We start from the raw sequence: 144179 nt of genomic DNA, 5'->3' as shown, positions 1-144179 counted from the left end.
TATGACCTTTTCTTTTGTCATAAAACAATTGGTTCTATTCATTCAAGCTTATTTTGAATAAAACAATATAAATTTATTAATATTCCAAAAATTAATAAGTAAAAATTTTAAAAATAAATATGTTTTTGGAACACGTTCAAATAGTTATGACTATTTGAATAGTTCTATATTTTAGATCATTATGACCTTTTGTTTTGTCATAAACCAATTGTTTCTGCTCATAACAACTTGTTTGGAATAAAATAATAGTAATTTATTAAAATTCTAAAAATTAATAAGTAAAAGATTTAAAAAATAAAACTATTTACCGAGCGAGTTCAAATAGTTATAATTATTTGAATAATTATTTATGTCAAATCGTTATGATCTTTTGTTTGTTCATAAAACAATTGTTTCTATTAATACAATTTTATTCAAAATAAAATAATACTAACTTATTAATATTAAAAAAATTAATAAGTTGGAGTTTTAAAAAATAAATCTATTTACCAAACAAGTTCAAATAGTCATGTCCATTTGAACTATTATCTATTTCACATCATTATGACTTTTTGTTTTGTCATAAAATAATTGTTTCTGTTCATGCAAAATTATTCATATTAAAATATTATTGATCTATTAATTTTTGAAAATTAATAAGACATTTAAAAACTAAATTTGTTTTTTGAAATAGTTCAAATAGTTATAACCATTTGAATAATTATCTATCTCAAAACGTTATGATCTTTATTTCCTCATAAAAAAATTGTTCCTTTTCATACAAGCTTATTCAGATTAAAATAATACCAATTTAATAATATTCCAAAAATTAATAAGTAAGAGATTTAAAAAATAAATGTGTTTGCCGAGCTAGTTCAAATAGTTAAGACTGTTAGAACAATTATTTATTTCAAATCATTCTAACCTTTTGTTTAGATATAAAGCAATTATTACAGTTCATACAAGCTTATTCAAAATAAAATAATACTAATTTATTAACATTTGAAACATTAATGAGTAAGAGATTTAAAAAAATAAATCTGTTTATTGAAAAAGTTAAAAAAGATTTGACTTTTTAAACAATCATTCTAATTACTTAAAGTTGTTATGAGCTTCATTTTGTCATAAAACAATTGTTTTAGTTTATAAAAACTTATCTGAAATAAAATAATATTACTTTATTAATATTTTGAAAATTAAGAAGTAAGAGATTTAAAAACTAAAATTGTTTTTTGAACCAGTTCAATAGTTACAACTATTTGAACAAATATCAATCTCAAATCATTATGATCTTTGTTTTCTCATAAAATAATTGTTTTTGATCATCCAAGCTTATGCAGATAAAAATAATACTAATTTAATAATATTCCAAAAATTAATAGGAGATTTAAAAAATAAATGTGTTTGCTGAACCGGTTCAAATAGTTAAGAGTATTAGAATAATTATCTATTTCAAATTGTTCTAACCTATTGTTTATTCAAATAATAATTGTTTTAGTTCATACAAGCTTATTCGAAATAAAATAATAGTAATTTATTAACATTTATTTATTTCAAATTGTTATGACCTTTTGTTCAAACAATTAAGATTATATGAACAATTATTTATATCAAATTTTTAAGACCTTTTGTTTTGGCATAAAACAATTGTTTTGGTTAAGATAAGTTTATTCAAAATAAAATAATACTAATTTATTAATATTTAGAAAATTAATTCGTAAGAGATTTAAAAAATAAATCTATTTACTAAATCATTCCAAATAGTTTTGACTATTTGAATAATTATCTATTTCAAATCATTATAACTTTTTATTTTGTAATCAAACAATTGGTTCTGTTTAAACTATTTTATTTGAAATAAAATAATGCTAATTTGATAATATTCTAAAACTTAATAACCAAGAAAATTTTAAAAAAATCTAATTGTCGAACCAGTTCAAATAGTTAAGACTATATAAATGATTATCTATTTTAAATTGTTATGACCTTTTCTTTTGTCGTAAAATAATTGTTTTGTTTGTATAAGCTTATTCTGATTAAAATAATACTAATTTAATAATATTTTAAAAATTAATAAGTAAGAGATTTAAAAAATAAATTTGTTACTAAATTGGTTTTAATGGTTAAGACTATTAGAATAATTATCTATTTGAAATCGTTTTGACCTTTTATTTAGTCATAAAATAATTGTTCCAGTTCATACAAGCTTATTCAAAATAAATTAATAATAATTTATTAGCATTCAAAAAATTAATAAGAAAAATATTTTAAAAAATAAGTATGTTTACCATTTGAACAATTGTCTATTTAAAATTGTTATAACTTTTTGATTTGTCATAAAATAATTGTTTAAGCTAATACAAGCTTAGTTGAAATAAAATAATATTAATTTATTAATATTCAAAAATTAGTAAGTAAGAGATTTAAAAAATAAATATGTTTATCAAACCAATTCAAATAGTTATGACTATTTGAATAATTATTAGTCTCAAATTGTTAAGATCTTTGTTTTGTTATAAAACAATTATTTCTGATCATAGAAGCTTATTCGATTAAAAATAATATTAATTTGATAATATTTAAAAAATTAATAAGAGATTTAAAAAAAAATTTATTTGCCAAACCAATTCAAATAGTTAAAACTATTAGAATAATTATCTATTTTAAATCATTCTAACCTTTTGTTTGGTCATAAAATATTTGTTTCATATCTTACATGCTTATTTGGAATAAAATAATCTCAATTTATTAAAATTTGAAAAAATAAATCCATTTATCAAACAAATTCAAATAGTTATGACCATTTGAAGAATTAATTATTTAAAATCATTATGACCTTTTGTTTTGACATAAAACAATTGTTTCAGTTCATAATAGCTTATCCAAAATAAAATAATACTAATTTTTTAATATTTCAAAAATTAATAAACAAGAGTTTAAAAAAATAATTTTTTTTACCAAACAAATTCAAATAGTTATGACTATTTAAACAATTACCTATCGAAAATCATTCAGACCTTTCATTTTGTTACAAAACAATTGTTTCAGTTCATACAAGTTTATTCAAAATAAAATAATACTAAATTATTAATATTTTGAAAACTAATAATTAAGTGATTTAAAAAGTCAATCTGTTTACCAAGTCAATTCAAATAATTATGCCCATTTCAATAATTATCTATTTCAAATCATTATTACCTTTTGTTTGGTCATATAATAATTGTTTTGATTGTATAAGTTTATTCAGAATAAATTAATATTAATTTATTAATCTTTCAAAAATTAATAAGTAAGAGATTTATAAAATAAATTCGTTTACCAAATTAGTTAAAATAGTTATGACTATTTGAACAATTGTATACTTCAAATCATTATAACCTTTTGTTCTGTCATAAAACAATTATTTTTGTTCATCGAAGCTGTTTTGAAATAAAATAATACTAATATAATAATATTCCAAAAATTAATAACTAAGAGATTTAAAAAATAAATTTATCTGCCAAACTAGTTCAAATACTTAAGACTATATGAACAATTATCTATTTTAAATTGTTTTTGTTTTGCTATGAAACAATTTTTTCAATTCATAATAGCTTATTTAGAATAAAATAAAATGAATTTATTAATATTTCAAAATTTAATACGTAAGAGATTTAAAAAGTAATTATGTTGACCTAACCAGTTCAAATAATTATGACTATTTGAATAATTATCTATTTCAAATCCTTATGACCTTTTGTTTTGTTGTAAAATAAATATTTTTTTTATATAAGTTTGTTCAAAATAAAAAAATACTAATCTATTAATATTTCAAAAATTAATAAGAGATTTAAAAAATAAATTTATTTATCAAACTAGTTCAAATAGTTATAAATATTTGAGAAATTATTTATTTTAAATTGTTATGACTTTTTATCTATCATAAAATAATAGTTTCTATTCATACAAGCTTATTTGGATTAAAATAATACTAATTTATTAATATTTTGACAATTAATAAGTAAAGATTTTTTAAAATAAATATATTTACCAAACTTGATCAAATAGTCATAACAATAAATATCTATTTCAAATCGTTATGATCTTTTCTTTTGTCATAAAAAAGTATATTTCAATTCATATAAAATTATTCGAAATAAAGTAATACTATGTTATTAATATTTTGAAAATTAATAATTAAGAGATTTAAAAAATGAATATATTTATCAAACAAGTCTAAATAATTATAACTATTTTAATAATTATCTATTTGAAATCGCTATAACCTTTTGTTCTGTCATAAAATGATTTTTTTTATATTTATACAAAGCTTATTTCAAATAAAATAATACAAATTTACAATTAATAAGTAAAAGATTTAAAAAATAAATCTGTTTATCGAACAAATTCAAATCTTTATGACTATTTAAATAATTTTTTATTCTAAATTATTATGACTTTTTGTTTTGTCATAAAACAATTGTTTTTTATTATATAGGCTTATATAGATTAAAATAATATTAATTTATTAATATTTCAATAAATAATAAGTAAAAGATTTAAAAAATAAATATGCTTACTGAATAAGTTCAAATAGTCATGGCTATTCAAATAATTATCTATTTTAAATCATTATGACATTTTGTTTTGCAATAAAACGATTGTTTCAGTTTATATAAGTTTATTAAAAAAAAATAATACTAATTTATTAATATTCCAAAAATTAATGAGTAAGAGAATTAAAAAATGAATATGTTTACCGAACATGTTCAAATAGTTATGACTATCTAAACAATTATCTATTTCAAAATATTATGAACTTTTGTTTTGTGATAAAACAATTGGTTTTGTTCATGCCAGCTTATTTGAAATAAAATAATATAAATTTATTAATATTTCAAAAATTAATAAGTAAAAATTTTAAAAATAAATATGTTTTCTAAACACGTTTGAATAGTTATAACTATTCGAAGAATTATCTATTCCAAGTCATTATGACCTTTTTGTTTTGCCATAAATTAATTATTTCTATTCATAAAAGCCTATTTAGAATAAAAAAAATACTAATTTATTAAAATTCCAAAAATTATTAAATAAAAGATTTAAAAAATAAATTTATTTACCGAGCAAGTTTAAATAGTTATGACTATTTGAACAATTATTTATTTCAAATTTGTTATTATCTTTTGTTTTGTCATAAAACAATTGTTCTATTCATACAATTTTATTCGAAACAAAATAATACTAATATAGTAATATTCTAAAAATTAATAAGTTGGAGATTTAAAAAATAAATTTGTTGACTGAACAAGTTCAAATAGTCACGTTCATTTGAACTATCATCTATTTCAAATCGTTATGACATTTTGTTTTGTCATAAAACAATTGTTTCTATTAATACAAAATTATTAAGAATAAAATAATACTAATTTTTTAATATTTCAAAAATTAATAAGAGATTTAAAAACTAAATCTGTTTATCGAACTAGTTCAAATTGTTAAGATTTTTGCTTTGTCATAAAATAATTGTTTTTGTTCATACAAGCTCATTTGGAGTAAAATATTGCTAAATTAATAAGTAAGAGATTTAAAAAATAAATATGTTTGCCAAACCAATTCAAATAGTTAAGATTATTAGAGCAATTATCTATTTTAAATTGTTATAACCTTTTGTTTAGTCATAAAATAATTTTTTTTTAGTTCATACAAGCTTATTTGAAATAAAATAATACTAATTTATTAACATTCAAAAAATTAATACACAAGAAATTTTAAAAAATAAATCTATTTATGGAGTAAGTTTAAATAGTTATGACTTTTTGAATAATTATCTATTTAAAATAAATATACCTTTTGTTTTATCATAAAACAATTGTTTCAGTTCATAAAAGTTTATTTGAAATAAAATAATACTACTTTATTAATAGTTCAAAAATTGATAAGTTAGAAATTTAAAAAATAAGTTAATTTATCAAATCAATTCAAATAACTATTGCCTTTCAAATAATTATCTATTACAAATCATTACAAACTTTTGTTTGTCATAAAACAATTAGTTTTCATCATATAAGCCTATTTAGAATAAAATAATACTAATTTATTAATATTCAAAAAGTAATTTGTAAGAAATTTAAAAAATAAATCTATTTACTATATTAGTTCCTATTTGAACATTATCTATTTCAAATTGTTATAACCTTTTATTCTATTATAAAATAATTTTTTAGTTCATATAAGCATATTCAAAATAAAATAATACTAATTTAATAATATTTCAAAAATTAATAACTAAGAGATTTAAAAAATAAATATGTTTGTTGAAGCAGTTTAAACAATTAAGACTATATGAACAATTATCTATTTCAAATCATTATAACTTTTTGTTTTGTCATAAAATAATTGTTTCAGTTCATACAAGCTTGTTCAAAATTAAATAATACTAATTATTAATATTCTAAAATTTAATAAGTAAGTGATTTAAAAAATAAATCCGTTTACTAAATCAATTCAAATAATTATAGCCATTTCAATAATTATCTATTTCAAAAATTGTTATTACGTTTTGTTTGTCATGTAACAATTATTTTTTATCAAACAAGTTTATTCGAAATAAAATAATACTAATTTATTAATCTTTAAAAATTTAATAAGTGTAAGATTTAACAAATAAATCTATTTATCAAATCAGTTTAAATAATTATAACTATTAGAATAATTGTATACTTCAAATCATTCTAACCTTCTATTCTGTCATAAAACAATTATTTTTGTTCATACAAGTTTATTCAAATAAAAAAATACTAATATAATAATATTAGTATTATTAATAACTAAGAGATTTAAAAAATAAATTTGTTTGCCGAACTAATTCCAATAGTTAAGATTATATGAACAATTATCTATTTCAAATCACTTTTATTTTGTCATAAAAAAAATTTTCAATTCATACTAGCTTATTCAGAATAAAATAAAATGAATTTATTAATATTTTAGAAATTAATATGTAAAGGATTTAAAAAATAATTTTGTTTACTTAACTAGTTCAAATAATTATGAATATTTGAACAATTATCTATTTCAAATCGTTATGACCTTTTGTTTTGTCATAAAACAAATGTTTTTATTCATATAAGTTTGTTTGGAAAAAAAATACTAATCTACTAATATTCAAAAATTAATAAGAGGTTTAAAGAAATAAATATATTTATCGAACCACTTCAAATAGTTATGACAATTTGAGCAGTTATTTCTTTCAAATTGTTATGACTTTTTTTGTTATAAAATAATAGTTTTTATTCATACAAGCTCGTTCGGATTAAAATAATACTAATTTATTAATATTTCAATAATTAATAACTAAAAAATTTTAAAAATAAATATGTTTATCAAACTAAATCAAACAATCGTGATTATTTGAATACATATCTATTTCAAATCATTATGATCTTTTGTTTTATCATAAAAAAATTATTTCAATTCATATAAGCTTATTCAAAGTAAAATAATATTAAGTTATTAGTATTCCAAAAATTAATAATTAAGAGATTTAAAAAATGAATTGTTTACTAAACAAGTTTAAATAATTATAACTATTTCAATAATTTATCTATTTGAAACTACTATAACCATTTGTTTTGTCGTAAAATGATTTTTTCTATTCATAGAAACTTATTTTGAATAAAATAATACTAATTTATTAATATTAAGACAATTAATAAGAAAAAGATTTAAAAAATAAATATGTTTACTAAACAAGTTCAAATCTTTATGACTATTTGAACAATTATTTATTTCAAATTGTTATGACTCTTTGTTCTGTCATAAAATAATTATTTTTGTTCATACAAGCTTATTTGAAATAAAATGATATTAATTTATTAATATTTCAACAATTAATAAGTAAAAGATTTAAAAAATAAATATATTTTTTGAACAAGTTCAAATAGTCATGACTATTTGAATAATTATGTATTTCAAATCAGTGTAACCTTTTGTTTTATAATAAAACAATTGTTTCAGTTCATATAATTTTATTTGAAATAAAATAATACTAATTTATAAATATTCCAAAAATTAATGAGTAAAAGAATTAAAAAATGAATTTATTTATCGAATAGGTTCAAATAGTTATGACTATCTGAACAATTATCTATTTCAAAACATTATTACCTTTTGTTTTTCCATAAAATAATTGGTTATCTTCATGCAAGCTTTTTTGAATAAAATAATATAAATTTATTAGTATTTCAAAAATTAATAAGTAAAAATTTTTTAAAAAATATGTTTTCTGAACACGTTTAAATAATTATGACTATTTGAAGAATTATCTATTTCAAATCATTATGACCTTTTGTTTTGTCATAAATCAATTGTTTTTGTTCATAAAAGCTTATTCGGAATAAAATTATACTAATTTATTAAAATTCCAAAATTATTAAATAAAAGATTTAAAAAATAAATTTGTTTACTGAGAGAGTTTAAATAGTTATGACTATTTGAATAATTATTTATTTCAAATCATTATAATCTTTTGTTTTGTCATAAAACAATTGTTTCTACTCATACAATTTTATTTGAAATAAAATAATACTAATTTATTAATATTCTAAAAATTAATAAGTTGGAGATTGAAAAATAAATCTGTTAATCGAATAAGTTCAAATAGTCATATCCATTTGAACCATCATTTGTTTCAAATTGTTATGACATTTTGTTTTGTCATAAAACAATTGTTGATTCATACAAAATTATTCAAAATAAAATAATACTAATTTTTTAATATTTCAAAATTTAATAAGAGATTCAAAAACTAATATGTTTATTGAACCAATTCAAATTATTATGATCTTAGTTTTGTCATAAAGCAATTGTTTCTATTCATACAAGCTTATTCGGAGTAAAATTTTGGTAAATTAATAATATTTTAAAAATTAATAAGAGATTTAAAATATAAATGTGTTTGACAAACCAATTCAAATAGTTAAGACTATCAGAACAATTATCTATTTTAAATTGTTTTAACCTTTTATTTGGTCATAAAATAATTTTTTCAGTACATATATGCTTATTTGAAATAAAATAATACTAATTTATTAACAATTAGAAAATTAATACATAAGAAATTAAAAAAATAAATCTGTTTATTAAACAAGTTTAAATAGTTATGATTGTTTGAACAATTATCTATTTAAAATAAATATGACCTTTTGTTTTATCATAAAACCATTATTCCAATTCATAAGAGCTTATTTGAAATAAAATAATATTACTTAATTAATATTTCAAAAATTGATAAGTTAGAGATTTACAAAATAAGTCAGTTTATCAAATTGGTTCAAATAATTATGGCCATTTGAATAATTATTTATTTCAAATTGTTATGAAATTTTGTTTTGTCATAAAACAATTGTTATTATTGTACACACCTATTTGAAATAAAATAATACTAATTTATTAATATTTCAAACATTTATAGTAGGAGATTTAAAAAATAAATCTGTTTACCGAACCAGTTCCTGTTTGAACAATTATCTATTTCAAATTTTTATAACCTTTCGCTCTAGTATAAAATAATTGTTTCAGTTCATATAAGCTTATTCGAAATAAAATAATAATAATTTAATAATATTCCAAAAATTAATAACTAAAAGATTTAAGAAATAAATCTATTTGCTGAAGTGGTTCAAAACAATTATATATTTCAAATAGTTATGACTTTTTGTTTTATCATAAAACAATCATTTCAATTCATACAAGGTTATTCGAAATAAAATAAAACTAATTTATTAATCTTTCAAAAATTAATAAGTAAGAGATTTAAAAAATAAATCTATTTACCAAACTAATTCAAATAGTTATGACTATTTGAACAATTGTAAACTTCAAATCGTTATAACCTTTTGGTTTGTCATAAAACAATTATTTTTGTTCATACAAGTTTATTTGAAATAAAATAACACTAATCTAATAATATTCCAAAAGTTAATAACTAAGAGAATTAAAAAATAAATTTGTTTGCTGAGCCAGTTCAAATATTTAAAACTATATGAACAATTATCTATTTCAAATCGTTATGACTTTTGTTTTGTCATAAATGAGGTTTGTTTGAATTCATACTAGCTTATTTGGAATAAAATAAAGTGAATTTAGTAATATTTCAAAAAATAATAAATAAGATATTTAAAAAATAATTCTATTTACCTAACTAGTTCAAATAATTATGACTATTTAAAGAATTATATATTTCAAATCATTATGACCTTTTGTTTTGTTTACCTAATCATTTTGGTTTGTTTGGAATAAAGTAATAATAGTCTATTAATATTTCAAAAATTAATAAGTGATTTAAAAAATAAATCTATTTATCAAACTAGTTTAAATAGCTATGACTATTTGAGTAATTATTTATTTAAATCGTTATGACTTTTTGTTCTATTATAAAACAATTGTTTCTATTCATACAAGCTTATTTGGATTAAAATAATACTAATTTATTAATATTTCAACAATTAATAAGTAAAAAATTTTAAAAATAAATATGTTTATTGAACTAAACCAAATAATCATGACTATTTGAATAATTATCTATTTCAAATCGTTATGACTTGTTGTTTTGTCATAAAAGAATTATTTCAATTCATATAAGCTTATTCAAAATAAAATAATACTAATTTATTAATAATCCAAAAATTAATAATAAAGAGATTTAAAAAATGAATCTGTTTACTAAACATATTTAAATAATTATGATCGTTTAAATAATTATCTATTTGAAATAGCATAACCTTTTGTTTTGTTAAAAAAAAAAAATTTTATGTTCATCCAAGCTTATTTCAAATAAAATAATATAAAATTGTTAATATTAAGACAATTAATAAGTAAAAGATTTAAAAAATAAATCTGTTTACTAAATAAGTTCAAATCATTATGACTATTTGAGTAATTATTTATTTCAACTTGTTATGATTTTTTGTTTTGTTATAGAACAATTATTTATGTTCATACAAGTTTATTCGGATTAAAATAATATTAATTTGTAAATATTTTTACAATTAATAAGTAAAAGATTTAAAAAATAAATATATTTATTGAATAATTTCAAATAGTCATGATTATTTGAATAATTATCTATTTCAAATCATTATGACCTTTTCTTTTGCAATAAAACACTTGTTTCAGTTCATACAAGCTTATTTGAAGTAAGATAATACTAATTTATTAATATTCCAAAAATTAATGAGTATGAGAATTAAATAAAATATATGGTTACCGAATAAGTTCAAATAGTTATGATTATCTAAACAATTATCTATTTCAAAACATTATAACCTTTTTGTTTTGTCATAAAACAATTGGTTCTGTTCATGTAAGCTTATTTCAAATAAAATATTTTAAATTTATTAATAATCCAAAAATTAATAAGTAAAATTTTAAAAAATAAATATGTTTTTTGAACATGTTCAAATAGTTATGACTATTTGAAAAATTATCTATTTCAAATTGTTATGACCTTTTTTTTTGTCATAAACCAATTGTTTCTATTTGTAAAACCTTTTTTTGACATAAAATAATACAAATTTATTAAAATTCCAAAAATTAATAAATAAAAGATTTAAAAAATAATTTTATTTACTGAGCAAGTTCAAATAGTTATGACTATTTGAACAATTATTTATCTTAAATCATTATGATCTTTTGTTTTTTCATAAAAAAATTGTTTCTATTCATACAATTTTATTTGAAATAAAATAAAACTAATTTATTATTATACTAAAAATTAATAAGTTTGAGATTTAAAAAATAAATTTGTTTATCAAACAAGTTCAAATAGTCATGTCCATTTGAACTATTATCTATTTCAAATCATAATGACATATTGTTTTGTCGTAAAATAATTGTTTCTGTTCATGCAAAATTATTCAAAATAAAATAATACTTATATATTAAGATTTTGATAATTAAAAAGAGATTTAAAAACAAAATCTATTTACCAAAACAATTCAAATATTTATGACTATTTGAACACTTATCTATCTAAAATCTTTATGATCTTTATTTTGTCAAAAAACAATTGTTTCCTTTCATACAAGCTTATTTGGATTAAAATAATACTAATTAAATAATATTCCAAAAATTAGTAAGTAAGAAATTTAAAAAATAAATGTATTTGTCAAACTAGTTCAAGTAGTTAAGACTATTAGAATAATTATCTATTTCAAATCGTTTTAACTTTTTGTTTAGTCATAAAACAATTATTTCAGTTCATACAAGCTTATTCAAAATAAAATAATACTAATTTATTAACATTCGAAAAAGTAATGAGCAATACATTTTAAAAAAATAAATCCGTTTGCCAAACAAGTTGAAATAGATTTGACTATTTGAACAATTATCTGTTTAAAGTTATTATGACCTTTTGTTTTGTCATAAAACAATTGTTTAAGTTCATAAAAACTTATCCGAAATAAAATAATACTACTTTATTAATATTTCAAAAGTAATAAGCAAGAGATTTAAAAACTGAAGCTGTTTTTTGAACCACTTCAAATAGTTATGACTATTTGAACAAATATCAATCTCAAATCATTATGATCTCTCTTTTTTCTCATAAAACAATTGTTTTCGATCATACAAGCTTATTCAAATAAAAATAATACTAATTTACTGATATTCTAAAATTAATAAGAGATTTAAAAAATAAATGTGTTTGCCAAATCAGTTCAAATAGTTATGACCATTAGAATAGTTATCTATTTCAAATCATTTTGACCTTTTTAGTTATAGAATAATCATTTCAATTCATACAAGTTTATTCAGAATAAAATAATACTAATCTATTAACATTCAAAAAATTAATAGGCATGAGATTTGAGAAAATAAATATGTTTACCAAACAAGTTCAAATAGTTATGACTATTTCAACAATTATCTATTTAAAATCATTATGACCATTTGTTTTATGATAAAACAATTGTTTTAGTTCATAAAATCTTATCCAAAATAAAATAATACTACTTTATTAATATTTCAAAAATTAATAAGAAAGAAATTTAAAAAATAAATCAGTTTATCGAATCAATTCAAATAATCATGGCCATTTAAATAGCTATCTATTTTAAATCATTATTACCTTTTGTTTTATCATAAAACAATTATTTTCAATGTACAAGCTTTTTTTATATAAAACAATACTAATTTATTAATATTTCAAGAATTAATAAGAAATTTAAAAAACAAATCAATTTGTTAAACCAATTTAAATAGTTATGACTATTTGAACAATTATCTATTTCGAATTTTTATAACCTTTGTTCTATCATAAAACAAATTTTTTGCTGATACAAGCTTATTCGAAATAAAATAATAATAGTTTAGTAATATTCTAAAAATTAATAACTATAAGATTTAAAAAATAAATTCATTTGTCGATCCAGTTCAAACAGTGAAGACTATATGAACAATTATTTATTTCAAATTGTTATAAACTTTTGTTTTGACATAAAACAATTACTTCAGCTCATACAAGCTTATTCGAAATAGAATAAAATTAAATTATTAATATTTCAAAAATTTTTAAGTAAGGGATTTAGAAAATAATTCTATTTACAAAACCAGTTCAAATAATTATAACTATTTGCACAATTATCTATTTCAAATTGTTATTATTTTTTGTTTTGTCATAAAACAATTGTTTTTGTTACTATAAGTTTGTTCGAAATAAAACAATACTAATTTATTAATATTTAAAAAATTAATCATTAAGAGATTTAAAAAGTAAATCTACTTACCAAACAATTTCAAATAGTTTTTACTATTTGCATAATTATCTATTTCAAATCATTTTAACCTTTTATTTTGTCATCAAACAATTGGTTCTATTTACACTATTTCATTTGAAATAAAATAATGCAAATTTAATAATATTTCAAAACTTAATAACATAGAAAATTAAAAAATAAATCTAATTGCCAAACCAATTCAAATAGTTAAGACTATATGAGTGATTATCTATTTTAAATCGTTATGACCTCTTTTTTTGTCGTAAAACAATAATTTTGTTTGTACAAGCTTATTCGAATTAAAATAATACTAATTTCATAATATTTCAACTAATAAGTAAGAGATTTAAAAAATAAATTTCTTTACTAAATCATTTCAAATAGTTAAGAATAATAGAATAATGATATACTTCAAATTGTTTTGACTTTTTGTTTAGTCATAAAACAATTGTTTAATTTCATACAAGCTTATTCAGAATAAATTAACACTAATTTATTAACATTTAAAAAATTAATAAGAAAGAGATTTAAAAAATAAATCTGTTTGCTGAGCAAGTTCAAATAGTTATTATTATTATTATTTGAGCAATTATCTATTTAAAATCATTATAACATTTTAATTTGTCATAAAATAATTATTTCAATTAATACAAGCTTAAATGGAATAAAATAATATTAATTTATTAATATTTCCTAAATTAATAAGAAATTTAAAAAATAATTATGTTTACCAAATCAGTTAAAATAATTATGGCCATTTGAATAATTATCTATTTCAAATTATTATGACCTTTTATTTTGTCACAAAACAATTTTTTTTATCATGCAAGCTTATTAAAAAAAAATAATACTAATTGATTAATATTTCAAAAATTAATAGGTAATAAATTTAAACAATAAATTTGTTTACCGAACCAATTAAAATAGTTATGACTAGTTAAACAATTATAAATCTCAATTTGTTAAAATCTTTGTTTTGTCATAAAATCATTATTCGGTTAAAAATAAAACTAATTTAAAAAAATAAATCTATTTGCTAAGCAAGTTCAAATAGTTATTATTATTATTCGAACAATTATCTATTTAAAATCGTTATAACATTTTAATTTGTCATAAAATAATTATTTCAAATAATACAAGCTTAAATGGAATAAAATAATATTAATTTATTAATATTTCCTAAATTAATAAGAAATTTAAAAAATAAATCTATTTACCAAATCAGTTAAAATAATTATGGCCATTTGAATAATTATCTATTTCAAATTATTATGACCTTTTATTTTGTCACAAAACAATTGTTTTTTATCATACAAGCTTATTCAAAATAAAATAATACTAATTGATTAATATTTCAAAAATTAATAGGTAACAAATTTAAACAATAAATCTGTTTATCGAACCAATTTAAATAGTTATGACTAGTTAAACAATTATAAATCTCAATTTGTTAAAATCTTTATTTTGTCATAAAATCATTATTTGGTTAAAAATAATACTAATTTAAAAAAATAAATCTGTTTGCTGAGCAAGTTCAAATAGTTATTATTATTATTATTTGAACAATTATCTATTTAAAATCGTTCTAACATTTTAATTTGTCATAAAATAATTATTTCAATTAATACAAGCTTAAATGGAATAAAATAATATTAATTTATTAATATTTCCTAAATTAATAAGAAATTTAAAAAATAAATATGTTTACCAAATCAGTTAAAATAATTACGGCCATTTGAATAATTATCTATTTCAAATTATTATGACCTTTTATTTTGTCACAAAACAATTGTTTTTTATCATACAAGCTTATTCAAAATAAAATAATACTAATTGATTAATATTTCAAAAATTAATAGGTAACAAATTTAAACAATAAATCTGTTTACCGAACCAATTCAAATAGTTATGACTAGTTAAACAATTATAAATCTCAATTTGTTAAAATCTTTGTTTTGTAATAAAATCATTATTTGGTTAAAAATAATACTAATTTTAAAAAATAAATCTGTTTGCTGAGCAAGTTTAAATAGTTATTATTATTATTTGAACAATTATCTATTTAAAATTGTTATAACATTTTAATTTGTCATAAAATAATTATTTCAATTAGTACAAGCTTAAATGGAATAAAATAATATTAATTTATTAATATTTCCTAAATTAATAAGAAATTTCAAAAATAAATTTGTTTACCAAATGAGTTAAAATAATTATGGCCATTTGAATAATTATCTATTTCAAATTATTATGACCTTTTATTTTGTCACAAAACAATTGTTTTTTATCATACAAGCTTATTCAAAATAAAATAATACTAATTGATTAATATTTCAAAAATTAATAGGTAACAAATTTAAATAATAAATCTGTTTACCGAACCAATTCAAATAGTTATGACTAGTTAAACAATTATAAATCTCAATTTGTTAAAATCTTTATTTTGTCATAGAATCATTATTCGGTTAAAAATAATACTAATTTAAAAAAATAAATCTATTTGCTGAGCAAGTTTAAATAGTTATTATTATTATTTGAACAATTATCAATTTAAAATCGTTATAACATTTTAATTTGTCATAAAATAATTATTTCAATTAATACAAGTTTAAATGGAATAAAATAATATTAATTTATTAATATTTCCTAAATTAATAAGAAATTTTAAAAATAAATCTGTTTACGAAATCAGTTAAAATAATTATGGCCATTTGAATAATTATCTATTTGAAATTATTATGACCTTTTATTTTGTCACAAAACAATTGTTTTTTATCATACAAGCTTATTCAAAATAAAATAATACTAATTGATTAATATTTCAAAAATTAATAGGTAACAAATTTAAACAATAAATCTGTTTACCGAACCAATTCAAATAGTTATGACTAGTTAAACAATTATAAATCTCAATTTGTTAAAATCTTTGTTTTGTCATAAAATAGTTGTTTCTAATCATTATTCGGTTAAAAATAATACTAATTTTAAAAAATAAATCTGTTTACTGAGCAAGTTCAAATAGTTATTATTATTATTTGAACAATTATCTATTTAAAATTGTTATAACATTTTAATTTGTCATAAAATAATTATTTCAATTAATGCTTAAATGGAATAAAATAATATTAATTTGTTAATATTTCCTAAATTAATAAGAAATTTAAAAAATAAATCTATTTGCCAATCAGTTAAAATAATTACGACCATTTGAATAATTATCTATTTCAAATTATTATGACCTTTTATTTTGTCACAAAACAATTGTTTTTTTATCATACAAGCTTATTCAGAATAAAATAATACTAATTGATTAATATTTCAAAAATTAATAGGTAACAGATTTAAACAATAAATCTGTTTACCGAACCAATTCAAATAGTTATGACTAGTTAAACAATTATAAATCTCAATTTTTTAAAATCTTTGTTTTGTCATAAAATCATTATTCGATTAAAAATAATACTAATTTTAAAAAATAAATCTGTTTGCTGAGTAAGTTCAAATAGTTATTATTATTATTTGAACAATTATCTATTTAAAATTGTTATAACATTTTAATTTGTCATAAAATAATTATTTCAATTAATACAAGCTTAAATGGAATAAAATAATATTAATTTATTAATATTTCCTAAATTAATAAGAAATTTAAAAAATAAATCTGTTTACCAAATCAGTTAAAATAATTATGGCCATTTGAATAATTATCTATTTCAAATTATTATAACCTTTTATTTTGTCACAAAACAATTGTTTTTTTTATCATACAAGCTTAGTCAAAATAAAATAATACTAATTGATTAATATTTCAAAAATTAATAGGTAACAAATTTAAACAATAAATCTGTTTACTAAACTAATTCTAATAGTTATGACTAGTTAAACAATTATAAATCTCAATTTGGATAAAATCTTTGTTTTGTCATAAAACAATTATTCGGTTAAAAATAATACTAATTTAATAATATTCCAAAAATTAATAAGAGATTAAAAAAAATGTATTTGCTGAACCAGTTCAAATAGTTAAAACTATTAGAATAATTATCTATTTCAAATCGTTCAAACCTCTTGTTTAGTCATAAAATATTTGTTTCATGTCTTACAAGCTTATTCGAAATAAAATAATCCAAATTTATGATCATTTGGAAAATTAATAAGCAAAAGATTTAAAAAATTAATCTGTTTATCAAACAAGCACTACAACAAATTTGGTCATTAGTGGTGCATCAAATAATGTCACTAAATATTTGTTTTTCGTCACCCTATATATTTCATGATAAAAAATTAAACATCATGACATTTGACACATTTGCACCATTGTTAAAGGTCTAATATGATGAAAGCAAAATATCATCACCTATTGTGAATCTATCGTGATGATAAATAAAATGTCACCCTATGTTTTTTTTTTTTGTGATGTTAGTTTTCATCAGCTATTTATTAAAAAAAAAGTCATTGAAGGCTATATTTGTCACAAAAAAATGAGAAAACCTAATATATTAGTGACAAAATTATCGCTATCAATGATTGTAAGATAATGTCTATTATGACAATAAAATCAAATGTCACCTTATGCGTTAATTTTTGTGACATTAGTTTTCATCAACTATTTATAAACAAAAACGTCATTAAAGGCTATAGTTGTCACAAAATAAATGATAAAATTTGATATGTTTGTGATGAAAGGTAAATCATTACAGTATTTGTGACATAATTATCATCACCAATGATTATAAGATATTGTCAAATGTGACAATAAAATTACACATCACCTTATGCTTTTTTTATGACGTTAGTTTTTGTTAGTTATTTATGAAGAAAAACATCATTGAAGGCTATAACCATCACAACATAAAATGATAAAATCTAATATATTAGTGACAAAAGATAAATCGTCACAATATTGGTGACACAATTATTGTCACAAATTATTGTAAGATAATGTCAAATGTCATAATAAAATCAAATGTCATCTTATGCTTTTTTTGTGACATTAGATTCATTAGCTATATATATAAAAAAAAAGTCATTAAATGATTTAATCATCACTAAATAAATGATAAAATTATATTAGTAATGAAAGATAAATTGTCACAGTATTAGTGACATAATTAACATCATTAAATCTTATATACAAAATAAAATTGTCATAGTCATTTTGGTAGAATAATCTAATGTAGTGTTCTTACAAATCCACCAAATATTTGAATTAGTTTTTAAATGTAGTGCATTTTCTAAAGTCTACCCTAAAATCATATAGAAATAATATTGTTTAAAAACCAAAGAGTATCAAAACTATGAAATAGGTAGTCATCGTAATCTTATCTTCTAGCTCTCAATCCAAATCTTGTGTTGAAGGTGATTGTGTTGATGGTGAATTTGGGTCACTTGAAGGTACAATAATAAATAATTAATAGCAAATATAAAAAAACCATAATATATACAATAAGATCAAAACAAATATAAAAAACAAACTAATCCATTTTATGCATATCAAATTCTTAAATGAGGCCTTACCTTATATTAAAGAATAGGCCTTGTCAAGAAATTCACAAGTAAACTTCGTAAAGCTCAGTAAATAAATAAAAATCAATTGATTTTTAAAAATTGAGTAACCAAAAAAGTACAAATTCTCACTTTTGAATTAGGTATCAAGCAAAATGTAAATAAAGATCATAAGGATTTGAGATGGATAATTGTTTAAATAGTCATAACTATTTGAACCGTTTCCATAAACAAATTTAGTTTTTAAATCTCTTATTAATTTTTAAAATATTAATAAATCAATATTATTTTATTTTGAAAATTTTTCACAAACAAAACCTATTGTTTAATGACAAAAGAAAATGTTATAATGATTTCAAATAGATAATTGTTCAAATGGACATAACTATTTGAACTTGTTCAGTAAACAGATTTATTTTTTTAAATCTCCTACCTATTAATTTTTAAAATAATAATAAATTAGCATTTTTTATTCCAAATAAACTTGTTTGAATAGAAACAATTGTTTTATGACAAAACAAAAGATCATAAATAAATAATTGTTCAAACAATCATAACTATTTGAACTTGCTCGGTAAATAGATTTATTTTTTAAATCTTTTACTTATCAATTTTTGGAAAGTTAATAAACTAGTATTATTTTATTTCAAATATGCTTGTATGGATAGAAACAAATTGTTTATGGCAAAACAAAAGGTCATAACTATTTGAAATAGATAATTGATCAAATAGTCATAATTTTTTGAATGTGCTCAGAAAACTTTTTTTAAAATTTTTACTTATTAATTTTTGGAATATTAACAAATTTGTATTATTTTATTTAAAATAAGCTTGTATGAATAGAAAAAATTATTTTATGACAAAACAAAAAGTTATAGCAATTTGATATAGATACTTGTTCAAATAGTCATAACTATTTGAATTTCTTTGGTAAATAAATTCATTTTTAAATCTCTTACTTATTAATTTTTGAAATATTAATAAATTAGAATTATCTTATTTTAGATAAGCTTGTATGAATAGAAACAATTGTTTTGTGATAAAACAAAAGGTCATAATGATTTGAAATAGATAATTATTCAAACAGTCATAACTATTTGCACTTGTCCAACAAATTCATTTTTTAAATCCGTTACTTATTAATTTTTAGAATGTTAATAAAGTAGCATTACTTTATTCTGAATAAGAGTGTATGAATAGAAACAATTCTTTTATGACAAAACAAATGGTCATCACAATTTAAAGTAAATAATGGTTCAAATAGTTATAACTAATTGAATTGGTTTAGTAAACAAATTTATATTTTAAATCTCTTATTTTTTTATTTTAAAATATTAATAAATTAATATTATTTTACTTCAAATAAACTTATATGAACAAAAACAGTTGTTTTATGATGAAACAAAAGGTAATAATGATTTGAAATAGATAATTGTTCAAATAGTCATAATTATTTGAATTGGTTTGGTAAACAAAGTTATTTTTTAAATCCCGTACTTACTAATTTTTGAAATATTAACAAATTTGCTTTATTTTATTCTGAATAAGTTACTATGAACTAAAAAAATTATTTTACAACAAAACAAAAGGTAATAACGATTTAAAATAAAGAATTGTTCATATAGTCTTAGCTATTTAAACTGGTTTGGCAAATACATTTATTTTTTAAACCTCTTAGTTATTAATTTTCAGAATATTATTACATTAGTATTATTTTATTTCGAATAAACTTGTATGAACAAAAATAATTGTTCTATAACATAACAAAAGGTTATAATAATTTGAAATATATAATTGTTCAAATAGTCATAACTATTTGAACTAGTTTAGTAAACAGATTTATTTTTTACATCTCCTACTTATTAATTTTTAAAATATTAGTAAATTAGCATTATATAAAATTTTATATCGAATAGGCTTGTATGATGAAAAACAATTATTTTATGACAAAACAAAAGTTCATAATGATTTGAAATAGATAATTATTCAAATAGCCATAATTTTTTGAACTAATTTGATAAACTAATTTATTTTTTAAATCTCTAACTTATCAAATTTTGAAATATTAATAAGTAATATTATTTTATTTTGGATACGCTTTACGATAAAAATAAAAGGTGATAATAATTTGAAATAGATAATTGTTCAAACAGTCATAAATATATGAACTTGTTCGGTAAATAGATTTATTTTTTTATTTCTTGCTTATTAATTTTTTGAATGTTAACAAATTAGGATTATTTTATTTTGTTCTGACCTTTTGTTTAGTCATATAATAATTGTTTCAATTCATATATGCTTATTCGGAATAAAATAATACTAATTTATTAACATTCAAAAAATTAATAAGCAAGAGATTTGAAAAAATAAATTTATTTACCGAACAAGTTCAAATGTTTATGAATATTTGAACAATTATCTATTTAAAATCGTTATAACTTTTTGTTTTGCAATAAAATAATTGTTTTAGTTTATAATAGCTTATCCAAAATAAAATAATGCTGCTTTATTAATTTTCAAAAGTTAATAAGTAAGAGATTTAAAAAATAAATCAGTTTACCAAATCAGTTCAAATGATTATGGCCATTTGAACAACTATCTATTTCAAATCGTTATTATTTTTTGTTTTGTCATATAGCAATTATCTATTTCAAATCGTTATGACTCTTTGTTTTATCGTAAAACAATTATTATGTACGCACAAGTTTATTCAGATTAAAATAATAATAATTTAATAATATTTTAAAAATTAATAAGTAAGAGATCTGAAAAATAAATTTGATTATCGAATCAGTTCAAATGGTTAAGACTATTAGAACAATTATCTATTTCAAATCATTTTGACCTTTTGTTTAGTCATAAAATAATTGTTTTAGTTCATACATGCTTATTCAGAATAAATTAATACTAATTTATTAACATTCAAAAAATTACTAAGAAAGAGATTTAAAAAATAAATCCATTTACCGAACAAATTTAAATGGTTATTACTATGTGAACAATTGTCAATTTAGAATCGTTATAATCTTTTGATTTGTCATAAAATAATTGTTTCAGTTAATACTAGCTTAGATGGAATAAAATAATACTAATTTATTAATATTTCCTAAATTAATAAGTAAAAATTTTTTAAAAATAAATATGTTTACCGAATCAATTAAAATAATTATGGCCATTTGAACGATTATCGATTTCAAATCATTATGACATTTTGTTTCGTCATAAAACAATTATTTTTTATCATAAAAGTTTATTCGAAATAAAATAATACTAATTTATTAATATTTCAAAAATTAATAAGTAAGAGATTTAAAAAATAAATCTATTTACGAAACCAGTTCAAATAATTATGACTATTTGAACAATTATCAATCTTAAATTGTTAAGATCTTTGTTTTCTCATAAAACAATTGTTTTTGGTCTTAGAAGCTTATTTGGTTAAAAATAATACTAATTTAATAATATTTCAAAAATTAACAAGAGATTTAAAATACAATTGTGTTTGTCGAACCAGTTCAAATAGTTAAAACTATTGGAATAATTATCTATTTCAAATCGTTTTGACATTTTGTTTAGTCATAAAATATTTGTTTCATATCTTACAAGCTTATCTAGAATAAAATAATCCAAATTTATTAGCTTTAAAAAATTAATAAGTAAAAGATTTGAAAAAAAAATAAATATGTTTATCAAGCAAGTTAAATAGTTATGACTATTTGAACAATTATTTATTTAAAATCATTATATCCTTTTGTTTTGACATAAAACAATTGTTTCAGTTCATAAAATCTTATCCAAAATAAAATAATACTAATTTCTTAATATTTCAAAAATTAATAAGGAAGAGTTTTAAACTATAAATTTGTTTACCAAATAAATTCAAATAGTTTGACTATTTGAACAATTATCTATTTAAAATTGTTATGACCTTTTCTTTGGTCATAAAACATTTGTATCAATTCATACAAGCTTATTCAAAATAAAATAATACTAATTTATTAATATTTTGAAAATTAATAAGTAAATGATTTAAAAAGTGAATATGTTTACTAAATCAGCTCAAATAATTATGGCCATTTTAGTAATTATCTATTTCAAATCGTTATTAGCTTTTGTTGGTCATATAACAATTTCTTTTTATCATACAAGTTTAATCAAAATAAAAAAATACTAATTTGTTAATCTTTTAAAAATTAATAAATAAGAGATTTTAAAAAATAAAATTTGTTTACCAAACCAATTTAAATAGTTTTGACTATTTAAACAATTGTATACTTGAAATCGTTATAACTTTTTGTTCTATCATAAAACAATTATTTTTGTCCATACTAGCTTATTCAAAATAAAATAATACTAATCTAATAATATTCCAAAAACTAATAACTAAGTGATTTAAAAAATAAATTTTTTTGCCGAACCAGTTCAAATAGTTAAGACTATATGACCAATTATCTATTTCAAATCGTTATGACCTTTTCTTTTGACATAAAACAAAATTTTCAATTTATACTAGCTTATTTGGAATAAAATAAAATGAATTTATTAATATTTCAAAAATTAATAATTAAGAGATTTAAAAAATAATTTCGTTGACCTAACTAGTTCAAATAATTATGATTTTTTGAACAATTATCTCTTTAAAATTGTTATGACCTTCTGTTTTGTCATAAAAAAATGTTTTTGTTCATATAAGTTTTGTTTGGAATAAAATAATACTAATTTATTAATATTCTGAAAATTAATAGGTAGGAGATTTAAAAAATAAATCTATTTATTGAACAAGTTCAAATAGTCATGTATGTTTGAAAAATTATCTATTTGAAATCGTTATGACCTTTTGTTTTTCATAAAACAAACTTGTCATTCAAAATTATTTAGAATAAAATAATACTAATATATTAATATTTTGAAAATTAATAAGAGATTTAAAAACTAAATCTGTTCAAGAAAACATTTCAAATAGTTATGACTATTTGAATAATTATCTATCTCAAATCGTTATGATCTTTATTTTGTCATAAAACAATTGTTTCTTTTCATACAAGCTTATTTAGATTAAAACAATACTAATTTAATAATATTTCAAAAATTAATAAGTAAAAGATTTAAAATAATAAATATGTTTGCCAAACTAATTCAAATAGTTAAGACTATTAGAACAATTATCAATTTCAAATCATTCTGACATTTTGTTTAGGCATAAAACAATTATTTTAGTTCATACAAGCATATTTAAAATAAAATAATACTAATTTATTAACATTTGAAAAATTAATGAGCAAGAGATTTAAAAAAATAAATTTGTTTACTAAGAACAAATGGATTTGAGTATTTGAACAATTATCTATTTAAAGTTGTTATGACCTTTTATTTTGTCATAAAACAATTGTTTTAGCTTATAAAAACTTATCCAAAATAAAATAACACTACTTTACTAATATTTCAAAAATTAATAAGCAAGAGATTTAAAAACTAAATCTATTTACCAAACCAATTCAAATGTTTTTAAATCTCTTGCTATTTAAAAACAATTGCTTCTATTCATACAAGCATATTTGGAGTAAAATATTGCTAAACTAATAATATTCTAAAATTAATAAGGAAGAGTTTTAAAAAATAAATATGTTTGCCGAACTAATTCAAATAGTCAAGACTATTAGAACAATTATCTATTTCAAATCGTTCTAACCTTTTGTTTAGTCATAAAACAATTGTTTTAGTTAATACATGCTTATTCGAAATAAAATACTACTATTTTATTAATATTCAAAAAATTAATAAGAAAAAAATTTTAAAAAATAAATTTGTTTACCGAACAAATTCAAATAGTTAGGACATTTGAACAATTATCTATTTAAAATCATTCTAACATTTTGTTTTATAATAACATAATTGTTTCAGTTCATAAAAGCTTATCCAAAATAAAATAATATTAATTTATTAATATTTCAAAAATTAAGAAGTTGGAGATTGAAAAAATAAATCAATTTATCAAACCAGTTTAAATAATTATGGCAATTTGAACAATTATCTATTTCAAATTATTATGAACATTTGTTTTGTCATAAAACAATTTTTTTTCATCATATAAGCCTATTCGAAATAAAATAATACTAATTTATTAATATTTCAAAAATTATTGAGTAGGAGATTTAAAAAATAAATCTGTTTATTGAACTAGTTCAAATAGTCATGACTATTTGAGCAATTATATACTTCAAATTGTTATAACCTTTTGTTTTGTCATAAAACAATCATTTATGTTCATACAAACTTATTCAGAATAAAATAATACTAATCTAATAATATTATGAAAATTAATAACTAAGAGATTTAAAAAGTAAATTTGTTTGCCAAACCAATTCAATTAGTGAAGGCTATATGAATAATTATCTATTTCAAATGGTTATGACCTTTTTGTTTTGTGGTAAAACAAATATTTTTGTTCATATAAGTTTGTTCAGAATAAAATAATATTAATTTATTAATATTTTAAAAATTAATAAGAGATTTAAAAAATAAATTAATTTACCAAATCAGTTCAATTATAAAAATTTGAACAATTATTTATTTCTAATCATTATGACTATTTGTTTTTTCATAAAACAATTTTTTCTATTGATACAATCTTATGCAGAATAAAGTAATGTTATTTTATTAATATTCTAAAAATTAATAAGTAATGGACTTAAAAAATGAATCTATTGGCTTGACCAATGCAAATAGTTTTGACTATTTGAACAAATATCTATTTCAAATCATTATGACTTTTTGTTCTGTAACAAAGCAATTGTTTCTGTTCCTACAAGCTTATTTGGAATAACTTAATTTTAATTTATTAATTTTCCAAAAATTAATAAGTAAAAGATTTACAAACTGAATTTGTTTATCGAATAAATTCAAATAATTATGACCATTTAAGCGATTACCTATTTCAAATTGCTATAACCTTTTGTTTTGTCATAAAATAATTTTTTCTATTCATACAAGCTTATTTCAATTAAAATAATACAAATTTATTAATATTCAAACAATTAATAAGTAAAAGATTTAAAAAACAATATGACTATTTGAGCGATTACCTATTTCAAATTGCGTATAACCTTTTGTTTTGTCAGAAAATAATTTTTTCTATTCATACAAGCTTATTTCAATTAAAATAATACAAATTTATTAATATTCAAACAATTAATAAGTAAAAGATTTAAAAAACAACTTTATTTACCGAATAAATTCAAATAGTTTTGACTATTTGAACAATTATTTATTTTAAATTTTTATGACTCTTTGTTTTGTCATAAAATAGTTTTTATTCATAGAAGCTTATTTGGATTAGAGTAATATTAATTTATTAATATTTCAATAATTAATAAGTAAAAGATTTCAAAAACAAATATGTTTACCTAATAAGTTCAAATAGTTGTAATTATTGGAATAATTATCTATTTCAAATCGTTGTGACCTTTTGTTTCATCATAAAAAAATTGTATCAATTCATGTAGGCTTATTCGAAATAAAATAATACTTATTTATTAATATTCCAAAAATTAATGGGCAAGAAATTTCAAAAATGAATTTATTTACTAAACAAGTTCGAATTGTTATGATTATTTGAATAATTTTTTATTTCAAATCATTATGACATTTGTTTTGTCATAAAATAATTGTTTCTATTCATACAAGTTTATTGCAAATAAAATAACATTAATTATTAATATTCCAAAAAATTAATAAGAAAAAATTTTAAAAATAAATCTATTTTCTGAACATGTTCAAATAGTTATGACTATTTGAACAATTATGTATTTCAAATAGTTATGACCTTTTATTTTGTCATAAACCAATTGTTTCTATTCATACAAGCGTATTCGAAATAAAATAATACTAGTTTATTAATATTCCAAAAATTAATAAGATTTTAAAAAATAAATCTATTTACTGAGTAAGTTTAAATAGTTTTATACCTATTTGAACAATTATTTTTTTCAAATAGTAAGTTTAAATAGTTTTATACCTATTTGAACAATTATTTTTTTTCAAATAATTATGATTTTTTGTTTTGTCGTAAAATAATTGTTTCTATTCATACAAGTTTATTCAGAATAAAATAATGCTATTTTATTAATATTTTGAAAATTAATAGGTAGGAGATTTAAAAATAAAATTATTTACCAAACAAGTTCAAAAAGTCATGTCCATTTGAACAATTATCTATTTCAAATCATTATGACTTTTTATTTTTTAACAAAAAAATTATTTTTGTTCATGCAAAATTATTCAAAATAAAATAATACTAATATATTAATATTTTGAAAATTAGTAAGAGATTTAAAAACTAAATTTGTTTACAGAAACAGTTTAAATAGTTTTGACTATGTGAAGAATTATCTATCTCAAATCATTATGATCTTTATTTCATCATAAAACAATTGTTTCTTTTCATACAAACTTATTTAGATTAAAATGATACTAATTTAATAATATTCCAAAAATTAAAAAGCAAGAGATTAAAAAAAAAAGTGTTTGCCAAACTAGTTCTAATAGTTAAGACTATTAGAATAATTTTATGTTTCAAATCATTTTGACCTTTTGTTTAGTCATAAAATAATTATTTTAATTTATACAAGCTTATTCAGAATAAAGTAATACTAATTTATTAACATTCAAAAATATAATGAGTAAGAGATTTAAAAAAAAATCTATTTACCGAACAAGTTCAAATAAATTTGACTATTGGAATAATTATTTATTTAAAGTCGTTAGACCTTTTATTTTGACATAAAACAATTGTTTCAATTCATAAAAAATTATCTGAAATAAAAAAAATACTACTTTATTAATATTTCAAAAATTAAAAAGCAAGTTATGACTATTTGAACAAATATCAATCTCAAATCATTATGATATTTGTTTTCTCATAAAACAATTGTTTCTAATCATACAAGCTTATTTGGATAAAAATAATACTAATTTAATAATGTTCTAAAAATTAGTGTTTGTTGAACTAGTTCAAATATTTAAGACTATTAGAATAATTTTTAATTTCAAATTATTCTGACCTTTTGTTTAGTCATATAATAATTGTTTCAATTCATACAAGCTTATTCAGAATAAAATAAAACTAATTTAATAACATTCAAAAAATTAATAAGTAAGAGATTTGAAAAAATAACTTTGTTTACTAAACAAGTTCAAATAGTTATAACTATCTGAATAATTATCAATTTAAAATCATTACGACCTTTTGTTTTGTCATAAACAATTGTTTTAGTTCACAAAAACTTATCCAAAAAAAAATAATACTACTGTATTAATATTTCAAAAGTTAATAAGTAAGAGATTTAAAAAATAAATTAGTTTACTATGTTAGTTCAAATAATTATGGCCATTTAAATAACTATCTATTTCAAATTGTTATTACCTTTTGTTTTCTCACAAAACAATTGCTTTTCAATATAGAAGCTTATTCCAAATAAAATAATATTAATTTACTAATATTTCAAGAATTAATAAGAGATTTAAAAAATAAATCTGTATACTGAACCAATTCAATTAGTTATGGCTATTTGAACAATTATCTATTTCATATTGCTATAACCTTTTGTTCTATCATAAGACAATTTTTTCTGTTCATATAAGTTTATTCGAAATAAAATAATACTAATTTAGTAATATTTCAAAAAATTAATCAATAAGAGATTTAAAATGTAAATCTATTTACTAAACCATTTTAAATAGTTTTGACTATTTGAATAATTATCTATTTCAAATCATTATAACTTTTTATTCTGTAATCAAACAATTGGTCTTGTTCATACTACTTTATTCAAAATAAAATAATACTAATTTAATAATATTCTGAAACTTAATAGCCAAGAAAATTAAAAAAATAAATCTAATTACCGAACTAGTTTAAATAGTTAAGACCATATGAATGATTATCTGTTTTAAATCATTATGACCTTTTTCTTTTATCGTAAAACAATGTTTTATTCATACAAGCTTATTTTGATTAAAATAATGCTAATTTAATAATATTTCAAAAATTAATAAGTAAGATATTTAAAAAATAAATTTGTTTATCGAATTAGTTCAAATGGTTAAGATTATTAGAATAGTTATCTATTTGAAATCATTCTGACCTTTTGTTTAGTCATAAAACAATTGTTTCAGTTTATACAAGCCTATTTAGAATAAATTAATACTAATTTATTAACATTCAAAAAATTAATAAGAAAGAGATCTAAAAATAATTAATACTAATTTATTAACATTCAAAAAATTAATAAGAAAGAGATCTAAAAAAATCTGTTTATCAAACAAGTTCAAATAGTTATTACTATTTGAACAATTGTCTATTTAAAATCATTATAACCTTTTTAATTTGTCACAAAACAATTGTTTCAGTTAATACAAGCTTAGAAGGAATACAATAATACTAATTTATTAATACTTACTAAAATAATAAGTAAGAAAAATTTGTTTATCGAATTAGTTAAAATAATTATAGCCATTTGAATGATTATCTATTTCAAATTGTTATGACTTTTTGTTTTGTCATAAAACAATTATTTTTCATCATACAAACTTATTCAAAATAAAATAATACTAATTTATTAATATCTCAAAAATTAATAAGTAAGAGATTTAAAAAATAAATATGTTTACCGAATCAGTTCAAATAGTTATGATTGATTGAACAATTATCAATCTCAAATCGTTAAGATCTTTGTTTTGTCATAAAACAATTGTTTCTGATCATAGAAGCTTATTCGATTAAAAATAGTACTAATTTAATAATATTCTAAAAATTAATAAGTAAGATATTTAAAAAATAAATGTGTTTGTCGAGTCAATTTAAAATAGTTAAAACTATTAGAATAAATATCTATTTCAAATCATTTTGACCTTTTATTTAGTCATAAAATATTTGTTTCATATTTTAAAAGCTTATTCAGAATAAAATAATCTAAATTTATTAATATTCAAAAAATTAATAAGGAAATGATTTGAAGAAATAAATCTATTTACCAAACAAGTTCAAATAGTGATGACGATTTAAATAATTATTTATTTAAAATTATTATGACCTTTTGTTTTAACATAAAATAGTTGTTTCAGTTCATAAAAAGCTTATCCAAAATAAAATAATACTAATTTCTTAATAATTCAAAAATTAATAACCGAGTGTTTAAAATAAATTTGTTTATCGAACAAATTCAAATAGTTATGACCATTTGAGCAATTGTCTATTTAAAATGTTATGACCTTTTGTTTTGTCATAAAGTAATTGTTTGAATTCATACAAACTTAGTCAAAATAAAATAATACAAATTTATTACTATTTTGAAAATTAATGAGTGATTTAAAAGGTGAATCTATTTACCGATTCAGTTCAAATAATTATGACCATTTCAACAATTATCTATTTCAAATCGTTATTACCTTTTGTTTGGTCATGTAACAATTGATTTTTATCATATATGTTTATTCAAAATAAAATAATAGTAATTTATTAATCTTTCAAAAAATAATAAGTAAGAGATTTAAAAATTTTTTTTTACCGAACTAGTTTAAATAGTTATAACTATTTGAACAATTGTATACTTCAAATCATTATAACCTTTTGTTTTGCCATAAAAAAATTATTTCTGTTCATACAAGCTTATTCAAAATAAAACAATACTAATATGAAAATATTCTTAAAATTAATAATTAAAAGATTTAAAATATAAATTTATTTGCCAAACTAGTTCAAATAGTTAAGACTATATGAACAATTATCTATTTCAAATCATTTTTGTTTTGTCATAAAACAATTTTTTTCAATTCATACTAGCTTATTTGGAAAAAAAATTGAATTTATTAATATTTCAAAAATTAATATGTAAGAGATTTAAAAAATAATTCAGTTTACCTAACCAGTTCAAATAATTATGACTATTTGAACAATTATCTATTTCAAATCGCTATGACCTTTTGTTTTGTCATAAAACAAATGTTTTTGTTCACATAAGTTTGTTCAAAATAAAATAATACTAACCTATTAATATTTCAAAAATTAATAATAGATTTAAAAAAAGTTATGACTATTTGAGCAATTATTTATTTCAAATTCTTATGATTTTTTGTTCTATTACAAAACAATAATTTCTGCTTGTAAATGCTTATTCATATTAAAATAATACTAATTTATCAATATTTCAACAATTAATAAGTAAAAAATTTTTAAAATAAATATGTTTATTGAACAAAATCAAATAGTCATGACTATTTGAATAAGTATTTATTTGAAAATTGTTATGACCTTTTATTTTATCATAAAAAATTATTTTAGTTCATATTAGCTGGTTTGAAATAAAATATTACTAAGTTATTAATATTCTGAAAATTAATAATTAAGAGATTTAAAAAATGAATATATTTACCAAACAAGTTTAAATAATTATAACTATTTGAACAATTATCTATTTGAAATCGCTATAACCTTTTGTTTTGTCACCAAAAGATTTTTTCTATTCATACAAGTTTATTTTGAATAAAGTAATATAATTTATTAATACTAAGACAATTAATAGTTAAAAGATTTAAAAAATAAATTTGGTGTACCAAACAAGTTCAAATCTTTATGGCTAATTGAACAATTATTTATTTCAAATTGTTGGGTAGTACATCGAGTGTGGAACACATTTTTACACAACTAGTCTTTTTCTTTAGCAAGTGCGATACTCAAGCTACATTGTACGACTAAGGATGCTCCACAATCACCATAGGTAACCTCTTCCTCCTCTTCAAGGTTTTGATCCTTTTTAGCTAGCTTCTCTTCATTTTCCTCTAAGTTTTCCTCTACTTGAGCCATAATCTTCTCATTTGAGCATTCTCAGGTAATGCGTCCAAGCCCTTAACATTTAAAACACCTTCTGGTTTATGCACTAAACTGAGGCTTGCTTGTTGAGGTTTCATCTTTCTTTTGGGGCTACTTTGGAGTGGGCTTAAAAGGAACAATAGTCTTAGATGAGCCACTTTTATTGATATAGCCTTCTCGAGACCTAAATATTAAGTTGTTACCATGGGCCTTCTTTTGTTGTCTTTCCACCTTAAGGGCAAGCTTGCATACATCATTAAAAGTCCAATAGGGTTATAGTTGTACCATATTAGCTATCTTAATCTTCAATCTTCCAAGATACCAGGCAATAGTCTGCTTTTCCTATCCCACAAATTCACATTTTAACATAAGGTGATCAAACTCAGCTATAAACTCCTCCATTGAGAGATCTCTTTACTTCAAGTTATAGAGCCTAAGTAAGACATCTTGCCAAAAGTCATATGGGAGATACTTTCTCTTTAACTCTCTTTTCATCTTCTCCCAAGTTACAAATTTTTTCCTACCTTCTCTTTTCCTTTGCTTCTTCAAAATTTTCCACCAAAAGGATGCATGCTTTCTAAGTTTGATGGCCACTAGCTTCACTTTACGATGTTCAGAGGCATCATGGTATTGAAATATGCATTCCATTGTGTGTAGCCAATCTAAGAATTATTTAGGTTTCATCTTCCCCTTAAACTTAGGAATCTCTATCTTCAGATTGAATATGCTAGGTTGAAGTTGGTTTCTGTGTAGATAGTCTCTGACTTACTTTGGGTGAGATGGGGTGCTATCATTAGAATCACTATTGTTTTCATGGTATGGATTAGCCTCTCCTTCATCTTTTTCGTTCCTCCTTCTTCACCTCTTTATCTCTTTTTTTTTTCTTGTATATGCAGTTATTGTTGTAGTTGAAGAATCTGTTGTTGCATTTCCTCTATGAAGGCATCCGTTGGGTGAACATTTGTAGTTGCTACAACATTAGTGTTAGCTTTAACATCTTCTACTAGTGCTTGATGATGATGACCTACCATAGCTCTGATATCAATTTGATGCTGAAAATTGATGGTTGAGATATTGAAGAGTAACTACAAATAGAAAAAGCTAACAAAGAAGAAAACTTATAAGAATTTGAATAATGGTAGAATATGATTATTGGATTGAAATGGATAAAAGTTCACCACCAAGACTAGACACTAAGGGATACAAAATCACTACTATAAGAATTCTAATCAAAGATATAGAACAATAGAAGTTCACCACTCTAAGAAATCCACTTAAGAATACAAAACTTGAAAAATAATCTAAAAGATTGCTTAAGGATAAATAAAACTCTATTCTGCCTTCTACTAAAGAATAATAGAAAATAAATAAGCTAGGAACATCCCTCCAAGCATGGGAACTTTGAAATTGAATTGCTAGAATTGTGCCTAAAATCAAGGGATTTGCATGTGAACCCATTTACTCTTATAGATTATATAATAATGAATCTGACCATAATCCTATCCATCTTCATGCTCTTCTTTTTCAGCTAGTGTGAACAAAATCTTCTTATTCTAACCCACCTTATTTTTGCATTTATTTAGTGGATTTGGACCAAGGATAGGCCCATCTTATATTTGGATAAGTCTTCTTTAGTTTCAGCCCAAGTTGTGAGATGTGTTGACACTTTGGTGTCATAATGATTTGAAATAGATAATTGTTCAAATTATAATTATTTGAACTGGTTTGGTAAATAAAATTATTTTCTAAATCTTTTATAAATTTTTGAAATATTAATAAATTATTTCTACTCTATTTCGAATAAGCTTGTATGAGCTGAAGTAATTGTTTTATGATAAAACAAAAGGTCATAAAATTTTGAGATAAATAATTGTTCATATAGTCATAATTGTTTGAATTGGTTCGACAAATGGATTTATTTTTTAAATCTCTTAGTTATTAATTTTCAGAATATTACTAAATTAGTATTATTTTATTCCGAATAAGCTTGTATGAATAGAAATAATTGTTTTATTATAGAATAAAATGTTATAACAATTTAAAATAGATAATTGTTCAAATAGTCATAACTATTTGATTTGGTTCGGTAAACAAATTTATTTTTTAAACCTCTTATTAAATTTTGAAATATTTGTAAATTAGTATTATTTTATTTTGAATAAGCTTGTATATTGAAAAACAATTGTTTTATTACAAAACAAAAGGTAATAACAATATGAAACAGATAGTTGTTCAAATGGCCATAATTATTTGAACTTATTCAATAAACTAATTTATTTTTTAAATCTCTTACTTATTAACTTTTGAAATAATAATAAAGTAGCACTATTTTCTTTTGAATAAGCTTTTGTGAACTAAAATAATTGTTTTATGACAAAACAAAATGTCATAACGATTTTAAATCGATAATTTTTTAAATAGTAATAACTCTTTGAACTTATTTAGTAAACAAATTTATATTTTCAAATCTCTTACTTATTATTTTTTGGAATGTTAATAAATTAGTATTATTTTATTTCAAATATGCTTGTATGAACTGAAACAATTATTATAGGACTAAACAAAAGGTTAGAATGATTTGAAATATATAATTATTCTAATAGTCTTAGCTATTTGAACTGGTTCGGCAAATACATTTATTTTAAAAATCTTTCACTAATTGTTGAAATATTATTAAATTAGTATTATTTATATCTGAATAAGCTTGTATGATTAGAAACAATTATTTTATGAGAAAACAAAGATCATAATGATTTGAGATTGATATTTGTTCAAATAGTCATAACTATTTGAATTAGTTCAGAAAACAACTTTAGTTTTAAATCTCTTGCTTATTAATTTTTGAAATGTTAATAAAGTAGTATTATTTTATTTTGAATAAGATTTTATGAAATGAAACAATTGTTTTATGACAAAATAAAAGGTCATAACAACTTTAAATAGATAATTATTCAAATAGTCAAATATATTTGAACTTGTTTGATAAATAGATTTATTTTATTTTAATCTCTTGCTCATTAATTTTTTGAAAGTTAATAAATTACTATTATTTTATTTTGAATAATCTTGTATGAACTAAAATAATTGTTTTATGACTAAATAAAAGGTAAGAATGATTTGAAATAGATAATTGTTTTAATAGTCTTAACTATTTGAATTGGTTTGGTAAACTCATTTATTTTTTTAAATCTCTTTCTTATTATTTTTTAGAATATTATTAATTTAGTAATATTTTACTTTGAATAAGCTTGTATGAACAAAAGCAATTGTTTTATTACAAAACAAAGATCATAATGATTTTAGATAGATAATTATTCAAATAGTCATAAGTATTTGAATTGGTTAGATAAACAGATTTAATTCTTAAATCCCTTATCAATTTACAAAATATTAATAAATTAATATTATTTTATTCTGAACAATTTTGCATTAGTAGAAACAATTGTTTTATGATAAAACAAAATGTCATAATGATTTGAAATAGATAATAATTCAAATAGACATGACTATTTAAACTTGTTCGACAGATAGATTTATTTTTTCAAAATCTCCAACTTATTAATTTTTAGAATATTCATAAATTAGTATTATTTTATTTCAAATAAAATTGTATGAATAGAAACAATTGTTTTATGAGAAAACAAAAGATCAAAATGATTTGAAATAAAGAATTATTTGAAGGGTCATAACTATTTGAGCTCGCTCGGTAAATAGATTTATTTTTTAAATCTTTTACTTATTAATTTTTAGAATTTTAATAAATTAGTATCATTTTATTCCAAATAAGCTTTTACGAACAAAAACAATTGGTTTATGACAAAACAAAAGCTCATAACAATTTCAAATAGATAATTATTCAAATAGTTATAATCATTTGAATGTGTTCAAAAAATATATTTATTTTTTAAAATTTTTACTTATTAATGTTTGAAATATTAATAAATTTATATTATTTTATTCGAAATAAGCTTGCATGAATAGAACCAATTTTTTTATGACAAAACAAACAATCATAATCTTTTGAAATAGATAATTGTTTAGATAGTCATAATTATTTGAACATGTTCAAAAAATAGATTAATTTTTTAATTCTCTTACTTATTAATTTTTAGAATATTAATAAATTAGTATTATTTTATTTCAAATAAGCTTATATGAACTAAAACAATTGTTTTATTACAAAACAAAAGGTCACAATGATTTGAAATAAATAATTATTCAAATACTCATGACCATTTGAACTTGTTCGATAACATGTTTATTTTTTAAATCTTTTACTTATTATTTGTTGAAATATTAATAAATTAATATTTTTTTAATCTGAATTAGCTTGTATAAACATAAAAAATTGTTTTATGACAAAACAAAAGGTTATAACAATTTGAAATAAATAATTGTTCAAATTATCATAAAGATTTGAACTTGTTTGGTAAATAGATTTATTTGTTAGATCTTTTACTTATTAATTGTCTTAATATTAATAAATTTATATTATTTTATTTGAAATAAACTTCTATGAATAGAAAAAAAATCATTTTATAACTAAACAAAAGGTTATGGCAATTTCAAATAGATAATTGTTCAAATAATCATGATTATTTAAATTGTTTGTTAAACAGATTCATTTTTTAAATATCGTAATTATTAATTTTTAAAATATTAATAACTTAGTATTATTTTATTTCAAATAAGCTCATTTGAACCAAAATGATTTTTTTATGACAAAACAAAAATTCATAATGATTTGAAATAAATAATTATTCAAACAATCATGACTATTTGATCTAGTTTCGTAAGCATATTTATTTTTAAAATTTTTTACTTATTAATTGTTGAAATATTAATAAATTGGTATTAATTTAATCCAAATAAGCTTGTATGAAGAGAAACTATTGTTTTATAACATAACAAAAAGTTATAACAATTTGAAATAAATAATTGCTCAAATAGTCATAACATTTTTTACTGGTTTGATAAATATTAATAAATTAGTATTATTTTATTTTAAACAAACTTATATTAACAAAAACAATTGTTTGATGACAAAATAAAAAGTAATAATGATTTGAAAGAGATGAGCTTTTCTTGGCTTGAACCCATAGGGTCACATGCACATTCCTAAACTCTATAGAGAGGAACCCAACTCCTATCATCATTTTTTGTCCATGAATCTCAAGGTGGCCCCAAGCACCCATTTTTGCCTATAGGCATCAAGATCCCAAGTAGCGACCCTCATTGCTCATAAGGGTGCACAGCCCTAGTTCTTATGATTTTATCTCATTTTAGCCTGGTGAGAACCCAACACCATGCTTGCCTGTATGTATGCAAGCTTTCATGCCTTGAACCCAAAGGCACAACACAAATGCTGGTTAACAGTGAGCCTAGAGCTACACTAGGCTCTTATCTTATGAAACTCATATTTTTGGGCCTTAGCCCTTAGCCTTATTCTAAGCTACCTACATGCATGATGGACCCCTTACATCATGCCCATCCCACCTTAAGGGACTCAGACCAATTGGCCAAAAGGGTCTAGCAGTGTGCCTACGTACTAGCCTGCTTATCTTTTAGGCTTGATGGTGCCCTTCCTATATAAACACCATCTTATGATCCTTAGTTGCTCATTAAACCAACTCAATGAGGGGAAATTGAAGGGAATAACAAATGCTAACATCTATCCCCATAGTTTATTGTAATGGCGCAATACAAAACCTGGCACCCCTGACCGTCCCTGGTTTTACCATCACTCAAGGAGACTTTATGTCACACTCATGACTTGATGATACCTATCCACCTAGACACCATATGTGCCTAGGAATAGCTCATTTCAGACTAGCCAGGTGCTCGCCTACCCACCAAGAGCATAAGAGCTTTCCTAGCCATCCTACTAAAAACTATAAAACTATTTGAATTGGGGACACTTTTCTCCTTAGCCACCTTAGGACCTTTCTTCAACCAACTCAGGGCCTAATAGCCTATCTCTTGGCCACCATAATTCTGGCATTCCACTTGTTGCACCACCAAGCCACTTAAGGGTGCTTGTGCATGGCTTCAACCGATAGCATCCTATTGGCTACCCAACTCTAGGGCACCTACCCATTGGCTCACACTTGCCTGTGATCTTAGGGCTTGGGGCTCACACTGCTTGTACACACTATCCATAACATGTTTCAGGGCTTACACTACCTGGACACAGCTCTAGGACCATTATCTTGACCATAAGGCTTAATCTATTGCACAGCTCAGAGTCAATCATGGCAGGACCAAGGCACAATAGGGTTTGACCATGATGCTCTCATAGACGGTAAGACCATGCCCAACTTTCTTGTTGCACATAGTTGACATTTTCTCATATGTCCCTTCCTTATGCCCTTAAAGATTGGTTTAAGATCTCATCACATGAGGCACCACCTATTGTACTCATCCATTGTTGATGTAAAGGGATCATCATAGCTTCAATGTATCTTTGTATTGATTCCACCTCTAGTCTACAGTTGTTTCATATCGTTGTTGCCACTGTACTACTTTACCTATGATCACATCATGTTCTGACCTCAAGGCACCCTTGTCAAGCATAACCCTCAGTAGAATGAATGACCACTTATTTTGCCACACATCGATGTGCCCTGCTAGATGTGACCTATCACACCAACCGCATATCTATGACAGCAATTCTTTGATGCATCACTCTAAATGTGGTGTTTAGGTCAACCACACTCATATGGCACCACCCATGATAGACCTTAGCATGATGGCATTTGAACAATTTGGTCATTTTGCAACTTAAGTCATTTTGGCCTCTCTATGGTCACCCTTCTAGGTGTGGCCCTCTGGCCAACCACCTTTGTGGTGGCACCTTAATGCTCGTTATCTTAAACTTAAACTTATGCTCATACATCTCATAACCTTTACCACCTTATCTCAGTTTCGTAAGAAATCACATATCTTTCCAACTTTTACTTGAACTCAGCTCAACTCTACATGCAACCATGTCTTCATGATGGTTCCATAACTCATCCTCAAAGGGCCAACTTAAAGCCCACACAAAACTCTAAGATCCGTTTTACTACTCTAAACACCAAGTCATTTGACTTGCTTAAACTCATCTAGTCTACTAATCGAATGCAACTTGATTGCTAGTACCATTAGCTTACTCAACTTGATTAGGTCCTCTAACCTAGACAAGTCATAAAGCCTTATCAACTGGCTGACTCTTGCTAGTTTGCTTTACAGACTAAACACAATCATGGTTAACTATCCACCACACCCATAGAGCCTTCTCTCTTGGCCAACATAAGCATAGTCCACTGACCATCACAAACTCAAGGCTTCAATACTCAGCCAACTTAAATTCTTTAACCTTTATAGAATGGCTCTATGCTTGGACCCAAATACTTGGCTCATACCCTTGTTAGGACACCTGCACCACATAATAAGTGCACTTATTTTAGTAATTAATCTCAATAAGCTCATTTCAAATCCCTCAAGACTAAACATATCTTGGCCGACATAGCCTTGCTTAACACCATTCCATGGTCCATGCCTCTTTCACATTTTGGTGTCATCTATTCTCCACCACTCAATGGGTATCGCATGTTTGCACGAGCCAACACCGTTCACTAGGTGAGGTTAAACTCTCATGCTCTTTCACTTGGCATCCAAAAGCCTACTAAATAGCCCTGTGCTAAGGCTAATTTTCCTATAAGACATATTGATGGCTTCTTCTTGAGCCCACATAGCCACTATATCACATTCTTAACCTAATAGCTTTATTTGAGCTTTGTACCATTTCAATATATTGTTAACATGCTCGTATCTGAGGTCACTTTAGTCCTATAGTTGAGCCAAACTAGGCACTAATACAATGTGTCATGGGCCAAATGTTCTTTAGAAAGAAACCACATGTCTATATGGCACTAAGATTACTCTTAGTTGAGGTTAACCTCTTATGAGTCCCGTTCTCCATAGATAAATCATTTTTTAATCCTGCAAGTGCATACTTGTGAACCCTTCTGGCCTCAAGCCCTATAGGGTCACATGCACATTCCCAAACTTAATAGGGAAGAACCTAACTCTTATCATAATTTTTAATCCATGAATTTTAGGGTGGCCCTGTGCACCTACCTCTGCCTATATACATCAAGATCCAAAGCAGTGACCTACCTTGCTCATAAGGTCACATAGCCCTATTCTTATGATTTTATCTCATTATGGCCTAGTAAGAACCCAACATCATGCTAGCCCATATCGTACAGAAGCTCTTATACCTTAACCCAAAGGCATAACATAAATGCTGGTCAACAGCTAGTTTAAAGCCACACTAGGCTCATCTTATCCCATGAAACACATATCTTAGGGCCTTAGCCTTTAACCTCATTCTAGGCTACCTGCCCATATGATGGACACCTTACATCATGCTTATCCCATCTTAAGAGAATCAGGTGTGCTATCTTAGTTGCATCACACATTTATCAATTGGCCTTAAAGGTCTAGTAGTGTGCCTACTTACTAGCCCACTCATCCTTTAGGATCAATGGTACCCTCTACACAAACACCATCTCATGATCCCTGGTTACTCATCAAATCGACTTAAGGGAAAATCAAGGGGCATAGTAAACGTTAACATCTAACTCATGGTTTAATGTAATGGCACGATATGAGGCCTACTAGCCCTAACCTTTTTCAGGTTTACAATGATTTGAGAAAACATCATGCCATACTTATAACCTGATAATGCCCTTCCAACTATACACCACATATGCCTAGTAGCTCACTTTAAACTAGCCAAGCCCTCATCTGCGTTCTAGCCAAAAATGGTGGAGAGCCAACACTAGTGTCTACCAATAAAGAGCATAAGAGATTTCTCAACCATCTGGCCAGAAGCCATAAAACTATCTAAAATAGGGACATTTTTCTCCCTAGTCACTTTAAGACCTTTTTTCAACCAACTTAAGGCCCAGTGACCTATCTCTTAGCCATCATAATTCTGGCATTCCACTCATTACTCCACCAACTCGCTTAAGGATACCTGTACATAGCTTTGACCAATAGCCCCTGATTGGCTACTTGGCTTTAAGACACCTACCCATTGGCTCACACTTGTCCATGCATCTTGGGGCCTAGGGCTAACACCATCTACACACACTATCATCAACATGTTATGGGGCTTACACTACCCACGCATAGCTCTAGGAACACTATCTTGACCATAAGGCCTCATTAACTGCTCAGCTCAGGGTTAATCATGGTAAGACCAAGGCAAACTAGGGCCTAACCATGACATAAGGGCACTGATGATTAAGGTGTGAGTGTACGGTTAGACCCAAGTGAAGGACACCTAAACACGATCTTGAAAGGATCAAATTTGAGGGTTTTTAGAAGTCCTAATATTGTAACACAACTTTTGATAAGATAAAATTATATTGAGCACTTGACTTTTATAGGCTGACTCGAGCATATTGAGTTAATTCCCTATCTAAGAACATACAAAGTTTGGCTTAAAACCAAAGCTTGTGACACATGCACCAAGCATCATTTGGTGTCAATAGAGCTTAAGGGGTGGACAAGTGCCTTGAAAGGGATAGAAGAGTGATGGAAAGGTTATGGTACACATGCCACACCAAGTGCCAACATTTGGTGATGGTGCTTGAGGCAATAACCTATACCAAAGGCTACCATGTGTTAATGGTGGTTGATGCATGCACCGAAACCAAGAGTTAACATATCTTGATGGTAGTTGAAAGGGTCATTAGCAGTCGATAGCGGTCAAGGCATATGCATGTGTTATGATCTGTAAGTTGGTCTAGGACTAAAGGTTCATTTTGAGTTAAAAAGTAGTTTCAGTTCTAGTAGGATAAGGTCTGACAGCTAGGGGGACTAGGACTTGAGGCGTAATAGAGGCTCAAGTCATAGAGAGCTAGCCTAGAATAATAGTACAAGCAGTGATCAAGACTTTCGATGCTTAGGCCTGGTGTTCATGTTTGGTAGCATTGAACAAGGCCAAGATGCAGGCACTAGTGAGCACTTATATGAATTTACAAGCCATAAAAATGGCATAATGGTTGATGCATGCATCGAAACCAAGAGCTAACATGTCTTGATGGTGGTTAGGAGTCGATGGTGGTCAAGGCATATGCATGTGTTATGATCTGCAAGTTGGTCTAGAACTAAAGGTTCATTTTGAGTTAAGAAGTAGTTCTAGTTCTAGTAAGATAGGTCTGACAGCTAGGGGGACTAGGACTTAAGGCGTAATAGAGGCTCAAGTCATGGAGAGCTAGCCTAGAATAGTACTAAAAATAATGATCAAGACTTTCGATGCTTAGGCCTGGTGTTCATGTTTGGTATCATTAAGCAAGGCCAAAATGCAAGCACTAGTGAGCACTTATATGAATTTACAAGCCATAAAAATGCATTGGTTTGGTAGAAATATGAAGATGTGCCTGAACCCACCTACTACTCAATCATGGTATGTATGGTACATGACCCTGACCTAGGATACCCGTAATTGGTATGTGACCTAACATGTGTCGATGGTGTTTAATGGAACTACCCTCACAAATGACTAGCATGTGCCAATAATGCTTGAAGCATATGTCGATAGTGGTTGAAAAAACTACCAAGACAATGGTAACACCCCTGTGCTTGGCATCATCAAACCTACAATGCCACTATAGAGGTGTAATGTCCACAAGATACATAGAGGTGGTGCTTACCTTAATAGCATCCTTCTTCATGCCCATTACATGGAAATATTACTCCATGCCCCATAAGAAGTTGTCTACATCATTTATGAACCATGTTCCCTTGAACTCCTTCTGCTTGAAAACTTTGACCCTAGTCCTAGTAGCTATTATAAGTATGCCTCCCCCTATGAATGCCTTGCATGTGGAGAGCCTTCTCTTGAGCTACTTCATCTCCTTCTTCATGGCCTTTACCAAGGCTTATAGGGTAAAGTTCTTATAGGTAAGGCTTTCAATCTCTTTATAAAAAGTTTGCCTTAACTTTTCCATGATCTCTTTTAAGACCAACTCTTCCATTTGGTTTTCATACTTTTCTCACATTTCAGTCATGGCCAACTCAATGTTGGCCAACTGAGCATCAAATGCTGAGATCATGTCCTTTTTGGTACCTTTCTTACCCTTTCCAATAGTGCATATCTTACAAGCCTTTTGCCCTTCAATGTGTTGGTGGCTCATCTCAAAAATAGACATTATCTTGGATTAGGGTCGCACACCAAACTGTGCTTTGATACCAACTATCATGGGCATCAATCATTGCAACTATGTGACTTTAGATAGAAAACTACTATTCACATATGCCTAAGTCAACCTTTAACCTAGTAAAGTGAGATTGCCATTCACCTAGGACTAGTCAGACCCTAGAGACAATCAAACACTATAGCACACTAAAAAGGCATTGGTGAAAGAACACAAGATCCTTTCTATTGTTAAAGCAATGTACAAATGTGCTTGAATGGCTTGTTGGTTAAAAAGTTCACAAGTTCATAAGTTGGTTTTAGGGGGAAGATGGCACCCTTATTTATATTTGGGCCCCTATGGCCTATATGGTCACTAAAGAGCCAAACAAAGGAGCCAAGTGTATAGCTCTTATATATATATATATTCTAGAAGGTTTCAAGGTCTCTAGATACATACAAGGTTGATTAGGGAATTTTAAGAAATGAGTTGGTTCTAGACACTATATGGCCCATCGAGTCCATAAGGTTCTAGGCTCATTTGTAGAATACCCATGCCTCAAACCTTCTAGAAGCTTCTCTGCTTGGTGCTATAGTAATCATACATATTTTTATATCTAGCTCTTCTATAAGGTTCTATGCCTATGTGCCTGGTGTCATAGTTAGGCCATGGTGTGCCTTAGTCCTATCCTAACTGACCTTGAGCTAATCAATGGATGAGGCCTTGTGGTTAGGACAGTGGTTTAAGAGCTGTGCGTAAGTAGTGTAAGCCTTGGAACATGTTGGTGATAGTGTGTACAAGTGGTGTAAGCCCTAGGCCCCAAGATGCATGGGCAAGTGTAAGCCAATTGGTGGGCACCTTGGTGCCAAGTAGCCAATCAAGTGTTATCAATCGAAGCTAAATATAGGCACCTTTGAGGGGGTTAATGGAGGAACAAGTGAAATGATGGAATTATGGTGGTTAAGAGATAGGTCACCTTGCACTAAGTTGGTTGAAAAAAGGCCTTAAGGTGGCTATGGAAAAGTGTCTCTAGTTCAGATAGTCTTATGGTTCCTAGTAGGATGGTTAGGAAATCTCTTACGCTCTTTATAGAGGATGACTGGTGTCAGCTCTCCACCACCCCATTGGCTAGCATGCAATTGGAGGTCTAGCTAGTTTGAAGTGAGCTACTCCTAGGCACATGTGGTGTCTACGTGGGTAGGCATCATCAGGTCACGAGTGTGTTACGGTGTCTCCTTAGGTTATGGTAAACTTGGGGATGTTTAGGGTTGATGGGCCTCGTATCACACTATTATGTTAAACTATGGGGTTTGGTGGTAGCATTCACTATGCCCCTCAATTTTCCCTCAATGAGCTAGAAAGTTCATGTGATGGTGTTTGTATAGGAGGGGCACCATTGAGCCTGATGGATGAGTGAGCTAGCAGGCAGGCACGTTACAAAACCTTTATGGCCAATGGGTAGAGGTGTACTCTAAGAGGGTAGCACATGTGAGTTCTTTAAGGTGGGATGGGCATGGTGTCAAGTCTGCATCATGTGTGCAGACAGCCTAAAATGAGGCTAAGGGCTAAGGCTTAAAGATATGAGTTTCATGGGATGAGACAAGCCTAGTCTAGCTTGGGGTTGGCTATTACCAGCATTGGTGTTGTGCCTTTGGGTTCTAGGCATGAGAGCTTATTATGAAGCAGGCAGGCATGGTGTTAAGTTCTCATCATGCTAGAATGAGATAATATCATGAAAACTATTACTGTGAGCCTATATGTGCAAGGCGGGTCGGTGCTTAGGACATTGATGCTTACGGGCAAAAATGGGTGCTTGAGGCTATCCTAAAAATCATGGCATGATGAGATAAAGAGAGTTGGGTTCTTTCTTATTGAGATTAGGACTACTGCAGGTGACCCTATGAGGTTTGAACTAGGAATAGCTCATGAGAATGTAGCTTGAAGGATCCAAAATGATCTGTCTTTGGAGAAGTGGACTTGAGAAAGGTTGATCTCAACTAAGAGTAGTCTTGGTGCCACATGGATGTGTGGTTTATGTTTAAGGAATACATAGCCCGTGACATTTTAGTATTAGAGCCATGTTTGCTTAGTGGTTAGACTAAGGTGGCCCCAGGTGTGGGCATAATAATGATAGACCAAGGGGGTGCTAAACTCAAAGAGAGTTATCGAGGTGTGATTATGGTAATGTGCCTATGTGGGCTAGACAATTCAAAGATAGAATTCACCCTCTCTGTGTCCCTTTACAAGAAACTTAGGCCGGGTCTACTATGGAGATGTTTTTCCATACTACAATTCAAATGTCGTAGCCACTCGATCCTTGTGCTGGGCTTTTCTTGATTTGTTCGTTGTTACAAGGGAATCTTGGTAAGTTTCTTTACCTCTGCTTATCGGTATACTTAAACTCAGTAGGTAATCCTACCTAACCTAGGGCCATGATGCAAGCATCGATTGAGTGATATAGGGGGTCCAATGGGGTTTAGATGGACAATGAGCATGCATCACTAAAGATAAGGCATGCCAAGAGCTTTACCACCGATGCTCATGAAACTATCATTGAGGGGACTCACTTTTGGGCCAACCATGATCGATGAGATCACGGGAGGCCATCTTTCACCCTCTTAGCCAAAGCCTAATGGGCAAGAGGTTGGAGGGGGTGACAATGCATGACACCTAAACTAATGGCTTAGGGTGCAACTTGCGTTCAAAGACTCAATGGTTCATAGGATTCAATAATTCACACCAAGTATTGCATTTCGCTATGTTCTTCATCAATGCAAAAGCCAAAATATCTATTACTGAGAGTCATTTTGGTTTTTCATGACAAAAGGAGTCCCAATGCCGCCCGTGCACACACTATGAATGGGATGGCAATGACACATGCACTTTTTTTCATTTTGGTTCATTGGCGTGATTCACACAAGGGTTCATTATTCGACCATGGGTGATGTACCAATCATTTCATCCACCCAGTAGGCATAACAAATCAATTGTCATACATGCCCAAGGCTTGAAGGGACTCAGGGCATGGAATCACCCTTGCCCCCTTGGTGTTCCCTTAATGCTTTCATGGGTCATTCATTATACAAGTTTCGACAATAATCCTTCTACAGGTTCACCTATAAAAACCTTGTTACGACTTTTCCTTCCTCTAAATGATAAGGTTCAATGGACTTCTCATAGTATCATGGGTAGTGAATTGTCCACATTTCTATGATCTAAACACTTCACTAGACCATTCAATCAGAATGAGTGATAGTAGTATGTACAAAGGGTAAGGATGTAGTCAATGTGAGCTGATAACTCGCACTTATTAGGAATTCCTCGTTGAAGACCAACAATTGCAATGATCTATCCCTATCATGATGAAATTTCAAAGATTAACTAGGCCTATCGACCAAGGCTATAAACTCATTGAATACATCAATGTAGTGCACATGAGGCGCAGAACATCTAAGGGCATAATAGACTTGTTATCACCTTAAACTTCCTTGGCCTAGATGGCCATAGTCCTCCTAAGAAGGTAGCCACGAGAGATCACCTCTGCGTAGCTAATTAGCAAGTTGAGGTTTCATTAAAGAATTATCCAGACAAATCACTCCATCAACTAAGAACAGCCATGCACCACCACCCATAGAATCAAGAAAAAGCTCTCAGTCTTTCAATCCTTACTATATCTAGAATTAGTAAGTTTTCCATGTTGAAATAAATTAAGCTGTAGGCTCCATTCCTATTGGTGCCCTTTCATCAATTCCTTTAAGTTTCAGCCTTACGACCATACTTGTGCTAGAATCCAAAGACTTTGATTTCTCATAAGGTGCTAGCAAAATCCTAAAAGTAACATCCATCGATCCTTAGTAGGCATCATTTTTGGTTGAGACTAGGATGGTATCTGATCATCTTTGAGCCCTTAACTTTTATTCTTGAATAATGAAAACATCCTTGGCAAATGCTTTCATAGTTATTCATCTTTCATAAATCCAATAATTTCACCTCTAACTATGAAATACGAATGTCCCTGACTGTCCTTGTTAATCATTACTCCAATCCTGAAAGCCAACATGATAGGATCGAAATCTTATGATGTTATCCCATGCTAATGTATACAAGCATAGGCCTGTATTGGACACTCTAATTTCTTCAAAGTAATAGTATTGAAGGAATGACCCAGCAACTTAAGGCTAGGAGTGCATCACTGGTAGTAGGGACAAGTAGACTAGTGCCTATAGTGAGGTGGACCAAATGACCCAACCCTAGTTCCAACTATGACCTTTTAAACTACAACAACTTAAATATACACTATTGGAGCTTAAATTACCACAGTTGTTTGCACCAAACTTGCCCTCTAATGGATTCTTTTTAAAGAATTTAGATAGTATTCATTCCAATTACCAAACTCGTAGAGGCCAATATTGTTATTTATTGTCACTAACTCCCCATGACAAGATTAGGTAATTTGCATGGCTGCTGCCTTGGATGTGGTTGCCATTTCTCAAGCTCCCTTTCTAGAATCGAACCCTAATTCTCTATCACTTGTCACCACCATAGTAGGCCACTTTCCTATCATTGAAAGCTAACATGGCAAAAATTTGAATGATGCATCGTCGACACAAAGGCCATGCAATCCATCAAGTTATCACGAATCATAAGAGCAATGAACCAAGCCTATGTCAAACTTTTATCTATTAAATGCATCTTTTTCAGAAAGTGGGGTTTGTTGTAAGTATTAGCACTATAATTACTATGGTTATCCGAGTAGTAGATACCATTAAACAAACTAAAACTAATTTAACGAGCCATTCACAATTTCATAGTGTGAATTACTTTATTCTTACACATGCATGGCTTAATCTTTAAGACAAGCATATGACTACTGGTAGGATCAACCAAGTAACTTTCTTTTGGGATGTTGGCACTATATGGACCTTAACACATCAATTAAATGGCAGATAGGGCCAACATAGAGCACAAATGTCATACATGTCGAGCACATAAAATGCATATTATCGGACAAATAAGGGTCAAAAGCTAGTGCCCACAAAACATTTTACATTCGAGAGCATGATCGAACACTAGTGCACCAATGTAGCCATGGAGGTTTGGGTGTCACTCTTTAGACACGGGGCATAATTAAGGTTCAACCCATAGCCTCTAAGGACACAAGATGGATGAGGGATGGCAAGACATCTAGTTTCCATCAATTTAGGCATGAAGCATCAGATCCTAATTGTGCCCTCACAGTATGATGACCACATGGATGGGGAGATTTAAAAGGATGACAGGTCAATAGTTCGATGCATCAAGCATGGAACCTACTAACATGCACAACCATAGCACCACTCATATGTCCATTGTGTATAAGTAGCAACATCTATGCACACCGATGCACAACCCACCCATTCAATTACTTAATGAGTGAGTATAAGAAATGAAGTAGAAGGCCTTGCCATAATCGTTTGGCATGGGAAAAACACAAGCAAGGGCCATGAGACTGCCCTTACCATCTAACAGGCAACAACAGCATGACAACACCAATGCTTGATCTACTTGGGGCTGCACACAAGAACTCCACATCACCACCCCAGGGTGACATTGCTCGATTCAAAGACTTGTTCTTGGGGTCTTAGGTAGCATCGGCTATACGCACGGGCTTGGCCAGGCCAAGGCATTTTTCTAATTGATGAGAAGGGACCACGAGACTACCAAATACTTGAGGGATTTGGCCAAACCAAACCTACGATCACAACTTCTACTTACACCAACCTAGGGAGCCATTGCTTGATTTAGGGACTTAGTTTAAGGTATGGGGCAGCATTAGCAGTAGGTGTCATTTTACAGGGGCTTAAGCCTAGCACCCATGCAACCTAGGGTAGAAACAACCATCCATGTGCCTAAGTTAGCCTTTTTTCCAACTCTATGTTGAATGCTTGTGCCGTGCATTCTATTGGCTTAATTTTATGATCCACCTTTCTCTTTGGTTATAGCCTCTTGGGCAGTTTAATGGGCATCATGTTTCTGAATGACTCTAGCACCTCTAGTACTTCTAAGGGGTAGTCAACACTATTCTCTTAGACTTTTCCATCTTTAAGGCTACAAGGAAAGTGTTTTTTTTTTCTACTCACTCCCCTAGGCAACTATATGGCAAACAGCATCTTGGTCCTTGACTTTGATTCTTGTCTCATCAACGTGATACATGGGTATCAACTATCCAATAAGCAAATACAAATGGAAAAAGACACCACAAGTGCACTAATATGGTCAAGGAATTCTAAACCAACAACAAGATCATAATCATCTAAAGGAATTACCTCAATTGATTCTTTGCCTTTCCACTCCCTAAGTTATAGCTCCACTCTATGTGTTATGTTAATTGTTGGATCTCTTTAGAGTTAATTATTTTGTCATAATAGCCCTTTGTTGTACCTTTAGGTTCAACTTTTGGGTTGTATCTCCAAATATCAACAAAATGAAATACTCTTGTGTCCATAAGTGCATTCAATTTCTTGCCCTCAATTATCATGTCTACAAATATCAATCCTTTCTGCTTGCGGCACCTTTTAGCCTAGATTGAATTTATCACTATCAGGCCAAGCTTCATGGTTTCCTTCCCTAACTCATCACCATCCTCTTTGTTGATGGTAGATAGCTTGGTTTTCTTAGGGTAACTCTCGATAAGTGTGGACTTTCACAAATGCAACAAGTCAGTGGCTCACGATCCTTGTTGTTCTACTACCTTGGCTTTTACTTTCTATTTAGTGGCTTGCCTTGACCATTCTTGGTCTATCGACCTTTGTCCTTATCCTTGGACTATTGGTCTTTGTCTCCCCCATTGGACTATCAGTCTCTGCCATTACATTCTGGCTTGAATGACCTAAACTTCTTTTATGGCCAAATCTTTACCAAGGATTTAACAGCTATCATGGCTTTGGCAAGATCTTTGACTCTCTTTTATTATAACTCATTCTTGGCTCACGATTTGAGTCCATCCATGAAACAAAAGAGACCTTCCTCTTCTCCAAGGTTTGAAATTTGAAGCATTAGTTCTAAAAACTCTCAAACATACTCCCATACTTTGCTCTTTGACTAAGCTTATGAATTTTCAGCATTGACTCATTATTAGCATACTCAGGGTAGAACTGCTGCTTAAACTCTGCCTTGAACTCTTCCCAAGTCTAGACAACAGCATCTCTATAGCTTGCATCATTACACCTACATCTCCATCACAACAATGCAATGTCAACCAAATACATAGAGGCTATACTTACCTTAGTGGCATCCTCATCAATGCCCATGGCTTGAAAGTATTGCTTCATTCCCCATAGAATGTTTTTCACATCTTTTATGGACCTAGCTCCCTTACACTCCTTTGGCTTGGGAATTACCACTTAAGCCTTAGTTGTTATAGCCAACACACCATTCCCAATGGCTGCCTTGCATGTTATGAGCTCCCCTTTGAGCTCATTCATCTCTTTGCACATCACCTTTACCATGAACTCTAAGGATTCATTCTTCTGGGTGAACATGTTGATGGTTCTGTTTAACGTACCATGAAATCTTTCCTTGATCTCCTCTTTAGTTTCCTCAAACCTCTCCCTAAGGTCTGACACTATCACCTTTAACTTAGCTAAATGGCCAGTCATGTTTGACATCATGTCTTTCAAGGTAACCTTTTTCCCTTTTCCATAGGTTGGCTCCTAGACCTCTAGTTGTTAGCTACCAACATCTCTTTGAGATGCCATTTTCTTGAACACTTTGAGTGTGAACTAAACACAACCTTAAAGTAAATCCTGCTCTAATACCAACTATTATGGGTTAATACTAAAGCTTTGACTCGTGCAACTCCAAGACTCGAGAATGGACTCATTCGGTGTCTTAGATTAGCCTTCAATTGAACTAGTGCACAGACACTCAGTACTCCAAGGCCAACTGCCCAAGTTGTTGCTAGACAAGGCTACACATAAGGTGTTTAATGGAAAGCTAAAGAGAACAATAGAGATAGGAAAGAGAAAACTTATATTATTCAAGTTATGGTGTGTACATCAAATGAGGGTGGGAAGGCCCTCTATTTATAGTTGAAGCCCCCATGAATCAATGGCTAGGATTGACTCAATCCAATGGCTATTATAAAGTCCAAGATTACAAAGAGATTACATGAGATATATATCAACAGTTCAAATTGTATAGGGAACAATACTATCCTTAGTAGTCTTCAAATCCTTCTAAAAAGTTTTATCTGTTATGTTTGTTTTGGCCTGTGCTTTGTTGGGTCTACTAGGGATTTCATCACTTGGCTAAATCAATTGCAATGGAGAACACCATTCATCCCACCCCAAAAGGGTGTGGTGTAAAAAAATCAAGTGAAAGGACTTTAATAGGTGTGGTGGGGGAGGGATGAATTAAAGTGACAAAGGGCTGAATCTTAGTAGATTGTGGTAGCAAGGTCACTCTACCCCTTACAATACACCATTCCGTATTTAAGTCATTGATAAAGGATTCTACCTATTGCTCAATGGAAATTGAGCTCCAAGAGCCCTGCATGGCCTATCTGCCATGAGGGCTGTACCTATGACATTTGCTCTTATGGTCCATGGGCCCATACTATAGGTTGGCAATTGAGTGATGGGCATGTGCATTACTTCTAGCCTAGATTCTTACTTAGATGCATTTAGTCATAATCCAAAGCTTGGTAGCTTCATGCCACTAGCTTTTTAACTGAGTCTGATGACCAATTGTATGAATCAATGGTTCTTCTCATACTAGGTTGAATTACTATTGTAACACTACCATCAGTAAGGTAAAACTAACCTATCTCATGATAGTCTAAACCTAACTTACGTTCCTTATTGCTGCATGAGCAATCCAACATTTGGTGAATTATGCTTCACAATGATAGGAAGAGCAGATATTGAATGATCAAAAAGCAATGTCGTTATGAACACTTGGCTACCACAAGCTAGTTATCCTTGTGTTAACTTTTTTGACACCTCTAGCTTCAAATTTCAAATGATTGATAGGCCATGTTTTCATAGTTCATATTCATACTGGAAATTAGAATCAAACAAGCTTTTACCCATTTGTTCCACATGAGATTTCTATTCTCGTTAAGTTCATTTTAGGACACTTGCAACATTTTTTAATAGATGTGCTACCCCAGGTAATCTATCCACCTGACATTGTCTTCTACCCTGATCAATCAAGCAAGGCTAGCCTTGGGTTTAAAATAAGGGGTCATGCTTTGCCTCTGATTCATCGAATAGGTAAAATAACGTTAAAAGTAGTGGTATTTCAATTTTGCTCGAGGGCTCCCACTTGTCCTACACCTCTTAAGTCATTTCACAAAGTTGGACTAGAGTCAAGCTCAACAAGGTCTTCTTTCCTTGTTGATTCTACCAAGCCCATTCCATTCATTATGGTTTCCCTAGATAGTCAACAGGAATAGTGGGAATCTCATTAATCCATTCATGTACATCACTAATTAGTTGACGAGGCATTTGGCTACCTTTAGAGAGTCATAGTTACTCCTACTATTTACCTGTGCATGGTTGAATTTTTTCACTTTGACATTCAAAGCACTGGGTAGAAATCACATTGTGTGAGCATCCGTAGGGACTATCGCAATGCATTATTTTAATTAAACAATCAAATTCCCCTTGTCTATACTAGTTTTAAGTCAACTATTTATCACTTAAAAAAGGCCCTTAAGGGTGCCATTCCCAACCATCCCCTAACTGGCACGCAGTGACCCACTCTTACCATAAGAGCAGTTCAAGCAGTGCACCAACACCGAATAGGTTTAGGACTGGGACCTCTATGCCTAGCCCTCAAAGCTAATCCTTTTGTCGAGGTTACAAATCCATTTTGTTGACTTCCCTTGCCAACACTATTCCATTAATAAGAAGCTGTTCACTTTAGAGACCTAATACGATTATGAGTACCATCGAGTGCAGATAGCACTCAGTCCTCTAGATTTTCAAAGCCTATTAAGGCGTACTGAACACTATGCAACATACGATGCTTTTTCTAGCCATTGGACCTTACCTTTGATTAAGCCATTTCTAGGGTAGACAGGTTGTTAAACAAAAAAAATAACTCTTCCCAAGGCCCCTACTGATGTCTTCAAACTGCCTAACATTGCCATCAACTGTCATGTCCTAGTTTAGGAATTTTAACCTGATTCCCTTTCGAAGCTCATATTGGATGCACTATCGGATGGGCTTCCCTCATCTTTTAGGATTGACTAACCCATGTGGAAATGCTATTCACATGAGACCTTTCCACTCTTAGGCTTAAGCCTAGCCCATGACACATGCACGAACTTGGCTAGACAAAGGCATTTTTGTGGTCAATGAGAAAAGGCTATGAGACTACCAAATACCTAAAAAACTTGGCTAGACCAAGCCTATAATCGTAGCTTCTGCTTGCACCACTCTAGGGAGCCATTACTCGATTCAGGGACTTGGTCAGAGGTCAAGGGTCTGGGGTAGCATCAGTAATAGGTGTCATAGGCTAAGGGCTTAAACCTAGCACCCATGTGGCCTTAGGCTAGAAACTACTATGCATGTGCCTAATATAGCCTCTTTTCTAACTCTATGCTAAACGCTTGTGTTGTGGACTCCATTGGCTCTTTAAGAGCTTAGAAGAAAGCTAGGAAAGAGAGTTAAAGGAATTGTATTTCTATTTACTTGATGCTATGTACAATTAATTTTACATTGACTCTTATGTCTATCCCTAAGTCTCTAATATGAAAAGTCTATGACTTTGTTCCTCTTACTTTTCTCTTATTGTTTCTCTTATGAATTACAAATGAGAGGGAAGGCCTCTGTTTATACCTGAGCCTTCCCAACATATATGGCCTTTAATGATCTAAGTGTGTGGCTCTTGTAAGCCTTTTAGACTCTTCCATGGCCCCTAGACACGTCCTAGTTTGGCTAAGGCCTTTGTAAAATCCAGCTTGTTCTAAGCTCCTTGTTGAGCCTCAGGTCTAGAAGAGTCTGGGCACTCTTGCCAAGTGCCTATGCCTAATGAGTTCTAAAACCTTCCCTATCTAGTCACTACTCTACCCATAACTAGGCCCTTTTCTGAGCCTTCCTCATTTGGGCACTACAATACCTATTACTATTCCTGCTTCAAACCATTCTAGAACCTTTAGTGCTTGCACACTAAGCTAGCTTCCAAGCTTCTCCAAACTCTTTTATGCCAATGCACCTAGCCTATCTTCTGGCTAATCTAGAGCCATCTTTCTAACGAGCTATCCCTATTCTTGACACTAGGTTGCTCACCTTGCCATGCTCTTGAACCTTAGCCTAGGCCCTAGTCTTCACACTCAGGCCTCATATGTACCTTTAGGACCTTGGTCTTGATCCTTCTTGGTCTTTCGACTGCACTAACTTAAACAAGCTGTGTCTCATAATCCTTTAAACTTAGGACTTACGCATGGATGGTGACATTGTCCCTCACTTGTTCTAGCAACACCCCTATTGCTAGGGGATGTAATTCCTTCATTACACGTGCACACTAGATTGATGTCCTATCTTATCCCAATGGTCCTTAACACATGATAGTTTTTAGTAATGATAGTTCTTAGTACACCTTCATAGTCATCCCTTGCTTCGATCACGATCCCAATACGATTGCCACAAAACCATGCTTTTTAAAGTATGTAGTGCCTTAGTTGGTGATGTGCCATTACCTTCTTCCAATGCATAATGGGCCTTTCAGAGCATGTACACTCATGTCACATAGGCTTCCATGAATTTAGGCTTGTTGAAGTGTTCAACAACTCTATGTCTGATGTGCCATTACCCTCTCCTTTACACCATGCATTGCTTACCTTTTTCTCACACTTAATAGGCCCTTTGAGGTGTACAGTGCACACAGGTGTAAGGCATGTAGCACTCACATCTAGGCTATTACCCTTTTTTTAACAAACCCTCTATCTACAAGGCCAATGGCTTTTTACAGCTAACTCATCTTGCCCTCATTAATAGCCTAAGAGATCCCCTCTTATTGGCTCAACCACTATCACTACTCTTGCCATTAAACTCTCTCTAAATCCTCTCAATGGCTTTAGGCTTCTTTTGCTATGGGTGTTCCCTGGCCTCATGTAGTCTTAAGCGTAAGAAGTAGTTAAAGGACATAGTCATCATGCTTGTCCTAGATCGAACCCATATTCCATGCCTTCCGATGCTGTATCTCTTTATTGGCCTCATCTTTCTCTAAAGAATTGCTACTCTTATCTCTCTTACTCAAGCCCTTACCCTTAGGCTCAGTTGTTACCCTTAGGCTCAGTTGTTACCTTTGGGCTATGGAGACTTAGTGCACTTAACCTTAACCATCGACTTAGCAATGGCAATACTCCTACTTCAAGTCTCATACACTATCACTTCACTCGGCTCTTACCCATAGCTTTTACCCTTTTATGCATTCTTTTGACATAGAATCTAGCACTCATATATAATCTTTGCTATCCTTAAACTAACTTTCGTGGATGACAACCACTCATTCGAACTAGCTTTCCTCCCCTTACACATGGGTGGGTAACCATCATGCACATTACCCATGCACCCAACCATAAATGTAAAGCTCAAACTATGGATCTCCCACATATCTTTATAAGCACTCAAGCATCCTTGTGCCCTACTCTTAGCACCAACAATCAACAATGACCACACCATGTAATGCCACATGCAAACTATCATCACAAATGGCATACTAGCATGTAAGCTACCTGCACAACTCAAACTGACACCAACACTACTCATAATGAAGGTTCTAATCCCCATCGATTGAAACCTAGTCTGATACCAATTATCAAAGGCTAGGGGCTTAAGCCTAGTACCCATGTGGCCTTAGGCTAGAAACTACCATCCATGTGCCTAAGTTAGCCTTTTTTCCAACTCTGTGCTAAACACTTATGCCGTGCATTCCACTGGCTCTCAAAGAGCTTGGGAGAAAGCTAGGAAGAAGAGTTAAAGCAATTGTAATTTTTATTTACTTGATGCTATGTACAATTGCTCAATGACCTTGCAATGACTCTTATGTCTATCCTCAAGTCTTTAATATGGCCAAGTCTATGCCTTGGTTCCTCTTACTTTTCTCTTGTTGGTTCTCTTGTTAACTACAAATAAGGGGGAAGCCTCTATTTATACCTAGGCCTCCCCAGCACATATGGCCCTTATTGATCCAAGTGTGTTGCCTTTATAGGCCTTCTAGAGCCTTCTATGGCCTTTAGACACTTCTTAGGTCAGCGAAGGCCTTTGTAGAATCAAGGTTATTCCAAGCTCCTTGCTAAGCCTTGGGTTTGGAAGAGTCCAAGCACTCTCACTGAGTGCCCATCTGGTCACTGCTTTACCCATAGCTAGGGCCTTCTAGAGCCTTCCTCATCTGGGCTACAATACTCATAATTATTCCCATGCTAGGTTATTTTGGAACCCTTGGTGCCCGTGCAGTTGGCAGGCCTCTAGGCTTCTCCAAGCTTTTTTGTCTCATGAACATGGCTTGTCTCTAAGCTAATCTAAAGCCTGCTGTGCCTGTTTGCCAGTGCCACTCTTCTAGGCCATTTTAGATCCTTCTAATGAGAAATCCCCATTCTTGGCACTAGGCTACTCACCTCGCCATGCTCTTGTACCTTAGTTTAGACCCTAGTCCACACACTCAGGCCTCATATTTGCCTTAAGGACCTTAGTCTTAATCCTTCTTGGTCCTTCACCTATACCAATTTGAACAAGTTATGTCTCTTAACTCTCTTAGCTTAGGACTTGCATACAGACCATGACATTCTGCCATACTCATTCTAGCAACACCCTCATTACTAAAGGATCTTATTCCTTCACTGTATGTGCATGTTGGATCGGTGTCCCATTCTTATTCTGATGGTCTTTGGCATATTATGGTTATCGATACATAATGGGTCATGGTACACCTTCACAGTTATCTCTTACTCTGATCGTGATCCCAATATGGTTCCTATGAAACCATGCTTGTCAAAGCATGCAATGCCCTAGCTAGTGACATGCCATTACCTTTTCCCTACACTCAATGGACCTTTTGGGGCATGTAGCACTCATGTCATTAGGCTTCCATAAATCCTGGCATGTTGAAGAGTGTAGCACTTCTATGTTTGGTGTGTCATTACCCTTTCTTCTGCACCATAGGGTCCTTACCTTTTTCCCACACTTATTGGGCCCTTTGAGATGTGCAGGGCACACTGATGCAAGGTGTGTAATGCTCACGGCTAGGCCATTACACTTTCTTTAACAAACTGTCCATTTCCTAAGCCAGTGGCTCTCTGCAACCACATGTACCTTACCTTCATTAGGAGCCTAAGAGATCTCTTTTTCTTGGCTTAATCACCAGTACAGCTCTTGCCATTGGACTCTCCCTAAGTCCTCACAATGGCTCCAGGCTTCTTCCACTCCAAGTGTTCGTTAGCCATATATGGTCATAAGCATAAAAAGCAGTTAAAAGACATGGTCACTATACCTTTATCCTAGATCAAACCGTTGGTCCTTGCCTTTCGATGCTGTGGTTCTTCATTGGCCTCTTCTTCCCTTAAAGAACTGTTACTCTCATCTTTCCAACAAAAGCCCTTGCCCTTGGGCTTAACACTTATTGTTGGGCTGTGCAGACTTAGTGCACTTAGCCTCGACCACTAACTCAGAAATGGCAATACTCTTACTTTAAGTTCCATACCCTACCACTTTACTCAGCTATTACCCATGGCTTTTACCTTTCTTTGGAATCCTTTCACCCTAAGTCTAACACTTGCATATGATCCTTGGTGTCCTCAAGTAGGTTGTCATGAATGACAGACTCTCCTTTGAACTAGTCTTTCTCCCTTTACACATACGTAAGTGGCCTTAATGCATATAACCCATTCACTTAACCATAAATGTCAAGCTAGAATTAAGGATCTTCCATACATCCTTATGAGCACTCAAGTGCCTTTATGCCCTACTCTTGGCACCAACAACCAATAATGCCCACACTGTGCAACCTCACATGCAAGCAATCATCATAAGTAGCATATTAGCACACATGTTGCTTGTACAACTCAAACCAGCATCAACACTAGTCATAACAAAGGTTTTAATCCCCCTTGGTCAAAACCTACTTTGATACCAATTGTCATAGGCCAGGGGCTTAAGCCTAGCACCCATGTAGCCTTAGGCTAGAAACTACCATCCATGGACATAAGTTAGCCTCTTTTTCAAACACTTATGCTATGCATTCCATTAGCGTCCAAGGAGCTTAGTAGAAATCTAAGAAAGAGAGTTAAAGCAATTGTATTTCTATTTATTTGATGCTATGTACAATTACTTAATGACCATACAATGACTCCAATGTCTACCCTAAGTCTTTAATATGGCTAAGTCTATGACTTGGTTCCTCTTACCTTTCTCTTGTTACATCTCTTGTTAACTACAAATGTGGGGAAGGGCCCTTGTTTATACTTATACATGGTATGTAGCCTAGCATGTGCTAATGATGTTTAAGGAACTATCCACACAAAAGGCTAGCATGTGCTGATGGTGGTCTAAGCATGTGTCAAGACCAAGGGCCAACATGTCCTAATAATGGTCAAGGCATGTGGATGATCACAGTCTGCAAGTAGGTCTTAGCACATGGGTTCTCTCCTAGTTGAAGAACAGTTCTAGTTTTAGTAGGATAGGGTTAGCTAGGGTGACTGGGTCTTAAGCCCTACTGGAGGCCTAGGTCATAGGGAACTAGCCTAGAATAATGGTATGGGTAGTGATCAAGACTCTAGAGGCTCAAGCATAGTGTTCAGGTTTGGTGGAATTGAGCTAGGCCTAGGTGCTGGCATTCATGAATGATGCTCAAGCACACAATTAGACCAAAGGTAGGCATTGATGATAGAGGTGTCGGCACATAGACAGACCCATGTGCAGGCACTAATGATCGATGTATAAGTGCACGATCAAACCTAGGTGTCAGTATACTTGAACACAGTCTTGGGAGGATTATATTTATGGGCTTATGGAAGGCCTAGTATTACAACACAATCTTTGATAAGCTAGAATTGTGTTGGGAACTTGAGTTTTATAGGTTGACTTAGGCAGAAAAGTCAATCCCCCATCCAAGGCCATACAAAGTTTGGCTCAAGATCAAAGCCCATGACACATGCATTAAGTGTCATTTGGTGCCTATGGCGATTGAGAGGCAAACAAGTATCTTGAATAGAAGGTTCATGGTACACATGCTACACTGAGTGCCAGCATCTACCAAAAAGATGTCCAAGGCAACAACCCATACCAAGGGCCCAGTTATGCCAATAATGGTTGAGGCAAGTGCCAGCACCAAGTGCCAGCATTTAGCAATGGTAAGGCAACATCCCATACCAAAGGGCTAGCATCTGCTGATGGCATCTGAGGTAATAATAGGCCAACATCTACTAATGGTGTTAGATGCTGTGATGGTGTTTGAGGTAACAACCTACACCAAGGGCTAACATGTACCAATAGAGTTTGAAGCAAGTGTCCACACCAAAGGTGTGCCTACACCAAGGGTGTGCCTACACCAAGGGTGAGCCCATTTTTGTAAAAATACCAATGGCATTTAGTTCTCGTTTGCTTGGACACTCAAAGGTGGAATGTCATCACCAGGCCAAATCGGTTGTAAGGGATAACACCATTCATCCCTAACTCTAGAAAGGTGCAGTGTAAAAAAAATGAAATGAGAGGATTTTAGTGGGAGTGGTGAGGGGAGGGATGAATCAAAGCTACAAAGGGTTGAATCATAGTGGATCATGGCAGCGAGGACACTCTGCCACTTACAATACCCATCACATATTTAAGTCATCTACAAAGGATTCTACCCATCACTTGGTGAGAATTGAGCTCTAAAGAGGCTTGTGTAGCTTGTCTATTGTAGGGGCTACACCTATGGCATATGCCCTTAAGGGGCATCGGGCTCTATTGTAGGTCAGCAATTAGGTGACAGGTGCATGCATCATTTCTAGCCTAGATTCTGACTTAGAGGCATTTAGTCATAATCTAGCGCATGGTAGCTTCAAGCCACCAACTTTTCAACCAAGTGCGATTACCAATTGTGAGAATCAATGGTTCCTCTCATACTAGGTTGAATTACTATTGCGATGCTACCATCAATAGGGTAAAACTAGCTTATCTCACGATGGTCTAAACCAAGCTCACATTCCCTATTGGTGGGTGAAACATCAAACACATGGTGAATTTTGCTTCATAATGATAGGAAAGGCTAACATCAAAGGATGAAAAAGCAATTTCACTATGAATGATTGCTGTCGCAAGCCAGTTATCCTTGAGGTAACTTTTTTGGCACCTTTAGCTTGAAATTTTGAAGGTCTAACGGATCGATAGGCCATGCTTTCATGATTCATATTCATACTGTAAATCATAATTAAATGAGCTTTTACCCTTTTATTTCACATGAGATTTCTATTCTTATTGAGCTCATCTTAGGACACTTGCATTATCTTTTAATAGATGTGCTACCCCAACTAAACTCCCCACCTAACAATGTTTTTGCCAAGATCAACCAATTGAGGTTGGCCTTAGGTCCAAAAGTCATACCCCACCTTTGATACATGGAATAAGTAAAACAACATTAAAAGTTGTGGTATTTCAATTTCACCTAAGGGCTGTCACTTATCCTACACTTATTAAGTCATTTCACAAAGTTGGATTAAAGTTAAGCTCAATAGGGTCTTATTTCCCCATAGAATCTACCAAGCTCATTCCCTTGGCTATGGTTTCACTAGATAGTAGACAGGACAGTGAGAATCTTTTTAATCCATTATTGCCTATTACTAATTAAATGACAAGGCATATGGCTACCTTAAGTGAGTCAAAGTTCCTCTTACCATTTACCCATGCTTGGTTGAATTTCTTCACTTTGACAATCAAAGCACTAGGCAAAAATCATATTTTGTGAGCATTTACAAGGACCATCATAATGCTATGTTTTAATTAAATAGTTAAATTCCCTTTGCCTATACTAGTTTTGAGTCGATTGTTCATCACTCGAAGAAGGCCCACAAGGGAGGCATTCCTAGTCCATCCCTTAACTAGTAAGCTATGGCCTGCTCACACCATGGGACCAGCAAGAGTAATGCATTGTCAGTCAATTGGTTCAAGACTGAGACCCCTATGCCTAGCCTTCAAAGCCAATTTTTTCTTGAGCTTATAGATCTATTTTGCTAACTTCCCTTACCTACATTATTCCATCTACAAGAGACTATTCACCTAAGAGACCTGATGAGATTATGAGTATAACCAAGCACAAATGGTACTCAATCCTCTAGATTTTTAAGGGCTTAAGGGTGTACTAGACATTGCATGATGTGCGGTGCTCTTCTAGTTACTAGACCTTACCTCTGGCTAAGCCGTTTCCAGGGTGGGTAGGCCATTACATAGAAAAGATAACTCTTTCTTAGGCCATCACCATTCTCTCTAGACTCCTTAATGTTGTTATTAGCTACCGTATTTTGGTTTAGGAATTTTAACCTAATTCTCTTTTAAAACTAACATTGGACGTGCTATCAGATGAATTTCCCTCATCTCTTAGGATCAACTAACCCGTGTGCAAGTGTAGTTCACATGAAACATTTCCCCTCTTCAACCTTCAAAATTTTCATTTGAATATTTGCTACCACCACCAAGATCTGCACCGACGGTTGCTCTACCAAGGCTCATACTTTGGGTTTTGCAATGATCACCTTGCCTTCTTACTCATTGGGGCTCGGTCATTTCCCCGACAGCCAGGTATAGGTCACACACTTAAGCACCATCCATTTTTGGGTCTAGTTGATTGGTAGGTGAGTTGTTACATACTTTTTAGTAGATTTTGACTTTCAAGACCACCATCATGCTGTCTTAATTGACCAACCCCTTTGTGGGTTCTAAGTTAGTATGTAGTTGGGCACTGTAACTCGGCTTTCAACTTAACCCACCTTGCTAGTTCTGCTTACCAAAAAATGGCCCTTTTAGAGCTATTGATTCCATGGCATGGCTTAATGAAGTAGCAGCATCATCCTATCAATTTAAAGTTTGAGAATAGGTCAAGGGCATTGCACCCCTAATGCCTTTAATCATTAGCTTTTACCCTATAGAACTCACTAAGGGTGCAGCTATCCTAAGGGAAACTTCAAAGAGAACTAGCTATTAGATGGTTTGATTAGTTTTTTACCCTTATACCCAAGTTAGATGAATGATTTCAACATCAATATCACTGTAGGCCTCCACCAGAGTTTTCTTTGGCTTTAACTTTACTCAGGTATGGTTCACCATCTTTTAAGTCTTGACATGCATGCTCACATTTAAACCCCTTTTAGAATATCAAGGTTGGTAGGCAGTGCACTTATGAGGTATCCCACCAATCAACTTCCTTATGCCTTATGAGTTTTCTAGCCCATTGACTCAAACACATGTCAGAGTCCTTAGTTCATGTTTTAAGACGGGCTAGATTGGTAGCCTACAGGTTGATGCCAAGAGCACTGGATACTAAGTTACACCAAGGTGGTGTGTGTTACATTCCACAATCATGGTGATAATGTCTCTAAGGAAATATCAAAAGCTTACGCTTGGGCTGCTGCTGTGAGCTAAGTTGGTCCACTCCCCAAGCCGATCGACAGATTGGTCGATTGATAGATTGGCTTTTGCTATTCTACATTCAACTGGGGTGCATCACTAGCCCCATCTGCTTTCTTTCCAATAAATTCAAGCACTCTTTGACTCTCTTTTCAAAGTCTTTTTCATTTTTCACTTACGGTACTTGTTCACTATCGATCTCTCGAGTGTATTTACCCTCACACAGAATTTATAGCTCGATTGGGGTTGTATTTTTAAACAACTTGACTCACAGACAATGCCTCATGGTGTGACAAGGTCTCGACACAATAAGGCTCTCACCCTTTTGGTGCCCCTTTCCAAGAGAGTTCGACCTAGTTTACTACTGAGAATGCTTTTTCAAACTACAATTTAGATGCCATGGGTGCTCGATTCTCAAGCTAGGCTCTACTCAGTTCGTTCATCATTACTAAAGGAATCTTGGTAAGTTCTTTTTTCTCTGTTTATCAATGTGCTTAAACTCAATAGGTAATCCCACCTGACTAGGGTCATGATGCAAGCATCAACCAAGCAATGTAGAGGGTCTGATAGGGTCTAGATGGATGATGAGTGTGCATCACTAGAGACGAGGCACGTCGAAAGCTTTACCACCAACGATCATGGCATTATCATTGTTGGGGACTCACTTTTGGGCCAACCATAATCGATGAGATCATGGAAGGCCACCTTTTGCCTTATCACTCAAAGTTTAATGGGTAGGGGGTTGGAGGAGGCGATGATGCATGACACCTAGGCAGGCATGCCCTCGGCTTAATGGCTTAGGGAGCAACTTGCATTCAAAGATGCGATGGTTCATAAGATTCTAAAATTCACTCCAAGTATCACATTTTGCTACGTTCTTCATTAATGCAAGAGCCAAGATATCATTTGTCGAGAGTCATTTTGGTTTTTTACAACAAAAAAAGTCATGGTAGTGCCTATGAACACACCACAAATGGGATGGTCATGGCACATACGCTCTTTTTCATTCTGGTTCCTTTGCACGATTCATGCTGAGGGTTCGTTATTCAGTCATGAAAGATGATATCGATCATTTCACCTACCCAAGAGGCAAAACAAATTGACCATCATGCACGCCTAGGGCTAAAAGGGACTCCGAGCACAAAGTCACCCTCACCCCTTTGATGTTTCATTAACACATTCACAAGTTGTTCATTAAACAGGTTTCGACAATGGTCCTTCTTTAGGGTCACTTATAAAAACCTTGTTACAATTTCTCCTTCCTCTAAATGATAAGGTTTAGTGGACATTTTACGATGTCACAAGCAATAAATTGTCCACATCATTATGATCAAACACTTCATTAGAGCATTCAATCGGTAGAAGTGACAAGCAGTGTGTACAAAGGGTAAGGACTTAGTCAACATAAGCTAATGACTTGCACTTGCTGGGAATTCCTCGTTGAAGACCAATAATTGCAATGATCTATCCCTATTATGATGAAATTTCAAAGATTACATAGGCCTGTCAGCCAAGGCTATAAACTAGTTGAATACATTAGTGTAGCATGCTTGTGACCCAGAACATCTAAGGGCATAATAGACCTATTATTACCTCAAACTTTCTTGGCCTAAATGGCCATAGTCCCTCTAAGAAGTTATCCATGAAGGATCACCTTCTTATAGCTAGTTAGCAGGCTGAGGTCTTATTCATTAACAGAATTAACTAGATAAATCACTTCACCAATTAAGAATGGCCATGTTCCACCACCCATAGAATCAAGAAAGAGCTCTCAATCAGTCAATACTTATTATGTCTAGACCTAGTAAGTTTCCTCATGTTGAGTCAAATTAAGCTACTTGCTCCACTCATGGTGGTGCCCTTTGGTCAATTCCTTTAAGTTTTAACCTTGGGATCATACTCCCCTCGAAACCCAAAGACTTTGATTTCTCATAAGGTGCTAGCGGAGTCCTAAAAATAACATCGTCCGATCCTTGGTCAGCATTATTTATGGTAGAGACTAGAATGGCATCTGATCGTTTTCAAGCCCCTTATATTTATTCTTGATTAATGAAAACATCATTGGTAAATGCTTTCATAGTTGTTCATCTTTCATAAATCAAAGAGTTCCACCTCTTACTATGAAAAATGAATGCCCCCAATTGTTCATTTTAATCATTACTCTAATCCCAAAGGCTAACATAATAGGACTGAAATGCTATAATGTTATCCCATGCTAATGTATACAAGTGTAAGCTTGCTTTAAACACTCTAATTTCTTTAAAGGAACAACACTAGAGGAATGACCTGGCCAGTTAAGGCCATAAGGGCATCATCTGTAGTAAGGATAAGTAGATTAGTGCTCACCATGAGATGGATCGATGACCCAACCTTAGTTCCAACTATGAGCTTTTTTACTGCAACAACTGAAATATATGCTATTGGAGCTAGAATTACTATGGTTGCTGGCATAAGACTTGCCCTCATATAGATCCTTGTTAAGGGATTTAGATTATACTCATTTTAATTACCAGACTCATAGAGCCTAGTATTGTTATTTATTGTCACTACCTCCCCATGTTAGGATTGGGTAATTTGTGCACCTACTGCCTTTCTCAGATGTGGTAGCTATTTCTTAAGCTCCCTTTATAGAATTGAACCCGAATTTTCCATCACCCATCACCACCATGTAAGCCACTATCCTACCATCAAAAGTTGATAGGGCAAAATTTTGAATCATGCATCGTTGGCACAAAGGCCATGCTATTTGTTGAGTTATCATGAATCATCAGAGTAATGGGTAAAGCTCTCATCAACCTTTTATCTAATAAATGGATCCCTCTAGAAGTTAGGGTTTGTTGCACATATTAGCTCTAGAATTACTATGGTTATTCGAGTAGTAGATCCATCAAACAAAATATGATTGATTTGATGAGCCATTCACAATTACACAACCTAAATTAATTCATACTTAGACATGCATGGCTTAATCTTTGAGACAAGCAAATGACTTCTAGCATGATCAACCAAGTCACATTCCTTTGGGACATTGGCACCGCATGGGCCTCAACACATTGATTGAGTGGCAGAGAGAGCCAAAATGAAGTAATAAACCATGTGGCACTTTGATTGGACACTTTCACATAAGTTAGCTTAGTTTGATATCTTAGCCAGTGTGGTAGCCTAACAATACATCAATTGCTCACTCCCTTTAAAGAGCTTAAGAGAATTTATAGCTATGCTACCTAAAGCCATTACAATGTTTGGAATGGGTACACTTTTTCCTAGTACATGAGATTTATCATCCCTTTTAGCACCTCTACTCAATCATGGCCCTATACATGGGTGGCTAATGACATCCTATGCCCAGTCATGGCCCTATACAAGGTTGGCTCATGACATCTTTCCCCTCATATTCTATCAATGCCTTCATTGACTTGTTCACCTAAAATTCTTCAATCTTTAGCTGTAATGCTCAGAGGTCATGGTGTCTCTCCTAACTAGTTTCTTTTGGTCCTAAGTCATCCCACTTCACTAAATATTTATGAACTATTCTTTGAGATACTCGAGGTACCATGTTAGCTAAAATCTTTTCAACTCGATGTTTTGATGGTGGCTTCATGGTAATGGCAGCCCTGGTTGATTCACCATGACTTGCATCTATAAGGTTTATATGTTAGGGCTTTAAGTTACTCACATGCAACACTGAATACACCTTCACCCATTTTGGTGGGTTAATTTTGTTATAGCCATTCCCCACTTTGGAAAGAATCTTAAATGGACCATCATATTTATGCACCAGCCTATGATCCTATTTTTTTAGGAACTTGGTTTGTTAGAGCACTAGTCTGACAAGAACAAGATCATCAACTTTGAATTGTTGTGCCCTTTGACCCTTATCTACCCACTTTTTCATGTACTTCAATGTCTTCTCTAAGTATGCTTGTGCAATTTTTATGTTTTCTCTCCATTTTTGGCTAAGGTTGAAGGCTCTTAGATTTTTCCCTCAATATGGCTCAATAGATGTATGTAGCAATCCTGGTAGTTATCTAGAGACCATTTCAAATAGACTCTTGTTTACAGAAGAACACTTATTGAAATTAAAATAAAGTTGAGCTACATGCAATAATGAAGGCTAATTCTTCTTATTAGCTTAAACAAAATGTCTTAAGTCTCTTCTGACAACCCATTAAATTGTTTGGTTTGACCATTAGTTTGATGGTGATAACTTTAAAAGATGTTGAGCTAAGATCCCAAGATCTTGTAAAGCTCTCTCCAGAATGGGCCAGTGAATGTTAGATCCCTGTCACTAACAATGGTTTAAGGGAGGCCCTAAATCTTGATTACATGTTTAACTATTAGCCAAGCAATATCTTTCGCGATGTAATACTTTTGGGTGGGAATGAACATAGCATATTTTGAGAAACAGTCAATCACCAATAAGATAGACCTAAAATCAACAACCTTAGGAAGGTAAGTCAATGGAGATATTTTTCATGGTTTTGTAGGCACAGGTAATGGTTCAAGCATGCTTACTAGTTTCTTCTTTTCAATTTTGTTCTATTGGCAAATGAAGCAAGCTTTCATATAGTCTATCATATCTTACCACATGTGAGGCCTATAATAGCCTTATTTTAGTAAAGCCAAAGTATATTGCAAACCAAGGTAACCTACCCATGGTGTGTCATGGTATTCTCTCATTACCATCTATCTTAGACCTCTTGCTTTTGACATAAACAACCAAGGACCCTTGGTCAATAAGACCCTATTTTCTTATCAAAAGTACTTGGACTTCCCTTCTTCTACTAGCTTTAAGATAGCACTAGCCTATGGATCTTTATTCAGATTATCTTTAATTAGGTTACAAATATTTATTGTGATTTTACTAGCCACCATAGGGGTGATTCTCCTAAGGGTAGCCAACTCTGCCCATCTATTTAATGCATCTACTACTTGATTGGTTCTTCTAGCTGTGTTCAAAACAAAATTCAAATTTGGCTAGAAACTCCTACCATCTAGCTTGCTTAGCTATGAACCTCAGCTAGGTGAGAAAATGACTAACCATTGCATTATCTATCTTAACTACAAATTGTGAATCCAACAAATAATGTCACATGGATTACTGCTAGGAGTTCTTTATCTTAAAACGTATATATCCTTTTAGCTTCGTTCAACTTTCAACTTTCAACTTTCAAATGCTATCAAGTACCATTCTTACAAAAGCACTCCCCTAAAAGCAAAATCAAATGCATCTATTTGAACTTTAAAAAGCTTTCCAATGTCATGGAGAGTCATGATAAGGTCTTTCATCATGGTTTTTTCCAAGCCCTCAAAAACCTCCTGACGTTCACTTGTCCAACACCATTTATACTCTTTTTTTAATAGCTCAATGAGGGTTGTGATTGTATGAGAATACCTATCCATAAATCTCCTATAATTGTTGGCCAATCCCAAAAAGGATAGGAGTTCACTTGGTCTTGCCCACTCTTTGATAGCATTAGCTTTTTCCATGTCCATTTGAATTTGGCTTTGAAAGTGAATCTTAGTTTGAGCAAATGCACATTTCTCTCTTTTAACATATAATTAATGGTCTTGTAGTCTTTGAAACACAAGACATAGGTGCCCTTGGTGCTTTTGGTGCTCTTCCATGGTAGAACTATAAAACACTATGTCATCTAAATAGATGACCATAAACTTGTCAAGTTAGTCATGGTCACCTGATTCATCAAGGTACAAAATGTGGCAGGGGCATTAGTCAATCCGAAAGGCATACAAGAAATTCAAATGCACTATACTGCATTACACAAGTGGTTTTTGGCTCATCTCTGTCAATAATTATGACCTAATGATAGCCAGATCTCAAGTCCAATTTGAAAAAGTACTTGGCCTAGCGTAGTTGATCAAACAAATTCATAATAAAAGGAATAGGATATTTGTTTCTCATAGTGACTTTGTTTAAGGCCCTATAGTCCACATATAACCACAAACTCCCATCATGCTTTCTTTGAAATAGCATGGGTACCCCAAATAGTGCTTTCGATGGCCTAATGAATTCGGCTTGTAAGGGCTTATCTAATTGTTTTCTCAATTTAGCCAACTCTAGTGGAACCATGCAATATAGGCCTCAAGCTTGTAGCTGAACTCTTAAGAGAGGCTTAATCTCATGGTCTATTGATCTTCAAAGAGATAAGACCTTAGGAAATTGCTCTGGCATCACATTCTCAAACTCTTTCAATACTTTCTACACCCCATCAGGTATCAATTCTAGCTCAATCCAATCTTTATAAATTGGCATGGCCACATAGAAGTGATTCCCTCTCTTTACTTTTTTCTTGAATTGTAATGCTGAAATCATTTTTTTTCCACTCTTAGGAATGATCGTGGCTAGCACAATATACGAGCACTCCCTAAAGAACAATAAAAAACTAGCAGTGGGGATTGGGATTGCTTGAGCCAACATTATGAAGTCCAATCCTAGGATAACATTAAAGTCATCCATGAGGGATACTATGAAGTATACATTTCCTTTCCAAGGCCTAAACTTGGTCATCAAACTCTTGGAGCTTCCACTAATTGCAAAGGTTGTGAGTTAACCACTTTCATTTGCCAACAGTCCTTATTAACCTTGAAACCACACCTTTTTGCATCTTCTGATGTGATGAAGGTATTAGTTGCACCTGTATCTATCATGGCCTTAGTGGCTTTACCATTGAGTACTAGGTTCACATACATCAGACTTCTCTCAAGTTCTTTTTTTTATCATGTTTAGTTGGGTACAACGAGCACTAAGAAACTATATTGAGCCCATCCTTACAGGCTCATCCTCAACTACTTTGATAGTTTCAGACACTTTGAAAGACTTTTAAGAGAGGATCTTAGAGCATTAAGGGCATCTCTATGTGGGCATTTAGCCACCCAATGTGGCCCTTGGCACAAGAAGCAAGCTAGCAGTTGCTTTAACGTAAAATTCAATGCATTGTTTACCTTAGGTTGGGTATCGTCTCAACTAGGAGGCCTTTTATCTGATCCCCCATAAAAGGGTCAGTCTATTTTGGCCATCTTTTCCCTATTCCTAAAGTTAGAGTTACTACCACCTGATGGAAGGTTTTTTCTTTTTTAGGGCCCATTGTTACAGTCATTAAGATGTTTAGTGGCAGCCATCACTGTGGCCAATTCTTGCACCTTTTGTCTTTGCAATTCTATCTTAGCCCAAGGTTTAAGGCCATCAAGGAAATAAAACATCTTGTCTTTTTTAGAAATATCTTTAATGTCCAACATTAGGGTAGGAAAGCTCCTCACAAACTCTTGTACCATTCCCATTTGCATAAATTCTTAAAGCTTTCTTTGGGCCATATACTTCACATTCTCAAGAAAGAATTGGTTTTTCAACTCTTGCTTAAGATCCACCCAAGTTTTGATAGGGCATTCATCATTTACAAATTTTGAATGCCACCACAACTTGGCATCCCTATCAAGGTACATTAAAGCCATTGCAACCTTATCCTCCTTTGATTTTATGTGTACATCTCAAAATTATTTTTCTATGTCAAATAGGAAGTTTGCAAGTCTTTGGCATCTCTTGCTCCCTCGTAACATTAAGGCTCCAACACTTTGGCCCTTTTCCCTTTCTCTATTAAGCTAGAACTTGACCTAGCCATAGCCATTTGTAACACACTCACTTGGGCCCTAAGCTTTTCAAATTCTCTATAAACAACACTCAAGGCATCTTTGGTCTCCTCACCTAAGCTATGTAGAGTATCAGACAACTCCCGCTGGGATGTCTCAATCTACCTCAGTCAACCATAAGTTACCACATAAGGTTTAAAGGCAACCATTGTGGCTTTAAGCTCCTCGATCCTCTGTCAGTCATTAAATCCACCACTTATAGCCATCTCTAGCACTTTTCAGCAATGTTTTAATACCACATGTCATGGACTAAGCTTTTTTTCAATGAAGTAATAGACCATGCGACACTTGGATGGATGTTTCCACATAAGTCAACCAAGGATAGTTTAATATCCTAGCCAATGAGGTAGCCCAGTAATATGCCAATTGCTCACCCCCTTTAAAGAGCTTAAGAGATTTTATAGCTATGCTACCTAGAACCATTACAATGTTTGAAATGGGGATACTTTTTCCTAGCATATGACATCTATCCTGTTTTTTGGTATATCTTATGCCTGGTCATGGTCCTATATTTAGGTGGTTCATGACATCTTATACCTGGTTATGGCCCTCCACAAGGTTGACTCATGACATACAAGCAGTGATCAAGACTCTATAGGCTTAGGCACAGTGTTCAAGTTTGGCAAAAATGAGCCAAGCCTATGTACAGACGCTAGTGAGCTTTAATATGAATTTACAAGCCATAAAAAAAGGCACTAGCTTTGTAAAAATATGAAAATACACTTGATCCCACCTGTAGCTCAATCATGGTATATAGCAAGGGGCTAGGATACCTGTTCATGGTGCATGACCTAGCATGTGCCAAAAGTGTTAAGTAACTACCCACATAAAGTGCCAACATGTACCAATGGTGGTCAAAGTATGTGTCGAGACCTAGGGCCAACAAGTCCTAATGGTGGTTGAGGCATGTGCATGTGTCATAGTCTACACACTAGTCTAGGCCCAGGGGTTCTTTTCGAGTTAAAAAGCAGTTCTAGTTCTAGCAAGATAATGTCCAACAGCCAAATGAACCAGGCCTTAAGGCTTACTAGAGGGCCAAGTCATGGGAAACTAGCCCAAAATAGTGGTATGGGCAACAATCAAGACTCCAAAGGCTCTAACATGATGTTCATGTTTAGTAGAATTGAGTCAGGCCCAAGTTTGAGAACTGGTGAACGCTTATATAAATTTACAAACCATAAAAATGGCATTAGCATGGCAAAAATATGACCTAAACCCACCTACAGCCCGAGCCCAAGATACTTATGGTGCTGCATAGCCTATCATGTGCTGATGGTGGTTGAAACATGTGCCAAGACCAAGGGCTAACATGTCACAATAGTGCTCGAGGCATGTGCATATGTCATGGTCCATAAGTTGGTCCAAGCCCTGAAGTTCTCCCTAAGTCAAGGAGCAGTTCCAGTTATAGCAAGACAAGGTCTGACAACCAAAAAGACCAAGCCTTGAGGCCTAGTAGAGGCACAAGTAATGGGAAACTAGCCCAAAACAGTGGTATGGGTAGTGATCAAGACTCCAGAGGCTTAGGCATGGTGATCATGTTTGGCATAATTGAGCCAAGCCTAGGTGCAGGTGCTGGTGAGCGCTTTTATGAATTTACAAGCCATAAAAATAGCATTGGTATTATAGAAATAAGAAGATATGCCTAAACCCACCCATTGCCTAGTTTAGTGCACATGGTGTGTTGCCCGAGCCTGGGATACCCGTGCGTGATGCACAGCCCAACATGTGCCGATGGTGGTCCAAGCTTATGCCAATACCAAGGGCTAACATGTCTCGATGGTGGTTGAGGCATGTGCATGTGTCACAATCTGCAACTTGGTCCAAGCCCAAGGGTTTTCTCCAAGTCAAGGAGCTATTCTAGCTCTAGTGGGTCAAGGTCTGACAGCTATAAGGACCAGGCCTTAAGGCCTATTAAAGGTTCAGGTTTCAGGGGACTAGCCTAGAAAAATGGTATGGGCAGTGATCAAGACTCCAAAGGCTCAAGCACGATGTTCAGGTTTGGTAGAATTAAGCCAGGACTAGGTGTGGGCATTGGTGAGGGATATGTGGGCACATAGTCAGACTCAGGTGTTGGCACTAATGATCAAGGTGCGAGTGCATGGTCAAACCTAAATGTAGGAACTGATGACCGAGTTATGGGTGCACAATTGACCTAAATGTGTGCACAATTGACCTAAATGTGTGCACACCTAAACACAGTCCTAGGAGGATCAAAGTTGTGGGCTTTTTGAAGGCCCAATACTATAGCATAATTTTTCACAAGCTAGAATTATGCTAAGCACTTGAGTTTTGTAGGCTGAGTTTGGTAGATGAAATCAATTCGCTATCTAAGGTCATATGAAGTTTGACTTAAGACCAAAGCCTGTGACACATGCACCGAGCATCATTTTGTGCTGATGGTGATAGACAGGTAGACAAGTGCCTTGAGTGAGAGGTTCATGGTACATATGCTGCACCAAATGCTAGCATCTACCAAAAAAATGTTTGAGGCAATAATCCGTACCAAGGGCCTGCTTACACTAATAGTGGTTGAAGCAAGTGCTGGCATTTGGTGATGGTGTCTAAGGCAACATCCCGCACCAAGGGGCCAGCATCTACTGATGGTGTTTGAGGCAACAATGGGCCAGCATTTGTTAATGGTGTTGGATACAATTGCCTGCACTAACCAAGGGCCAGATGTTGTCGATGGTGTTTAAGGCAACAACCTAGACCAAGGGCTAGTGTATGCCGATGGAGTTCAAGATAAGTGCTCGCACCAAGGGTAAGCCCGTCATTATAACAAATACTAAGGGCATTTAGTTGTCATGTACTTAGATGCTCAAGGGAGGGATGTCATCACCTGACTAAATCAGTTGCAATAGAGAACACTATTCATCCTTAACCTTAGAAGGGTGTGGTGTAAAAAAATCAAGTGAGAGGACTTCAGTGAGTGTCGTGGGGGGAGGGATGAATCAAAGCAACAAAGGGCTGAATCTCAATGGATTGTGGTTACAAGGTCACTTGGCTACTTACAACACTCTATCACATATTTAAGTCATTTGCAAAGACCACACTTTTTGTTCTAGTTGAGCTCATCTTAGGGCACTTGCATTATCTTTTAACAAATGTGCCACCCTAGCCAAACTCCTCACCTGACAATGTCTTTTGCCTGAATTGATCAATTAAGGCTGACCTTTGGTTCAAAAGAAAAGGTTGTGCCTAGCCTTCAATTCATGAAATATGTAAAATAACATTAAAAGTAGTTGTATTTCAATTTTTCCTAAGGGATCCCACTTATACTACACCTCTTATGTCATTCAAAAAGTCATATTAAAGTCAAGCTCAACATGGTCTTTTCTTCCAATAGATTTTGCCAAGCCCATTCCCTTGGTTGTGGTTTCACTGGATAGTAGACAAGGACAGTGGGAATCTTGTTAATCCATTCATGTACGTCATTAATTAGATGATAAGGCATTTGGCTACCTTAAGAGAGCCATAGTTACCCCCACCATTTAGCCGTATTTGTTTGAATTTCTTTGCTTTAACATTCAGAGCATTGGGTAGAAATTACATTGTGTGAGCATCTGCAGGGACCATCACAATACTTTATTTTAATTAAATAGTTAGATTCCCCTTGTTTATACTAGTTCTGAGTTGACTATTTGTCACTTGATGAGTAGCTCAAGTAGTGCACTAGTAGTCAGTGGGTTCGGGACTGAGACGCCTATGCCTAGCCCTCAAACCCAATCCTTTTCCCAAGGTTATAGATCTATTTTGCTAACTTCTTTTGCCTACATTGTTCTAACTACCAAAGGTTATTAACCTTGGAGACTAGATGCCGTTATGAGTATGATAGGGCATGAATGGCACTTACTCCTCCAAATTTTCATGGGCCACCAATGGTGTACTAGACACTGCATGATGTGTGATGCTCTTCCAGCTACTAGACCTTACCTTTGGTTGAGCTATTTTCAGGGTAGGTAGGTTGTTAAATAAAAAAGATAACTCTTACCGAGGCCTCTGCCAACATCTTTAGACTTTTTAACATTGTTGTAAGCCATTGTGTCCCAATTCAAGAATTTTAACCTAATTCCTTTTTGAAGCTCACACTGGACACGCTATCAAATGGGCTTCCCCCATATTTTAGGTTTGACTAACCCATGTGCAAGTGTCGTTCACTTGGAACCTTTCCCCTTTTTAGCCTTTAAAGTTCTCATTTGAATATTTACTACTACCACCAAGATCTACACTGATGGCCACTCCATCTATGCTCATACCTTGGGTTTTGTGATAGTTCTACTGTCTTAATCAACCAACACCTTTTGTGGGTTTTAGGTTAGCATGCAATTGGGCACCATAACATGGCTTTTGATTCATCCTGCATCGTCAATTTTGATTACCAAAATTGGCTCCCTTTGAGCTCTCGATTTTGTGGCATGGCTCAACAAAGCAGCCGTGCTATTCTATCTATTTAAAGTTTGAGAATATGTCAAGGGCATTATGTCCCCGATGACCCTAATCATTGGCTTTTCCTAATAGAATTCACCAAGGGCTCTAGCTATCCTAAGGGAAACTTTAGAGGGAAACAACTGCTAGACAGTTTGATTAGTCTTTTGTCCCTATACTCAAGTTAGGTGAACAATTTACACGTTAGTATCATTATGGGCCTCCATTAGAGTTTCCTTTGGCTTTGCCCTGCTTAAGCATAGTTCACCATTTTTTGGATCCTGACAGGCATGTCACACTCAAACCTTTCTCTGAAGATCAAAGTCCATTGGTAGTGCACTTGTGAGGGATCTTGCCAATCAGCTTCCTTTGCCTTATGGGTTTTCTAGCGCATTGACTCACACACATATCGGACTCCTTAGCTTGTGTTTCAAGATGGGTTGAATGGGGAGCTCGTAGGCTAATGTCAAGAGCACATAGGTGATGAGGTATGTTAAGATAATGCATGTTGCATTCCATGACCGTAGTGACAATGTCTTTATGGGCATATCGAAACTCTGAGCTTAGGCCACCATCGTGACCTATATTAGTCCACACCTAGAGCCGATCAGTGGACTAGCTCTTACCTTTCCACATCCGATTAGGGTGCATCATTGGCTCCCATCCATTTCCCTTCTAAAAATTTCAAGCACTCTTTGACTATTTTTTCAAAGTCCTTTTCATCTTTCCCTATGGTACTTGTTTGCTATCGGTCTCTCACTAATATTTAGCCTTGGATAGAATTTATTGCCTAATTGGGGTTGCATTCCTAAATAACCAAACTCATCGACAGTGCCATGTGGTGCAAAAAGGTTTAGGCACAACCGGGCTCTCACCCTCTTTGACATTCCTTTCTAAGGGAGTTAAGCCTAGTCCATTGGTGAGGATGCTTTTCTAGACTACAATTCGAATGTCGTGAGTACCTAATTCTCAAGCTAGTCTCTTCTTGATTTGCTCATCATTTTTTAGGAAAATCTTGGTAGGTTTCTTTTCCTGAGCTTATTGATATGCTTAAACTTACTGTGTAGTCCTGCTTGACCTAGGGTCATGATACCAACATTGATTGAGTGAAGTAGAGGGTTCGATGGGGTCCGATGGGGTTAGATGGACAATAACCACATGTCACTAGAGATGAGGCACCTCAAGAGCTTTACCATCAAAGGTCACAGTGCTATCGTTGTCAAGGACTTACTTTTGGGCCAACTATGACCAACGAGATCACGATAGGCTGTCTTTAACCCCTCTCACCAAAGCCTGATAGGCGAGGGGCTGGAAAGGGAGACGATGCATGACACCCAAGCAAACATGCCCTCAGCCTAATGGCTTGGGTGCAACTTGTGTTCAAAGACTTGATGGTTTACAAGATTCTGCAATTAACACCAAGTATCACATTTTGCTACATTCTTCATCATTGCAAAAGCTAAGATATCCATTGTTGAGAGTCGTTTTGGTTTTTTAGGACAAAAAGAGTCACGGTGTCACCTGCACACACACTATGAATGGGATGTTGATGGCACATGCTCTCTTTTTTGTTTCAATTTCATGGTGAGATTCATGCTAGGGGTTTGTTATTTAGCTACAAGTGATGATATCAATCATTTCACCTACCTAAGAGGCTAAACAAATCGATCGTCATGCACGCCCAGGGTCAGAAGGGGCTTAAGGCATAAAGGCACCCTCACCCCCTCAGTGTTTTGTTAACGCATTTGTGGGTTGTTAATTAAGCAAGTTTATACAATGATCTTTCCACAGGTTCACCTAAAGAAACCTTGTTATGACTTCTCCTTCCTCTAAATGATAAGGTTCAGTAGACTTCTTATAACATCATGAGAACGAACCATCCACATTGCCACGATCCAAACACTTCACCTAACCATTCCATTAGTAAAAATGATAGGTGATGTGTACAAAAGGTAAGGACATAGTCAACGTGAGCTAGTGACTCACGCTTACTAGGAATTCCTCATTCAAGACCAATAATTACAATGATCTATCCCCATCATGGTGAAATTTCAAAGATTACCTCTCGTTAGATACATTAGTCTAGCGTGCATGCAACCTAGAACATCTAAAGGCATCACAAACCTATTATTGCCTCAAACTTCCTTGGCCTAAGTGGCCATAGTCATTCTAAGAAGCTATCCATAAAGGATCACCTTTGTGTAGCTAGTTAGCAAGCTAAGGTCTCGTTTGTTAATGGAATTAACAAGACAAATCACTCCACCAACTAAGAATGGCCATGCAACATCACCCATAAAATTAAGAAAGATCTTTTGATCTATCAATCCTTACTATGTCTAGACCTAGTAAGTTTTCTTGTGTTGAGTCAAATTAAGCTGTAAGCTCCACTCTTGGTGGTGCCCTTCCATCAATTCTTTCAAGTTTCAGCCTTGCGACCATACTTCCTTTGAAACCTAAAGACTTTGATTTCTCATAAGGTGTCGACAGAGTCTTAAAAGTAACATCCATCAATCTATAGTCTACATCATTTATGGTTGACACTAGGACAGTATTTGATCATCTTCAAGCTCTCAACTTTCACTCTTGATTAATGAAAACATCCTTGGCAAATGCTTTCATAGTTATTCATCTTTCATAAATCCAAGAATTTCACCTCTGACTGTGAAATATGAATGCCCCTGACTATCCCTATCAATCATTACTTCGATCTCAAAGGCCAACACATTAGGATTGAAATCCTATAATGTTACCTTATGCTAATGAATACAAGTGTAGGCTTACTTGAGCACTTTGATTTTTTCAAAGTAACAGCACTAAAGGAATGACTCAGTCAAATGAGGCCAAGATCACATTATTGATAATAGGGACAAGTAAATCGTTGCTCATCGTGAGGTGAACTAGATGACCTAAACCTAGTTCCAACTATGAGCTTTTTATCTACAACAATTTAAATATACATTATTGGAGCTAGAATTACCATAGCTGCTGGCACTAGACTTGCCTTCCAACGAATCCTCATTAAGGGATTTAGATTAACTCATTCTAATTGCCAAACTCATAGAGCCCAATCTTGTTATTTATTGTCACTATCTCCTTATTTTTGAACACTTTGCCAGAACATTCAATTGGTAGGAGTAACGAGCGATGTGTACAAAGGGTAGGGATGTAGTCAATGCAAGCTGATGACTCATGCTCACTAGGAATTCCTCATTGAAGACCAATATTTACAATGATCTATCCCCATCATGATTAAATTTCAAGGATTACCTAACTTGTTGGCCAATGCTATAGACTCGTTGAATACATCAGTGTAGCACACATGTGGCTTGGAACATCTATGGGCATTGTAGACCTATTATTGCCTCAAACTTTCTTGGCCTAAGTGGCCATAGTCCCTCTAAGAAGCTAGCCATGAAGGATCACCTCTGCGTAGCTAGTTAACAAGCTGTGATCTCATTTGTTAATGGAATTAACTAGACAAATCGCTCTACTAACTAAGAATGGCCATGCACCACCACCAATAGAGTCAAGAAAGAACTCTTAGTCCATCAATCCTTAGTATGTCTAGACCTAGTATGTTTTCCCATTTTGAGTCAAATTAAGCTGCAGGCTTTATTTTTGGTGGTGTCTTTCCTTAATCCCTTTAAGTTTCAAACTCATGACCATACTCTCTCTAGAACCCAAAAAGTTTGATTTTCATATGGTGCTAGCAGAGTCTTAAAAGTAATATCTGCCAATCCCTGGTCAGCATCATTTATGGTTGAGATTAGGATAGTATTTGATCATCTTTGAGCCCTCAACTTTCGTTCTTGATTGATGAAAACATCATTGGTAAATGCTTTCATAGTTGTTCATCTTTCTTAAATTCAATAATTTCACCTCTGACTATAAAATATGAATGCCCTTGATTGTCTTTATTAATCATTACTTTGTTCCCAAAGGTCAACACAATAGGATCAAAATCCTATGATGTTATCCCATGCTAATGTATACAAGTGTAGGCCTACTTTGAGCACTCTAATTTCTTTAAAGTAATAGTGCCAGATGAATAACCTAGCCAATTAAGGTTAGGAGTGCATCACCGATAGTAGGGATAAGTATATCAGTGCTCACTATGAGGTAGACCAAATGACCTAACCCTAGTTTTAACTACTAGCTTTTTAACTGTAATAACTTAAATAAATGCTATTGGAGATAGAATTACTTTGGCTGCTAGCATCAGACTTGCCTTTCAATTGATCATCATTAAGGGATTTAGATTGTACTTATTCTAGTTACCAGACTCATAAATCCTAATATTGTTATTTGTTGTCACTACCTCTCCATGTTAGAATTGGGTAATTTATGCACCTGCTGCCTTTTTTGGATGTGGTAGCCATTTCTCAGGCTCCCTCTCTAGAATTGAACCTTGATTCTCTGTCACCCATCACCACCATAATAGGCCACAATTCTACCATTGAAAGTTGATAGGGCAAAATTTTGAATGATGCGTCATTGGCACAAAGGCTGTGCGATTCGTCAAGTTATCATGAATTATCAAAGCAATAGGCAAAGACCACTTTGACTTTTTTTCTAATAAATGCATCCTTTTCAAAAGTTAAGGTTTGTTGCACATATTAGCTCTAGAATTGCTATGGTTATTCGAGTAATAGATACCATCAAACAAACTATAATTGATTTAATGAGCCATTCACAATTACACAATCTGAATTAGTTTATAGTTTCACATGCATGGCTTAATCTTTGAGACAAGCATATTACTACTAGCCAAATCAACTAAGTAGCATTCTTTCAAGATATTGGCACTGCATGGGCCTCAACACACCAACTGAGTAGTGGAAAGAGCCAACATAGAGCACAAGCATCATGCATGTTGAGCACGTAAAATGCATAGCATCGGATGAATAAGGGCCAAGAGCCTGTGGCCACAAAATGTTCCTTATCTAAGAGCACGATTGAACACCAGTGCACCAATGTGGCCATGAAGGTTTAGGAGGCACGATTAGGACATGGGGCATAATCGAGGTTTGACCCATAGCCCTTAAGGACACAAGATGGATGTAGGATTGAAAGACATCATGTTTCTATTAATTTAGGTATGTAACATAAGATCCTAATTGTGCCTTCAAGGTATGATAACCATATGAAAGGAGATTGAAGAGGATAATGGGTCAACAATTTTATGCATCAAGCATAAAGCCTACCAATAAGCACAACCATAGCACCACTCATATGCCCATTACATACAAGTGGCAGCATCCATGCACATGGATCCAAAACTTCTTTTAAAAAAATTTTTGAAAAATCCTAAATTGTGAAAAATTCTAAAAATCATGAAAAATAGAAAGCAAGTCATCATGCCATGAAACTTCACAAGAAGGCTTAGGGGACTATTATATGAATTTACAAGCCATAAAAATGGCATTGGCATGGCAAAAACATCAAGATGCATATGAACCTACCTACTGTTCAGTCGTACATAAGATGCATAGCCTAGGACTAAGGTACCCATGCATGGTGCATGGCGTAACATGTACAGTTGGTGCTCGAGGGAACTATCCATTCCAGGGGCTAGCATGTGTCGATGGTAGTCAAAGCACATGTCGATAGTGGTCAAACCATGTGTCGAGACCAACGGCCAACATGTCCTAATGACGGTCAAGACATGTGCATGTGTCATGGCCCATATACTAGTCTAGGCGTAGAGGTTCTCTCTGAGTCGAGGAGTAGTTCCAGCTCTACTAGAATAAGGTCTGACAACTAAGGAGACTAGGCTTAGAAGCATACTAGAGGTCCAAGTCACTGGTAACTAGCCTAGAATAGTGGTATGGGCAGTGATCAAGACTCTAGTGGCTCAAGCCTAGTGTTCAAGTTTGATAGAATTGAGCCAAGCCTAGGTATGAGTGCTGGTGAGCATTATATGAATTTACAAATCATAAAAATGGCAATAGCATGGTAGAAATATGAAGATGTGCTTGAACCCACCTACTACCTAATCATGGTGCGCATGGTGCATGACTCAGGCTTAGGATAACTATGCTTGCTGCATGACTTAGCATTTACTGATGGTGTTTGATAGAACTACCTACACAAATGACCAACATGTGTGGATAGTGGTTAAAGCATATGCCAAAACTAAGGGCTAACATCCTCTAATGGTATTTTACGTATGTGCATGTGCCATAGACAACAAGCTGTCTAGACCTAGGGGTCTTTTTAAGTTAAAGATTAGTTATAGTTCTAGCGGGATAGAGTCGATAGCCAAAAGAACTAGGCCTTAAGGCATACTAAAGGTCTACATCATGGGAAACTAGCCTGAAATAGTAGTATAGGCAGTGATCAAGAATTTAGTAGCTCAAGCATAATGTTCAAGTTCGATGGAATTAAGCCAAGCCCAGGTGCAAGCACTAGTGAGCATTATATAAATTTACAAGCCATAAAAATGGCATTAGCATGGCAGAAATATAAAGATGTGCTTGAACCCACCTACTGTCTGGTCTAGGTGTACACGATGCGCAGTTCGAGCCCAAGATACCCATGCTTGGCATGCAACCTAATATATGCTGATGGTGTTTGAGGAAACTGCCTATATAAAAGGCTAGCATGTGCCAATGGCAATCAAACCTTATGCGGAGACCAAGGCCAACATGTCTCGATGATGGTTAAAGCATGTGCATGTGTCATAGTCAAACTAGTCCATACCTAAAGGTTTTCTTTGAGTCAAAGAGCAATTCTAGTTCAAGTGGGAAAGGGTTTGATTGCTAGGGGACTAGGCCTTGAGGCCTAATAGAGGCCCAGGTCATGGGGAACTAGCTTGAAACCATGGTATGGGTAGTGATCAAGACTTCATAGGCTCAAGCATAGTGTTTAGCTTTGGCAAAATTGAACTAGGCCCAAGTACGAGCATTGGTAAGCATTTATGTGAATTTATAGGCTATAAAAATGGCATTGGCATGACAGAAATATGATATGCCTAAACCCACCTACTACCTAATTGTGGTGCACATTATGCATGACTCAAGCCTAGGATACTCGAGTGTGGTGTGCAGCCTAGCATATATCAATGGTGATTGATGGAACTACCCGCACAAAGGGTAAACATATGTCGATGGTAGTTGAAGCATGTGCTAAGACCAAGGGCCAACATGTCTTAATGGTTATCAAGGATAGGCTTGAGTCAAAGTCTACAAGCTAGCCCAAGCCCTAGGGTTCTCTCTGAGTCAAGGAATAGTTCTAGTTCTAGCGAGATAGGGCTGAATGTCAAGAGGACCATGCCTTAAGGCCTACTTAGGGCCCAAGCTATAGAGAACTAGCCCAAAATAGTGTTATTAGCAGTGATCAAGACTCTAGAGGCTTAGGTATGGTGTTCAGGTTTGGCAGAATTAAGCCAGGCCTAAGTGCTGGTACTACTGAGGCCTTATATGAATTTACAAGCCATAAAAATGGCATTGACATGGTAGAAATATGAAGATGTGCCTAAACCCACCTATTACCTAGTCATGGTATGCATGGTGCATGGCCCAAGCCTAGGATACTTGTGTTTGGTGTATGGCCTAGCATGTGCCAAGGGTGGTTGAAACATATGCCAAGACCAAAGGCCAACATGTTTCAATGGCATTCAAGGCATGTGCATGTTCCATGGTTGATAAACTGGTCTAGGCCTATAAGTTCTTTCTAAGTCAAAGAGCTATTCCAGTTCAAGTGGGACACAGTTTGACAGCTTAGGGGACTATGTCTTAAGGCGTACTGAAGTTCCAAGTCATGGGGAACTAGTCTAAAATAGTGGTATGGGCAATGATCAAGACTTCAGCATCTCAGGCACGATGTTTAGGTTTGGCAGAATTGAGCCAAACCTAGGTACAGGCACTAGTGAGCATTATATGAATTTACAAGCCATAAAAATGGCATTGGCAAAGTAAAAATATGAAGATGTGCCTAAACCTACCTACTACCTGATCATGGTACATATATTGCATGGTTTGAGCCTAAGATACCTATGCTTGGTGCATATTCTAGCATGTGCCAATGGTGTTCAAGGGAGCTACCCATACAAAGGGCCAGCATGTGCCGATGGTGGTCAAATCATATGAGAAGACCATGGTTCAACATGTCTCAATGGTGGTCGAGGCATGTATATGTGTCACTTATAAGCTAGTCTAAGCTTAAGGGTTCTCTCTAAGTCAATGAGTAGTATTAGTTCTAGTGGGAAATGGTTTGATTGCTAGGTGGACTAGGCCTTGAGGCCTACTAGGGGCCCAAGCCATAGGGAATTAGCCTAGAATAATGGTACGGGCAGTGATCAAAACTCAAAAGGCTTAAGCACGATGTTCAGGTTCGACAGAATTGAGCCATGCCTAGGTGTAGGCCCTAGTGAGCACTTATGCTAATTTACAAAACATAAAAATGGCATTCGTATTGCAAAAATATGAAAATGGGGCTAAACCCACCTATTGCCTGGTCATGGTGCATTGTGCGTAGCCCAACTCGTGTGTGGTACATGGCCTAGCATGTGTTGATGGTGTTTAAGGAAACTACCCACACAAAGGGCTAGCATGTGTTGATGGTGGTTAAAGCATGTATAGAGACCAAGGGCCAACATGTCTTGATGGTGATTGAGGCATGTGCTTGTGTCATAATTTGCAAGGTAGTCCAAGCCCATGGGTTTTCTCTTAGTCAAGGAACAGTTCCTATTCTAGTAGGAAAGGGTTCGATTGCCAGGGGGACTAGGCCTTAAGGCCTATTGGAGGCCTAGGTCACAATGCACTAGCCTAAAACAATGGTATGGGTAGTGATCAAGACTTCAGAGGCTTAGGAACAGTGTTCAAGTTTAGTGGAATTAAGCCAAGCCCAGGTATGGGTGCTAGTGAGCACTTAGATGAATTGACAAGCCATAAAAATGGCATTGGCATGGAAGAAAAATTAAAATGTGCCATAACCCTTCTACTTTCCAATCATGGAGTGCAAGGTGAACAGCCTGAGCTTAGGATACCTATACGTGGTGTGTAGCTCGGCATGTGCCAATGGTGTTTGAGGGAACTACCCATATAAAGGACTAGTATGTATCAATGGTTGTCAAAGCATGTTCCAAGACTAAGGGCCAACATGTCCTAAAGGTGGTCGAGGCATATGCATGTGTCACAGTCCTCTAGCTGGTCTAAGCTTAGGGGTTCTCTCTAAGTCAAGGAGCATTCTAGTAAGATAGGGTCCAACTACCAAAGGGACCAGACTTTAAGGCCTATTAGAGGCCCAAGTCATGGGGAACTAGCCTAAAACAATGGTACGGGTAGTGATCAAGACTCCAAAATCTTAGGCACGTTGTTTAGGTTTAACAAAATTAAGCCAGGCCCAGGTGCAAGTGCTAGTGAGTGCTTATATGAATTTAGAAGCCATAAAAATGGCATTGGCACAGTAGATGTGCTTGAACCCACCTACTACCAGGTTATGGGGTGCATAGTGTGTAACCCAACATGTGTTGATGGTATTCAAGGTAACTACTCACACAAAGGGCTAGCATGTGCCCTTATGATGAGTCAACAATCGAGTGATGGGCACGTGTGTCACTTCTAGCTTGGATTTTAACTTAAAGTCATTCAATCATAATCCAACGCATGGTAGCTTTATGCCACTAGCTCTTCAACTAAGCACAATGACCAATTGTGTAAATCAATAGTTTCTCTCATACTAGTTTGAATTACTATCACGATGCTACCATTAGTAGGGTAAAATTAACTTACCTCACGATAGTCTGTACCTAGCTCACATTCCCTAGTGGTGGGTGAACAATCCAACACTTGGTGAATTCTACTTCACAATGATAGGAAGAGCCGACATCGAAAGATCAAAAAGCAACATCGCTATGAATGCTTGGCTGCCACAAGCTAGTTGTCCCTATGGTAACTTTTCTGACACCTCTAGCTTCAAATTCTGAAGGACTAAAGGATCTATAATCCACGCTTTCAGGGTTCATTTTTATACTAGAAATCAAAATCAAATGAGCCTTTACCCTTTTATTCCATGTGAGATTTTTATTCTTGTTGAGCTCATCTTGGGACACTTATGTTATCTTTTAATAGATGTGCTACCCCAGACAAAATCCCCACTTGACAATGTCTTATGCCCAGATTGATTGACCAAGGCCAACCTTGGGTCCAAAATAAGGGGTCTTGCCTTGCGTCCAATTCATGTAATAAGTAAAATAACATTAAAAGTAGTGATATTTCAATTTCACTCGAGACCTCCCATTTATCCTACACCTCTTAAGTCATTTCCCAAAGTCATACTACAGTCAAGCTCAACAAGGTTTTCTTTTCCTACTGATTCTTCCAAGCCTATTCCCTTAGCTATGGTTTTGATGGATAGAAGACAGGGATAATGGGAATCTCATTAATCCATTCATGTGAAACATTAATCAGATGATGAGGCATTTGGCTACATTAAAGGGGTCATAGTTACTTTTGTCGTTTACCCTTGCTTGTTTGAATTTCTTCACTTTGACATTTAGAGCACTGGGTAGAAATCACATTATGTGAGCATATGCAGAAACCATTGCATTGATTTGTTTTAATTAAATAGTTGGATTCCCTTTGTCTATACCAATTCTAATTTGACTGCTCTCGTCTAGGGAAAGCCCTCGAGGGAGCAATTCCTAGTCTTTTTGACCAGTACATGGCAACCTGCTCTCACCATGGGGGTAGATTGAGCAATGTAGATTGGGACCCCCGTGCCCAAACCTTAGAGCCAATCCTTTTCCTAAGGTTATGGATCCATTATGTGACTTCCCTTACCTATATTGTTCCATCGACTAGAAGCTATTCACCTTAGAGACCTGATGCAATTATAAGTATGACTAGGCATGGATGGTAATTAGTCCTTTAGATTTTTAAGGGCCACTAAGAGCACACTTGACACCATAAGATGTGTGGTGCTCTTTTGGTTATTGGACCTTACCTCCAGCTAAGCCATTTCCAGGGTAGGCAAGCCATTAAACAAAAAAGATAACTATTCCTAAGGCCCCCGTTGACTTCTCCAAACTCCCTAATGTTGTCGTTAGCTGCTGCATCCTAAATAAGGAATTTTAACCTAAATCCCTTTTGAAACTCATACTAGACATGCTATTAGATGAGCTTTCCCTTTCTCTTAAGATCGACTAACCCATGTGCAAGTGCCATTCACATGGAACCTTTCCCTTATTTGGCCTTCAAAGTTCTCATTTGAATATCGGCTACTACCACCAAGATCTGCACCGATGGTCGCTCCACCTAGGTTCACACCTTGGGTTTTGTGATGATTGCTGTGTTGTCCTACTCATCGAAGCTTGGCCCTTGCCGTAACAACTAGGTATAGGTTGCGTGCTTAAATGCCATCCATTTTTTGTGTTAGTTGATTTTGCAAGTGACTTGTTTCATATTCTTTAGTGGATTTTGACTTCCATGAACACCATCTTGCTGTCTTAATCAACCAACTCCCCTTATGGGTTTTAGGTTAGAGCACAATTAGGCACCATAACTTGGCTTCCAGTTCATCCCGCATCACCAATTCTACTTACCAAAAATGGCCTACTTAGAGCTCTCGATTATGTGGCATGGCTAAACAAAGCAACCATGCTGTCATGAGCCAACGTTGTATAAGGCAATGACTAGGCATAGAATGTCATGAGCCACCCATGTATAAGGCCATGATTGAGTATAGGTGCCAAGGTGGAGGGTAGATCTCATGGGCTAGGAAAAAGTGTCCCCATTTCAAACTTTGTAATGGTTCATGGTAGCATAGGTGTAAAATCTCTTAAGCTCTTTAAAGTAGTCGACATATTGTTAGGCTGTCTCACTAGCTAAGGTATGTGCTAGACCACCCATTTAGGGTTACCCCTCTGAACTCGATGATGGTGGGAAGACTCAATGCTCTTTTTATACTTATTGTACTATTCTTGATATTAATAAAATATTTTTTTCTTATGAGAACATCGGGGGTTACCTTAGTGTGCTCCCATTATACGCCGATATATTGTTATGTATTCTTAAGATTAACTTGTGGCTTGTTGGTTGCCTATTCATATATCAAACTATCCTTGGCTAACTTGTGTGGAAGTATCTATCCAAGTGCCACACAGTCTATTACTTCATTAAGAGAAAGCTTAACCTATGACACATGGTATTAGAGCACAATTGAGAAGTGATAGAGAATTGATAAAATGGCTATGAGTGGTGGATTTAATGATTAACAAAGGATCGAGAAGCTTGAGGCCATGGTGGCTACCCTAAAAGCTCATATGGTAACTCATGATCTAGTGAAAAGGATCAAGATATCCCAATGGGAGTTATCTGATACTCTACATAACTTGGGTGAGGAGACCAAAGATGCTTTGAGTGTCCTTTAGAGAGAGTTTGAGGAGCTTAAGGCCCCCAAGTGAGTATGCTACAAATGGCTATGGCCAGGTCAAGTTTTAGCTCATGAAGAAAGGGAAAAGGGCCAAAGTGCTAGAGCCTCGATGTAATGATGGGGCAAGAGATGTTAAAGAGCTTGAGAACTTCTTGTTTGATATAGAACAATTCCTTTAAGCTATGCACACATAATCAAAGGAGGATAAGGTTGCAATGGCTTCAATATACCTTGCCAAGGATGCCAAGCTATGGTGGTGTTCAAAATTTGTAAGTAACGAATGCCTTATTAAAACTTAGGCAAATCTTAAGCAAGAGTTGAAAAATGAGTTCTTCCCTGAGAATGTGGAGTATATGGCCCAAATGATGCTTCCAGAATTAGTGTAAACAAGAAAAATGTAAGAGTATGTGAGGAGCTGTTCTACCTCGATGTTGGACATTAGAGACAAGTCTAAAAAATACAAGATGTTTTAATTCCTTGAGAGCCTCAAACCTTGGGCTAGGATGGAATTACAAAGATAAAGGGTGCAAGATGTGGCCACGACCATGGCTACCACCAAACGTCTTAATGACTATAACAATGCCCCCTTAAAATGAAAAAACCCTCTATCAAGTGGCAATAACTCTAACTTTGGGAATGGCAGAAAGATGGTCAAAGTAGATAGACCTTTCAATGAAAGATTAGATAAAAGGCCTTCTGGTTGAGACAATACCTAACCCAAGGTAAACAATGTATCAAATTTCAATCTGCAGCAACTACTAGCTTGTTTCTTACGCAAGGGATCGTATCAAGTGGCCAAATGCCCATATAGAAGTGCCTTTAATGCTTTGAGAGCCTCATTTCAAAAGTCTTCCAAAGTAGTCAAAACTGTTGAAGAAGTTAAATAAAAGCCATCATGGATGGGCTCAATATGGTTCCTTAATGCCTTTTGTACCCAATTAAACATGATAAAGAAAAAATCTGTGAGAGGTTCAATGTATGTAGACCTAGTACTCAATGGTAAAACCACAAAAGCCAAGGTAGATATAGGTGCAATTGATACCTTGATCACATCAGAGAAAGTAAAAAGGTGTGGTCTCTAGGTTAATAAAGATTGTGGGCAAATAAAAGTAGTTAACTCATCAGCTTTTGTGATCATTGGAAGCTCCAAGAGTGTGATGACCAAGTTAGGGCCATGGGATGGAAATGTAGACTTCATGATTTCCCTCATGGATGACTTTGATGTTGTCCTAGGATTGGGCTTCATGATGTTGGCTCAGGCAATCCCAATCCCTACTGCTAGTTGTTTATTGTTCTTAGGGGAAAGCTTATGTGTTATGTCAGCCACAATCCTCCAGAAGAGTAGGAAGAAAATGATTTCAACATTACAATTTAAGAAATGAGTAAAGAGAAGAGAGCTTTCTTATGTGGCTATGCCAATTTACAAAGATGGGATTAATGAGAGTTTGTGGTTATGTATGGACTATAGGGCATTGAACAAAGTCACTATGAGAAATAAATATCCTATTCCTCTTATTGTAGATTTGTTTGATCAACTAAGCTAGGCCAAGTGCTTCTCCAAATTAAACTTGAGATCTGGCTATCATCAAGTTAGAATTGCTAAAAGAGATGAGCCAAAAACCACTTGTGTAAAGTAGTATAGTGCATTTGAATTTCTTCTTATGCTTTATGGATTGACTAATGCCCCTACCACATTTTGTACCTTAATGAATCAGGTGTTCCATGACTATCTTGACAAGTTTGTGGTCATCTATTTAGATGACATAGTGGTCTATAGTTCTACCTTGGAAAAGCACCAAAAGCACCCACATCTTGTGTTTCAAATACTATAAGACCATCAGTTCTAAGTTAAAAGATAGAAAAGTGCATTTGCTCAAACATGAATTCACTTCTTAGGCTATAATGTTGAACAAGGCCACATTCGAATGGACATGAAAAAAGTTAGAGCTATCAAGGATTGGGTAACACCAAAAAATGTTAGGTGACCTCCACTCTCTTTTGGGGTTAGCCAACTATTATAGGAGATTTATGGAAGGATACTCTCGTAGAATCATTGCTCTCATGGAGCTATTAAAAAAGGAGCATAAATGGTGATGGACAAGTTAATGCCAAGAGGCTTTTGAGGGCTTAAAGAAAGCCATGATGAAAGACCTTATCTTAACTCTCCCTTACATTATGAAGCCTTTTGAAGTTCAAACAAATGCATCTAATTTCACTATTGGGGGAGTGTTTTTACAAGAATGGCTCCCTATAGCATTTGAAAGTCAAAAGTTAAGCGAAGCTAAAAAGTGATATATGGCTCAAAAAAAAGAACTTTTAATAGTAATCCATTGTTTGAAACCATGGCGGCATTATTTGTTAGGTTCACAATTCATAGTTAAAATAGACAGTGCGACGATTAGTCATTTTCTCACCCAACTGTGGCTCATGGTTAAGTAAGCTAGATGGTAGAGTTTCTAGCCGAATTTGAATTTTGTTTTGAGCACACAACTAGAATAACCAATCAAATGGTAGATGCACTGAATAGTTAGGCAAAGCTAGCTACCTTTAGGATAATTACCCCGATGGTATCTAGTAAAGTCACAATAGATATTCACAAGCTAATTGAAGATAATCTAAAGAAAGACCCACAGGCCAATGCCATCCTGGAACTAGTAGAAGAAAGGGAAGTCCAAGTACTTTTAGTAAGAAAATGGGGTCTTATTGACCAAAGGTCCTTGGTTGTTTGTGCCAAAAGTAGGAAGTCTAAGATAGATGCTAGTCACCCTGGTTGGCAACATACTTTGGCTTTACTAAAACAAAGCTATTAGTGGCCTCACATATGGGAAGATGTGATGGACTATACGAAGACTCATTTGCAATAGGACAAAGTTGAAAAGAAGAAATCGACAAGCATACTTGAAACATTACTTATGCCTACAAGATCTTGGGCAAGTTTTTCCCTTTACTTCATATTAGGCTTTCTTAAGGTTGGTGATCTTGTGTCTATTCTAGTAGTGATTGACTGTTTCTCTAAATATGCTACATTGATTCTCGCCCAAAAATATTACATCATGAAAGATATGGCCTAAATAATATTTAAACATGTAATCAAGTATTAGGGCCTTTCTTAAAACATTATTAGTGACAGGGATCCAAGATTCACTAGGTTATTCTCGAGAGAATTTTTCAAGATCTTAGTATCTCAGCTCAACATCTTTTCAAGTTATCACTTGCAAGCTAATGGTCAAACTAAATGATTTAATTGGTTATTGGAGGAGTACTTAAAACACTTTGTTCAAGCTAATCAGAAGAATTAGCCTTTATTGTTGGATGTAGCTCAGCTTTGTTTTAATTCCAACAAGTGTTCTTCCATAAACAAAAGTCCATTTGAAGTGGCCACTGAATGACTACGAAGACCAATACATACATTTCTTGAGCCATATCGAGGGAAGAATTCACGAGCCTTCAACCTTAGCAAAAAATCAATACAAAACACAGAAATTATGCAAGCAGACTTAAAGAAGGCATTGAACCACATGAAGAAATGGGCAGATAAAAGCCGAAAAGCATAGCATTTCAAACTTAGTGATCTTGTTCTTATCAGATTAATGCCCGAACAAACTAGGTTCCTAAAAACGTAGGATCATAGGTTGGAGCATAAGTATAAGGGTCCAGTGAAGATCCTTTCCAAAGTTATGAATGCCTTTTATAAAATCCACCCACCAAAATGGATGAAGGTGCACCCAGTGTTCTATGTGAACAACTTAAAGCCCTATCATGCAAACCCCTGATATAAAAGTTGAGGTGAATCAACTAGAGTTGCCATTACCATGAAGCCACCATCAAAACATCGAGTTAAAGAGATTTTAGTTGGCAAGGTATCTTGAGTATCTCAAAGAATAGTTCACGAATATTTAATGAAGTGGAAGAGCTTAGGATTAGAAGAAACTAGTTAGGAGAGAGATCATGTCCTCCAAGGATTCAAGCAAAAGATTGAAGAATTCTATGCCAACAAGTCAATGAGGTCATCGAAAAAATAGGTAGGGGAAGATGTCATGAGCCAATCTTGTATAGGGCCACAATCGGGCATAGGATGTAATGAGCCACCCATGTATAGGGCCATGACTAAGTAAAGGTGCCAAAAAGGAGGGTAGATCTCATTGGCTTGGAAAAAGTGTCCCCATTTCAAACTTTGTAACGATTCTTAGTAGCATCAGTATAAAATCTCTTAATCTCTTTAGAGGGGTTGAGCAATCGACATATTATTGGGCTACCTCACTGACTAAGGTACATGTTAGACCACCCATCTAGGGCTACCTCTCTGGCCCTAATGATGGTGGGAAGACTCAGTGCTTTTTTTGTACTTGTTATATTTTCTTGATATTAATAAAATAGTTTTTTTTCTTATGGGAACATCAAAGGTTACCTTGGTGTGCTCTTAATATGGCCCAATATATCGTTATATATTCTTGAGATTAATTTGTGGCTTGTCAGTTGCCAATTTAGATATCAAACTATCTTTTGCTACCTATGGGGAAGCATCCATCCAAATGCCACATGGTCTATTGCTTCATTAAGAGAAAGCTTAGCTAGTGATGCATGCCATCTTGCCTATTTAAAGTTTGAGGATAGATCGAGGGTGTTGTGCATCCAATGCCTTTAATTATTGGCTTTACCCTATAGAACATGGCAAGGGCTCTAACTATCCTAAGGGAAACTTCAGAGGGAACTAGCTATAGATGGTTCTATCAATCTTTCACTCCTATACCCAAGTCATACAAATGATTTGCACATCATTATCACTGCAGGCTTTCACCAAAGTTTCATTTGGCTTTGCCCTATTTAGGCATAGTTAACCATCTTTTAGGTTCTAACAGGCAGCTCACACTCAAACCCTTTGTAAAAAATTTCAAGGTCAGTCGGTGGTGCACCCATGAAAGATCCCGAAAATCAACTTCCTTGCACCTTATGGGTTTTTTAGCTTATTGACTAGCAGACATGTTAGACTCCTTAGTCTGTGTTTCAAAATGGGTCAGATGGTGAGACCACAAGCTAATGCCTAGAGTATGCCAGTGTCGAGGCACACTGAGATGATATGTGCTGCATTCCATGATCACAGTGATAACATCTCTATAGGCATATCGAAAGCCTAGGCTTGGGCCACCATCATGACCCATGTCGATCCATGCCTTGAGCTGATCAGCGAATCAGCTTTCACTATTCCACATCTTATCAAGGTGCATTGTCGACCCCCATCTACTTCCCTTTCGATAATTTTAAGCACTTTTTGACTCTTTTTCCAAAGTTTTTTTCATCTTTCCCTCATGGTATTTGTTTGCTATCGGTATCTCGCCCATATTTTTCCTTGGATAGAATTTACCCCTCGATTAGGGCTGCATTCCTAAACAACCCAACTCACAGACAATGCCTAATGCTACGAAAGGGTCTAATCACAATAGGGCTCTCACCCTCTTGGCACCTCTTTTTAGGGTACTTGAGCCCATCTACCATTAAGGATGCATCTCCATACTACAATTTGGACATCAAAGGTGTCCAATTCTCAAGCTGGGCTATTCTCAGTTTGCTCACCACCACTAGAGAATCTTGGTAAATTTCATTTTCTTAACTTATTGATATGCTTAAACTTAGTGGATAATCCCACCTAACCTGAGGTCATGATGCGAGCATCGACCAAGTGAAGTTGGGGATCTAATAGGGTCTAGGTGGACAACAAGTACACGTCATCAAAGATGAGGCACATTAAGGGCTTTACCACTGATGGTCACAGTGCTATCATTGCCAGAGACTCACTTTTAGGCCAACCATGATCGATAAGATCATAAGAGGCCATCTTCCACCCTTTTTACCCATAGCTCGATTGGCAGGGGTTTCGAGGGGGTGACAGTGCATGACACTTAGGTAAACGTGCCCTTGGCCTAATGGCTTAGGGCATAACTTGCATTCAAATACTCGATGGTTCACAAGATTTTGTAATTCACACCAAGTATTGCATTTTACTATATTCTTCTTCAATGTAAGAGTTGAGATATCCATTGTCGAGAGTCATTTTTGGTTTTTCATGACAAAAAAAGTCATAATGCCAACTGTACACACATTGTGAATAGGAAGGTGATGGCACATGCATTCTTTTTCATTTTGGTTCTTTGGTACAATTCACATTATGGCTTTGTTATTCAACCGCAGGCAGTAATACCAATCATTTCATCCTTTCAAAAAGTATAATGAAGTGTCACACTTATCTGAGGCTAAAAGGGGCTCAAGGAATGAAGGCACTGTCACCCTTTCAGTGTTTTGTTAACATGTTTATGAGTCATTCGTTAAATGGGTTTCGATAATGATCTTTTGGATGATGATCCTTCTGTATGTTCACTTACTAAAACCTTGTTACGACTTTTCCTTCCTTTAAATGATAAGGTTCAGTAGACTTCCCATGATGTCATAAGTAGCGAATTGTACATGTCACCATGATTCAAACACTTCATCAAACCATTCAAACGATAGGAGCAATGGGTGGTGTACAAAGGGTAGGGATGTACTTAACATGAGTTGATGACTTACGCTTACTAGGAATTCCTTGTTAGAGACCAACAATTACAATGATCTATCCCTATCATGATGGAATTTCAAAAATTACCTAGGCTTGTCAGTCAAGGCTATAGACTCTTTGAATACATCAATGAGCAAGTGTGTGGCCAAGAACATCTAAAGGCATCACAAACCTATTATTGCCTCAAACTTCTTTGGCCTAAGTGGCCATAGTCCCTCTAAAAAGCTAGCCACGAAGGATCACCTCTGCGTACCTAGTTAGCAGGCTAAGGTCTTGTTTTTTAACGGAGTTAACTAGACAAATCACTTCACCAACTAAGAATGGTCATGCACCACCACCTATAGAATAAAAAAAGAGCTCTCAATCTGTCAATCCTTACTATGTCTAGACCTAGTAAGTTTCCATTTCTTAAGTTAAATTAAGCCACAAGCTCGACTCTTGGTGATGTCCTTTTGTCAATTCCTTTAAGTTTCAACCTTGCAACCATACTCCCCCAGAACCCAAAGCTTTGATTTCTCATAAGGTGCTGGTGAAGTTCTAAAAGTAATATTCATCGATCCCTGGCCGACATCATTTATGGTTAAGACTAGGATGGTATTTGATCATCTTTGAGCCATAACTTTCATTATTGATTAATTAAAACATCCTTGGAAAATGCTTTTACAGTTGTTCATCTTTCATAAATCCAAAAATTTCACCTCTAACTATGAAATTTGAATGCCCCTAATTGTCCCTGTTAATCATTACTCCTATCTCGAAGGCCAACACATTAAGACTGAAATCCTATAATGTTATCCCATGACAATGTATACAAGCACAAGCCTACTTTGAGCACTCTAATTTCTTCAAAGTAACAATGTTAGAGGAATGACTTGGCTAATTAAGGCTAGGAATGCCTCACCAATAGTAGGGAAGAGTAGCTTGGTGTTCACTGTGAGGTGGACCAGATGACCCAATCCTAGTTTCAACTATAAGCTTTTTAACTACAACAACTTAAATATATGCTATTGGAGCTGGAATTGCCACAGTTGCTAGCACTAGACTTACCTTCCAATGGATCCCCATTAAGGGATTTAGATTATACTTATTCCAATTACTAGACTCATAAAGCTTGATATTTTAATTTATTTTCACTACCTCCCTATGTTAGGATTCGGTAATTTATGCACCTACTGCCTTTCTTAGAGGTGGTAGATGTTTTTCAGGCTCTCTCTTTGAAATCGAACCCTAATTCTCCATCACCTATCACCACTATAGTAGACCATTATCCTACTATCAAAAGTTGATAGGGTAAAATTTTGAATGATGCGTCTTCGGCACATAGGCTATATGATTTATCGAGTTATCATGAATCATCAGAGTAATAGGCAAAGCCTATGTAGACCTTTTATCTAATGAATGCATCCCTTCTAAAAGTTGAAGTTTGTTGCACATATTAGCTCTAGAATTACTACAATTATCTAAATAGTAGATACCATCAAATAACCTATAATTGATTTAATAAGCCATTCATAGTTTCACTGACTGAATTAGTTCAAACTTACATAAGCATGGCTTAATCTTCGAGACAAGCATATGACTACTTAGCAGGATCAACCAAGTAGCATTCCTTCAGGATGTTAGCACTGTATGGGCCTCAATGCACTAATTGAGTCATAGCGATAACCAACATGAAGCACAAGCATCGTGAGTGTCAAGCTCGTAAAATGCATAGCAACAGATGTGTAAGGGTCGATAGCCTACACCGACAAAACATTCCATATCCAATAGCACGATCGAACACTAGTGCACCAATGTGGCTATAGAGGTTTAGGTGGCACACTTAGGATACAACACATGATTGAAGTTCGACCCATAGCCCTTAAGGATACAAAAAGAATGATGGATTGTCAGACATCCAGTTACCATCAATTTAGGTATGTAGCATAGGATCCTAATTGCACCCTCAAGGTATGATGACTACATAAAGGGAGATTAAAGAGGATGATGGGTTAACAATTAGCTGCATCGAGTATGGAGCTTGCCAACATGCATAATCATAACATTACTTATATGTCTATTGCATACAAGTGGCAGCATCTATGCACACTAGTCCACAACCCACCCAATCAATTACTCGATGAGCGAGAGGAAGAAATGATGTACGAGGCCATACCACAGTCGCTTGGCATGGGAAAAACACAAGCAAGGGCCACAAGACTGCCCTTTCCATCCAATAAGCAAAAATGGCATGACACCACCAATGCTTGGTCTAGCTGAGACTGCACATGAAACCTCCGTAACCACCACCCTAAGGGGATGTTGCTTGATTTAGGGATTTGTTCCTAGGGTCTTTGGTAGCATGGGCTATATGCACGGGCTTGGCCAAGCCAAGGCATTTTTATGGTCGACGGTAAGGGACCATGAGACTACCAAATACTTAAGAGACTTGGCCAGACTAAGCTAGTGATTGCAGCTTCTGCTTGTACCACTTTAAGGAGCTGTTGCCTAATTTAGGGACTTGGTCTAGGGTTTAGGGCAGCATTAATCATAGGCATAGGCTTTTCCATATGCATACCAACCAGTTAAGGCCATGAGCTTTTACAGGTCACCAAAGCAACTAGTTGCTTGATAACATGACTAGAAGGCATGCATGGCCTAGATTTTGCTCTAGGGACATTGCCATGGATGTTTGCAACAACAAGCCTATCATGCACACTTACTCCCTCATGGGAGAAAAAGAGGGACCAAACAACCACCCCCAAAAGGCATGATAGATTTTACAGATATGTTAACAGTAGACATTAAAGTGTCTATAATAGGGAACTTCTTCCAAACAAGCATATCTTGCACAAAGGTTTATAGGTGTTGATAGTGGTTGAAGCATGTGCCCTTACCAAGGCCTAGCATGTGCTGATGGTGTTTAAGGCAAGTGCCCATAGCAAGGGCTAGCATATGCCGATGGTGTTTAAAGTAAATACCTATACCAAAGGTCATTTTTTATCGATACTAATCAAGGCATATGTCTTCACTAAGGGCCAGTATGTACCAATGGTGGTCAAGGTAATTGTCGACACCAAAGCCAGCTAGTGTCATGGTGGTCGAGATAGGTACCCTTACCAAATGCTAATTTATGTTGATGATGGTCTAAGCATGTGCTCATACCATGTGCTAACATGTGCTGATGATGGTCGAGGCATTAGTTAAAGTTTGATTCTAGGCCTTGATGTGCATGCTAGGCTAAGGCATATACTGGTGCCGTATTTTTCTCCTAGGGCACCATCATTAAAAGATTGTTGGAGAACCTAGTCAATGGCATTGAGGGTTCCAATGATTGGGGAAAGGGGTTAAGGGGTGTGTGCATATGATGTATAATGGGTGCTGGTCCTTAACCCTTATATTGGCCTCTTATCCCCCAAGGAACCTTAACAACTCATAACCCCTTAAAAAAGCATTGGAGAACCTAATCAATGGCATTGAGGGTTCTAACGATTAGGGAATGGAGCCAAGGGGTGTGTGCACATGATGTATAATGGGTGCTGGTCCTTAGCCCTTATATTGGCCCCTTATCCCCCAAGGAACCTCAACAACTCACAACCCCTTAAAAAAGCATAAGAGCTTTTACAGGTTTGCAACCAGTAACCATTCAAGTGTCTAAAATAAGGATGCTTTTTTTAAATGGCCATAAGATCTTTTACACTTTGAGTTCTTAGTTGAATTTTTTTTTGGATGCCTACAAAAATACAAGGATCACGTATACTAAATTTAAGGCCAAAACTTCTTTTAAAAGAATTTTAAAAAATCTCAAACCATGAAAAAATTTAAAAATCATGAAAAATAGAAAATGAGTCATCTTACCATGAAACTTCACATGAAGGCATAAGGGACTGTTATATTAATTTACAAGCATTAAAAATGGTATTGGCATGGCAAAAATATGAAGATGTGCTTGAACCCAACTATTGCCCAATCATGGTCTACATGATGCACGGCCTAACATGTGCCAATAATATTTAAAGGAATTACTTGCACCAAAGGCCAACATGTGTCGATGGTAATTAAAGCTAAGACCAAGGGCCAACATGTCTTGATGGTAGTTGAGGCATGTGCATATGTCACAGTTTGCAAGCTGGTTCAAGCCCAAGAGTTTTTTTTTAGTAGAGAAATAGTTACAGTTCTAGTAGGACAAGGTTTGAAAGTTAAAGGGACCAAGCCTTGAGGTGTACTACAGGTCCAGGTCATGGGGAACTAACCTAGAATAATAGAACAGATAGTGATCAAGACTCTAGAGGCTTAGGCCTCGTGTTCAGGTTTGACAAAATTAAGCTAGGCCTAAGGGGTGTGTGTGTGTTGGTTAGCATTTTATGAATTTACAGGTAGTGATCAAGACTCTAGAGGATTAAGCCTGATGTTCAGGTTTGGCAGAATTGAGCCAAGCCTAAGCACGGGTGTTGGTTAGCGTTTTATGAATTTACAACCCATAAAAATGGCATTTGTATGGCAAAAATATGAAGATGTGCTTGTGTCACTAGTCAAGACTCAAGCTTCAGGCTCGCACAGCTCCAAGATATAAGAATGGACTCTTTCACATCCCAAATTAGCCTAACATAAGAAACGGTGTATGGACACTTTAGACTACAAGGCTTGGCCACCTAATACGTTACAAAATGAAAGGCCACAAGAAGTGCTTGCAAAAAGGCTAACAAAAGAATAAAACAAAGTTTAAGGCAAAAGTAAGGATGTTATTACTCAATGGTTCTAGTGTGTGTACAATAAGGGTCAGAATCTCTCTATTTATAACTGAATCCCCCTTACAATTAATGCCAAGATACATTTCTAAACTTTATGGATTACACTGGCTTGAATATTATGATTTTAGGAGATAAGATACAATTCTTGATTCTAAGGGATTGGTGTTGCTGCACAATCTTTGACTTGCTAAAATCATGTTGATTATTGGGCCTTCTAGAAGCCCCAAAAATTGATCCTTCCAAGATTGTGTTCAGGTGTGCTCATACTTGGGCTCGACTGTGTACCTACTCGTTGACCATTAATGCTCTCACCTGGGTTTGATTGGATGCTCGTGCAATGCTCACCAACGCCTACCCTTGGGCCTAGCTTAATCTTACCAAACCTGAACACCTTCCCTAGGCCTCTAGAGTCTTGATCATTACCTATCCTATTGTTTTAGGCTAGTTCCCCATGACCTAAACATCTAGTGAACGTCAGGGCCTAGTCCCCTTAGATGTCAAACTCTATCTTGCTAGAACTTGAACTGCTACTCAACTTAGAGAGAACCCTTTGGCCTATACTAGCTTATGAACCATGACACTTGAACCCACTTATTGCTTGGTTATGATGCACATGGTGCACGACTATGGTATAGGATACCTGCACTTGGTGTAAGGCCTAGCATGTGTCGATGGTGTTCGAGGGAACTACTCACACAAAGGGCCAGTATGTGCCAATGATGGTCGAAGCATGTGCTAAGACCAAGTGCCAACATGTCTTGATGGTAGTCGAGGTATCTGCATGTGCCGTGGTTTGCAAGTTAGTCTAGGCCTAGTGGCTCTTTTTTAGTCGAGCAACAGTTCTAATTCTAGCGAGACAAAGTTTGATAACCAAGAGGACCAGGCCTTGAGGCATACTGAAAGTTTAGGTCATAGGGAAGTAGCCCAGAATAGTAGTAAGGGCAATGATCAAGACTCTAATGGCTTAAGCATGATGTTCAAGTTTAGTGGAAATAAGCCAAGCCAAGGTGCAGGAGCTAGTAAGCATTATATGAATTTACAAGCCATAAAAATGGCATTAGCATGGCAAAAATATAAAGATGTGCCTGAACCTATCTACTACTTGATCATGGTGTGCATAGTATATGACCTAAGCCCAAGATACCTATGCTTGGTGTGTGGCCTAGCATGTGCCATTAATGTTCAAGGGAACTACTTGCACAAAAGGCCAGCATGTGCCAATGGTGGTCAAAGCATGCACGAAGGCCAAGGGCCAGCATCTTTTAATAGTGGTCAAGGCATATGTATGTTTCATAGTTCATAAATTGATCCAGGCCTAGGGTTTTCTTTGAGTCAAAGAGTAATTCTAGTTCTAATAGAAAAGGGTTCGATTGCAAAGGGGACTAGGCCTTGAAGCCTACTGGAGGCCCAGGTCATAAGGAACTAGCCCAAAATAGTGGTAAGAGCAGTGAGCAAGACTCTAGAGGCTTAAGCACTGTGTTCAAGTTTGGCAAAATTAAGCCAAGCCTAAGTGTGGGCACTAGTGAGTGCTTATGTGAGTTTATAGGCCATAAAAATGGCATTGGCATGGCAGAAATGTGAAGATGTGCTGGAACCCACCGACTGCCCAATCGTGGTATGCATTGTACAAGGCTCGAGCCTAGGATACTCATATGTGATGCAAGGCCTAGCATGTGTCGATGGTGTTCAAGGGAACTGCTCACACAAAAGGCCAACGTGTGCTATTGGTGGTCGAAATATGTGCTAAGACCAAGGGCCAACATATCCTGATGGTGGTCAAGGCATATACTTGTGTCATGGTTTGCAAGCTACTCCAGGCCTAAGGGTTTTCTCTAAGTTGAGGAACAGTTCCAATTTTAGCAGAAAAGGGTCCGACTATTAGAGGGAGTAGGCCTGGAGACCTACTAGAGGCCCAAGTTATGGGGCACTAGCAAAAAATAGTGGTATGGGCAGTGATCAAAACTCTAAAGGCTCAAGCACGGTGTTCGGGTTCCATGAAATTGAGCCAGCCCTAGGTGCAGGCACTAGTGAGCGCTTAGATGAATTGGCAAGCCATTAAAATGGCATTCCATGGTAAAAATGTGAAGATGTGCCTGAACCCACCAATTGGTCGATGGTAATATGCATGGTATGTGGTCTAGGCCCAAGATACCACACTCGGTGTGTGGCTTAGCATATGCCAATAATGTTTAAGGGAACTACTTATACAAAAGGCTAGCATGTGCCACTAGAGGTCAAAGCATGTATAAAGACTAAAGGCCAACATGTCTCAATGGTGGTCGAGGCAAGTGCATATGTCATGGTCTAAATGCTAATCTAGGCCCAAATGTTTTTTACGAGTCGAAGAACAGTTCTAGTTCTAATAGAAAAGGGTCTGATTGCCAAGAGAACCAAGCTTTAAGGCCTACTGGAGGCCTAGGTTGTGGGGCACTAGCCTAGAATAGTGGTATGGGCAATGATCAAGACTCTAGAGGCTTAGGCACAGTGTTTAAGTTTTATAGAATTGAGCTAGGCTCAGGTGTAGGCACTGGTGAGCACTTAGATGAATTGGGGCATGTGTATGTGCCATGGTCCACAAGCTGGTCCAAGCCCAAGGGTTCTCTCTAAGTTGAGGAATAGTCTTAATTTTAGTATGATAGGGTTCTACTACCAAGCAAACCAAGCCATAAGGCTTAGTAGAGTCCTAAGTCATAGGGAACTACCCAAAATAATGGTATGGGCAGTAATCAAGACTCTAGAGACACAAGTAAGGTTTTCAGGTTTGGTAGAATTAAGCTAGGTCTGGGTGCATGCATTTGTGAGCAATGTACGATCACATAGTCAGACCCATATGCAAGCACTAATGATCAAGGTATGAGTGCATGATCAAACCCATGTGCGAGATTGCCTAAACATAGTCCTAGGAAGATCATATCTATGGGCTTCTAGAATGCCTAATACTATAGCACAATCTTTGACAAGCTAGAATTGTGCTAAGCACTTGAGTTTCGTAGGTTGATAATTTTTTACAAATGCCAACATTTAGCAATGGTGTTTGAAGTAGCATCCTGAACTAAGGGGCTAACATTTGCTAATGGTATTCAAGGAAATAATAGGCCAATATCTGCCAATGGTGTTGGATGTGATTGCCCGTACAAACCAAGGGCCAAGTGCTATCAATGGTGTGCAGGCATAATTGATCCAAGGGCTAACCGCACCAAGGGTGAGCCTATTCCTATAACTAATAACAAAGGCATTTGGTTGTCAGTTACTTGGATGCTTGAGGTAGGGATGTTATCCACCAGCCTAATCGATTGCAATAGAGAACACCATTCATCCCCTACCCCAAAGAGTTATAGTTTAAAAAAATAAAGTGAATAGACTTCAATGGGTGTGAGGGGAAAAGATGAATCGAAGCAACAAAAGGCTAAATCTTAGTGGATCATGGCAAAGTGGTAGCAAGGCCACTCTACCACTTACAGTACTCTATCACATAATTAAGTCATCTGCAAAGGATTCTACTTGCCGTTTTATGAGAATTAAGCTCTAAGGAGGCCCGCATAATTTGTTCACCTCAGAGGCTGCACCTATAACATGTACCTTTGGGGGCCATAGGTTTCTACTGTGGGTTGATAATCGGGTGACGAGCACATGTGCGCTTCTAGCCCAGATTCTAACTTAGAGGTGTTCAGTCATAATCTAGTGCATGGTAGCTTTGCACCATTAACTTTTGAACCAAGCACGATGGTCAATTGTGTGAATCAATAGTTCCTCTCTACTAGGTTGAATTACTATTGTGACATTGCCATTAATAAGGTAAAACTAACCTATCTCATGATGGTCTAAACCAGTTCATGTTCTCTATTAGTTGGTGAACAATCCAACACTTGGTGAATTCGACTTCACAATAATAGGAAAAGTTGGCATCGAAGGATCAAAAACCAATGTTGCTATGCATGCTTAGCTACCACTAGCCAGTTATCCCTATGGTAACTTTTCTGACACCCCTAGCTTTAAATTCCAAAGGTATAAAGGATTAATAGGCCATGCTTTCATAATTCATATTCATACTGGAAATTAAAATCAAATGAGCTTTTACCCTTTTGTTCCACATATGTTTTCTATTCTCATTGAGCTCATCTTAGGATACCTGCATTATCTTTTATCAAATTTGCCTTCCTAGCCAAACTCCCCACCCAAGAATGTTTTTTACCTAGATTGACTAACTCAGGTCCACCTTGGTCCAAAAAAAGGGGTTGTGCCCTGCTTTCGATTCACAAAATAAGTAAAATAATGTTAAAAGTAGTGGTATTTCAATTTCATATGAGGTCTCCCACTTATCCTACACCTCTCAAGTCATTTCACAAAGTTAGACTAAAGTCAACTTAATAAGGTCTTCTCTTTTTGTTGATTCTACCAAGCCCATTCCCTTGGTTATGGTTTTGCTAGATGGTAGACAGGGACAATGGGAATCTCATTAATCTATTAATATGCATCACTAATTAGATGACAAAGCATTTGGCTACCTTAAGAGAGTCATAGTTACTTTCATCGTTTACCTATGCTTGGTTGAATTTTTTCACATTGACACTCAAAACACTAGGTAGAAATCACATTGCGTGAACATCCTTAATGACCATCATAATGCTTTTTTTTTAATTAAACAATCAGATTCCCCTTGTCTATATAAGTTTTGAGTCAACTGTTTATCACTTGGGAAAAGAAAAACCCTTGAGGGAGCTTTTCCTATCCATCCCTTGGTCGGCATATGGTGACCTACTTTCGCCATGGAAGTAACTTGAGTAATGTTCCAGTAGCTAATAGGTTCGACACTGGGACCCCAGTGCCTAGCCCTTAGAGCCAATCCTTTTCTCAAGGTTACAGATCCATTTTGTCAATTTCCCTTGCCTACATTGTTCCATCAACTAGAGGCTATTCACCTTGGAAACCTGATGTGGTTATGAGTATAACTAGGCAAGGATAGCATGATCCTTTAGATTTGCAAGGGCTGTTGAGGGTGCACCAAACACCATGTGACGTGTGGTGCTCTTTCGACCACTAGACCCTCCCTCCAGCTGAGTTGTTTCTAGGGTGGGTAGGCTGTTAAACAAAAAAGATAACTCTTGTTGAAGCCCCTACCGACGACTCCAAACAAAAAAGATAACGTTGCCATTAGCCTCCACGTTCTGGCTTATGAATTTTAACCCAATTCCCTTTCAAAGCTTGCACTCGATGCGCTGTTGGGCTAACTCCCCCCATCTCTTAAGATCGACTAATCTATGTTCAAGTGCTGTTCACATGGAACCTTTCCCCCTTCAACCTTTAAAGTCCTCATTTGAATATTTGCTATTTATTTTAAATAGTTATGACCTTTTGTTTTGTGATAAACGAATTTTTTATGTCCATACAAGCTTATTTGAAATAAAATAATACTAGTTTATTAATATTTCAAAACTTAATAAGTAAAAGATTTATAAAATGAATTTGTTTACTGAGTAAGCTCAAATTGTTATGACTGTTTAAGCAATTTTTTATTTCAAATAGTTAGGATCTTTCGTTTTGTCATAAAACAATTGTTTCTATTCATATAAGTTTATTCAAAATAAAATAATACTACTTTATTAATATTTTGCAAGTTAATAGGTAGGAGATTTAAAAAATATATCTGTTTATCGAACAAGTTCAAATAGTTATGTCCATTTGAACAATTAGCTATTTTAAATTATTATGACCTTTTGTTTTGTGGTAAAATAATTGTTTTTGTTCATACAGAATTATTCAAAATAAAATAATACAAATTTATTAATATTTTGAAAATTAATAAAAGATTTAAAAACTAAATCTATTTATTAAACCAGTTCAAATAGTTATAACTATTTGAACAATTATCTATCTTGAATCGTAATGATCTTTATTTTGTCATACAATAATTGTTTCTTTTCACATAAGCTTATTCGATTAAAATGATACTAATTTAATAATATTCTGAAAATTAAAAAGTAAGAGATTTAAAAAATAAATATGTTTGTCGAACCAGTTTAAATAGTTAAGACTATTTGAACAATTATCTATTTCAAATCGTTCTAACCTTTTGTTTAGTCATAAAACTATTATTTTAGTTCATACAAACTTATTCGGAATAAAACAATACTAATGTATTAATATTCGAAAAATTAATAAGCAAGAGATTTAAAAAAATAAATATGTTTACTAAACAATTTTAATTAGATATGATTATTTGAACAATTATCTATTTAAAATTGTTTTAACTTTTTGTCTCGTCATAAAACAATTGTTTCAATTAATAAACATATCCAAAATAAATAATAATACTTTACTAATATTTTAAAAATTATTAAGCAAGAGATTTAAAAACTAAAGCTATTTTCTAAAGCAATTCTAATAGTTACGACTATTTGGAAAAATATCAATCTTAAATCATTATGATCTTTATTTTGTCATAAAACAATTGTTTCTGATCATACAAGTTAATTCAAATAAAAATAATACTAATTTAATAATATTTTCAAAATTAATAAATAATTTAAAAAATAAATGTGTTTGTTGAATCAATTCAAATAGTTAAGATTATTAGAATAATTATCTATTTCAAATCATTAATAATTGTTTTAGTTCAAACAAGCTTATTCAAAAGAAAAAAAATACTAATTTATTAACTTTCAAAAAATTAATAAGCAAGAGATTTGAAAAATAAATCTATTTACTGAACAAGTTCAAATAGCTATAACTATTTAAATAATTATCTATTTAAAATCGATATGCATTTTTGTTTTATCATAAAACAATTGTTTTAGTTCACAAAAGTTTATTCAAAATAAAATAATACTTGTTTATTAATATTTTAAAAATTAATAAGAGATTTAAAAAATAAACCAGTTTACTGAATCAGTTTAAATAATTATAGATATTTAAATAATTATCTATTTCAAATCGTTATTACCTTTCATTTTGTCATAAAACAATTATTTTTTAACATACAAGCTTGTTTGAAATAAAATTGTTAGTACTTTTCATTTTGTCATAAAACAATAATTTTTGAACATACAAGTTTATTTGAAATAAAATAATACTAATTTATTAATATTTCAAGAATTAGTATGAGATTCAAAAAGTAAATCAATTTACTCAATAAGTTCAAACAGTTATGACTATTTGAACAATTATCTATTTCAAATTATCACAACATTTTGTTCTGTCATAAAATAATTATTTCTGTTCATATAAATTTATTTGGAATAAAATAATACTAAATTAATAATATTCTAAAAATTCATAACTAAGAGATTTAAAAAATAAATTTGTTTATCAAACCAGTTCAAATAGTTATGACTATATGAATAATTATCTATTATTTTAAATCGTTATAACCTTTTGTTTTGTTATAAAACAATTATTTCAACTCATCCTAGTTTATTCATAATAAAATAAAACTAATTTATTAATATTTTAAAATTTTATAAGAGATTTAAAAAATAATGTTATTTATGGAACCACTTCAAATAATTATACCTATTTGAACAATTATATATTTTAATTTGTTATAACCTTTTGTTTTCTCATAAAATAATTATTTCTATTCATACAAGCTTATTCAAAATAAAATATACTAATCTAATAATATTTTGACAATTAATAACTAAGATATTTAAAAAATAAATTTGTTTAACTATTTGTACCGGTCAAGCCAGTAGATTCATTTTTTAAATCCATTATTTATTAATTTTTAGAATATCAATAAATTAGCATACTTTATTCTAAATAAGACTATATCAATAGAAACAATTGTTTAATAACAAAACAAATGGTTATAATGATTTGAAATAAATAATTGTTCAAATTGTTATAACTACTTGAATCAGTTTGGTAAATAGATTTATTTTTTTAAATCTCTTATTAATTTTCAAAATATTAAAAAATAAATGTTATTTTATTCAAAATAAACTTATATGAACAAAAATATTTGTTTTACGACAAAACAAAAGGTCATAATGATTTGAAATAGATAATTATTCATATAGCCTTAACTATTTGAATTAGTTCGACAAATAAATTTATTTTTTAAATCTCTTAGTTATTGATTTTCATAATATTATTAGATAAGTATTATTTTATTCCAAATAAGCTTGTGTGAACATGAATAATTATTTTATGATTTGAAATATATAATTATTTAAATAGTAATAACTATTTAAATTGGTCTGGTAAGTATATTTATTTTTTAATTCTCCTACTTATTAGTTTTTGAAATATTAATAAATTAATATTATTTTATTCCAAATAAACTTGTATGATGAAAAACAATTGTTTTATAACAAAATAAAAAGTTCATAACGATTTGAAATAGTTAATTGTTCAAATGGTCATAAATTATTTGAACTAATTTGATAAACTGATTTATTTTTCAAATCTCCAACTTCTCAATTTTTGAAATATTAATAAAGTAATACTATTTTATTTTGGATAAGTTGTATTAAACTAAAATAATTGTTTTATGATAAAACAAAAGTTTATAACAATTTTAAATAGTTAATTGTTCAAATAGTCATAACTATTTAAACTTATTCAGTAAACAGATTTATTTTTTTAAAATTTCTTGCTTATTAATTTTCTAAATGTCAATAAAATTATATTCTTTTATTTCAAATTAGCTTGTATGAACTGAAAAGAAAATTTTTTTGACAAAACAAAAGGTCAGAATGATTTGAAATAGACAATTATTCTAATAGTCTTAACTATTATAATTGGTTCGGCAAGCACATTTATTTTTTAAATCTCTTACTTATTAATTTTTACAATATTATTAGTTTAGCATTATTTTATTCAGAACAAGCTTGCATGAACAAAAACAATTTGTTTTATGACAAAACAAAGATCATACTATTTGAGATAGGTAATTGTTGAAATAGTCATAACTATTTAAACTGGTTTGGTAAACAGATTTAGCTTTTAAATGTCTTATTAATTTTTGAAATATTAACAAATTACTATTACTTGATTCTGAATAATTTGTATGAATAAAACAATTGTCTTACAACAAAACAAAATGCCATAACGATTTCAAATAGATAATAGTTCAAATGGATATGACTATTTGAATTTGTTCAGCAAACATATTTATTTTTTAAATCTTCAACTTATTAATTTTTAGAATATTAATAAATTAGTATTATTTTATTTCGAATAAACTTGTATGAATATAAATAATTGTTTTATGACAAAAAAAAATATCATAATGATTTGAAATAAATAATTGTTCAAATAGTCATAACTATTTGAACTTGCTTGTTAAACAGATTTATTTTTTAAATCTTTTACTTATTAATTTTTAGAATTTTAATAAATTAGTAGTATGTCTATTCCGGATAAGTTTTTATGAGCAAAAACAATTAGCTTATGACGAAACAAAAGATCATAAGATTTAAAATAGATAATTGTTCAAATAGTCATAACTATTTGAATGTGTTTAGAAAACATTTTTTTCTTATTGATATTTGGAATTTAATAAATTTAAATTATTTTATTCAAAATAAGCTTGCATTAGCAAAACCAATTATTTTGTGGCAAAACGGAAGGTCATAATGTTTTAAAATAGATAATTGTTCATATAGTCATAACTATTTGAACTTATTTGGTAAATTGATTCTTTTTTTGGTTTTCTTACTTAATAATTTTTGGAATATTAATAAATTAGTATTATTTTACTTCAAATAAACTTATATGAACTGAAACAATTGTTTTATTGCAAAAGAAAAAGTTATAATGATTTGAAATAGATAATTATTTAAATATTCATGACTATTTGAACTTATTTGGCAAACATATTTATTTTTTTAAATCTTTTACTTATTAATTGTCGAAATATTAATAAATTAATAAATTAATATTATTTTAATCTAAATAAACTTGTATGAATAGAAACAATTGTTTTATGATAAAACAAAAAGTCATAACAAGTTTAAATAAATAATTACACAAATAGTCATAACGATTCATGTAGTCTTAAATATTTGAACTGATTCGGCAAATGAATTTATTTTTTAATTCTCTTAGCTTTTAATTTTCATAATATTATTATATTAGTATTATTTTATTTCGAATAAGCTTGTATGAACAAAAATAATTATTTTATGACAAAACAAAAGGTTATAACAATTTGAAGTTTACAATTGTTCAAATAGTCATTGTTGTTTGAACTAGTTCGATAAATAGATTTATTTTTTAAATCTCTTACTTATTAATTTTTAAAAAGATTAATAAATAGTATTATTGTATTCCAAATAAAATTGAATGTTCAAATACAATTGTTATATGACAAAACAAAAAGTAATAACAATTTGAAATAGATAATTGATAACATAATCATAATTATTTGAATTGATTTGATAAATAGATTTACTTTTTAAATAACTTACTTATTAATTTTTGGAATATAAATAAACTAGTATTATTTTATTTTGAATAAGCTTCTATGACCTGAAACAATTGTTTTATGATAAAACAAATGGTCATAATGATTTCAAATAGATAATTGTTCATATAGTTTTAACTGTTTGAGCTACTTCAGCAAAAAAATTTATTTTTTAAATCTCTTAGTTATTAATTTTGGGAATATTATTAAATTAGTATTATTTTATTCCAAATAAGCTCATATGAATTGAAACAATTATTTTACGATAGAACAAAAGGTTACAATAATTTAAAATAGATAATTGTTTAAATAAGAACTAATTCAGTAAATAGATATATTTTTTAAATCTTCTTCCTATTAATTTTTGAAATTTTAATAAATTAATATTATTTTCCAAATAGGCTTGTATGATGAAAAACAATTATTTTATGAAAAAACAAAAGTTTGTAATGATTTGAAATATATAATTTTTCAAATGGCCATAATTATTTGAACTAATTCGATGTATTTTTTAAATCTCTAATATATCAAATTTTCAAGTATTAATAAAGTAATATTATTTTATTTTAGATAAGCTTTTATAAATTGAAAAAAATTGTTTTATGATAAAACAAAAGGTCATATTTATTTTAAATAGATAATTGTTCAAATAGTCATAACTATTTGAACTTGTTTGATAAACAAATTTATTTTTTAAAATTTGTTGTTTATTAATTTTTTGAACGCTAATAAATTAGTATTATTTTATTTTAAATAAGCATGTGTGAACTAAAAATACTATTTAATGACAAGCAAAAGGTCAAAACTATTTGAAATAGATAATTGTTCTAATTTTCTTATCTATTTGAATTAGTTTGGCAAACACATATATTTTTTAAATCTTTTATTAATTTTTAGAATATTATTAATTTATCAATATTTTTCTCCAAATAAGCTTGTATGAACAAAAACAATTGCTTTATGACAAAAAAATATCATAACGATTTGAGATAGATAATTATTCAAAAAATCATAATTATTTGAATTGGTTCAATATAAAGATTTAGTTTTTAAATCTTTTATTAATTTTTGAAATATTAATAAATTAGTATTATTTTATTTTGAATAATTTTGTATGAATAGAAACAATTATTTTATGACAAAACAAAATATAATAACAAGTTGATATAGATAATAGTTTAAATGGACATGACTATTTAAGCTTGTTTGGTGAACAAATTTATTTTTAAAATTTTCAACTTATTAATTTTTAAAATATTAATAAATTAGTATTATTTTATTTCAAATAAACTTGTATGAATAGAAACAATTGTTTTATGACAAAATAAAAGATCATAATGATTTGAAATAAATAATTGTTCAAATAGTCATAACTATTTGAACTTACTTGATAAACAAATTTATTTTTTAAATCTTTTACTTATTAATTTTTGAAATTTTAATAAGTTAGTATTATTTCATTTCAAATAAGCTTTTATGAACAGAAACAATTGGTTTATGACAAAACAAAATGTCATAACAATTTGAAATAGATAATTGTTTAAATAGTCATAACTATTTGAAAATGTTTAGAAAATATATTTATTTTTAAATTTTTAGTTATTAATTTTTGAAATATTAATAATTTTTATTATTTTATTCAAAATAGGCTTGCATGAATAGAACCAAATGTTTTATGACAAAACAAAATGTCATAATATTTTAAAATAGATAATTGTTCAAATAGTCATAACTATTTGAACATGTTTGGTAACAAGATTTATTTTTTAATTCTCTTTCTCATTAATTTCTAGAATATTAATAAATTAGTATTATTTAATTTCAAATAAGCGTATATGAACTAAAACAATTGTTTTATTATAAAACAAAAGGTCACAATGATTTGAAATAGATAATAATTCAGATAGTCATAACTATTTGAACATGTTAGGTAACAAGATTCCTTTTTTAATTCTCTTTCCCATTAATTTTTGGAATATTAAAAAATTAGTATTATTTTATTTCAAATAAGCTTATATGAACTAAAATAATTATTTTATTATAAAACAAAAGGTCACAATGATTTGAAATAGACAATTATTCAAATAATTATGACTAGTTGAACTTGTTCAAAAAACATATTTATTTTTTAAATATTCTACTTATTAATTGTCAAAATATTAATAAATTAATATTTTGTTAATCAAAATAAACATGTATGACATAAACAATTATTTTATGATAAAACAAAAAGTCATACCAATTTGAAATAAATAATTTTTCAAATAGTCATAAAGATTTGATATTGTTCAATAAATAGATTTATTTTTTAAATCTTTTACTTATTAATTGCCTTAATATTAATAATTTGTATTATTTTATTCAAAATAAGCTTGTATGAATAGAAAAAATCATTTTATGACAAAACAAAAGGTAATAGTGATTTCAAATAGATAATTATCAAAATAGTCAAAATTATTTAAACTTGTTCGACATACAGATTCATTTTTTTAATCTCTTAATTATTAATTTTCATAATATTAATAACTTAGTATTATTTTATTTCAAATAAGCTTGTATGAATTGAAATAATTTTTTATGACAAAAGAAAATGTCATAACCATTTGAAATAGATAATTAGTCAAATGGTCATGATTATTTGATCTAGTTCGGTAAGCATATTTATTTTTAAAATTTTTTACTTATTAATTGTTGAAATATTAATAAATTGGTATTATTTTAATCCGAATAAGCTTATATGAACAAAAACTATTGTCTTATAACAAAAAAAATGTCATAACAATTTGAAATAAATAATTGCACAAATAGTCATAACGATTTGAACTTGTTCGGTAAACAAATTTATTTTTAAAATTTTTTACTTATTAATTGTCTTAATATTAATAAATTTGTATTATTTTATTCAAAATAAGTTTGTACAAATCGAAAAAAAATCATTTTATGACAAAACAAAAGGTTATAGCAATTTCAAGTAGATAATTGTTCAAACAGTCATAATTATTTAAACTTGTTTCTTAAATAGATTCATTTTTTAAATCTCTTAATTATTAATTTTTAGAATATTAATAGCTTAGTATTATTTATTTGAAATAAGCTTATATGAACCGAAATGATTTTTTTATGATAAAACAAAAGGCCATAACTATTTGAAATAGATAATGATTTATTTTTAAAATTTTTTACTTATTAATTGTTGAAATATTAATAAATTGGTATTATTTAATCCAAATAAGCTTGTATGAACAAAAACTATTGTTTTATAATAGAACAAAAAGTCATAACAATTTGAAATAAAAAATTGCTTAAATAATCATAACTATTTGAACTAGTTTGATAAACCGATTTATTTTTTAAATCCCTTATTAATTTTTGAAATATTAATAGATTAGTATTCTTTTATTTCGAGCAAACTTACATGAGCAAAAACATTTGTTTTATGACAGAACAAAAGGTCATAGCTATTTGAAAAGATAATTGTTCAAATAATCATAATTATTTAAATTGGTTAGGTAAATAGAATTACTTTTTAAATCTCTTACATATTAATTTTTTAGTATGAATAAATTCATTTTATTTTATTCCAAATAAGTTAGTGTGAATTGAAAAAATTGTTTTATGACAAAACAAAAATGATTTAAAATAGATAAAGGTTCATATAGTCTTAACTATTTGAACTAGTTTAGCAAACAAATTTATTTTTAAAATCTCTCGGTTATTAATTTTTGGAATATTTTTATATTAGTATTATTTTATTTTGAATAAGCTTGTATAAACAGAAATAATTGTTTTATGGTAGCAAAAAGGTTATAACTATTTGAAGTATACAATTATTCAAATAGTCATAACTATTTAAACTGGTTCGATAAATAAATTTATTTTTTAAATCTCTTATTAATTTTTGAGAGATTAATAAATTACTATTATTTTATTTTGAATAAACTTTGTATAATAAAAAACAATTGTTATATAAACAAACAAAAGGTTATAATGATTTAAAATAGATAATTGTTGAAATGGCCATAATTATTTGAACTGATTTGGCAAACCGATTTACTTTTTAAATCGCTTACTTATTAATTTTTGAAATATTAGTAAATTAGTATTATTTTATTTTGAGTAAGCTTTTATGAAATGAAACAATTATTTTATGACAAAACAAAAGGTCATAATGATTTTAAATAGACAATGGTTCAAATAAGCATAACTATTTGAATTTGTTTGGTAAACTAATTTATTTTTTTAAACTTTTGCTTATTAATTTTTGAAATATTAAGAAATTAGTATTCTTTTATTTTGGATAAGCTTTTATAAACTGAATCAATTGTTTTATATCAAAACAAAAGGTCATAATGATTTTAAATAAATAATTGTTCAAATAGTAATCACTATTTGAACTTGTTCGATAAATAGATTTATTTTTTCAAACTTTTTCTTATTAATTTTTCAAATGTTAATAAATTTGGATTATTTTATTTCGAATAAGATTGTAAGATATGAAACAAATATTTTCTAACTAAACAAAAGGTTAGAATGATTTAAAATATATAATTATTCTAATAGTTTTAACTATTTGAATTGGTTCGACAAACACATTTATTTTTTAAATCTCTTACTTATTAATTTTTGAAATATTATTAAATTAGTATTATTTTTAACTAAATAAGCTTTATGATAAGAAACAATTGTTTTATGACAAAACAAAGATCGTAAAGATTTGGATTGATAATTGCTTAAATAGTCATAATTATTTGAACTAATTCAGTAAACAGATTTATTTTTTAAATCTCTTATTAATTTTTGAAATATTAATAAATTAGTATTATTTTATTTCGAATAAGCTTGTATGATTAAAAATAATTGTTTTATGATAAAACAAAAGGTCATAACGATTTGAAATAGATAATCGTTCATATGGTCTTACTATTTGAAATGGTTTAGCAATTTGATTTATTTTTTAATTTTCTTGGTTATTAAGTGTCAAAATATTATTAAATTAGTATTATTTTATTTTGAATAAAATAGTATGAATGGAACCAATTATTTGATGACAAAATAAAAGGTTATAATGAATTGGAATAGATAATTATTCAAATAGTCAAAACTATTTGAAAGGGTTTGGTAAACAGTTTTACTTTTCAAATCTCTTACTAATTAATTTTCTAAATATTAATAAAAGGTTAGAATGATTTTAAATAGATAATTATTTTAATGGTCTTAACTATTTGAACTAGTTCGACAAATACATTTATTTTTTAAATCTTTCACTAATTTTTGGAATATTATTAAACTAATATTATTTTTATGCGAATAAGCTTGTATGATAAAAAATAATTGTTTTATGAGAAAACAAAAATCATAAAGATTTGAGAATGATATTTGTTCAAATAGTCATAACTATTTGAACTAGTTCAGAAAATAACTTTAGTTTTAAATCTCTTGCTTATTAATTTTTGAAATATTAATAAAGTAGTATTATTTTATTTCGAATAAGTTTTTATGAAACGAAACAATTATTTTATGACAAAACAAAAGGTTATAACAACTTTAAATAGATAATTGTTCAAATAGTCAAATCTATTTGAACTTGTTTTATAAATAGATTTATTTTATTTAAATCTCTTGCTCATCAATTTTTCGAATATTAATAAATTACAATTATTTTATTCTGAATAAGCTTGTATGAATTGAAATAATTGTTTTATGAATAAACAAAAGGTAAGAATGATTTGAAATAGATAATTGTTCTAATGGTCTTAACTATTTGAATTGGTTCAATTAACACATTTATTTTTCAAAGCTCTTATTAATTTTTGGAATATTATTAATTTAGCAATATTTTACTCATAATAAGTTTGCATGAACAGAAGCATTTTTTTTATTACTGTTGGCCTTGAATTGATCCTTATTTTGAAATGACAAAACATTAAAGCTAAATAAACTTGATCAAGATTTTGAAAAAGATTTATTTAGTACATGTTCTTAAGTTTTATATTTTGGTACTAAATAAATAATATGATTTTCAAAGCTTAAACAAACCTTTCTTTGTTTTCATATTTCTCAAACCAAATTTACTTTTAAAGATTATTTATTTGAACTTAAATGAAAGTCCAATTGTTGTTTTCAAAGTGAACTTATTCATTTTGGACTTAATACAATTTTGGTTTTGAGAAATAGATTAACTTAAGAAAGTTGTTTTACAAGAACACAGTTTTCCAACATTGCATTTGTTTTATTTTTCTGTATTAATTCACAAAGTCTTAATATTTGAATTTTATATGGTTGGAAAGCTCTTTGAGTCTACTTTCTAATGGATCAAACAAGATCAAAATCTAAATTTTCTAAGAAAAGATTTTGAATTTTTACTAGACACTCTGCAGTTGTCAGAAAAACTGCACAGGGGGTAACTTTGAAAATTCACTATAATTCGTACACAATGAATTAGATGATGAATTTATTTGGATAGAAAGCCCTTCAGGTCTAGTTCCTAAATCTTCAAACTGTTTTTAATTTATATTTTTATAACTCAAGTTATGATCAAATTAGTAAGTAGAGTACAGAATAAGAAACTACCACCCAGCATGGATAGGATCGATCCCCTCTAGAAGGGATCGATTGGTTTTCAACCAGAATGCCCCAGGACTGAATTTCCAGAAAAAGGATCGATCCCCCCACATAGGGGATCGATCAGTTAGGCAATTTTCAAGTGAAAAATGGTTCAAAACATGAACCAATCGATCCCCTCATGGAAGGGATCGATCGGTTCTTGCCCAGAATGCTCCAACAACTACTTTTTCATGCTTTCAACAGGCATTTCTTCACTCCAAGCTTCCCCAATGGTTAGTTCATCAATTTCTCTATAAAAGGGGTACTCCAACACACCAAGAAGACAAAGGAATAAAGAGAGCAAGAGTCAAGAACCAATATTATTATTCTCTCAAATAATCAAGAGTTTTTAGAGTTTCAAAGTCTATATCTTTGTATTTATTGTATCCAAACTATTTTGTTGTTCATTCATCATTCTCTTGTCTATACCTTTGTGTACTTCAACTTAGCAAACACCCAACCTTTGTGAGGTTCTTAGAGTTTGCAAAACACTTCATTTTTCTGTTTTGCAAGTTTGTAAGCTTAAGGGGGAGGATAACCCTTAAAAGTATATTGTGTTGAGTTTGTAAAGCTTAAAGAAGCTTGGTTGTAATCTTCAACAGTTATAGTCGATTGAACTCCTTGGCAAGAGAGGCTAAGGGAGAGGACGTAGGTACCTAAGGAAGGACTGAACCTCTATAAATCGCGGTGTTATTTTCTCTATCTCTATCTCTTATTTACTTTCAATTATTGTGTTTAATTGTTTAGCAAAATTTGTGCTTATTGAATATTGTTTTTGAAAACTTCAATAAAACCAATTCACCCCTCCTTTTGGTTTATTCCAAATGAGCTAACAATTACAAAACAAATATCATAATAATTTGAGATAGATACTTGTTCAAATAGCCATAAGTTTTTGAATTGGTTCAATAAACAGATTTAATTCTTAAATCTCTTATTAATTTTTAAAATATTAATAAACTAATATTATTTTATTTTGAATAATTTTGTATGAATAGAAACGATCATTTTATGACAAAACAAAATGTCATAAAGATTTGAAATAGATAATAATTCAAATAGACATGACTATTTGAACTTGTTCAGTAAGCATATTTATTTTTTAAATCTCCAACTTATTAATTTTAAAATATTAATAAATTAGTATTATTTTATTTTAAATAAAATTGTATGAATAGAAACAATTTTTTTATGACAAAACAAAGATCAAAATGATTTGATATAAATAATTATTTGAATGGTCATAACTATTCGAACCGCTCAGTAAACAAATTTATTTTTTAAATCTTTTACTTATTAATTTTTAGAATTTTAATAAATTAATATTATTTTATTCTGAATAAGCTTTTATGAATGAAACAATTGGCTTATGACAAAACTAAAGGTCATAATAATTTGAAATAGATAATTATTCAAATAGTCATAACTATTTGAACGTGTTCGAAAAACATATTTATTTTTTAAATTTTTACTTATTAATTTTTAGAATATTAATAAATTTATATTATTTTATTCAAAATAATCTTGCATGAACAGAACCAATTGTTTTATGACAAAACAAAAGGTCAAAATGTTTTGAAATAGATAATTGTTCAAATAGTTATAACTATTTGAACATGATTGGTAAATAGATTAATTTTTTAATTTTCTTACTCATTAATTTTTAGAATATTAATAAATTAGAATTATTTTATTTCAAATAAGCATATATAAACTGAAACAATTGTTTTATTACAAAACAAAAGGTCACAATGATTTGAAATAATTAATTATTCAAATACTCATGACCATTTGAACTTGTTCAATAAACATATTTATTTTTTAAATCTTTTACTTATTACTTGTCGAAATATTAATTAATTAATATTTTTTATTTCGAATAAGCTTGTATGAACAGAAACAATTGTTTTATGACAAAACAAAAGATCATAACAATTTGAAATAAATAATTGTTCAAATAGTCATAAAGATTTGAAATTGGTTGGGTAGATTTATCAGATCTTTTACTTATTAATTGTCTTAATATTAATAAATTTATATTATTTTATTCAAAATAAGCTCGTATGAATAGAAAAAAAATCATTTTATGACAAAATAAAAGGTTATAACGATTTCAAATAGATAATTGTTCAAACAGTCATAATTATTTAAACTTGTTCGTTAAACAAATTCATTTTTTAAATCTCTTAATTATTAATTTTCAGAATATTGATAACTTAATATTATTTTATTTAGATTAAGCTTATATGAACCGAAATGATTTTTTTATGACAAAACAAAAGGTTATAATGATATGAAATAGATAATTACTCAATAGTCATGACTATTTGATCTAGTTCGGTAACAATATTTATGTTTTAAATTTTTTAGTTATTAATTGTTGAAATATTAATAAATTGGTATTATTTTAATCCAAATAAGCTTGTATGAACAGAAACTATTGTTTTATAACACAACAAAAAGTCATAACAATTTGAAATAAAGAAATGCTCAAATAGTCATAACTATTAGAACTGGTTTGATAAATATTAATAAATTAGTATTATTTTATTTTGAACAAACTTATATTAACAAAAAAATATTGTTTTATTACAAAATAAAAAGTAATAATGATTTGAAATATATAATTGTTTAAATAGTTATAATCATTTGAACCGGTTCTGTAAATAGAATTATTTTCTAAATCTCTTATAAATTTTTGAAATATTAATAAATTAGTTTTACTCTATTTTGAATAAATTTCTACAAGTTGAAATAATTATTTTATGACAAAACAAAAGGTCATAATAATTTGAGTTAAATAGTTGTTTGTATAGTCTTAACTGTTTGAATTGGTTCAACGAACATATTTATTTTTTAAATTTCTTAGCTATTAATTTTCATAATATTACTAAATTAGTATTATTTTATTTCGAATAAGCTTGTATGAATAGAAACAATTGTTTTATTATAAAATAAAATGATATAACAATATGAAATAGATAATTATTCAAATAGTTATAACTATTTGAACTGGTTCAGTAAAAAGATTTATTTTTTAAAAACAATTATTTTATGACAGACAAAAGGTAATAATAATTTGAAATAATAGTTGTTTAAATGGCCATAATTATTTGAACTTATTTAGTCAACTAATTTATTTTTTAAATCTCTTAGTTATTAACTTTCGAAATAATAATAAAGTAGTATTATTTTCTTTTGGATAAGCTTTTATGAACTAAAACAATTGTTTATGACAAAACAAAAGGTCATAATGATTTTAAATTGATGATTGTTCAAATAGTTATAACTCTTTGAACTTATTTGATAAACACGTTTATCTTTTCGAATCTCTTGCTTATTAATTTTTGGAATGTTAATAAATTAGTATTATTTTATTCTGAATAAGCATGTATAAACTGAAACAATTATTATAAGACTAAATAAAAGGTTAGAATGATTTGAAATAGATAATTATTCTACTAGTCTTAACTATTTGAACTAGTTTAGCAAATATATTTATTTTTTAAATCTCTCACTAATTTTTGGAATATTATTAAATTAGTATTATTTTGTCCAAATAAGCTTGTATGATCAAAAAAGATTGTTTTATGAGTAAACAAAGATCATAATGATTTGATATTGATATTTGTTCAAATAGTCATAACTATTTGAACTAGTTCAAAAAAACAACTTTAGTTTTAAATCTCTTGTTTATTAATTTTTTAAATATTAATAAAGTAGTATTATTTTATTTCGAATAAGTTTTTATGAAATGAAACAATTGTTTTATGATAAAACAAAAGGTCATAACGACTTTAAATAGATAATTGTTCAAATAGTCAAATTTATTTGAACTTGTTTGATAAATAAATTTATATTTTTTAAATCTCTTGCTCATTAATTTTTCAAATGTTAATAAATTGCAATTATTTTATTTTGAATAAGTTTGTGTGAACTGAAATAATTGTTTTATAAATAAATAAAAGGTCATAACGATTTGAAATAGATAATTGTTATAATGTCTTAACTATTTAAACCGGTTCAACAAACACATTTATTTTTCAAAGCTCTTATTAATTTTTGGAATATTATTAAATTAGTATTATTTTAATCTGAATAAGCTTGTGTGAAAAGAAACAATTGTTTTATGATAAAATAAACATCATAACGATTTGAGATAGATAATCATTCAAATAGTAATAACTATGTAAACTGTTTCGGTAAATAGATTTAGTATTTAAATCTCTTATTAATTTTCAAAATATTAATAAATTAGTATTATTTTGTTTTGAATAATTTTGCATGAATAGAAACAATTATTTTATGACAAAACAAAAGGTCATAATGTTTTGAAATAGATAATTATTCATATAGATATGACTATTTGAACTTATTCGGTAAACAGATTTTTTAAATCTCCTACCTATTAATTTTTAAAATATTAATAAATTAGTATTATTTTATTTTGAATAAACTTACATGAGTAGAAACAATTGTTTTATGATAAAACAAAAGATTATAACTATTTGAAATAAATAATTGTTCAAACAAGCATAACTTTTTGAACTTACTCGGTAAATAGATTTATTTATAAATTTTTACTTATTAATTTTTTGAATATTAATAACCTAGCATTACTTATTTTGAATACACTTGTATGAATAAAAACAATTGGTTTATGACAAAACAAAAGGTCATAATTATTTAAAATAGATAATTATTCAGATAATCATAACTATTTGAATGTATTCAGAAAAACATATTTATTTTTTAAAATTTTACTTATTAATTTTTGGAATATTACTAAATTTATATTATTTTATTTGAAATAAGCTTATATGAATAGAAATAATTATCTTATGATAAAACAAAATATCATAATGATTTGAAATAGAAAATTATTTATATAGCCATAACTATTGGAACTTGTTTGGTAAATAAATTTATCTTTTAAATCTCTTACTCATTAATTTTGAAATATTAATAAATTAGTGTTATTTTATTTCAAATTAGCCTATATGAACTGATACAATTGTTTTTTGATGAAATAAAAGGTCATAACAATTTGAAATAGATAATTATTCAAATAGTTATGACTATCGAGACTTGTTCAATAAACATATTTATTTTTAAAATCTGTTACTTATTAATTGTCAAAATATTAATAAATTAATATTATTTTAATTCAAATAGCTTCTATGAACAAAAAAATTATTTTATGACAAAACAAAAAAGTCATAATGATTTGAAAGAAATAATTGTTCAAATAGTCATAACTATTTGAATTTATTCGGTAAACATAGTTATTTTTTAAATCTTTTATTTATTAATTATCTGAGTATTAATAAATTTGTATTATTTTAATTGAAATAAGGTTGTATGAATAAAAAAATTTATTTTATGACAAAACAAAAGGTTATAACGATTTGAAATAGGTAATTGTTCAAATAATCATAACTGTTTGAACTTTTTCGATAAATAGATTTAGTTTTTAAATCTCTTACTTATTAATTTTTGAAATATTAATAAATTAGAATTATGCTATTCCGAATAAGCTTGTATGAATAGAAACAATTGTTTTGTGACAAAATAGAAGGTCATAACAATTTGAAATAGATAATTGTTCAAACACATATAACTATTTGCATTAGTCAAGCCAACAGATTCATTTTTTAAATCCGTTACTTATTAATTTTATTCTAAATAACATTGTATGAATAAAAACAATTGTTTTATGACCAAACAAAGTGTCATAATGATTTGAAATAGATAATAGTTCAAATGGATGTGACTATTTGAACTTATTCAATAAACAGATTAATTTTTTAAGTCTCCAACTCATTAATTTTATTATATTAATAAAATAGTATTATTTTATTTTGAATAAACTTGTATGAATAGAAACAATTATTTTATGACAAAAACAAAATTTTATAATGTTTTGAAATAAATAACTGTTCAAATAGTTATAACTATTTAAACTCGTCTGGTAAACAAATTTATTTTTAAAATTTTTTACTTATTAACTTTTGAAATTTTAATAAATTAATATTATTTTATTATGAATAAGCTTGTATGAATAGACACAATTGGTTTATAACAAAACAAAGGGTCATAACAATTTGAAATAAATAATTGTTCAAATAGTCATAAATTTTTAAACAAGTTAAGAAAATAGATTTATTTTTTAAATTTTAACTTATTAATTTCTAAAATATTAATAAATTTATATTGTTTTGTTCGAAATAAGCTTACATGAATAGAACCAATTGTTTTAAGATAAACGAAAGGCCATAATGTTTTGAAATAGGTAATTGTTTAGATAGTCATAACTATTTGAACTTATTTGATAAACAAATTCCTTTTTCAAATTTCTTACTCATTAATTTTTAAAATATTAATAAATCAATATTATTTTACTTCAAATAAGGTAATATGAACTAAAATAATTATTTTATTACAAATGAAAAAGGTCATAATGATTTGAAATAGATAATTATTCAAATAGTCATGACTATTTGAACTTGTTCGATAAACATATTTATTTTTTAAATCTTTTACTTATTAATTGTCAAAATATTAATTAATTAAAATTATTTTAATCTAAATAAGTTTGAATGAATAGAAACAATTATTTTATGATAAAAGAAAAAGTCATAATAAGTTGAAATAAATAATTGCTCAAATAGTCATAACGATTTGAACTTATTCGGTAAACATATTTATTTTTTAAATCTTTTACTAATTAATTATCTTAATATTAATAAATTTATATTATTTTATTTGAAATAAGCTTGTATTAACTAAAAATTTGTTTTGTGGCAAGTCAAAAGGTTTTAAAGCCTAAATACGCAATTGTTCAAATTGCAATAACTATTTGAACTTGTTTGATAAATAGATTTATTTTTTTGAATCTTTTTCTTATTAATTTTTTGAATGTTAATAAATTAGTATTAATTTATTCTGAATAAGCTTATATGAATTGTAACAATTGTTTTATGACTAAACAAAAGGTCAAAACAATTTGAAATAGATAATTATTCTAATAGTCTTAACCATTTGAGCTGATTTGGTAAACAAATTTATTTTTTAAATCTCTTATTTATTTTTGAACTATTATTAAATTAGTATTATTTTAATTCAAATAAGCTTGTACAAACAAAATAATTATTTTACGAGAAACCAAAAAGTCATAATGATTTGAAATAAATAATCATTCATTTAGTCTTAACTATTTGAACTTGTTTGGCTATTAGATTTATTTTTTAATTTTCTTGGTTATTAAGTTTCAAAATATTATTAAATTAGTATTATTTCATTTCAAATAAAATAGTATCAACAGAACCAATTGTTTGATGACAAAATAAAAAGTTATAATGATTTGGAATAGATAATTATTCAAATAGTTAAAACTATTTAAAATGGTTTGGTAAATAGATTTACTTTTTAAATCTCTTATTGATTAATTTTATAAATATTAATAAATTAGTAATAATGATTTGAAATTGATAATTGTTCAAATAGTCATAATCATTTGAATTGGTTCAGTAAATAAAATTATTTTCTAAATCTCTTATAAATTTTTAAACAATTAATAAATTAGTTTTATTCTATTTCGAATAAGCTTGTATGAGCTGAAATAATTACTTTATGACAAAGCAAAAGGTCATAACAATTTGAAATAAATAATTGTACATATAGTCTTAACTGTTTCAACTAGTTTGGCAAATAGATTTATTTTTCAAAATCTCTTAGTTATTAATTTTTAGAATACTACTAAATTAGTATTATTTTATTCCGAAAAAGCCTGTAGGAACAGAAATAATTATTTCATGATAGAACAAAAGGTTATAACAATTTGAAATAGATAATTATTCAAATAGTCAAAACTATTTGAACTTGTTTGGTAAATAGATTTACTTTTTAAATCTCTTATAAAATTTTGAAATATTAATAAATTAGTATTATTTTATTTCGAATAAGCTTGAATGTTGAAAAAAAATTGTTTTAAGATAAAAAAAAAAGTAATAATGATTCGAAATAGGTAATTGTTCAAATGGCCATACTTATTTGAACTATTTCGATAAACTGATTTATTTTTTAAATCCCTTATTAACTTTTGAAATATTAATAAAGTAATATTTATTTTTTTGGGATAAGCTTATATGGTTGAAATAATTATTTTATAACAAAGCAAAAGGTTATAACAATTTGAAATAAATAATTCTTTATATAGTTTTAACTATTTGAACTAATTGGGAAAACATATTTATTTTTAAATCTCTTATTATTAATTTTATGAATATTACTAAATTAGTATTATTTTATTCTAAATAATTCTGTATAAACAAAAATAATTATTTTATGATAGAACAATAAGTTATAACAATTTGAAATAGATAGTTATTCAAATAGTCATAACTATTTAAACTAATTCGGTAAATAGATTTATTTTTTAAATCTCTTATTAATTAATGAAATATTAATAAATTAGTATTATTTTATTTCAAATAAGATTGTATGTTAAAAACAATTGTTTTAAGACAAAACAAAAGGCAATAACGATTTGAAATAGGTAGCTGTTCAAATGGCCATAATTATTTGATCTATTTTGGTAAATTGATTTATTTTTTAAATCTCTTATTAGCTTTTGAAATATTAATAAAATAGTGTTATTTTATTTTGGATAAGCTTTTATGAACTAAAACAATGGTTTTATGACAAAATAAAAGGTCATAACAATTTTAAATAGATAAATGTTCAAATAATCATAACTATTTAAACTTGTTTAGTAAACAGATTTAATTTTTCAAATCTTTTGCTTATTTTTTTTGAATATTAATAAATTAGTATTATTTTATTTCGATTAGGCTTGTATAAACTGAAGCAATTATTATATGACTAAACCAAAGGTCAAAATGATTTGAAATAGACAATTATTCTAGTAGTCTTAACTATTTGAACTGGTTCGACAAACATATTTTTTTTAAATCTCTTATTAATTTTTGGAATATTATTAAATTAATATTCTTTTTATCTAAAAATCTTGTATGATTAGAAACAATTGTTTTATGAGAAAATAAGGATCATAACTATTTAAGATTGATATTTGTTCAAATAGTCATAACTATTTGAATTGGTGCAAAAAACAACTTTAGTTTTTAAATCTCTTGCTTACTAATTTTCAAAATATTAGTGAAGTAGAATTATTTGATTTCGGATAAGTTTTTTTGAACTGAAACAAATGTTTTATTACAAAAAAAAAGGTCATAATGACTTTAAATAAATAATTATTTAAATAGTCAAATCTATTTCAACTTGTTTGATAAACATTTTTTTTAATCTCTTACTCATTACTTTTTCAAATGTTAAATAAATTGCTATTATTTTATTTTGAATAAGCTTGTATGGACTGAAATAATTATTTTATGACTAAACAAAAGGTCAGAACAATTTGAAATAAATAATTGCTCTAATAGTCTTAACTATTTGAATTGGTTCGACAAACACATTTATTTTTTTAAATCTTTTATTAATTTTTGGAATATTATTAAATTAATATTATTTTAATCCGAATAAGCTTGTATAAAAAGAAACAATTATTTTATGACAAAATAAAGATCATAATTATTTGAGATAAATAATTGTTTAAATAATCATAACTGTTTGATCTATTTCCATAAACAAATTTAGTTTTTAAGTCTCTTATTAATTTTCAAAATATTAATAGATTAGTATTATTTTATTCTAAATAATTTTACACAAATAGAAACAATTTTTTTTTGACAAAACAAAAGATCATAATGATTTCAAATAGATAATTGTTCAAATGGACATAACTATTTAAACTTGTTCGACAACCAGATTTATTTTTTAATTCTCCTACCTATTAATTTTAAGAATATTAATAAATTAGTATTTTTTTATTCCCAATAAACTTGTATGAATAGAAACAATTGTTTTATGACAAAACAAAAGATTATAACTATTTTAAATAAACAATTGTTCAAACAGTCATAACTATTTAAAGTTGCTCGGTAAACAAATTTATTTTTTAAATCTTTTGCTTATCAATTTTTGGAATATTAATAAACTAGTATTATTTTATTTCAAATAGGCTTGTATGAACAGAAATAATTAGTTTCTGACAAAATAAAAGGTCATAACTATTTGAAATAGATAATTGATCAAATAGTCATAACTATTTGAATGTGTTCAAAAAACCTTTTTTTTTTTAATTTTTACTCATTAATTTTGGAATATTAAAAAATTTGTATTATTTTATTTAAAATAAGCTTGTATGAATAAAAAAAATTTTTTATAACAAAACAAAAGGTTATAGCAATTTGATATAGATAATTGTTCAAACAATCATAACTATTTGATCATGTTCAGTAAACAAATTCATTTTTTAAATCTCTTGCTTATTAATTTTTTGAATATTAATAAATTAGAATTATCTTATTTTAGATAAGCTTGTACGAATAGAAACAATTGTTTTGCAATAAAACAAATGGTCATAACAATTTAAAATAGATAACTGTTTAAATAGTCATTATTATTTGCACTGTCAGGCTAACAAATTCATTTTTTAAATCCATTACTTATTAATTTTTAGAATGTTAATAAATTAGCATTACTTTATTCTGAATAAGACTGTATGAATAGAAACAATTCTTTTATGACAAAACAAATAGTCATCACATTTGAAGTAAATAATGGTTCAAATAGTTATAACTAATTGAACTAGTTTAGTAAACAAATTTATTTTTTAAATATCTTACTTCTTAATTTTCAAAATATTAATAAATTAATATTATTTTATTCCAAATAAACTTATATGAACAAAAGCATTTGTTTTATGATAAAACAAAAGGTAATAATGATTTGAAATAGATCATTATTCAAATAGTCATAATTATTTGAATTGATTTGGCAAACATAATTATTTTTTAAATGTCTTACTAATTTTTGAAATATTAATAAATTTGTTTTTTTTTACTCTGAATAAGTTACTAAAAACTGAAAAAATTGTTTTACGATAAAACAAAAAGTCCTAATGATTTAAAATAAAGAATTGTTCATATAGTCTTAACTATTTGAACTGGTTTGGTAAATATATTTATTTTTTAAATCTCTTAGTTATTAATTTTTAGAATATTATTACATTAGTATTATTTTATTTTGAATAAACTTTTATGAACAAAAATAATTGTTTTATGATATAACAAAGGCATATAACAATTTGAAATATATAATTGTTCAAATAGCCATAACTATTTGAACTAGTTCAGTAAACAGATTAATTTTTTACATCTCCTACTTATTAATTTTTAAAATATTAGTAAATTAGTATTATTTTATACCAAATAGGCTTGTATGGTGAAAAATAATTATTTTATGATAAAACAAAAATTCATAATGATTTAAAATAGATAATTATTCAAATGGCCAAAATTATTTGAATTGATTTGATAAACTAATTTATTTTTTAAATCTCTAACTTATCAAATTTTGAAATATTAATAAGTAATATTATTTTATTTTGGATAAGCTTTTATGTACTGAAATAATTGTTTTACAATAAAAATAAAAAGGTCATAACAATTTTAAATAGATAATTGTTCAAGTAGTCATAACTATTTGAACTTTTTCGTAAATAGATTTATTTTTTTAATTTCTTGCTTACTAATTTTCTAAATGTTAATAAGTTAGTATTATTTTATTTTGAATAAGCATGTATACATTGAAACAATTATTTTATGACTAAAAAAAGGTCAGAAAGATTTAAAATAGATAATTATTCTCATAGGCTTAATTATTTGAACTAGTTCAGTAAACACATTTATTTTTTAAATCCTTATTAATTTTTGAAATAGTAATGAATTGGTATTATTTTATTCTAAATAATTTTGTATGAAGACCAATTATTTTGAATAGTTGGTATTATTTTATGATAAAACAAAATGTCATAACAGTTAGAAATAGATGATAGTTCAAATAGACATGACTATTTGAACTTGTTCGGTAAACAAATATATTCTTTAAATCTCTAACTTATTAATTTTTAGAATATTAATAAATTAATATTATTTTATTCCAAATATACTTTTATGAATAGAAAGATTTGTTTTATGATAAAACAAAAGATCATAATGATTTGAAATAAATAATTATTAAAATAGTCATAACTATTTGAACTCGCTTGGTAAAAAGATTTATTTTTTAAATCTTTTGCTTATTAATTTTTAGAATTTTAATAAATTAGTATTATTTTATTCCAAATAAGCTTGCACGAATAGAAACAATTGGTTTATGACAAAACAAATAGTCATAATGATATGAAATAAATAATTGTTCAAATAGTCATAACTATTTTGACGTGTTCAGTAAAAAAAATAATTTTTCAAAATTTTGCTTATTAACTTTTGGAATATTAATTAATTTATATTATTTTATTCGAAATAAGCTTGGATGAACAAAACCAATTATTTTTTGACAAAACAAAAGGTCATAATATTTTTAAATAGATAATTGTTCAGATAGTCATAACTCTTTGAACTTGTTCAATAAACAGATTCATTTTTCTAGTTCTCTTACTCATTCATTTTTGGAATATTAATAAATTAGTATTATTTTATTTCAAATAAGCTTATGTTAACTGAAATGATTATTTTGTTACAAAACAAAAAGTCACAATGATTTGAAATGGATAATTATTCAAATAGTCATGACTATTTGAAATTGTTCGGTAAATATATTTATGTTTTAAATCTTTTGCTTATTAATTGTAAAAATATTAATAAATTAATATTATTTTAATTTGAATAAGCTTTTATGAATAGAAATAATTATTTTATGACAAAACAAAAAGTTATAATAATTTGTTGCTCAAATAGTCATAATGATTTGAACTTGTGTGCTGAACAGATTTATTTTTTAAATCTTTTACTTATTAATTTTCTTGTTAGTTATAAATTTGAATTATTTTATCTGAAATAGGCTTGTATAAATAGATGAAATCTTTTTATGATGAAACAAAAGTTATAGCAATTCCAAATAGATAATTGTTTAAATAGTCATAATTATTTAAACTTGTTCAGTAAATAGTTTTATTTTTTAAATCTCTTAATTATTAATTTTTGGAATATTAACAACTTAGTATTATTTTATTTCAAATAACCTTATATGAGCTGAAATAATTTTCTTATGACAAAACAAAAGTCATAATAATTTGAAATAGATAATTATTCAAATAGTCATGACTATTTGATCTAGTTTGGTAAACATATTTATGTTTTAAAATTTTTAATTATTAATTGTCAAAATAATAATAAATTAGTATTATTTTAATCTAAATAAGCTTGTATGAATATAAACTATTGTTTTATAACGGAACAAAAAGTTAAAATGATTTGAAATAATTAATTGCTCATATAGTTATAACTATTTGAACTAGTTTGATAAAAAGATTTATTTTTAAAATCTCTTATGAATTTTTGTAATATTAATAGATTTGTATTATTTTATTCTAAAAAAAACTTATATGAACAAAAACATATTTTATGACAAAACAAAAAGGTTATAACATTTTGAAATAGATAATTATTCAAATAGTCATAATTATTAGAACTGGTTAGGTAAACATAATTATTTTTTAAATCTCTTATTAATTTTTGCAATATTAATAAATTCATTTTATTTTATTTCAAATAAGCTAGTATGAATTGAAAAAATTGTTTTATAACAAAACAAAAAGTCATAACAATTTGAAACAAATCATTGTTTATATAGTCTTAACAAATTGAACTAGTTTGATAAACAAATTTAATTTGTAAATCTCTTAGTTATTAATTTTTGAAATATTATTAGATTAGTATTATTTTATTTTGAATAAGCATGTATGAACACAAATAATTATTTTATAATAGAACAAAAGGTTTATTTTGTAAATAATTGATTTGAAGTATACAATTCTTCAAATAGTCATAACTATTTGAACTGATTTAGTAAACAAATTTTTTTTAAATCTCTTACTTATTAATTTTTGAAAGATTAAGAAATTAGTATTATTTTATTCTAAATAAGCTTGTATGATATAAAACAATTGTTATATGACCAAACAGAAGGTAACAAAGATTTGAGATAGATAATTATTGAAATGACGATAATTATTTGAACTGTTTTAGTAAACATATTCACTTTTTAAATCACTTATTAATGTTTGGAATATTAATAAATTAATATTATTTTATTTCGAATAAGCTTATAGGAACTGAAGCAATTGTTTTATGACAAAACAAGAGGTCATAATGATTTTAAATAGATAATTGTTTAAATAGTCATAACTATTTGAATTTGTTCGGTAAACAAATTTATTTTTTTGAACTCTTTCTTATTAATTTTTAAAATATTAAGAAATTATTATTATTTTATTTTGGATATGCTTTTATGAATTGAAACAATTGTTATATGTCAAAATGAAATATCATAACAATTTTAAATAAATAATTGTTCAAATAATTATAACTATTTAAGCTTATTCAGTAAACATATTTATTTTTTCAAAACTTTTACTTTTTAATTTTCCAAATGTTAATAAATTTGGATTATGTTATTTCAAATAAGCTTGTAAGATATGAAATAAATATTTTTTGACTTAACAAAATATCAAAACAATCTGTAATAGATAATTATTCTAATGGTTTTAATTATTTGAACTGGTGCCATAAGCACATTTAATTTTTAAATCTCTTATTAATTTTTGAAATATTATTAAATTAGTATTATTTTTAATTGAATAAGCTTCTATGATAAAAAATAATTGTTTAATGACAAAACAAAGATCTTAACAATTTAAGATTGAAAATTGTTCAAATAGTCGTAACTATTTGAACTGGTTCGGTAAACAGATTTATTTTTTAAATCTCTTATTAATTTTTCATATATTAATAAATTATTGTTATTTTATTTCGAATAAGCTTGTATGATTAAAAACAATTGTTTTATGACAAAACAAAAGCTCATAACGATTTCAAATAGATAATCATTCAAATGGCCTTAATTATTTTTACAAATTTATTTTTTAAATTTCTTACTTATTAATTTAAAAAATATTAATAAATTAATATTATTTTATTCTATTTAAATTTGTACTAACTGAAACAATTATTTTATGACAAATCAAGTGGTTATAATGATTTTAAATAGACAATTACTCAAATAGTAATTACTATTTGAACTTGTTTGATAAACAGATTTATTTTTTTGAATCTTTTTTTGTAATTAGTTTTTTGAATGTTAATAAATTAGTATTAATTTATTTTGAATAAGCTTGTATGAGCTGAAACAATTGTTTTATAACTAAACAAAAGGTTAGAACGATTTGAAATAGATAATTATTCTAATAGTCTTAACCATTTGAACTTATTTGATAAACAAATTTATTTTTTAAATCTTACTTATTAATTTTTAAAACATTATTGAATTAGTATTATTTAAAACCTAATAAGCTTGAATGAATAAAACAATTGTTTTACGACAAAACAAAAGGTTATAACAATTTGACATAGATAAATCATTCATGTAGTCTTAACTATTTAAACTGGTTCGGCAATTAGATTTATTTTTTAATTTTCTTGGTTATTAAGTTTCAAAATATTATTAAATTAATATTATTTTATTCTAAATAAAATAGTACGAATAGAAGCAATTGTTTGATGACAAACTAAAATGTTATAACAATTAGAAATAGATAATTATTCAAATAGTCAAAACTATTTGAAATGGTTTGATAAGCAAATTTACTTTTTAATTCTCTTCCTGACTAATTTTCTAAATATTAATAAATTAGTGTTATTTTCTTTCGAATAAACTTATATTAACAAAAACAATTATTTATGACAAAATATAAAGTAATAACGATTTGAAATAAATAATTATTCAAATAGTTATAATTATTCAAACTAATTTGGTAAACAAAATTATTTTCTAAATCCCTTACTTATAAATTTTTGAAATATTAAAAAATAGTTTTATTCTATTTGGAATAAGCTTGTATGAGCTAAAATAATTGTTTTATGACAAAACAAATGGTCATAATAATTTGAAATAAATAATTATTCATATAGTCTTAACTATTTAAACTAGTTCAGCAAACAAATTTATTTTTTAAATATCCTAGTTATTAATTTTCAAAATATTGCTAAATTAGTATTATTTTATTCTAAATAAGCTTGTATGGATAGAAACAATTGTTTTATGATAGAACAAAAGGTTATAACAATTTAAAATAGGTAATTATTCATATAGTCATAACTATTTGAACTGGTTTGGTAAACAAATATATTTTTTAAATCTCTTATTAATTCTTGAAATATTAATGAATTAGTATTATTTTATTTCAAATAAACTTGTATGTTGAAAACAATTGTTTTATGACAAAACAAAAGGTAATAATAATTTGAAATAGATAGTTGTTCAAATGGCCATAATTATTTAAACTGATTCGGTAAACTAATTTATTTTTAAAATCTTTTACTTATTAAGTTTTGAAATATTAATAAAGTAGTGTTATTTTATTTGGATATGATTTTATGAACTAAAACAACTATTTTATGATAAAACAAATGGTCAAATGATTTTAAATAAATAATTATTTAAATAGTCATAACTATTTGAACTTGTTCGGTAAATAGATTTATATTTTTAAATCTCATGCTTATTAATTTTTTGAATGTTAATAAATTAGTATTATTTTTTTCCAAATAAGCTTGTATGAATTGAAACAATTATTGTACAACTAAACAAAAGGTCAGAGTAATTTGAAATAGATAATTATTCTAATAGTCTTAACTATTTGAACTAGTTCGGTAAACACATTAATTTTTTAAATCTATTATTAATTTTTGAAGTATTATTAAATTAGTATTATTTTTATCCGAATAAGCTTATATGATCAAAAACATTTGTTTTATGAGAAAACAAAGATCATAATGATTTGACGTTGATATTTCTTCAAATAGTCATAACTATTTGAACTGGTTTGGAAAACAACTTTAGTTTTTAAATCTCTTGCTTATTAATTTTTGAAATATTAAAAAAGTATTATTATTTTATTTCAGATAAATTTTTATGAACTGAAACAATTGATTTATGACAAAACAAAAATGTCATAACAACTTTAAATAGATAATTGTTCAAATAGTCAAATCTATTTAAACTTGTTCAGTAAATAGATTTATTTTTTTAAATCTCCTACCTATTAATTTTCAAAATATTAATAAAATAGTATTATTTTAATCTGAATAAACTTGTATGAATAGAAAGAATTGTTTTATGACAAAACAAAAAATCATAACTATTTGAAATAAATAATTGTTCAAATAGTCATAATGATATGAACTTGCTCAGTAAACAGATTTATTTTTTAAAATTTTTACTTATTAATTTTTGGAATATTAATAAAATATTATTATTTTATTTCAAATACACTTGTATGAATAGAAACAATTGGTTTATGACAAAACAAAAGGTCATAACTATTTGAAATAGATAATTGTTCAAATAGTTATAACTATTTGAATATGTTTAGAAAACAAATTTATTTTTTAAATTTTTGCTTATTAATTTTTGGAATATTAATAAATTTATATTATTTTATTCGAAATAAGCTTATATGAACATAAACAATTATTTTATGATACAACAAAAGGTCATACGTTTGAAATAGATAATTGTTCAAATAGTCATAACCATTCGAGCTTGTCTGATAAGCATATTCATATTTTAAATCTCTTACTCATTAATTTTTGAAATATTAATAAATTAGTATTATTTTATTTCAAATAAGCCTATGTGAACTAATACAGTTGTTTTATGATGAAACAAAAGGTCATAGCAATTTGAAATAGATAATTATTCAAATAATTATGAGATTTGAATAGATAATTATTCAAATAGTTATGACTGTTTGAACATGTTCAGTAAACATATTTATTTTGAAAACCTTTTACTTTTTAATTGTCAAAATATTAATAAATTAATATTATTTTAATCCAAATAAACTTGTGTGAACAAAATCAATTGTTTTATGACAAAATAAAAGGTCATAACGATTGGGAATGAGTAATTGTTTAAATAGTCATAACTGATTCGATAAACTAATTTATTTTTTTAAATCTCCAACTTCTCAATTTTTGAAATATTAATAAAGTAACATTATTTTATTTTGGATAAGATTTTATGAATTGAAACAATTATTTTATGTTAAAATAAAATGTCATAACAATTTTAAATAGATAATTGTATAAATTGAAACAATTATTTTATGACTAAACAAATGGTCAAAATGATTTGAAATAGCTAATTATTCTAATAGTCTTAACTATTTGAACTGATTCAGTAAATATATTTATTTTTTAAATCTCTTACTTATTAATTTTTAGAATATTATTAATTTAGCAATATTTTACTCTGAATAAGCTTGTATGAATAGAAACAATTACTTTATGAGAAAAAAAAGATCATAACAATTTTAGATAGATAATTGTTCAAATAGTCATAACTGTTTGAACTGGTTCGATAAATAGATTTAGTTTTTTAAATCTCTTCTTAATTTTTGAAATATTAATAAATTGGTACTACTTTATTTTGAATAATTTTGTATGAATAGAAACAATTGTTTTACAACAAAACAAAACAAAATAATGATTTGAAATAGCTAATAGTTCGAATAGACATGACTATTTAAACTTGTTTAGTGAACAAATTTATTTTTTAAATCTCCAACTTATTAATTTTTAGAATATTAATAAATTAGTATTATTCTATTTCGAATAAATTTGTATAAGTAGAAACAATTGTTTTATAAGAAGACAAAAGATCATAACGATTTGAAATAAATAATTGTTCAAATAGTCATAATTATTCAAATCCGCTCAGTAAACATATTTTATTTTTTTAAATCTTTTACTTATTAATTTTTGAAATTTTAATAAATTAGTATTATTTTATAGCAAATAAGCTTTTATGAACAAAAACAATTGGTTTATGATAAAACAAAAAATCATAACAATTTGAAATGGATAATTCTTCAAATAGATATAATTATTCGAACATATGTAGAAAACAAATTTATTTTTTAAATTTTTACTTATTAATTTTTGTAATATTAATCAATTTATATTATTTTATTTGAAATAAGCTTGCATGAACAGAACCAATTGTTTTATGACAAAACAAAAGTTCATACTGTTTTAAAATAGATAACTATTTAGATAGTCATAGCTTTTTAAGCTTATTCAGTAAATAAATTTATTTTTTAAGTCTCTTACTCATTAATTTAAGTAATATTAATAAATTAGTATTATTTTATTTCAAATAAGCTTATTTGAATTGAAACCGTTGTTTTATTACAAGACAAAAGGTCATAATGATTTGAAATAGTTAATTATTCAAATAATCATGATTATTTCAATTTGTTCGGTAAACATATTTATTTTTTTAAATCTTTTACTTATTAATTGTCAAAATATTAATAATTAGTATTATTTTAATCCAAATAACCTTGTATGAACATAAACAATTGTTTTATGACAAAACAAAGAGTCATAACAATTTGAAATAAATAATTGTTCAAATAGTCATAACATTTGAACTTGTTTGATAAACAGATTTATTTTTTAAATATTTTACTTATTAATTGTCTTAATATTAATAATTTTGTATTATTTTATTCGAAATAAGCTTGTATGAATAGAAAAAATTATTTTATGTCAAAACAAAATGTTATAGCGATTTCAAATAATTAATTGTTCAAATAGTCATAATCATTTAAAGTTATTCGATAAACAGATTTTTTTAAAAATCTCTTAATTATTAATTTTTGGAATATTAATAAACTAGTATTATTTTATTTCGAGTAAACTTATATGAATCGAAACAAATCTTTTATGACAAAAGAAAGGGTCATAACGATTTGAAATAGATAATTATTCAAATAATCATGACCATTTGATCTAGTTCGATCAACATATTTATTTTTTAAAATTTTTACTTATTAATTGTTGAAATATTAATAAATTAATATTATTTTAATCTGAATAAGCATGTATGAATAGAAACAAATGTTTTATAACAGGACAAAAAGTCATAACGATTTGAAATAAAGAATTTGTCAAATAGTCATAACTATTTGAACTGGTTTAATAAATAGATTTATTTTTTAAATCTCTTATTAATTTTTGAAATATTAGTAGATTAGTATTACTTTATTATGAAAAAACTTATATGAACAAAAACATTTGTTTTATGACAAAACAAAATGTTATAATGATTTGAAATAGATAATTGTTCAAATAGTCATAATTATTTGAATTGGTTAGGTAAACAAAAATATTTTTTTAAATATCTTACTTATTAATTTTTGCAATATTAATAAATCATTTTATTTTATTTCAAATCAGCTAGTATGAAAATTTGTTTTATGACAAAGCAAAAGGTCATAAAATTTTGAAACAGATAATTGTTCATATAGTCTTAAATATTTGATTGTTTGTCAAACAAATTTATTTTTAATTCTCTTAGTTATTAATTTTAGAATATTATTATATTTGTATTATTTTATTCCAAATAAGCTTGTATGAATAGAAATAATTATTTTGTGGCAAAACAAAAGGTTATAACGATTTGAAGTATACAATTGTTCAAATAGTCATAATTATTTGAACTAGTTTGATGAACAGATTTATATTTTAAATCACTTACTTATTAATTTTTGAAAGATTAATAAATTAGTATTATTGTATTCCGAATAAGCTTGAATGATAAAAAACACTTGTTATATGACCAAACAAATGGTAATAATGGTTTGAAATAGATAAATGTTACAATGGCCATAATTATTTGAAATGATTCAGTAAATAGATTCCTTTTTTAAATCACTGATTAATTTTTGGAATGTTAATAAATTTGTATTATTTTATTTCAAATAAGCTTGTATGAACTAAAACAATTGTTTTATGACAAAACAAAATTTCATAACGATTTGAAATAGATAATTATTCGTATTGTCTTAACTATTTAAACTGCTTCGATAAACAAATTTATTTTTTAAATCCCTTAGTTATTAATTTTCATAATATTATTAAATTAGTATTATTTTATTTCAAATAAGCTTGTATGAACTGCAACAATTATTTAGAATAGAATAAAACGTTATAATGATTTGAAATAGGTAATTATTCAAATAAGAACTACTTTGATAAATAGATTTATTTTTTAAATCTTGTACTTATTAATTTTTGAAATCTTAATAAATTAGTATTATTTTATTCCAAACAGGCTTGTATGATGAAAAAAAATTGTTTTATGACAAAACAATGTTCATAATGATTTGAAATAGATAATTGTTGAAATAGCCATAATTATTTGAATTGATTTGGTAAACAGATTCACTTTTTAAATCACTTATTAATTTTTGAAATATTAATAAATTATTATTATTTTATTTTGAATAAGATTTAATGAATTGAAACAATTTTTTAATGATAAAACAAAATATCATAATGATTTTAAATATACAATTGTTCAAAAAGTCATAACTATTTGAATTTATTTAGAAAACACATTTATTTTTTTAAATCTCTTGCTTATTAATTTTTGAAATATTAAAAAATTGGTATTATTTTACTTTGGATAACCTTTTATGAACTGAAGCAATTGCTTTAAGACAAAACAAAAGATCATAATGATTTTAAATATTAATCTTTCAAATAGTCATAACTACTTGAGCTTATTCAGTAAACAAATTTATTTTTGCAAATCTCTTGCTTATTAATTTTTCCAATGTTAATATATTAGGATTATTTTGTTCTTAATAAGCTTGTATGATATGAAACAAATATTTTATGACTAAAAATAGGTTAGAACAACTTAAAATAGATAATTATTCTTATAGTTTTAACTATTTGAACTAGTTTGACAAACACATTTAGTTTTTAAATCTATTACTTATTAATTTTTGAAATATTAATAAATTAGTATTATTTTATTTTGAATAAGCTTGTATGATAAAAAAACAATTGTTTTATAACAAAACAAATGATTATAGCAATTTGAAATAGATAATTGTTCAAATTGCCATAATTATTTAACTAATTTGATAAACAAATTTATTTTTTAAATCTCTTACTTATTAATAAATTAGTATTATTTTATTTCGTGTAAACTTGTAGTAACTGAAACAATTGTTTTATGAAAAAACAAAAGGTCATAGTAATTTTAAATAGACAATTGTTCAAATAGTTATAACTATTTGAACTTTTTCGGTAAATAGATTTATTTTCTTAAATCTCTTTCTTCTTAATTTTTTGAATGTTAATAAATTAGTATTAATTTATTTCGAGTAAGCTTGAAACAAGTGCTTTTATGACAAAACAAAAGATCAAAACAATTTGAAATAGATAATTGTTCTAATAATATTAATCATATAAACTGGTTCGATAAACAATTTTTTTGATCTCTTATTTATGAATTTTGAAATCTTATTAAATTTGTATTATTTTAATTCAAATAAGCTTGTACGAACAAAAAACATTATTTTATGACAAAACAAATGGTGATAACTATTTGAAATAGATAATCATTCATATAGTCTTAACTATTTGAACTTGTTCAACAATTAGATTTATCTTTTAATTTTCTTGGTTATTAAGTTTCAAAATATTATTAAATTAGTATTATTTTATTCCAAATAAAATAGTATGAACAGAACCAATTGTTTGATAACAAAACAAAAAGTTATAATGATTTGAAATAGATAATTATTCATGTAGTCAAAACTATTTGAAATGGTTTAGTAAACAAATTTATTTTTTAAATCTCTTACTGATTAATTTTCTAAATATTAATAAATTAGTATTATTTTATTTTGAACAAACTTATATGAACAAAAACAATTGTTTTATGATAAAACAAAAAGTAATAACGATTTGAAATAAATAATTGTTCAAATAGTTATAATTATTTTATAATTATTTTAACTATTCGGTAAATAGTATTATGTTTTAAATCTCTTACTTATAAAATTTTGAAATATTAACTAATTAGTTTTATTTTATTCTAAATAAACTTGTATAAGCTGAAATAATTGTTTTATGACAAAACAAAATATCATAATGATTTGAAATAGACAATTATTTTATATAGTCTTAATTGTTTGAATTGGTTTAACAAACGGATTTATTTTTTAAATCTCTTAGTTATGAATTTTTAGAATATTATTAAATTAGTATTATTTTATTCTAAATAAACTTGTATGAACAAAATTAATTGTTTTATGACAAAACAAATGGTTATAACAATTTGAAATACATAGTTGTTCAAATAGTTGTAACTATTTATTTTTAGATCTCTTAGTAATTCTTGAAATATTAATAAATTAGTATTATTTTATTTCAAATAAGCCTGTATGTTGAAAAATAATTGTTTTATGATAAAACAAAAGGTAATAACAATTTATAATTTATAATTGTTCAAATGGCCATAATTATTTGAACTGATTCGATAAACTAATTTATTTTTTAAACCTCTTACTTATTAATTTTTGAAATATTAATAAAGTAGAATTATTTTATTTTGGATAAGCTTTTTATGAACTGAAACAAATGTTTTATGACAAAACAAAAGTTCATAATAATCTTAAGTAGATAATTGTTCAAATGATAATAACTATTTGAGCTTGTTTGGTAAACATATTTATTTTTTCAAATCTCTTGCTTATTAATTTTTTGAATATTAATAAATTAGTATTATTTTATTCTAAATAAGCTTGTATAAATTGAAACAATTATTTTATGACTAAATAAAAGGTTAGAATGATTTGAAATAGATAATTATTCTAATAGTCTTAATCACTTGAAATGATTTGGCAAACACATTTATTTTTTAAATCTTTTACTTATTAATTTTTGAAATATTATTAAATTAGTATTATTTTAATTCGAATAAGCTTATATGATAAGAAATAGTTTTTTTATGACAAAACAAAGATCAGAGCGATTTGAGATTGATATTTGTTCAAATGATCATAACTATTTGAACTGGTTTGAAAAATAGCTTTAGTTTTTAAATCTCTTGCTTAATAATTTTTGAAATATTAATGAAGTAGTATTATTTTATTTCGGATAAATTTTTATGAACTGAAACAATTGTTTTATGACAAAACAAAAGGTCACAACGATTTTAAATAGATAATTGTTCAAATGGTTATATCTATTTGAACTTGTTAGGTAAACATATTAATTTTTTTAAATCTCTTGCTTATTAATTTTTTTAATATTAATAAATTAGTATTATTTTATTTTAAATAAGCATGTATGAACTGAAATAATTGTTTTATGACTAAACAAAAGGTCATAATGATTTGAAATAGATAATTGTTCTAATAGTCTTAACTATTTGAATTAGATCGGCAAAACATATTTATTTTTTATTATTAAATTAGTATTATCTTAATCAGAATAAGCTTATATGAAAAGAAACAATTGTTTTATGACAAAATAAAGATCATAATGATTTGAGATAGATAATTGTTCATGTAGTCATAACTATTTGAACTGATTTAGTAAATAAATTTAGTTTTTAAATCTCTAATTAATTTTTAAAACATTAATAAATTAGTATTATTTTATTCTAAATAATTTTGTATGAAGAGAAACAATTGTTTTATGACAAAACAAAATGTCATAATGATTTGAAATAGATAATTATTCAAAGGGACATAACTATTTGAACTTGTTTGGTAAATATTTTAAATCTCCAACCTATTAATTTTTAGAATATTAATAAATTAGTATTATTTTATTTCAAATAAAATCGTATAAATAGAAACAATTATTTTATGAAAAAACAAAATATCATAACTATTTGAAATAAATAATTATTCAAACGGTCATAACTATTTGAGTTTGCTCAATAAACAGATTTATTTTTTTAAATCTTTTACTTATTAATTTTTGGAATACTAATAAATTAGTATTATTTTGTTTCGAATAAGCTTGTATGAACAGAAACAATTGGTTTATGACAAAACAAAAGGTCATAACTATTTGAAATAAATAATTGTTCAAATAGTCATAACTATTTGAATGTGTTTAGAAAATAGATTTATTTTTTAAATTTCTACTTATTAATTTTTGGAATATTAATAAATTTATATTATTTTATTTGGAATAGCCGTGTATGAACAAAAACAATTATTTTATGACAAAACAAAATGTCAAAACAATTTGAAATAGATAATTGTTCAAATAATAAGAACTATTTAAACTTGTTCGATAAACTAATTCATTTTTTAAATCTCTTACTCATTAATTTTAGGAATATTAATAAATTAGTATTATTTTATTTCGAATAAGCCTATATGAACTGATGCAATTATTTTAAAATCACACAAAAGGTCATAACAATTTGAAATAGATAATTATTCAAATAGTTATGGCTATTTAAACTTTTTGGGTAAACATATTTATTTTTAAAATCTTTTACTTATTATTTGAGGAAATATTAATAAATTAATATTATTTTAATATAAATAAGCTTGTATGAACAAAAACATTTTTTTATAAAAAAAAGTCATAATGATTTAAAATAAATAATTATTCAAATAGTCATAACTATTTAAACTTATTCGATAAATAGATTTATTTTTTAAATCTTTTATTTTTTTAATTGTTTAAATATTAACAATTTGGTGTTATTTTATTTGAAATAAGCTTGTATGAATAGAAAAAATTGTTTTATGACAAAACAAAAGGTTATGGCGATTTGAAATAGATAATTGATAAATAGTCATAACTATTTTAACTTGTTCAACAAATAGATTCATTTTTTAAATCTCTTACTTATTAATTTTTGGAATATTAATAAGCTAGAATTATGTTATTTCAAATAAACTTGTATGAGTAGAAATAATTGATTTGTGATAACACAAAAGATTATAATGATTTCAAATAGATAATTATTCAAATAATCATACATATTTGCACTGGGCAAGCTAACAAATTCATTTTTGAAATTCATTAGTTATTAATTTTTAGAATATTAATAAATTAGCATTATTTTATTTTGAATAAGACTGTATAACTAGAAACAATTGTTTTATGATAAAATAAATGGTCGTAATAATTTGAAATAAATAATTGTTCAAATAGTTAAACTAATTGAACTGGTTTAATAAACAAATTTATTTTTTTAACTCTCTTACTTATTAATTTTCAAAATATTAATAAATTAATATTATTTTATTTTGAACAAAGTTATTTGAAAAAAAAACATTTGTTTTATGACAAACAAAAGGTCATAACGATATGAAATCGATAATTATTTAAATAGTCATAATTTTTTGAACTAGTTCGACAAACAAAATTATTTTTTAAATCTCTTGCTGATTATTTTTGAAATATTAATAGATTTTTTTTATTTTATTTTGAATAAGTTACTAAGAACTGAAAAAATTGTTTTACAATAAAACAAAAGGTCATAACGATTTGAAATAAAGAATTGTTCAATAGCCTTAACTATTTGAACTGGTTTAAATAAATTTATTGAAATCTCTTAGTTATTAATTTTCATAATATTATTACATTAGTATTATTTTATTTTGAATAATCTTGTACAAACAGAAATAATTGTTTTATGACAGAACACAAGGTTATAACAATTTAAAATATATAATTGCTTAAATAGTCATAACTTTTTGAATTGATTTGGTAAATAAATTTATTTTTAAATCTCTTACTTATTAATTTTTGAAATATTAATAAATTGCTATTATTTTATTTCGAATAGGTTTGTATGATGAAAAAAAATTGTTTTATGACAAAATAAAAGTTCATAACATTTAAAATAGATAATTATTCAAATGGCCATAATTATTTGAACTGATTCGATAAATTGATTTATTTTTTAAATCTCCAACTTATCAATTTTTAAAATATTAATAAAGTAATATTATTTTGTTTTGGATAAGCTTTTATAAGCTAAAACAATTGTTTTATGATAAAATAAAATGTCATAACAGTTTTAAATAGATAATTGTTCATATAATCATAACTATTTGAATTTGTTTGATAAATAGATTTAATTTTTTAATTTCTTACTTATTAATTTTTGAATGTTAATAAGATAGTATTATTTTATTTTGAATAAGCATATATGAACTGAAATAATTATTTTATAACTAAACAAAAGGTCAGAACGATTTGAAACAGATAACTGTTCTAATAGTCTTAACTATTTGAACTGTTCAGCAGACACATCTATTTTTTAAATCCTTATTAATTTTTAGAATACTATTAATTTAGTAGTATTTTACTTTGAACAAGCTTTTATGAATAGAAATAAATGTTTTAGGATAAAACAAAGATCATATCAATTTCAGATAAATAATTTTTTAAATAGTTATAACTATTTGAACTAATTCGGTAAAGAGATTTAGTTTTTAAATCTCTTATTAACTTTTGAAATAGTAATAAATTAGTATTATTTTTTTATAAATAATTTTGTATGAATAAAAATAATTTTTTTACGACAAAATAAAATATCATAACAATTTCAAATAGATAATAGTTCAAATAAACATGACTATTTGAACTTGTTCAGTAAATAGATTAATTTTTTAAATCTTCAACTTACTAATTTTTAGAACATTAATAAATTAGTATTATTATATTATGAATAAACTTGTATGAATAGAAACAATTGTTTTATGACAAAACAAAAGAGTATAATGATTTGAAATAAATAATTGTTTAAATAGTCATAACAATTTAAACTCACTCGGTAAACAAATTTATTTTTAAATGTTTTACTTATTGTTAGCTCAAAGATTTGGAATAAACCAAGAGGGGGGTGAATTGGTTTTAATAAATTTTTGAAAAACAATATTCAATAAGCACAAACTTTGCTAAACAATTAAACATAATAATTGAAAGTAAATGAGAGATAGGGATAAAGAATATAACATCGAGATTTATAGAGGTTCGGTCCTTTCTTAGGCACCTACGTCCTTTCCCTTAGCCTCTCTTGCTAAGGAGTTCAATCCATTATAAGTGTTGAAGATTACAACCAAGCTTTTCTAAGCTTTACAAACTCAACACAATATACTCTTAAGGGTTATCCTCCCTCTTAAGCTCACAAACTCACAATACAGAGATATGAAGTGTTTTGTAAACTTTAAGAACCTCTCAAAGGTTGGGTGTTTGCTAATTTAAAGTACATAATGGTATAAACAACAAAATAGAGAAAAACTGATATGAATTCTGCACTTTTCTAACTTTGAACAGCTTTGAATTCTTGAGCAAATTGGTAGGTGAATGGCAATAAGTTTCCTTGGCTCTTGTTACTCTTGGTCTGCAGTGGAATGCTCGATTTATAGTTAGGAAGTAGTTGAGAGCCGTTGGATTGCATTTAATGTTTCAAACCTATAAAATTCAGACAAAAAATAGTCGTTCGGAGTTGTTAGCCTTCAGGGGATCGATTGGTTCATATTAGAGAAGG

At 29.0% G+C, this 144179-nt stretch overlaps 3 non-coding genes and 11 pseudogenes across 3 annotated transcripts; all 14 read right to left on the bottom strand.

Moving 5' to 3' along the window:
* Window positions 1-45952: 45952 nt before the first annotated feature.
* Window positions 45953-46102, bottom strand: LOC149510601 (5.8S ribosomal RNA; annotated as a pseudogene).
* Window positions 46103-46391: 289 nt separating this feature from the next.
* On the bottom strand, window positions 46392-48188 carry LOC149510600 (18S ribosomal RNA; annotated as a pseudogene).
* Window positions 48189-51688: 3500 nt separating this feature from the next.
* LOC149510599 (25S ribosomal RNA) lies at window positions 51689-53184 on the bottom strand (annotated as a pseudogene).
* A 6838-nt stretch (window positions 53185-60022) lies between these two features.
* LOC149510598 (25S ribosomal RNA) lies at window positions 60023-63412 on the bottom strand (annotated as a pseudogene).
* Window positions 63413-63643: 231 nt separating this feature from the next.
* Window positions 63644-63799, bottom strand: LOC149510597 (5.8S ribosomal RNA). Its single transcript, XR_016335271.1, has one exon. It is a non-coding gene; the product is annotated as a 5.8S ribosomal RNA (ribosomal RNA).
* Window positions 63800-64090: 291 nt separating this feature from the next.
* On the bottom strand, window positions 64091-65893 carry LOC149510596 (18S ribosomal RNA; annotated as a pseudogene).
* Window positions 65894-74331: 8438 nt separating this feature from the next.
* LOC149510595 (25S ribosomal RNA) lies at window positions 74332-76035 on the bottom strand (annotated as a pseudogene).
* A 264-nt stretch (window positions 76036-76299) lies between these two features.
* On the bottom strand, window positions 76300-76454 carry LOC149510594 (5.8S ribosomal RNA). The gene has a single exon (XR_016335264.1). It is a non-coding gene; the product is annotated as a 5.8S ribosomal RNA (ribosomal RNA).
* Window positions 76455-76753: 299 nt separating this feature from the next.
* Window positions 76754-77417, bottom strand: LOC149510593 (18S ribosomal RNA; annotated as a pseudogene; the record flags this gene model as incomplete).
* Window positions 77418-78645: 1228 nt separating this feature from the next.
* On the bottom strand, window positions 78646-79751 carry LOC149510592 (18S ribosomal RNA; annotated as a pseudogene).
* Window positions 79752-84372: 4621 nt separating this feature from the next.
* LOC149510591 (25S ribosomal RNA) lies at window positions 84373-93004 on the bottom strand (annotated as a pseudogene).
* Window positions 93005-93237: 233 nt separating this feature from the next.
* On the bottom strand, window positions 93238-93393 carry LOC149510590 (5.8S ribosomal RNA). The gene has a single exon (XR_016335273.1). It is a non-coding gene; the product is annotated as a 5.8S ribosomal RNA (ribosomal RNA).
* A 303-nt stretch (window positions 93394-93696) lies between these two features.
* On the bottom strand, window positions 93697-95499 carry LOC149510589 (18S ribosomal RNA; annotated as a pseudogene).
* Window positions 95500-102011: 6512 nt separating this feature from the next.
* Window positions 102012-104467, bottom strand: LOC149510588 (25S ribosomal RNA; annotated as a pseudogene).
* Window positions 104468-144179: the final 39712 nt, after the last annotated feature.

Source organism: Durio zibethinus, chromosome 28 (genome assembly GCF_047325235.1).
Source record: "Durio zibethinus cultivar Kanyao isolate XHJ-2024 chromosome 28, ASM4732523v1, whole genome shotgun sequence".
NCBI lineage: Eukaryota > Viridiplantae > Streptophyta > Magnoliopsida > Malvales > Malvaceae > Durio > Durio zibethinus.
This window is presented reverse-complemented; position numbering and strand designations above follow the sequence as displayed.